The 112487-nt window shown below is 35.8% G+C and overlaps 4 protein-coding genes and 2 pseudogenes across 4 annotated transcripts; 2 read left to right on the top strand and 4 right to left on the bottom strand.

Moving 5' to 3' along the window:
- Window positions 1–16296: 16296 nt before the first annotated feature.
- Window positions 16297–16890, top strand: LOC125840138 (ninja-family protein AFP3-like). Its single transcript, XM_049519103.1, has 3 exons — window positions 16297–16339; window positions 16418–16483; window positions 16571–16890. Exons 1-3 carry the CDS (start codon window positions 16297–16299, stop codon window positions 16888–16890), a joined length of 429 nt encoding a protein of 142 aa, XP_049375060.1.
- Window positions 16891–39306: 22416 nt separating this feature from the next.
- LOC125840140 (uncharacterized) lies at window positions 39307–46749 on the bottom strand (annotated as a pseudogene).
- A 1786-nt stretch (window positions 46750–48535) lies between these two features.
- LOC125840161 (F-box protein At5g03100-like) lies at window positions 48536–50317 on the bottom strand. The gene is made up of 3 exons (XM_049519125.1): window positions 49283–50317; window positions 49025–49192; window positions 48536–48892 (listed from the first exon to the last, which is right to left on the bottom strand). The coding sequence occupies exons 1-3, from the start codon at window positions 50315–50317 to the stop codon at window positions 48536–48538; spliced, it is 1560 nt and encodes a 519-aa protein (XP_049375082.1).
- A 13624-nt stretch (window positions 50318–63941) lies between these two features.
- Window positions 63942–64585, top strand: LOC125840144 (STS14 protein). The gene is given in 2 exon segments (XM_049519107.1): window positions 63942–64121; window positions 64123–64585. Coding segments are annotated over 2 exon segments (540 nt in total). The 5' UTR covers window positions 63942–63956; the 3' UTR covers window positions 64498–64585.
- Window positions 64586–65789: 1204 nt separating this feature from the next.
- LOC125840141 (uncharacterized) lies at window positions 65790–72469 on the bottom strand (annotated as a pseudogene).
- An 8374-nt stretch (window positions 72470–80843) lies between these two features.
- Window positions 80844–81746, bottom strand: LOC125840142 (uncharacterized mitochondrial protein AtMg00810-like). Its single transcript, XM_049519105.1, has 2 exons — window positions 81594–81746; window positions 80844–81485 (listed from the first exon to the last, which is right to left on the bottom strand). Exons 1-2 carry the CDS (start codon window positions 81744–81746, stop codon window positions 80844–80846), a joined length of 795 nt encoding a protein of 264 aa, XP_049375062.1.
- Window positions 81747–112487: the final 30741 nt, after the last annotated feature.

Here is a 112487-nt window from a genome sequence, read left to right on the forward strand (position 1 = left end):
GTGCGTTTAGCTCCGGAATGTGGAGTTTGGTCTAGATTGACCCTTCTTTTGTGTCTTGAGGTTTTTGATATTTTTTCGAGCCCTTTTGTGGTTTTTGACTTAAAATGACATTTGGGTGTGGGACCCACTTTTGTCAAGATGACCTCGTATAGAAATTTTGACTGTGCCATTGAGTCCGGAATATTAAATTTGGTATAGTTACATATTTTGTTTGCATGTACGGGGTTCCGAACGAGTTCAAAGCACCCCGTCGGAGTTTTTATGTTTTGGAAAAAAATTGCAGAAATATTTGCTATAAATGTTGATATATCAGCCAACTTTTCCAAACTTAAAACCCTCTTCTCTCTCTCATCTCTCAACCGATTTAGGTGATTCAAAGTGCAGGAGGTTCGAATTCTCGGTGGCGTCACTGTAGAGTGTTCGGAAGTTGTTGGGTGCGCGTAGTTTGATGTAATTTCGTGATTAACCTGATTATTGAACCCTTTTTCGAGCCTTTGTTTTTGGCATTTTTGTTTTGGTCATATCTCACTCATTTTAGCTCGGTTTTGGGTGATTCAAAATCCCACATGTTGGGAATTATCGTGGATACCTCGTAGAGTGTTCAAGGAGTGTTGGGAACTTTTTGATTCTCGTTAATTCTGAGTTTAGACTGCTATTGTTTTCTTTTAAGTTGATTAAAGTGTGATTTCTTGCTCGTTGGTTTTTGTTGTGTTTTGAGACTTGAATTGTGTTCCAATTTGGAACACATGTTTGGGGTGCTGTTTAGGATCTTTTGACAGAGTCAATTTCAGACAGTTCGGTGCGTGTCCCACGATTTTTGTTGTGACTCCAAAATTGACCCGTATCCGTTGTCGAAATGACCGTACTAACGTTGTGATCCTATAATTTATAGAGTGACAATGCTCAAGGGTCGTTCGGGAAGGAAAAACTCTGATAAACTGATTTGGAGCGCGCGCGATCAACCTTAAGGTAGGCGACGAGTTCCTTTCTTTTAGATTAAACTTAATTGTGTAAAAGCATGTCGATTAGAGTGAATTGGGGGTGGGTACCAATTTCCTACCTTACTTTGATTAGATACCTCAGGTTAGGATCGATTGGCCATATTCGGGTGTAGTATCATGTTGACCGATTTAGTAGAGTTTCATGCTTATGTGCTAAATGCTATTGTATTCTTGTTTGCTATGTGTTGCATGCCTTGCTCATCCCTAACCGTAAGTATGATGTACTTAGTCTAGGTTAGGTTAGCATTGCCTTAGACTTATGACCCGTGTGGGCTGGATAGCCTTGACTTTCTACCGACGTCATTCGGATGACTTAGCTCCTTGTAGACTAGAATAACAGAATTGAGTCTGATAGTTTGAGCCTTAGATTAGGCGTTAACGCTGCTTGTTGTACTTATGTATCTTCTCCCTCTCATTCTGTGGTTCCGACGCATTTTCGAAGGTCCGGTGCATCACTAGAGGCACGGGATTGAGATAGTATAGGCTTGGAGCCTTTTATGTGATTCTTAGAGTGGACGGTGTTCCATGGTAGTTGTTGGATTGGATCCTATTGGAGATACCAGCACCCCCGATGTCGTTCTTTCTAGCTGGGCTGGGAGCGTATCGCTGACTGGGTAGACTCGGTGATATCGACGATCACCCCCGGGCCTCTCTTTCTAGCTGGGCTGGGAGTGTGCTGTTGGCTGGGTGTCTCCAAGTCGCCCTTTCTAGCTGGGCTGGGAGCTAACTGCATAGTAAGACGATTCGCGATATCTACCTCACTCACGGGTCCCTCTTTCTAGCAGGGCTGGGAGTGGACTGTTTGGTTAGGTGCCCCCTGGGGTCATTCTTTCTAGCTGGGCTGGGAGTGCACTGCTGGCTGGGTGGAGTCTGATGGATTATCTTAGTTACTTTGGGCTGGGAGCCCGATTTTCTTCTTTCTCAGTAAACTTAGCTTTTCTGTGTACCTGTCGAGCTTATGGGGATCCGTTCAGGTTTTATTTGAACTTGCGCACGAGTGTATCTTCTGGGCTTATGGGGGTCCAGTTAGGTTTAGTTTAGTTGTACTTAGTTTATTTCTGGTATGCTCGTGTGCTTTCTTTTCGTATCCGCTTTGACCTCTCTGTGTCTAGATTTTATCATTTCGTATTATTTTTACCCTTTTTGCTCAGTCGGCCTATGATGCCTACTGAGTACCTCATGCTATGCTCTGCATCTATTTTGTGATGCAGGTCCCAGTACCAGTTATCAATGGTGAGTAGTTCCAGCCTTCTTTTGCAGTTGTGACTTAAAGACGAGGGCGAGCACTTGGCGTTTTGGGTTTGTTCTGCCTCCTTCTTTTGGTTTAGCTAGTCTTGTTGCTTTTGAGATACGCTCTGTTATGGTCCACTTTTGGGACTTGTACTCTTTATTAGATAGCGCTGTACTAGTGACTTCCAGGTTTTGGGAGGGATTTCTGTATATATTTATTTTGGTTTGCTTTCGCATTGTTGTCCTTGTTTAGTTTATTGTTTCCGCTAGTTTCTACCTTACACTCATTGATTGATGTTTTTGATTTCAGGTTGGCTTACCTACTGGTAGGGTATAGTAGGTGCCATCATGATTCGGAAATCGGGTTGTGACAGTTACATGGCTTACAAATTAACATCATGAACTAATTGGGTAAAATTCTACCCTTAGCTAGCCCAAGAAAGAATGTTAGAAATCAAACATACTTCGTAAAGTAAATACAAATTAATTTTAGATTCTTCATAGCTTTAGAAAATTACTATTGTTACTGGTTAGTGCTAATTAGAAGAATTAGCAACGGTTGTACCATTTTTTATATTTCTTGGTCGTCTCTTTTACGTTTACTCTCTAACTCAGTATAAACTTCAGAGCTCTATTGATTTTCTATTCTTGTAAGAACTTGTAGCTTCCATCTTAAATCAACGAAGGAACCAATATTTAACCTCGCGTACTAGATTAAAACTATATGAGTAAATCAAGAGATAATTAATCAGGTTCGCGACCTTTAATTGACATAATCATTGCCTTCATCTTACAACCTAAAGGTGTCTGTGTAATTTTCAGAAACTTGTAAGAAAAAAACAGAGTCTAGAGGAAAAAGATTTCTTCATTTAATTTTAAAAGTGTAGTTTTACATCAGGATATGAGTATAGTATTTATAGTAGGCTGACTAGAACTAACTTCTTGTTATAAGAGTAACTAACTTAACAACCTCAGCTCCTAACTACTTAACTTCTTTCAAGAAGCTATAACTATAGCTGACCCTTCTCTTTGAGTTCTGTCAACACCCCCCCCCCCCCCCCTTAATCTAGGAGGTGTGAAACTGTTTAAGATTTCTACCTTGGACAGTAAGAACTCATGTTGAGCTATGCTTAACCCTTTATTCAGAATGTCAGCAGGTTGGTTTTGAGTAGAAACATAGCTGATATTGATTTGCCCTTGTTGAAGCTTTTCTCTGATGAAATGACAATCTATTTTAATATGTTTAGTGCGCTCATGATAGACTGGATTAGCTGTCATTTGGATAGTTGACTTACTATCACTGTATATGTTCACTGGAAGTTTTATTTCTGCATCTAAAAACATCCCCACTAGCCAAACCAATTCAACCACAGTAGATGCTAAACTTCTATACTCAGCTTTAACTGAGCTCCTTAAGATGGTTGTTTGTTTCTTAGCTTTCCAGGACATCATAGATCCTCCCAGTTTGATTTCCTTGTAAGAGGACATGCTGCCCAGTCTGCATCACAATAAGCATTCACTTCATTGCTTGAACTGCTGGACAATAGTATACCTTGACCTGGTTGTCTCTTGATGTACCTGACAATTCTGAGTGCAACATCGATGTGAGATTTCTTAGGCTGTTGTAGAAATTGGCTTAAGGTTTGGACACTAAAATAGATATTAGGTCTTGTCATGTTCAGATACAACAATTTCCCAACCAACTTTTGATAAGCACCTTGATCCACAAATTGATCTCCTTTGTTTTGCCCTGTTTGGATGTTAACTTCACATTTACATCAATAGGAGTTCTAGAAGGTTTAGCTCCTGACAACTCAACTTCAGAAATAAGCTGAAGTGCATACTTCCTTTGATGCATACCAACTCCAGCCTTAGACCTTGGAAACTTTATTCCAAGAAAATAGTTCAATTCACCTAAATCCTTCATCTTGAAAATTTGTTGTAGGGCTCTTTTTTTTTCTTCTACTAGCTTTAGGCTACTTCCTATAATCAAAATGTCATTAACATGTACCAAAATTATTGTAGTCCCTTCAGAATTCTTCTTTGTAAACAAGGAATGATCATATTGGCTTTGATTGAAGTTCAATTTTTGTAATGCTTCTCTAAATTTGTGATTCCATTGTCTTGGTGCTTGTTTAAGACCATATAGAGACTTTACCAGTCTACATGCCTTCTTCTCTGTCTGACTGGTTAAACCTTATGGCACACTCATGTAGATTTCATCTTGTAAATTACCATATAGAAAAATATTGTACATATCCATTTGATGAATGTGCCATTGTCTTGCCATAACTAATGCTAGAATAGTTCTTACAGTCACCATTTTCACCACAAGGAAAAATGTTTCTTTGTAATCTATCCCCTCTTTCTGACTGTACCCCTTAGCAACTAACCTTGTTTTAAATCTTTCTACCTCCCCAGTAGACTTGTACTTCATTTTATAAATCCATCTGCAACCAATTGCAGACTTTCCTTTCGGCAAATCAACCAGTTCCCAAGTTATGTTGTTTTGTAGTGCCTGTATCTCAGCATGCATTGCCTCTATCCATTTAGGCTCTTTACATGTTTTTGCATAAGTTGTAGGTTCTGTAAGAATAGAAGTTGCAGCAACAAAAGCTTGATAGGACTTAGACAAATGACCATAGGCCACATACTCAGATATAAGAACTGTACATTCTTATTGATGTTTAGTGAAACAAAGCCCTTCATCCACACAGGTGGATATACCCCTCTTGTTGATCTCCTGGTCACCATTCTTTCATGATTCTGCTGTGACTCACCTGAGTCATAAGTATGACCTTCTACTAGTTAACCTTGTACTATGTCTTGTTCAGAATCTTCTGGCATAACACCTTCAACTTTCGGTCCACACTCCACTTCTGATTCACCTCCTTGTCTAAGAGTGACATCACTAGATACAAAATCAGGCTTTGGATACCAATCCAGGCTCAACGTTTTTGTACTCATGTTATCCACAAAAGGACCAACAACTCTTTTTATTCAACCTATCAGTAAAAGGAAATATTGATTCTTTGAATATGACATCTCTACTCACAAATAAGTTACTAGATGCTAGATGAAGTATAATATACCCTTTCTGAGTTTCTGAGTACCCCATATGTACTGAGGCCTTGGACCTTGATTTTAATTTATCATTTTTTGATAAAATTTTAGCGAAACACAAACACCCTAACACTCTCAGGTATGTCAACAAAGGTCTCGTTCCATACAACTTCTCATATGGAGATTGACCTCCTAGCTAGTACCCTACTAGGAATTCTATTTATTAAATATGCAGCTGCAAGTAAACACAAACCCCAATATCTTAAAGGAATATGACCATGAAATGTCAAGGCCCTAGTTATTTCCAAGACATGTCTATATTTCCTTTCTGCCACTCCCTTTTGTTGTAGACCTCTGATGAACTATACCTTTTTCTTTTAGCATACTTGCACATACAGAGTTTATCAAATTGAGTCTTAACAAACTGCAAAAAATATGACAAAGCCACACATACATCTGACTTATTTTTCAATAGAAATAACCAAGTCATTCTACTAAAGTCATCAATCACTATCAGGAAAATCTATTACCATCAAATGTTGATTTCTTATATGGTCTCATACATCTAAATGAATCAAATCAACACATTGACTACTTTTAATGATACTACCTGGTTTTCCACAAGGACACACAAAACACTTATTCAAAACTTGATCAATAGACTTAGTACTAACATGAAACAACTAGTTCAACATATGAGATGACATATGACCTAGCCTCTTGTGCCACATATCAACCTCCTCTTTCGATAATTTCCTTGTTTCTTTCTCCTTTCCTTTTAATCCACAAGCTTGATGATGTAGTTGGCTTTGTGTAAAGTGATTGAGTAGCAAGTATAACCCAACATCTTCCTTACCGATCTCCCTCACCTTGCCAGTGTAAAGATCCTGAAACACACATAAATGTGGATATAATGTGACTGAGCAGCCCAATCCTGAGTCACTTTGCTTACTAACAACAAATTGTATTTGAAATTTTGAATATGAAATACATTTGTAATTAAACTCCTTGGATAAATATGAAACGATCATGTATGAGCCACCTGTGCCACTTGGATAAAAGAGTAGGAAGGAACACTTACCTTGCCTCTGTACAACTCATGAATGACTGAACTCAAATAAGTCACATGCAATAATAAGCAATAACAAACTCAACTTTACTTATATATAAAAGTAATATAACTTTTGTGGGAGATTCTCTAACCGAGAACCACCACTATGAGCCTAAGTGGTGATACATCGTCTTGCCCACGCTGCCAAAACTGTCATATACTTTACCGTCATATAGAACGCTTAACTTAGTAGATCCACTAGTCTATGCTAAAAGCGTCTTAAGGAGTCATATAAAAAGTATGATCATTTACTACCGATGTTGGTTACATGGTTTATAGAGACTTGAGTTAATATAAACTCGCATTCCCATATCGGTGCTCAATACTACTCCCAAAATATACTTAGCTCATATGTTTGTAAAAAAACAAAACTTTTTCTTTGAATTGAGATAATTATTCAAGACTTAGTTTAAAATCTCTTTTGGAATCGATGTTCCCTTTTCTTGCTCAAATATGTAAAAACATTTATAAACTCTTTGAGAATACTTAGTTCCTTTATAGCTTTTGAGAAATGAACTCGACTCTTTACTCTTTGCTTAACTTGAAACTTGATCCTTAAAATGAAGTTAAAACGTTTGTTAAAGACTCTTGAAAACTTTAAGAAACTTTGCTTTGACTTGCTTCTTAACTTCTAGACTTGACTCTTAACTTCTTTGACTTTGATCTTAACTTTCCTTGAATTGAATTTTGGATTCAAGGTTCATGATCTCATGTTTATGGATTATTTCATGATGGTTAGATGTACCTTAGAGTGTTAGAATCAACTAGGAAACATAGGTACATCACTTAGAAACTAGTACGAAAAGATGGGGGGAAAATGGGGTGAATTGGCGTCCTTGGCGCTCTGAGAGGCGTAGGGCGCCATTCCCCAAACCTCAGAGAACCTACTGGGGTGCACTGGCTGGCGCGGTGCCCCAAGGCCAAAATGTCAGACACTGCTTTGGGGGGCGCTGGCTGGCGCGACGCCTCACCTCTTTACCCAGAAAATTCTGAATTTTCTCCTTCGTTTTTCATCTCTAAACCCTCCAATCTTCCCTAGTTCCTTTCCAAAACACTTAAGGTCATTAGTACTCTCAAATTACAACAGATCTAACTCGAAAATCCACGCGAAAACATGAATCAAATAAACAAGAAACTTCAACAACACATCCAATCAAGAACATAACAATATCTTTCAAGAACTTCACTTTTTAACATGTAAACAACTCAAAATCGCTGAATTGAAACAAGTTGGTGTGTGGGTGAGCTAACCCATCACTAAAAGATCTCACATACCTTAATAGGTCTCACCCCTGACGAATTCCACTCAAAATGCTTGACGTTCTTGGCGAAATCTTGGTTTTTCTCCTTTTCTTTCTTCTTTTCTCTTTTCTCCAAGCCGTAAACGTATTCTAATTTTCCAAAACTGAATTAAGTTCTGTTTTTACCCCAATAAAACCCTAAAAATGAATTAGGAAATTAATTAGAGAAAAGACTAGTTTGTCGTTCCTTAAATCCGGATTCGGACTTTCCTCAATCCAACAACCCAACTTCCAAAAGGCATAACTCACTCATACGTTGTCGAAATTGCGCAAACTTGGCTGTGTTGGAAAGATCTCTCCAAGGGATTTCCAACCATATCAAGATCTGCTCCTAACTCATCCCGAGCTAGGAGTTATGGCTGTTTGAAAATGGCCAAAACTCACTTTCTTAACTTAGACAAAAATTTCCAGATTTCCTTATTCTTTCCAAAAATATATATTTTCATATTTTAAACTCTTTATAGTCGTTTTCTAAGTGCGAGATGTTACACTGGGTAAAGGGGGCCTCGATCCACAAACACAGACCACAGACCCTGGCCTACGGACCGTGGGTCAAGACTTAGCCATTTTTCTGAGCTGGGTTTGGGGAGGAGTTGTAGTGGTGAACCGTGGACCACCAGTACGGGTCGTTGTCTGACCTATGGTCTGTGGGTGGAAACCGTGGGTTGCACCTGCAATTTCTCAAAATCTACATTTTTGGTATGTTTCAAATACAGGGTGTTACATTATCTCCCCCTTGGGACCATTCGTCCTCGAATGAAGACTAAACTAGCTGAGTATGGAGTGAAGAAGCTACAATCCCTACCACTAAGTACTAGAAATTGATTTCTGACTGAACTTAGTTCCAAGAACATGCAAATGCACTGAAAATGCAAGGATAACTGAAGGAACACATTACTTAGACTGAATTAGCGCATGAATGAATGAAAAACTGAAGAGGAACTATTACCTCAAGCTGGAATGGAATCGAAAGGAATGAGGTGAGGATACTTGGACTTCATGGCTGCTTCTGCTTCCCAAGTAGCTCCCTCTACGGACTGACTCCTCCACAAAACCTTGACTGAAGTGAATTCTTTGTTTCTCAACCTTCTAACCTGACGATCGAGAATCTCAACTGGTACATCCTCATACGAGATACTATCTTTCACAACCACACTCTCTAATGGCACTACAGATGTTGGATCACCCACACACTTCTTTAATAGTGAAATGTGAAAGACCGGATGCACTGCTGCTAGTTCTGCCGGCAACTCTAACTCACAAGCCACTTTGCCAATCCTTTTTAGAATATTGTAAGGGACCATATATCTAGGACTGAGTTTCCCTTTCTTGACAAATCTCATCACCCCTTTCATAGGCGACATTTTCAAGAAAATCCAATCATCAACTTAGAACTTTAGTTCCTTTCTCCTTACATCTGCATAAGCCTTCTGGCAACCCTAGGCTATCTTAAGTCTATCTCTAATGATTTACACTTTCTACATAGCATCATGAATTGAATCTGGTCCTATCAAGGTTGCTTCACCCACTTCAAACCAACCAACTGGAAATCTACATCTACGCCCGTACAATGCCTCAAAAGAGGCCATATGAATGCTAGAATGGTAACTATTGTTGTAGGCGAACTCTATATAAGGAAGGTGATCATGCCAACTACCTTTGAAATTGATCACACAAGCTCTCAACATGTCCACTAAGGTCTAGATGGTACGCTCTGCCTGACCATCTATCTGCGGATGAAATGTTGTGCTAACATTAAACTGAGTACCAAGACCTTTCTGAAATGACTTCCAAAAATGAGAGGTAAACTGAAGACTTCTATTCGAGATGATAGACAAATGAACCCCATGCAACCTGACTATCTCATTAATGTAAAGCTTGGCATAGTCCTCCGCTGAATCTGTAGTCTTGATAGCCAAAAAGTATGCTGACTTAGTTACTCTGTCAATAATCACTCAAATTGAGTCATGTTGTCTACGAGTACGAGGTAAACCTGTAATGAAGTCCATGTTGATCACTTCCTACTTCCAAGTATGAATGTTTATCTCTTAAGTCATACCTCCTGGTTTCTGATGTTCTACCTTCACTTGCTGACAATTGGGGCACTTAGCCACAAAATCTGCTATATCCCTCTTTATACAATTCCATCAAAGGACTTCCCGCAGATCACGGTACATCTTAGTGGAGCCTGGATGAATAGAATACCTGGAATTATGGGCTTCTGCAAGAATCTGTTGTCTCAACTCTCCCACATTAGGAACACATAATCAACCCTGGTAGCGAAGCACACCATCTCCCCATTGGGAGAAAACCTCAACTATCGACTGATGGAATGCACCCTTTAGTTGAATTAATATTGGATCATTGTCTTGCTTTTCCTTAACCTCTGCTACCAATGAAGATTCCGACCCATTCTGGACTGTTACACCACTATCTAATATGCTCATAAGAGAAACTCTTAAGCGAGCAAGTCTGTGAACATCCTTTGTTAGTTCCTTTCTTTCTTCCTCAACAGGTGCTACATTACCCATAGATAGTCTACTAGGAGCATCTGCTACTACATTTTCCTTACCATGATGGTAATGCACATTCATATCATAATCCTTGAGGAATTCAAGCCATCTCATTTGGTGAAGATTAAATTTTTTCTAGGTGAACACATACTGAAGGCTCTTATGGTCTGTGAACAGATCTACGTGAACACCATAAATGTAATGTCTCCAAATCTTAAGTGCAAACACCACTGCTGCAAGCTCGAGGTCATAAGTTGGATAATTCTTCTCATGCACCATAAGTTGTCTGGAAGCATAAGCTATAACCTTACCTCATTGCATCAACACACAACCTAGGCCGACTCTAGATGCATCACAATAAACACATAACCGTCTGAACCCTCTGGTAGAGTCAAAACAGGAGTTGTAGTCAACCTAGTTTTCAATTTTGCGAAGCTTTTCTCACAATCATCTGACCATCGAAACTTGACCATCTTCTGAGTCAACCTAGTCAATGGTGAGGTTATGGATGAAAATCCTTCCACGAATCATCTGTAATAGCCCGCTAGACCCAAGAAACTTCTGATATCTGTAGCAGAGGTAGGTTTGGCCATTGTTTCACTGCTTTTATCTTCTAGGAATCTACTCAAATTCCTTCACTAGACACAATATGCCCAAGGAAGGTAATTGATTGTAACCAAAACTCGTACTTGTTAAATTTTGCAAATAAATGGGGATCTTTGAGAGTTTGCAGAACAACTCTGAAATGACTCACATGTTCTTCCTCATTCCTAGAGTAAATGATGATATCATCAATAAAGACGATAACGAGTAAGTCCAAGTACTGCTTGAACACTCTGTTCATCAAATCCATGAAAGTTGCAGGAGCATTGATTAGTCTAAATGACATGACTACAAATTCATAATGACCATGCCAAGTTCTGAAGGTTGTCTTCGAAATGTCACTATCTCTGACTATAAGTTGATGATAACCCGATCTGAGGTCTATCTTTGAGAAATGACTAGCACCTTGAAGTTGGTCAAACAAGTCATCAATCATGGGGATGGGATACTTATTCTTGATTGTGACCTTGTTCAACTGCCTATAGTCAATGCACATTCTGAGAGAACTATCTTTCTTTTTCACGAACAACACTGGTGCACCCCATGACGAAATACTAGGTCTGATGAACCCCTTATCTAGAAGGTCTTTCAACTGCTCCTTCAATTCCTTAAGCTTAGTTGGAGCCATTCTGTAGGAATAGAGATAGGCTGGGTATCTGGAAGGAGATCAATTCCGAAGTCAAATTTCCCAATCGAGAGGAACTCCGGGAAGATCTTCTGGAAACACTTCTGGGAACTCATTAACCACAGGAACTGACTCAAGAGTTAGGGTGTCAGAGCTTGAATCCTTAACCCGAATTAGATGATAGAGATAACCCTTAGCGATCATCTTTATGACCTTAAGGTAAGAAATGAATCAACCTATAGACGCTAAGCTACTACCCTTCCATTCTAAGATTGGTTCGTCTGGAAACTGAAAACGAACAATCCTAGTTCTACAATCGACTGAGGCATAACAAGAATGTAACCAATCTATGCCTAGAATGACATCAAAGTCTACCATTTCTAATTCTACAAGATCTGCTGAGGTGACTTTCTGAGAGACTGTCACAGGGCAATTTATGTATACTCGTCTAGCTATAACTGGGTCACCAACTAGAGTAGAGACTGAGAAGGGTTCTGAAAGAGTTTTTGGACTAACATTGAAGTTGATTACTATATAAGAAGTTACAAAAGACAAAGTAGTCCCTGTTGTCTTTCCACTGAGTGAGCCACATCCTCAAGCTAGTAAGATGCCAATTCTACCTTATCACTACTAGTCACTTTCATCACTCCAAAGATTTTCTTAACCTCATCAATGAAATTTTGTGGGTCCCCACCAACTTGCAACTCTAAAAACTCAGGAGGATTCATCCTAACAAAATCTCAAACTCTAGCTGCCACTGATCCACCATTTCTTTTAGTAGGAACTGGAACCTGCTGATTGTTTTTGTTGGTCATACTCTGAGCCAATAGTTGGATCGCATTCTTAAACTCATGGTCTAGGACGAAAGGAATTGTGTTAGCATTACGTGCATTAGCTTTCCATGCGTAAGCTCTATGAGGAGGCATGATCTTAAGCGCATAACGAAGGATTAGAAATGAGATCATACCAACGCACGATAAGAATATCAAGAAAGTGAATATTTCCTAAAACACTTCATAACCTCCCTCTCATTAGATGTGGTGCACTTCACACCCATGAAAGAGACTCTACTTAGTGCAGCTTTTTAGACATCCTAGCACTCTTAAGCCTAGTGCTCTGATACCAAGTTCGTCACGCCCCGAGGCTACCCCCGAGACGCGAACACTGGACCTAGGATCACAAGAGACCCCAAGCTAACCCTGCTGGCGTAATCATGAACATACTAAAGATAAATTGAATAATAAAAACTAATGCGGAAGCTAATAATAAGTAAATCTAAAAAGATGGGAAATACCCATATATTATAACTGAGATAAATGAAAACTGATGAGTTTAATACAAAGAAGATATTAACCCAACACTAAGCTGAATCTAACTATGTCTGAAATAAGCCTCTAAAACTTACTAGAAATGCTGGGACAAACCCCAGCTAAGTTTAATAAAACTGAAACTAAAGGACTAAAAATACTGAAAAGAAACTCATGACTATTGTCCTCGGAGAATGAGGACTCACCACTGATTATGCTGAACTGGAGATTAGGAACCGATCTAAGCGTGATCTGGATGCTGAGAACCTGAACCTACATCATGAGAAGATGTAGTGCACATATGCGTCAGTACTTGACATGTACTGAGCATGCATGATAGAATAAAGTTGAAATAACATATAATTGAATGAAGCAAATAAGTTGAATGCAATGACCAATTATAACATGCTGAGACTGAATACTGAATATACTGATACATGGTCAATACAATAGAATCTGACTAAACTATGGGAGCTACTAATAATCGATAATAAAACCACATGAGCTAAATGTGGAGTCCGATGTATACCCCCCATTGAGAGGACCCAATATACCCTGCCAGAGGTATAGAGGCATGCTGGCGTGATCACTGAAATGATGCCCACAGAGGGGACTTACAACCTACGTGGCTAGTAATTCTAAGGCTATTTGGGTACGCTGAACCTTAGTCCAACTCGGTATTATGCTACTCCCAATGGATTAAGTGATTAACATATTATGACTGAATTTTTGTAAGTTACTGGATAACTCAAACTGGACATGCAAACTGAGTATGCAACAATTAACTAATATTGATGCATTAATAATTGAGGCATGTATAACTGAATAACTGAAATATCTGACCTAGCATGTGTAATTCAAGAACTAAAGAAATACATAGCTAGGGTTCTGGAATTCATGCAATAAACTGAATATTAACATACTAATCTGATTTGGATCATTCTAACAGCTAAGAACCTAATAATTCTAACATTCAAGAAACCCTAGATCTAGTCATAATAAGGGAATCAAGAAACTGACTGAAAACTAGGGACCTAATGGGTGAAACAAACCCACTAGTGAAATCCCATATACCTGGTGACGAATTCCATGGAGAAATCTTTCTATTTTGGGGCTGGAACTGATGGAATCTTGTTGCGTTCTTGAACTAGGGTTCTTGACTTCTCTTCTCCTCTTACGCTCTAATTTTTCTAAGTTTTGATTAATGATTTGACTTAGGTAAGTTCTAGTTATGTTTCTAAGCTTAAACTGACTAAAACCTCATAATTTAGGGTCTAAACGGTGTAGCTTAGGGGTCCAACAAAATAGGAAAAGGACAAAAGACCCCTGATTTAACTGCTGTCGGAGTGACCGACAGACGGGACCTACGGGCCGAAGGTTGGGATCGTAGGTCACGTCTGCCCTACAGGGCTTCACTAAAATGAGCATAACTTTTTACTCGGAGATGTGATTTTAGCAAACTTACTGGCGTTGTAAAGAGAATTCAATTATATATCATATAATAGGTCATGGGACACCTAATTTCTTTTGTGCAAAGAGTGATGACCATTTGAAGTTGACCCAATCAGCAATTTCCCCTAACTGGCTACTAGCCTTCACCAACGATCGGACCTACGTACCGTGGATCGAATGGCGATTTGCGTTGGTCGGCTGTCATTTGTGATAAAGGCTGGGTAAAGGGGGCCTCGATCCATGAACACAGACCACAGATCGTGGTCTGGCCTACGGCCCGTGGGTCTGCCTGTGGGTCGAGACTTAGCCGATTTTCTGAGCTGGGTTTGGGGAGGGGTAGCAGTGGTGAACCGCGAACCACCAGCATGGGCCGTGGTCTGACCTACGATCCGTGGGTGGCAACCGTGGGTTGCACCTGTAACTTCTCAAAATTTGCATTTTTTGGTCTATTTCGGATACGGGGTGTTACAGGAAAGGTCACAACCCCTTGGAAAAGTCACAATCCTTTGAAATAGTCACAACCTTTCAATAAAGTCACCAGAAAAGTCGCAATTCTTAAAAAAAAATCAGAACTATTCATAAAAGTTTCAACTGTCCATTTTTCATCTACACCTTTTAAAACTCAACGAGTCATGCTACGCTTCTCTTTTGTTGAGAAACAACACAGGGCTAAGAAGGGGTGGAAATTATCAGACATCAATACTGAGAATAAATTTACTTGTAACTATAATTAATTGCTATAGCCAATGTCTGTTTCTTTTTTTGTTTATTTCTTTTTTAATGTGATAATATATGATATTTATTAATATATTTTTGTTCTTAAAAATAGGGGTCGGAAAAGGGAAAAATGAAGGAGGAGATTACAATTAAGATGAGGAATTGAATGATCTCACCAAAAAAAATGAAAATTTAGTAGTCGATGCTACTAAGATCATCCCATGTAATAGTATATTATTACAATTTGCGGCTATTTTAAACCATAAAAAAGGGGAATAAGGCATTTAAACTTAAAGTTCATAAGTCTTGTATTTTAGTAAACAAAATTATTTATCAAAATTCAAACACAAAATTTAAGAAATGAAATTAGGATAAAGGAGACATACACAATGTAGACTTTGGTTTCCCTTTCAAAATCTTTATTTTTGTTGTTGTTGTTTTATGTATATTTTCATTAAAGGGATAATGTCACACTACTTATATAGTGGCCATGGTGTTAACCATTTAATTTTTTTCTATTTTTGGTTAGACTTTTTGTTCATAGATAGAATATATATAAATAAATTAATCGATGAGATATAGACATTCAAGATAATTATGTCATAAATGGTTATAAGTTGATTATTTTTCCTAAATAGGTTGTTGATGTCATGCTAAAATCATCATTGACGTAATAATTTACTTCTTAAATATTTGAATAAGATATACACCCTCGTTTCAATTTGTCACACCTACTTTCCTTTTAAATCCATTAAAATATAATAATTATTTTTCTTTTTATATATTTGAAAATTAGATATGTCAGATACGTGCATCTGATGACCAAAATTTTGAAAACTCATGAAAATTCATGTATTAGGCCCTAAACAAATAAAATTTGTATTGTTTACCCTATTAAATTCAGTAATGTTGAAAGTAAAAATCATGGGATAATATAACATTTAACAAATTTGACCAATAAAATACAATAGAAAAGTACATTCAACCTTTTCCTCTTTTTAAAGTGGTCAAAAAAATTTATAAAGTGAATTTATAAGTGACATGTGTCACTATTAAACGGTTACCTCTTGGGTTCAATTTCCAAAGTCCTTGTTAAACCACGTGGTCAGGCTATTCATAGAACAACCATGTGTCACTTTCCAAGGGCCATTTTGTTATTTTACTAAACCCATGGAAATGAAATACCTCTTTACATTTTTTCTACCTTCCCACCTAGAAAGTTTCTCCTTTATAAGCTCCCAAATAGTCTAATGGTTTCTCTGCACTAAAAATTTCATTGAGTTTTTCTTTTCCATTTTATAATTTTTTAGTTTGAAATTCAATAGCTTTCTCAGTTTTTAGATTTTGCTAATACAGAGAAAGCTAAAGAAAACATGGGAACATCAAATGTAGAGAATGAAAATGTGGAACTGAATGGTAATTTTGATGTTCACTAAAAAAAAATGATGTGTTTTTTGTGAATAACTAATGAAAAATATTCTTTGATGTTTTCAGGTGGATCGCAAGGAAGTGTTGCTTCAAGTGTAGTTGAGGTTGAAACCCAACAACCACCTACTCAAGGTATCAAAATTTTGCGAATTGATTTATATAGCAAGTCAATTTGAATTTGTATCAAAATTAATGTAGGAAACATTTTTTTTCCTTTAGTTCTCGATGTGAAATCATCTTTCGTTGAACAGAAATCACCTGTGTATTCAGGGAATTATATTGCTAAAGGGAAGATCAAAATCTTCATGCTCAACCATATGACTTTTGTTTTCACAAGAGGTGAAGGACCAAATGGAAAGAAGATTGAAGGACTATTATACTCATGTAAGAACAAAGATGAAGCGGAGAAAGTTGGTCTTTGTCATGGTGATCTTCTAAATGCAGTTGAGTTTGTCGAACACACCGATGGAGGTTATGTAGAACACCCTTTAAACTATATATTTATTGATGGAAAATATATTAAGAAGCATTGTTATTGATGTTATTTGATATTTGCATTTGTTTTTGTACCGAATAAATTCAATGGCTATTGCCCAAAAAGGCATTAGCTTTTGTATCATTGTTATTTAATCGTTTCTTTTGTTGTTGTACTGACTAAAGTTCCTCACCTCAATGTTATATTAAGGTTATTTTCCAATAATTTGGCTTATTTTTTTCTATGCGATGCTTTTTTTAAGCTTAATTAATTAGGAGCCAGTGATAGTTCTATTCTACATAATTATTGATCCATTCTTCTTCTTTTTTTAAAAAAATTCAATCTCAAGCCACTAAACTAAATTAACCTATTTTTAAAAACCATTTCCCTTGTTCCTCAACATGCATGTAACACATGTTTCCGTCGTTATAGAAAAGCCAACGGAGGAAAATTTAGGGCCAGAAAACTTTTTCGTAGTATTTGGATTTTCCCAACCTAGTCTAGATTTGGACGAAATTGGATTCTTTGAGATATAGGGAAATCTGGTAACAATCGGGGGAATCATTTATGATTTTGATTGCATGAGTAGTTAGATAACTCGCTAAGGAATCCGTACGACTTTACATAATTGAATTCGGGTGAGTAGAACTCCCGAAATTGATCTTAGCGCGAAAGATATTTTCTGAGCATCGTTGGTTAGAGGTGTATTGTGAAATGGGGATTTTGAAATTCTTTAAATAACTCTCTGTTTCGTTCTAGCCGCTTTGGTACTGGATTTCGCTTCTCTGGTGGGGCCGCTACAGCGAAATGAGGGCCGTTGTGGCGGGCTCGATGCGACTTAAGGTCGTTAATAAACCCCTAAACGACCTTATTATGCAATTTTTGACTTTTAGAGCTAAGGAACGAATCTCAGGCGACTCCTACTCATTTTTCACCATTCTTAAGGCTAAAGGTAAGTTTTTCACTACCCAAATTCATTTTTCGGTCCGTACAACGTAATGGAATGGGTAAATGTTGATGAGGGAGGGTTTTGTTATAGATTCTGTGGTGGAAACAACCCTAATTTGGATAATTGGGATCATGGGTATGATCTAGGGTTCATAGAATTGTTAGTAATTCGGGTAATTAGTTATTATTTATTGATTCACATATTATATTGACTGTTTGTAGACCAAGAACAAGCGGAACAAATCCGAAAAAGGGAAAGATCAAATTTCTTAGGGTTTTAAGCTTGTTTCGAGGTAGGTGATGGTTGTGATTCTATGATTGTGTGATGTATGTTTGTTTTTGCTTCATTATGATACTTGTATGTATATGAATGTTGCAATGTTGATCACACTAGTTGTAAATGAGATAGATGAATGATGATTGCCATGAAATCATGACTTAAATGTATGATCTTGATGATGTACTTGTGATTGTGATTGTGGTGTGTTGAATGGATTAGTTGCCACGTTTCGACTTAACTAACTTGGATCGTTGCCACGTTCCAACATAACTATGGGATCGGTTGCCACGTTTCGGCATAATTATGGGATCAGATACCATGTTCTGGTATGCTAACTGTTTGTATTTGGGTTCCATGATAGGACCAATGATTTGATATAAGATGTGAAGTTGTTCGTTGTTCGTAAATGTTGATAATATTGTATATGTTGAAATATATGCATGTGATTATAATGTTGTCTTGACTTGCTTATGTTGCACTTATTGGGATAGTCGTGTGATCCTATCAGTACACTGTGGTTGTGTGCTGATACTGTACTTGCTCTTATTTTTGTTGAGTACAGGACATCTTTAAGCGGCTACTGACAGACCTTTCTTAGGAGATCAGTGATAGTTCGAATTCAAGGGTGAGCCAATTCTTCCGGGCTGCCATGGGTTCTCTTTCATTTATGTCCACCATTTTTGGACTTAGACTATGTTCTAGTTAGCTGATTAGTTCATTATATTGGGGTTGCATCCCTTATTTTTTAGACTTGGTTCATTGTTAGATGTTTTGGTACATTGAGTTTCATATTTTAGGTGTATTTTATGCATGGTTTAGTTCTTGTTAGACTTTTGTTGAAGTTTATGGGAACTCCCTATTTATTTCCTTAGTATTTAACTAGCTTTCGTAACTTAAATGCCTTTGTTTTTGGTTTCGGTTGTAGTAGTGGTTCTCCCACCGAAGGGTTAGTATGGGTGCCAATCGCGACGGTCTGGGCCGTGACAAAGTTGGTATTATAGCCTAGGTTCGTTGATCTCGATGTACCAAAATGAGTCTAGGAGAGTCTCGCATAACGGTACTGGGACGCATTTACATTTCTTCGAGAGGCTATAGGACTTTAGGAAATCTCTCTATTTTCTCTTGTCTCCTTTCGTGCTATGACTTGATTCCAATTGGTATCTGGAGATTCAAATTAGTATCTAACCTCCTTCACTCTTTTGTTCACAGATAGTTAATACTAGATTCAACGACGTTAGGCCCGTAGCTCCCGTCAATGCTCCAGTTGGGGAATCTGCAGCGAGAGGTCGCGGTTGAGGCAGGGGTAGAGGAAGAGCTAGGGGTAGAGGCCGTGGAAGATTAGCGCCTACTGGAAATAGAGCTCATGTTGAGAATGCTCATGTGAATGAGAACCCTCCTTCGCATTATGAAGAGATTGAAGAGGAGAATGTTGATGTTGAGGATGTGGGACATTAGGAAGAGGTGCAGGCTGAGATTACCGATATTTCCCACATAGACCCAATGTTAGCTCGACAGATCATGTCATTCTTGAAAGGGTTGGTTGGTCCTGGAGTGCTTTCTTCTGCTCAAGCAACTCAAGCTCCTACTAATCCTCGTGTTGCTAGCACTGTGCCTAAGGTTGGTGGGACTGGAGGTAATGATGCTTTCTTTCGTCCTTTGTTGGGTTCTGTCATGACTGGTAATGAGCATGAAATGTTGACTAAGTTTTGAAGCTAAAGCTTCCTGTGTTTCTTGGTTCTGAGAATGAGGATGCTTATGAGTTCATCTTAGATTGCTATGAGAGGCTTCATAAGTTGGGAATTGTCCATCAGCATGGGGTTGAGTTTGTATCTTTTCAACTTCAAGGTGAGGCTAAGCAGTGGCGGAGAGCTTATATGAAATGCATATCTTCTACTTTACCTCCACTTACTTGGACCCAATTCCATGCTCTATTTCTAGAGAAGTATGTACCTAGGACTTTGAGGGATCGCAAAAAGGATGAGTTCATGGTTTTGGATCAAGGTGGTGTGACTATGGCTGCTTATGAGGCCAAGTTCCATGCTTTGTCTACATATGCTACTCAATTGGTGACTACTTAGGAAGAGAGAATATGGTTATTTATTAGGGGATTAAATTCTGAGTTGCAAGTATTATCTGTTCATATGACTTCTGTAGGGAGGAGCTTTAATGAGGTGGCAGACTATGTTAAGAAAGTGGAGGGGGTGAGGCGAGACGGTCAAGCTAAGGCATGGGCAAAAAGAGCCAAGAACTCGGGAAACTTTCAAGGTTCTTATTCCAAGGGGTTCGGAAGGCCAACGCTTACAGCCAAGCCAATTCAATCCTCTATCCCCACCTCTATAGGTAGTTACTCAGAAACTCCATCTCAAAATTTTCAGGATAGCCAGGGAGTCATGCCTTCGACGGGCGGCAGACTATCTTTTGATTGTACTTGTTACAACTATAGAGAACCTAGGCATATGAGGAGAGATTTTCCCCACCCACGTATGTTAGATTCTGTGCAGCAGCAGTCTAGAGCAGTGGTACCAACGGGGAATGGTAATAATGGTCGAGGGCATCCACAAGGTGGGCGAGGAGGTAATCAGCGAGGCAGTAGAGGTAGAAGAAATGGTAATGGTAACAGAAGTAGGGGTAACGTGCAACCAGGCAGAGAAATGGCTCTTCATGATGATAGGGCATAATGTTATGCTTTTCTGAGTAAGAATGAGACGGATGTGTCTGATGCGGTGATCACAGGTACTATTCTTGTCTGTGACCGGATGGCTAATGTGTTGTTTGATCCGGGTTCTACTTATTCATATGAATCCGTGAGCTTTGCCTCAAATTTTGATATGATTTGTGATATTCTTAATGCCCCTATTCGTGTTTCTACCCTAGTTGGAGAGTCAGTCATAGTTACCCATGTCTATCGTGTTTGTCCTATTTTGTTTATGGGATTTCAAACTTGGGTTGATTTAGTGATTTTGGATATGATTGACTTTGACATAATCTTAGGCATGACTTTGTTGTCCCCTTATTATGTTGTGCTTAATTGTAATACTAAGTCTGTAACTCTAGAAATTCCTGGAAGGGAAAAATTAGAGTGTGAAGGGGTGTACAAGCCTAAGCAAGCTAAGATTATATCCTCTATTCGGGCTAGTAAACTGGTAGAGCAGGGTTGTTTGGCTTATTTGGCTCATATTAGGGATGTTGGAATTGAGGCTCCATCCATTGAGTCTATTCATGTGGTGTCTGAATTTAGTGAAGTGTTTCCTAATGACTTGCATGGTATGCCTCCGGATAGAGATATAGATTTTTGCATTGATTTAGAGCCTGGTACGCTCCCTATTTCTATCCCTCCATATCGTATGGCTCCGACAGAATTAAGAGAGCTTAAGGCTCAAATCCAAGAGCTTCTTGATAAGGGATTTATTCGTCCTAGTGCTTCCCCATGGGGTGCTCCAGTTTTGTTTGTTAAGAAAAAAATAGTAGTATGAGAATGTGTATAGATTATCGACAATTGAATAGGGTCACAATTCGAAATAAGTATCTCTTGACTCAAATAGATGATCTCTTTGACCAATTGCAAGGTGCGTCAGTTTTCTCTAAGATTGATCTAAGATCCGGTTACCATCAATTGAAAATTAGGCCTGAGGATGTGCCCTATGAGTTTTTGGTTATGTCTTTTGGTTTGACCAATGCACCTGCAACTTTCATGAGTTTGATGAATGGGGTGTTCAAACCATTTCTTGATTCATTCGTTATAGTTTTTATTGATGATATTTTGGTTTATTCGAAAAGTGACAAAGAACATGTCAACCATCTTCGTAGTGTTTTGGGTGTTCTTGGGAAACAAAAGCTATATGCTAAATTTTCTAAGTGTGAATTTTGGTTGAAATCGATTACATTTTTAGGGTATGTAGTTTCAAAAGAAGGGGTAATGGTAGATCCCCAAAAGATTGAGGCGGTTAAAAATTGGGTTTGACCAAGTTCTATGACGGAAGTTTGGAGTTTTGTGGGGCTCGCTAGCTACTATCATCGATTCGTGAAAATTTTGCTTCTATTGCCACTCACTTGACTAATTTGACCAAAAAGAAGATACCATTTGAATGGACCAAAAATGTGAGGAGAGCTTTCAAAAGCTCAAGACTCTTTTGACCACCGCACCTATTCTAGCATTACCAGTTGAAGGTAAAATTTTTATTGTTTATTGTGATGCTTCACATTCTGGTTTGGGTGACGTGTTGACGCGGGATAAGAATGTTATACCTTATGCCTCGCGTCAATTGAAAGTGCATAAGAGGAATTATCCAACGCATGATTTGGAGTCGACATCGGTAGTGTTTGCTCTTAAGATATGGCGGCATTACCTCTATGGTGTTAAGTGTGAAGTATTTACTGATCATCGTAGTTTACAACATGTTTTCACTAAAAAAGATATGGATTTAAGACAGCGAAGGTGGATGGAGTTACTTAAGGATTATGATGTGACCATTTAATACCATCCGGGCAAGGCTAATGTGGTGGCAGACGCTTTAAGTCGAAAAGCGGTAAGTATGGGTAGTTTAGCTTGCTTAAGTGTATTCAAGCGACCTTTGGCTAAGGAAATTCAGACCTTAGAGCATCTCAGAAAGAGGTGGGGTATTAACTAGCATTGAAGTGAGGGCCACATTCATTGAGGAGATCAAAGCCAAACAATTTGATGATGAGAACTTGGAGGAGCTTAATAAGAAGACTGTGAATGGTAAGGCACAAGAGACCACTCTTGATGCGGATGGTGTGCTCAATTTTAAGGGAAGAATTTGTGTTCCTAGAGTAGATGACTTGATTGATAAATTGTTCGCGGAGTCTCATGGTTCGCGGTATTCTATTCATCCGGGTGTGACCAAGATGTATCGAGATTTAAAGCGAATTTATTGGTGGTCGGGCATGAAGAAAGACATAGCGGAGTTTGTAGCGAAGTGTCAAAATTGTCAACAAGTGAAATATGAGCATCAAAGGCCTACAGGTTTACTTCAAAGAATGTCAATTCCGGAATGGAAGTGGGAAAGAATAGCCATGGATTTTGTGGTTGGTCTTCCCAAGACTTTGGGAAAGTTTGATTCTATTTGTGTAGTGGTTGATAGATTGACTAAGTCAGCCCATTTTATTCCGGTAAAAATAGATTATAATGCTGAACAGTTGGCTAAAGTTTATGTGAAAGAGATTGTGAGGTTGCACGGGGTGCCCCTTTCTATCATTTCAGACCATGGTACCCAATTCACATCTAAGTTTTAGAGGAAATTGCATGATGAATTGGGCACACAACTCACTTTTAGTACAACCTTCCATCCACAGACAAACGGGCAGTCATAGAGGAATATTCAAGTGTTAGAAGACATGTTGAGGGCATGTGTGATTTATTTTGGAGGGCATTGGGATAAATTCATACCTTTGTATGAGTTCTCCTATAATAATAGTTATCACTCCAGTATTGATATGGCACCATTTGAGGCATTATATGGGAGGGGATGTAGATCACCCATAGGATGGTTTGAGGCTGGAGATGTGAAGCCATTAGGGGTTGATTTAGTAAAGGATGCTCAAGATAAAGTTAGGAGTATTCAAGCTAAACTTCTAGCAGCCTAGAGTAACCAAAAGAAGTATGCGGATCATAAGGTAAGAGACATGGCGTTTCAATCCGGTGAAAATGTTCTACTTAAGGTATTACCCATGAAAGGGGTGATGAGATTTGGTAAGAAGGGTAAGATAAGTCCTAGATACATTGGTCCATTTGAAATTCTTGAATGTGTGGGATCGGTAGTGTATAGATTGGCTTTAGCTACTAATTTATCAAGTGTTCATCCGATATTTCATGTATCCATGTTGAAGAGGTATCACGGTGACAGGGATTATGTCAGTAAGTGAGACTCAATTGTGTTAGACAAGGACCTCTAATATGATGAGGAGCCGGTTGCAATTCTTGATCATGATGTGCGCAAGTTGAGAACCAAGGAGATTAAGTCCGTGAAGGTTCAATGGAAGCATCGTCTAGTTAAGGAAGCTACTTGGGAGACCGAGAGGGCCATGCGAGAGAAGTATCCCCAATTGTTCGTCGATTCAGATACTACTTCATTCCTTCCTTAGCCTATTTTTCTAAGTTTCGTCACTCAGTGACGAGTGATGGGTAATTGGTATCTATTGTAACGACATGTTCTCGTCGTTATAGAAAAGCCAACGGGGGGAAATTTGGGGCCAAGAAACTTTTTCGTATTATTTGGATTTTCCCAATCTAGTCCAAATTTGGATGAAATCGACATCTTTGGGGTGTAGGGAAATCTGGTAACAATTGGGGGAATCATTTATGATTTTGATTGCATGAGTTGTTAGATAACTCACTAAGGAATTCGTACGACTTTACAAAATTGAATTCGGGTGAGTAGAACTCTCAAAATCGATCTTAGCGTGAAGGGTATTTTCTGAGCGTCGTTGGTTAGAGGTGTATTGTGAAATGGGGATTTTGGAATTATTAAAATAACTCTCTGTTTCGTTCCATCCAATTTGGCGCTGGATTTCGCCGCTCTGGCGGGGCCGCTACAGCGGAATGAGGGTCGCTGTGGCGGGCTCGACGCAAAGTAAGGTCTGTAATAAACCCCTAAACGACCTTATTATGTTATTTTCGACTTTTAGAGCTATGGAACGGACCCCAGGTTACTCCTACTCATTTTTCACCATTATTGAGGCCAAAGATAACTTTTTCACTCCCCGAATCCATTTTTCGATCCATAAAACGTAATAGAATGGTTAAATATTGACGGGGGAGGGTTTTGTTATAGATTCCATGGTGGAAACAACCCTAATTTAGATAATTGGGATCATGGGTATGATCTAGGTTTCATAGAATTGTTAGTAATTTGACTAATTAGTGAGTGTTTATTGATTCCCGTATTATATTGATTGTTTGTAGACCAAGAACAAGCGGAACGAATCCGGAAAGGGAAGGATCAAGTTTCTTAGGGTTTCAAGCTTGTTTCGAGGTAGGTGATGGTTGTGATTCTATGATTGTGTGATGTATGTTTTTTTTTTGCTTCATTATGATACTTGTATATGTATGAATGTTGCAATGTTGACCACACTTGTTGTAAATGAGATAGATGAATGATGATTGCCATGAAATCATGACTTAAATGTATGATCTTGATGATGTACTTGTGATTGTGATTATGGTGTGTTGAATGGATCGGTTGTCACGTTTCGACATACTAACTTGGATCGGTTGCCACGTTCCGGCATAAATATGGGATCAGTTGCCACGTTCCGGCATAACTATGGGATCGCATACCACGTTCCGATATGCTAATTGTTTGGGTTTGGGTTCCATGAGAGGACCAATGATTTGATATAAGATGTGAAGTTGTTCGTTGTTCGTAAATGTTGATAATATTGTATATGTTGATCTACATGCATGTGATAATAATGTTGTCTTGACTTGCTTATGTTGCACTTAGTGGGATAGTCGTGTGATCCTACCAGTACACTGTGGTTGTGTGTTGATACTGCACTTGCTCTTATTTTTGTTGAGTACAGGGAATCTTCAAGCGGCTACTGACAAACCTCGCTTAGGAGATTAGTGATCGTTCGAATTCAAGTGTGAGCCAATTCTTCCAGGCTGCCATGGGTTCTCTTTCGTCTATGTCCACCATTTTCGGACTTAGACTATGTTCTAGTTAGTTGGTTAGTTCATTAGATTGAGGTTGCATCCCTTCTTGTTTAGACTTGGTTCATTGTTAGATGTTTTGGTACATTGACTTTTAGGTTCTAGGTGTATTTTCTACATGGTTTAGTTCTAGTTAGACTTTTGTTGGAGTTTATGGGAACTCCCTATTTATTTCCTTAGTATTTAACTTGCTTCCGTAACATAAATGTTGTAGTTTTTGGTTTGGTTTGTAGTAGTGGTTCTCCCACCAGAGGGTTAGTGTGCGTGTCAATCACCACGGTCTGGGTCGTGACAATGAGAGAGGAAAAGAGAGTTACATGCGAGTCAATATCACCAGGCTAATATCATCTATCTTAACTTGTCTAAATGTTGTAAAATATGTCATTTTTTAATTATCTCTATTCGATTATGTGTAGTTTTGTTCCTCTCTCATAGGATTTTTAAATATTAATGTGTTTATTAGGGTTTGGGGTTTAACTTTTTATAGAATTTCTATGTTATTTTTCCACTAAAAATTTTCATTGCTTGCTAAATATAACTTGTTTTCTTTATGTGTTAGGATTTGCCATCAACTGCTAGCTTTAAGGTTTTCTAAGTTTATTTCCCGAGTTAGAATTTATATTTCTTGTTAAATTTGACAATTATGTGTTAATATATGTGTTATCCCTCTTTGATTATGTGTATTATCTGAGGAGTAATAAATTATACAAAGATAAAACTTACTTTTGAGAAATGTTAATCCATTCCTTCCTACTTCTTCCTTATAGAGAGAAGGTAGGAAGCAGGGGCAGAGCTATACTTGTTCAAGGGGTGTCGACACCCTTTCGCTAGAAAATTACACTATATATAGGTCAAATTTTGATTTAATAAATATATAGTACAAGTGTTGACACCTCATAACATAAGGTCATGAAGGTTTAGTGTGGTGGTTAATTAAGGTGTTGCAAAAGTTCCTTAAGGTCAGCCATTAACACTCCTTACTGACTATCAACCATTGGCACTCATTTCTGAAAATCATGGCTCCGCCACTGGTGGAAAGTATTTGTTTCACTCACTTGCCCTGGGTTCTTCTTTCTTCTTTCTTAACCATTCGCCTCTTTGGTTGAGGATTGTTAGTGGTTCCACCAATGGCAACGGAGGGAGAACTGGATTCCCTTCTTGTTCAAGCGATTAAATAACCAATCTTCCACCCATTGCTTCATTCATAAAAAGGAATTTTATTATTTGAGCGCAAGTGACCAAAGTATTCTTAACAAAAATACCTATTAAGGAAGAAAATTGGGTTAAAACTGTTTGATTAAAGGTTCTATCGTTCTCACCTAGGGTCTTCACTCAAATGCTCTTCTTCTCCCAAGTGTAATCAGTCTGTACTTTTTGTGTATGGTCAAAACATATCACAGCCATATGTCATTCATTAGATTGTCATGGTCATTGTTAAAGAATGAAAAAACTTTCACATGGGTAGTTAATGAGATGAGTGATCTTCTTGTAAGTTTAGGGAAATCCTCCTCCATTTGAGCTAGTTTTTAGTGTGTGACTTAGGTCCAAAGCCTATAATTTTTCCTAGTATCAGAGCAGGATCCATTTCACCAGGCCCAATGTTAGGCTTCCAAATTTAAATTGTCCATGCACCAGTTGTCCAGTCCTAGCATGAAGTAGGGTTTTAAAGAATGAAAAAGTCTCACATTGATGATTAATAAGATAGATGGTCTCCTTAGAAGGTTTGATCAATCCTCCTCCCTTTGAGCTATCTTTTAGGGTATGAGTTAGTCCGAAAGCCTAAATGTGCATGCAGATATTATATTGATTCTTAGTCTGAAAATGAAGAGTATGATGGCGCGGATGAAGTTCTAGCAAGGTCTCTCCCCCAGAGGCATACATTTGAAGAGATTTCCCCCCAAGAAGGCTCTCCCCATTGCCTCAGTCACTGCAGGCAGACCAAACATAAGATTATTCACCTCCAAATCATCTTAATGATTAACACAATCATATGGAATGCTAGAGGTATCAACACCCAAGGTGTCATAGAAAGACTAAAACATCTCAAAAATATTTATCACATGTCCATGATTGCCATCTTAGAGCCTTTTTCAGACAATACTCAAATAAGTATGTTTAAAAGTATGCTTGCCATGGATCATGTTACTAGTAACAACAATGGAAAGATTTGGTTGTTTTGGACAACTGAGGTTTCCTGCAAAGTTCTGGAAGCAGATGAACAACAAATCACCTGTGAAATCAACCATGTGGAAGCACCTGGTACTTACATCAAGACTTTTGTTTATGCTAAGTGCAAAGACTACCTCAGAAGACCTTTATGGGAAAGAATGCTTCACTATGCTGATACTAGAAATGATGTTCCTTGATGTGTTGTGGGTGATTTCAATGTCATTACCAACATTGAGGAAACACTTGGAGGGATCCGTTACAACATGAGAAAGAGCCTTGTTTTATTAGTGTTATTGAAGCCTGTGGACTAATGGACTTGGGGTTCAATGGACCTAAATATACCTGGTCTAACTTAAGGGGTATCAACTTTAGAATTTGGAAAAGGTTGGATAGAGCTATGGCTAATGACAAGTGGCTGCAAGACATGCCACACACTAGCATCACTCACCTTCCTTCTGTGGGGTCAGACCACTTCCCAATTCTCATGGAGATGAATGTCAGGCAAGTAAACTACATCAAATATTTCAGATTTCTTAACTGTTGGGCAGATCAACCTACTTTCCTAGACACTGTGACTGATTGTTAGGACAGACGTATGGAAGGGGACCCTATGTGGATTTTCCATCAGAAAATGAAGAGGGTTGTTGCTACACTTAGTTCTTGGTCTAAAATGCAATTTGGAGACATTTATGCCAAAGTCAAAGATTATGAGGAGAAGGTGAAAATTGCAGAAGAAAGCCTGATTCAAGACAATACTGATGAAAATAGAGTTGCGCTTCATGCAATTAATGCTGATAATATCAAATACATGAAAATTAAGGACTCTATTCTCAGACAAAAATCACAGCTTCACTGGTTCAAGGAGGGAGATGGCAACTCAAAGTTTTTTCATACCTTGATTAGAGTAAGGAGAAGGAAGTTGTTTATCCACAAAATCCTTGATGACAATGATGAATGTAGGGCTGGGCAAAAACTCCGAAAAATCGAAATACCAAACCGAACCGAACTATTTCGGTTTCGGTATTTCGATTTTCGGTTCGGTATTCGGTGTATGTTTTTGTATTTTTCGGTATTTCGGTTCGGTTTTCGGTATGTAATTTTTGTGTTATTCGATATTTCGGTTTACCGAAATATATTATATTAAAGAATAAATATTATATTTTTAATTAAATTAGGTCAAAACTCTTTAAACCTTTTGGTCTTTTCAATTTTTTTACTTTACTAAATTCTATTATTCTAACTTTCAAAGCTCTGCTTTAGGCTTTAGCAGCAGCCAGTAGCCGCACAACCAGCAACAGCCGGCGACCAACAGTCAGCGACTAGCAGCAGGCGACAACCAGCAAGTCAGCAACCGCCAGTTCCGTCGACCAGCAGCAGCAGCCGCCAGTCCTGTCGACCAGTAGCACACACAGCAGTAGCAACCGCCAGCCACCAGCCCCAGTCGACCACCAGATCTCAGGTAGCCCATAGCACCACACACAGCAGCAATCGGCGACCGACAGCGATAACCATCAGCTTTGAGGTATTTTTTTCTTATAAATATATAAAATAATTTTAAGTTTTTAATTTGCATTTAGTCAATTACTTGAGAATATTTTAGTGCATTTGGATTTTGATCTATCCATTAAAATAAACTAATAAAGATTTCAGATTTGTATATTTTTAATTTTTATATTTAAACTTTATTTTTTTATTTTGATTTGCTCATTTATATAATTGTAATATTGTATTTTCTAATTTCTAGCAAAGGGTCAAATCTTAGACAAAAAAAAAAGAGCAAAAGTAATAAAGAAAAAGAAACCACAATGAAAAAATGCATCCAATTGTCATTTTCTTTTCCTTATTTGCTCCATAATATTGTAAGTGTGAATTCATTGTGAAATGGTTTTTTTATTATATAGATGGCTGAACAAAATCAATCAAATGTGGGTATGGCTAATCAAAGTCGAATAAGTATGGCTGATTCTACGGATAATACACCTACTACTAGCAATGATGCCTCAATTGGCACAGAGGAAACAAAAAAAAGAAAAGAAATGGATCCTAGGTCTACTGTTTGGCAACACTTCGAAATTTTTTTTGAAAATGGTTTATTAGTTAAAGCAAAGTGTTTACATTGTAAACAAAACTATGCTGCTAATACAACTAGAAATGGAACAAGTGGACTGAGACAACATTTGACTAACCGATGTAAAGTGTATAAGCCCCCGCCTATTGCACCTGACATTCAAAAATTGTTAAATATTCAAAGTAACAGTTCTTTGATAGAGACTTGGAAATTTGAGCAAGAGGTATGTAGGAGAGCTTTAGTTGAGATGATAATTTTGGATGAGCTACCTTTTAGTTTTGTTGAAAAAAAAGGCTTTAAGAAGTTTATGAGTACAGTTCAACCTTTGTTTCGGATTCCTTCTTGTAGAACCATAACAAGGGATTCTTATGAAGTTTATGGTGAATTGAGAATGAATTTGAAAATGTCTTTTAGAGAAGTACAACCAAGAATTTGTCTCACAACAGACACATGGACCTCGGTGCAAAGAATCAATTATATGTGTTTGACTGCTCACTTTATTGATAGGGATTGGGTGCTTCATAAAAGAATATTGAATTTTTATTCTATCACTAGTCATAAAGCTGAGCATTTGGCTGAGTGTATTAGTAATTGTTTACTTGATTGGAACTTGGACAATGTCTTTACTGTTACGGTTGATAATGCCTCTTCAAATGATGTGGCGGTTTTAGAGTTGTCCAAAAAATTAGATATGTGGGGAACTAATATGATGAAAGGTAAGCATCTCCATGTGAGATGTATGGCTCATATACTTAATTTAATTGTGCAAGATGGTTTGAAAGAAATTGGTCTTTCTATCAAACGGGTGAGACAAATGGTGAAATATGTTAGATCATCTTCTACAAGGACAAGAAACTTCTTGAAATGTGTTGAAATGCAAAAAATAGAATGTGATAAAATGTTGTCTTTAGATGTACCTACTAGGTGGAATTCCACCTATTTGATGTTGGACACGGCAGAAAAATTTGGAAAGGCTTTTGAGAGGTTTGATCTTTATGATGATAATTTTAATTCTTTTCTTGCTACTGATGTCTGTGAAGATGGAAGTATTGCAGGTTCAATTCAATATGAGGATTGGGCTAATGTGAGGAATATCACAAAGTTTCTAGAAAAAATTTATGAGCTCACATTGAAAGTTTCAGGTTCACAGTATGTTACTTGTAATGTTCATTTTGAGGATATATATGAGCTTGATGCATACTTGAAAGTATGTATGACAAATGGCTTCGGGGATGAAAGAAAAGTTCAAGAAATATTGGGGTACTCCTGAAAAGATGAACAAAATGCTTTTTATTGCTTCTGTTTTGGATCCTCGCAATAAATTTATGTATGTTAGTTTTGCTTTTGAAGAATTACTTGGGGAAGAAAAGGGACAGATAGTGAATAATGAAGTAAATGCTTACTTAAAGAATTTGTTTGCGATCTATGTAAGTAAGTATGCAAAAGGTTCTAAAAATCAATCATCTTCATCTGACTCCTCTGATTCATCTACTTATGGTCTTTCTCAAAATGTGAAAACAAATTCTTTGAGAACTAAGTTTTACATGAAGAAACAAAGGGAAGATTCTGGAAGTTTAGGTGTTAAATCTGAGTTGGATAGATATCTTCTTGAAGACCAAGAGCCTGAGGACTTTGATATTTTGATTTGGTGGAAAGTTAATTCTCCTAGATTTCCTATACTTTCACAGTTGGCTCGAGATGTATTGGCTATTCCTATGTCGAGTGTGGCATCGGAATGTGCATTTAGCACGGGTGGTCGTATTCTTGATCCCTTTAGAAGTTCATTGACTCCCAAATGTGTGCAATGCCTTATTTGTGTTCAAGATTGGCTTAGACAAGAAACTAAGCCTATTTGTGTTGAAGAAAGTTTGGAGTTTCTCGAAAAAATTGAACTTGGTAAGACTTTTTATTTTTTATTTGTTTTTGGAAAAAATAAAAGACTTATTGTGTTGTATGACATATTTGATTTTCTTATTTATAGAGATGGCAAAAAGTGAAAGAAACTCTTCCATTGTTGATCTATGATTGGCTTGCAAGTCTCAAGTATTTAATAGTGGTGAGTTTAATACGTCATTTATTTAATCATATCATTTTTTTTAATCTTAAAAGTAGTATTCTAACATTTAATTTTATTTTAAAAGGTCCAAAGTCGAGACAATGAAGAAAGGTGTAAAGTACCAAGTTTTGTTAGTGTTTTGGTAATTTTGTTGGCACTTGAGACTTCAAAGTGGCCTCATGGAAGAAAGTCAAGAAACTACATTGTTTTTCATTATTGTTATTTGTTATTGTTGGCACTTGAAACTTGAAAGTGGTCTCATGGAAGAGGCTACATTGTTTGTTGTTCATTATTGTTGTTTGTTATTGTTGGCACTTGAAACTTGAAAGTGGTCTCATGGAAGAGGCTACATTGTTTGTTGTTTGTTATTGTTGACACTTGAAACTTGAAGGTGGTCTCATGGAAGAGGCTACATTGTTTGTTGCTCATTATTGTTGTTTGTTATTGTTGACACTTGAAACTTGAAAGTGGTCTCATGAAAACTACATTGGTGCATTATTGTTACTTGTTAGATTGTTATTGTGTTGTTGTGTAATGGCATGATCAATTGATTATTGTATTTGTGAAGTGTAGTGAAGTTTATTTACTTGTTAAATTGTTACTTGTTACTTGTTAGTGCCTTTTGGCCTATTTGATAGTGCCTTTTTGGCCTAAAACCGCCACATCATTTCGTATTATTCTAAGGATTCATTCATTTTGATTCGATTTTTGAGGGGGATAAAAATGGATTTAAATGTTTCCTTAGGAAATTAAAGGTTGATAGTTTAATTGAGTTGCCCTACATTCATTGAGTAAAACTATGGTATTTTATAATAATGTTAAAGAGATTTGTATCACAACTCTTTGCCTATTTGTGTAATTGTGTGTTACTTTTTGAAAGAAAAAAAAGAACAATGATAACAAGTGTGGAACTTGGAAGTTGGAACTACTCACAAGGCTTTTTTAGTAGTACTTAATTTAAATTTATAATTTATTGGCTTTTACACTTTTAGTAGTATTTTAATTATAATTTATTAACAAGGGCAAATTTCAATGATAATTGATAACGGCAGTTTCGTAGTTAGTACTTTTCATCATACAATAATTTAAAAAATAGAGTAAAATAAGTAAAAAGATATAAATATAAATAAAATAAACAAAAAAATTACAAAATTTTAAAAAGCCCACTAAGCAGGCCCATAACAAAAAAATCGAACTAACAAAAACCGAACCGAAATAACATAAACCGAACCGAAATAATAAAAACCAAACCGAACCGAATTATTTCGGTTCGGTATTCGGTACACGTTGTATAAAAACCGAAAACCGAAAAAACCGAAAAAAAAAACCGAAATACCGAATGCCCAGCCCTAGATGAATGGATACAGGGGGATGAACATATAGCAGAATCTGCATGTGAGCATTTTCAGAATATTTTCACTGGAGAAAAGAAGTTTATTGATGAGACTCCTATGAACTGTATCCCAAGGTTGGTTACTCAAGATCAAAACAACAAACTGAGTTCACTTCCAACTATTGAGGAACAGAAAGAGGTGGTTTTTTCTATGAATCTTAACTCTGCAGCAGGTCCTGATGGAATGAATGGTTGTTTGTTTCAAAAGTGTTGGGGCATTATTAAACATGATTTGATGGTGGTCATTCATGCTTTTTTCAGTGGTCAGAGGCTCCCTAAGTATTTCTCTCATGCTTGTTTGATTTTACTCCCCAAAGTGAACAATCCCAATAAACTTTCTGAGTTCAAACCCATCAGTTTGAGCAATTTTACTAACAAAATCATCTCCAAGCTACTATGTCTCAGGTTGGCCCCTATTTTACCTTCATTAATCTCCACCAACCAATCAGGATTTGTCAAGGGTAGAAGCATTTATGAGAATATTATGCTTGCTCAAGAAATCATTCATCAGATTAAAAAGCCCACCATTGGTAGCAATGTAGTGGTCAAATTAGACATAGCTAAGGCCTATGACAGGGTCTCTTGGTCATACATTTGCTTGGTTCTTAGGAAAATGGGGTTTGATGAAGTGTTCATTGATATGACTTGGAGGATCATGTCTAATAATTGGTACTCCATCATTATCAATGGCAAGAGATATGGATTCTTTCACTCAACAAGAGGTTCGAAGCTGTAACGACCCGGAAAATGATAGAGTGAAACTAGAGCCTCACATGTGAGTTTGGAGTCGAGAACTTAATGAAATGATTATATTTGAATTTGACCCAAAAAGTTCTTAAAAATGTGCTTCGGAAGTTACCGGAAACTTGTTTAGCTGTATATAAAAAGATCCGTTTCGTTTTTTGAAAATCCGACTTCATATTCTTGTTTAGGGGGTCAAATTGAGTGGGAAATGGGTCGAACCCAAATTTTAGAGCAACCGTATCAAAATCCGAAATTTCCAAGTGAAGCCTTTTTCGAGGGTCTACTTTGGAAGGTCATATCTCCTAGCACACAAATTATTTGGGTGGCCAATAATATATCCATGGAAAACCCTTTGAGATAGCTACCTAACGCACTTCGTTTCATCTCATTCGGAGTTCGAACGAAGAAGTTATGCCCATTTTCGTAAAATCTGTTCGGCAGGAAAATACAATTTCCAGTAGGCGTGGTTACTGTTCACCCGCCTCATTTTTTTTCTAAGTGTTGGACCATTCTTCCAAAGTACATATATTATTTCCTAGATACCATTAGTTCAATTCCCATCCCTAAAACATTTCCCTCTCTACAATCCTCCATTAAGAAGAAAAAGAAGTGGGAGCTAGGGCTTTGGATTCAAGACTTTCTTCATCAAATTTCGTGGGAGATCATAGCAAAGGTATGGTGACCCTTGATCCTTGATTATCTTTCCTTCAAGGAGTCCATTCAAAAGGGTTTCAAAAGTCTTCAAAGAACAAAACTTCTATTTTCTATTTTAGGTATGGGTTCATGGGTAAAAATGTTTTCAAGTCATTATATTGGTGAATTGAAGTTCTATTTATTATTTTAAGATGATGTTTATATGAAACTTCTTCAAGAACCCATGTTTTCATTAAAAGCCTAGAATTTGCTAATGAAGTGGGTTTAATGCCTATGATTTAATGTTGATGAAATTGTGTTTAGATTGGATTGTATTGTTGATTTATATGGTTTTCTATACCTATTTATGATGAATTATTGGTATCTGGATGAATTGAGGATTGTGGCCTTATGGGCAAGTTATGGAAGAATCCTCTTGTGGTAAGAAAAATGGTTGGGACTTGAGTGTTGTTGATTATAGCTTTGGAGGATGGTAAGTTGGCTTAATCTCATATTATGGATAAAAATTGTTCTTGCTTGGTTTGATCCACTTATGGTGGAGGTGTTTAATTATGGAATGTATTGTGACCATGGCCTTAAAGGCATAGTATGAGAAATTGGAGTGTTATCATGACATTATATGAATGAGAATTCAATGAAGATAATGTGATCATGTTATGAACGTAAAGGTGTTGCTATTGAAAGATTATTTCTCAATTTGACACTCATGAATGTTGATGATAGAATATGAAGGATTCTTCAATATAAAGTATACCTTGAATTGGTAGGGCTTATGCATCATTTTCTTGTATAAATGATTATATTGTTGATTGTTGAATCCTCGGATCGGTAGGCTAGTGGCACCCTTCCACACGAGCTTATAATGAACCTTGAAATCGGTAGGCCTATGGCACCTTTCCATGAAGGTTAATGATGAGACTTGAACCGGTAGGCCCATGGCACCCTTTCAAGAGGAGTTAATGAGCTTTCCTAAATGAACCTTGAAACGGTAGGCTTAAAGCACCCTTTCACGTGTTAATAAATGTAATTTGGAGTTGGTAGGCCAATGGCACCTCTCATATGTGATAATGTCAAGGTAACGAACTATTCTATGGGAATGTTGGCTAAGCACCGAGTGGATTTGGTTAGATGGAAACTCCCCCAATAGTTAGGCATGAGTTTCAATGATCGTCTACCTTATCCCATAAACTATGTGCCCGCATAGGTAGCTAGTGGATCCATTAAGCTATATACCGGTCTTCCTTAGGCAAGTAGACCACCTCTTTACGGTGTGGGGACTTATGACACCGGATTCCATGACAAGCTCTCATGGTCTATGTCGGTTAAACGCTTACTTCCTATCATGCGAGATTTCATTATGGTTTTTTGATAGGTTCTACAAAGTGTAGGTAGTAGTATGGGATGCTACCTATACATTGCACGAGTAGGCTTGGAGAGGGTCATAGTGAGTTTCTCTAAATCCTAATGTATGTGATACAATTGTGGCCTAAATGAGGTTATTAAAGAATGTTGGCTCTCAAATGCTTAATATGAGATGCATGCTATACTTTGGTTATATTACGAGTTATTTTCCCTTGTCATGTCTTAAGTGATGATATACATCTTATGTATGAATATTGTGCAAAGGTGAAAGAAAGGAATGATAAGTTACCTTAAGTGACCTTAATGTGGTGCCTTAGTATGAATGGTGGTATGGGACGCCATCCATACATTGCACGAGGTATAGCATAAGGGTTTCTTGAGGTGAAGGTCCAAGGTAAAGGTTTTCATGTTGAAATTGTTTAAAGGTAATATTATGACTTACTTGATGGTTATGCTTGTATTGTATGTCTTTTATGCAACTATTCATGGTACTTCAAAAAGTGGCATAATGCATGGTTTCTAACCAAAATGTCCCTTTTAAAGCATGTCTTGCATGGTCATCATACTTAGTACATTTTGTGTACTAACCCATATTCTTCATATTTTTACTATAAGTGTAGGTTCCGGCAAGTGATCCCTCCTAGCTAGTTTGAAGTGTTGGATTGCTTTCCTCCAAGACTTGGTATGTCCTCATGGATTCGAGGATAAGACTTTTAAGTTCTTTTGTTCATGTAATAGACTTAATAGACTTCTTTTGATTGTAAAGGGCCGTGTCCCTACTTATGTTTTGTGACTGTGTCTAAGATGGCCATGTGAGACTTAGACTTCCGCTGTGTGTTTTAAAGTTGTTTTAATAAAGCTTGAATTTTTGGATGTAAATAAGTTTTTAATTCCGTACTAATATCATTATTGAATGCAATGAATGACTATGTGGCTTGTATAAGACCCCTTCGGGGTCGAATACGCCTTGTTACGACTTGGGGGTGCTCCCGGGTCATGACAGAAGCAAGGTGACCCCCTCTCCCCAGCCCTATTTATTTTAGGTGCTGAGGAGCTCTACAGATCTTTGACCAAGACCCTTTATACCATGGTTTCTATATGCAAATGAGGGACCCCCAAATTAATCACCTGAGCTTTACAGATGATATCATCATTTTCACCTCAAGAAGGAAGCATTCACTCATGCTGATTATGAAGACTTTGGCTATTTATGAGCAGACATCAGGAAAACTCATTAATAAAACCAAAAGTCACTTTTTGATTACATCCAATGCCTTCAAGACTACTTCTGACAGAATCAATAAATATACTGGCTTTCACCAGAAAGAAGCTCCAATAACTTATCTTAGATGCCCTCTCTTTATTGGTAGACCTAGAATTATCTACTTCTCAGAAATGGTCAACAAAGTGGTTAACAGAATCACAGGCTGGCAGTCAATAATGTTGAGTTATGGGGGCAAAGCTACTCTGATCAAGCATGTCCTCCAGTCACTTCCTATACATCTACTATCAGTTATTTCCCCTCCCTCGACCACTATTAGGCAAATTCAGGGCATCGTGGCTGATTTCTATTGGGTTGGAGAAATGATATGAAAAAATATCAATGGTCTTCTTGGAAGAACCTAAGTTTTCCTTATGATGAAGGGGGCATTGGGGTTAGACTCATGAGTGATGTTTGTCAATATTTCCAATACACAGTGGTGGATTTTTAGGTCCAAGCAAACTTTATGGGGTGATTTCCTAAGGGCTAAATATTGTCAAAGATCTAACCCTGTGAGAAAAAAAAAGATGTCAAGACTCCTATGCTTGGAGGCTTATGACAAGGAATAAACACAAGGTGGAGACTCACATACAATGAGAAATCAGGTTTGGTTAACGCTCATTCTGGTGGGATAATTGGTTAGGGGTTGGCCCATTGGCTCAGTTCACTGAAGACAACAACAGATTCAACAATGACACTGTCTCAGAATTTATTGAAGAGGGACAATGGAATATAAACAAGATCATTCAGCTAGCTTCTCCAACTCAGGTGCACAACATCCTTGCTACTCATCTTCAGCTTCAACAAGGTATTCCAGATTAGCCGGTGTGGAACCTCAACTGTAATAGTGTGTTCACCTGTACTTCTGCCTGGAACTCCATCAGAGAACAAAGAACCAAAACTAAAATTAACAGTTACGCTTGGCATAGAAATATTCCTTTCAAGTACTCTTTTCAATTATGGAGAGCATTAATAGGCAGGATTCCTACAAATGAGAAACTCTCCAGTTTTGGCATAGAACCTGCAGACTGTTTATGTTGTTATCCAGCAGGAGTGGATACTATTGATCACATTTTTAATGCTGGAATATTTGCCAAAAAGTTTTGGAAATTCTTTGATGACTCCCTGGGCATCCAAACTGATTATATTCCTCTAAGATATATGATTATGAGATGGTGGGAAAACATCTACAAAAATGAGGCCCATAAACTTAATCTTCAATCCACTCCAATCTTTATTTGTTGGAACTTGTGGAAGAATAGGTGTGCAATAAAATATGGGGGCAAGCAATCTAACATTGCAAGGGTCAAGTTCTTGGTGTTTAAGGATACTTTCAAAGTTACTACATACTGTTTTTCCTTACATCACTTGGCCATCAAGTTGGATGGAAACTGTCATCCTTATTGAGAAATGCTTTCATGAAACCAAGGTCACTCTTGTCCAATGGATGAAACCACCAGATGTGTGGTTTAAACTCAACACAGATGGAAGTGCATTGGATAATTCGGGCAGCATATGAGCAGGAGGTATTCTCAGAAACTCCAATGGAGACTTAATATTTTCTTATTTTGTTCATTTGGGGCATGGCACCAACAATCAAGCAGAAGTGGAGGCAGCTATATTTGGCTTATCATGGTGTGTTCAGTTGAATTATCAAAAAATGGTATTGGAAGTTGACTCACAAATGCTGGTGGACTGGCTTTTGAACAAATCACCCCTCCTTGGAACATCTCATCACAAATGCAACAGCTTCACACCCTTACCACTCACTTCTCACATTTCAAATACATTCACACACTCAGGGAAGCCAACTTTGTGGCAGATTCACTCTCCAAACACAGCCATCAAGTCACCAGTCCCCAACTATACTTCGCTAGCCAGCAAATTCCAAAAGAGGCAGCAGCTTATCTTCAGCAGGATAAGGCAAGCCTGGCAAGTTTCAGAAGAAAGAAAATGAAAAGAATTAAGAAATCCCCTTGACTTACTCAACAACATGGTGGACCTATGAAGGAGCTTGAACTCCAGATGGTCCTTTTTGGTGATCTACCAGTCATCTTCACATAGGCTATCTCTTTTTAAGTTATATCTTTTATAAAGAGATTTTCTTTTTCTTATAAAGGGAGAGTCTCCCTCATTTATGATTTCCTAGATTCTCTGTGTCGAGAGGAGTCCTCTCACATAGGTGCTTAGATGATAAGATTCATTTCTAGTATGGGGAAGAGTTGGAGAACCTTAGTAGGTTACCAACTCTTGAACCACCATAGGATGGAGGTAAGGTCTATGCCCCCTCCCTGTATTTTGCCTTGTTTATCTATGATAAGGTCTGGGGGTGTTGCTTAGCCCCTGACCCCCACAAGGGTCGTTAAAATAAAAAAAATAAAAAAAATAAAAAAAAGTTCTAGGTCCTCAAAATGATATCAGTTGTCGTCGATAGACACACTAGTCACACTTCTTTAATGATAGGTACCATTAGAGGGGAGCAGGTGGCAACAATAATATTATTGCCACTAGTGGTGATAGTTAAGTTTTCAACTGGTGAAGTAGGGTTTGAACTCTCCATATATAAGTAAAACAATTGTTGAGAAAGAGCAGAAAAAAGGACAAGTACTCAACAAGAAAACAGAAAGCTTGAATTATGTTGAAAATGAAAGTGTAATGAATTGTGAAGATGCAAAGTATATATGGGTTTCAAAAAGTTAATGGAAATCATTCCCTCGGTAGCCGGCGGTAAAAATTGATCCACTCACTGATCGCTACATGCCTTGATAATTAATTACGATGAGGCGTATATTACTTAATTACTGAGAGAAGACCTCTCATATCCTTTCCCTACATAAAAAAAATATAGATTTTCCCACATTACGGACATAATTCAATGAATATCTAGAAAATGGGAGGATTACTTTATGTTGGTCAAAATATAGATTTGACAGTTGAACATATCAAAAGATGCCATGTAGCAATTGAAGTCCAGCTGAATTTAGTTAATTAAGAATGATATGTGTCATAATGATAGATCATATCTTGGCAATTGATATTATTCATTCAAGACTCCGAGCAATGATGCAAGCTAGTCTAGCTCCAGAAGGGTGAATTCAAAAGAATTTTAACAACTAGTTAAGGTAGACTTCTTTAATAATTGTTTCGAAAAAAATTGAGACTCACTCCAACAGTTTTTCAATCCTATACTTAATGATTCATACGTGCAAATAATGATCGTTATGAGGTTCTTAAAACACACAATGCATTATTAACACCATATGAAAGTGGACTAACATTGCCAAGAAATGAAATCGGGAAAAAAAGTGCTCCATGTTTTCTTACCATTATAGCATTCCGCATTTTAATCTTCAATTTTTGACATATCTCTTAAACAGAAAGTATTAAGCAGTATTGCTAATCAACCCAAGTCATTGCCATATAAATAAGTTTTAATTTTCTCCCTTCATCGGGAAACATGGGCTGCTTCTGTGAACCAAGAAACTTCATGTGCTCCACACTCTTGCATTTCGTAAACGTCATGCTCTTCCCTTTAGATACCCAAAACGGTATCAATTCCTCAGAGAACCTGTGAACCAACCTCGAAGAGAATGTATAACTGGCTCCAGAGAGATCAACTGAGAGCATCAACGCGGGAATGCCATCATCTGTAGTACTGTAACACCTCGGTCTTAGAAAGAGCTATTTTTAGAAAGAACTAAATTGGAAAGAGCTGAATTGAGGTTTGTACAAGTTAGTTACACTTCAATTGTGAGTTTTTGTTCTTTAAACAACCATAACTTTCAGTACAAGATGACTTAGGTGATCCATAAGATATGAAATGAAAGACCTTTTAGTCCTCTTTCCAATGCCACCAAGTTTGCTAAATTCTGAGTTTGGATGAGGGAGATATGCTTGTTTGAGTACAACATGTCTAGTTAAGACATTTTATCTATTTTAAGGAGGGGCATTTTGGCCGTTTCCTTACTCCCACTATCCCTACACATTTTTTCACCCATTTAGGGGTCAAAGCTGATTAAAATCAGTTTATGCTAAAGTCTAGAAACGTTTGGAAGGTTAAGGCAAAGTTCAAGAGGAGAAAAAGGAGAAAAGCTTCAAGTGTTCAAGAGTTCTTGCGATCTTTGAGGAATTTCGCCAATGGTTTGATCCTTACGAGTTATGTAAGTTTCATAGTGATGGGTTTTTTCACTCTCACGCCAATCATGAGTTTCCTTATTGAATTAGTCCATGAGATTTCGTGTATTGCGTTCTTGATGAGTTTTCTTGAGGTTTTGTTTTTCAATCTTTATTATTGGAGTTTGATGAGTTCTTGAGGTGAGGATTTGAGTTTGAGGGTTGTTCTTGAGTAGATTTTTGTTTACTGGTGTTGGGTTTAAAAATCTAAGGAAGTTTGGAAGGAATCAAGCGATTTTAAGTGAATTAGGGCCAAAAATCAAGAGGAAAAAATCGTCAGAATGTTCTGGGGAAGGGGTGGCGCGGCGCACCCCATATGCGCCAGAGGGGCTGGCGTGGGGCACTTGCAGTGCACCAGAATTAACCTTCTGAAGTTGAGGGGGTGGCGCCCCGCGCCAAGGTCGTCTGCCCCCGTCCTTCTTCCGTCTTTCATCCCATCTGAGTTCTTTTAAAACGTATCTTTATTGTCTCCCTGATTATAACTATTCAAACTACATTTAATCATTGAGAAATCCTATATATCTGAATCATAATTCTTGAATTCGCATTTCAAATTCAAGATAGAGTTAGAGTAAATTTCGAGAGAATCCTTTGAGTCATTTTTGAGAAGTCTTTTACAAACTTTTAAAACTTGTTTTAAGACTTGAGTATAAGGATGAGGAGAGTTGAGTTCATGTTTTCAAAATGAATATAAGGGAACTAAGTGAGGAAACCTTGATTTCCAAATGAATTCATGAGGAGTTTTTGAGCATTATCTCTTTAAAAAGAACCTTTTGAGTAAAACTCTCAAAGTTTGAGAATGAGGAAAAATATTTTGAACATATGAGCACGAGTTATATTATTGAGAGTAGTATTGAGCACCGATATGGGGACGAGTTCAGACAACTCAAAGTCTTCATAAACCATATATGCCAACATGGGTAAAGGGTCATACTTTTTAGATGATTCCTTTGGGGTCATTTGGTAGAGTTTATTGGAGAAAGTAATGCTTGCATTAGCTTGATGTATTATTAGTACCTTGTTTGGTACACTTTTCTAACCTATGCATAACTAATGCTTGTATTAGTAATACAATCTACTCCTATGCATTAGTAATGCAATTGGTTCTAATGCATGCATTAACATTATTAAAGACACAATTGCCCTCAAAAACTTTTTTTACATCCTTTCCACTATATTTGTTGAGGGTATTTTTGTAAACAAATATTTTTTCTAAAAAAAATTATGTAATGCATCATATTTTTAGTACACCAAACCAAACATTGCATAAAAAAATATCATCATAACTAATGCAAGCATAACTAATACAAGCATTACTAATACACTATATTTTGCATTATTCTTATACACTCTACCAAACGACCCTTTATTGTTTTCAAGCATAGCTCAGTGGATCCACTTAGTTGAGGATGTCTTATACTCCGGCAAGGTATAGGACAGTTCTATCAGCGTGGGTGAGACATTGTATCATCACATAGATCATAGTGATGGTTGTCGGTTAGAGAATCTCTCAAATAAGGGAAAAGAGTTATTATTGTATTAAATACATTGAGTTGTTATTTACTGCTTTAAAAGTTTTCCTTATACATCATCTTTATTGTTGCTTTTATATTGAATTGAGTTGAGTTGAGATAAGGTGAGTATGTTTCTCCTTTTTATTCAGTTGAAGCTTATGTTTGTGTTTTAGAGTTCCCCTTACATGCTCGTACATTCATGATTCCAATACAGGTATTCAGGGTCATCAATAGGCACCCCGTTGATACCACTTGCAGTTCTAGAGTTGCTTTGGTGAACCTCCTTGCTTCCGGAGGATTCCACTTCTATTTTCAGACTTATTAAGATGTCGTGGGTCTTGTCCCAACATATATCATAGTTATTAGAGGATTCATAGACAATAGTAGTTGAGAAGTCTTTTCCCATCTCCATTGTGATGTTTTAAAGACTTAAGTTGAACAATTATGTTTTGAGTACTTTCAGAGTATACTGAGTTAAACCATCTTATTAATGATATCCTTATGAGTTGATTTTGTTTTGAGTTTCTATTTCAACTGAGTAAGTCGTCCGCTAAGTATTGAGTTAGGTTAAGGGTTCGCTTAGGGGTCAACAATGCTTCTCAAATGTCGGCAACATCCAGGGTGTAGGCTCAGGGCATGACAAGTACAACTACAATAAGAGGATAATAATCTCCATTGAAGGAGACGGAAGAAGAAAAACCCTATAGAATTTTGTAGCTATGGAAGGCGGTGTAAGAAAGAAGGTAGAGTGAAGTGGGCGTTTTTAAAATTTTTGTAGCTACATCTTTTTATTTTTAAGTGTAGTGGAGGTTTTAACCGCCACAAATTTAATAAAATTAGAGAAGGGTATAGAAACCCCCTCAATTCGATACAATTTGCGGAGGTTGAATGTAACACTGCAATATAAACCTCCACAAACCAGGCTTTTTTGTAGTGAGGTGGGTCCCACTGATTCCAAATTGAATTAGAATCAAATAAGAACAACAATTAGTGATCTTCCAATTAAAGCTTTGTTTATCTAATGGACAAAGAAGTCAAATATAACATACAAAGAGTTTCTTAATTTTCAAAGATATATTCATATTAAAATAAAGTTGATAAGAAATAGGGATGACAATGGGGTGGGGCAGGTGGGGTGGGGTGGATTTGACTATATGCGGGTGCGGGATAGAGCGGGACGGGTCAAAATAAAATAATTTAATTTGAGTGTGGGTATGGTGCGAGCTTTTAACATGATCTGGAAAACTTAATCTAATAGTTCATCAATGTTCAGAGATATTCTAATGATTTGTTAATAGCAATCTGAAATATATCATTTACACTAAAAATAAATCTAACATTCTGCAATTTAGAAAACGGTAACATGTATTTTAACTAAAGCATATCGTTCTAATTTTATTTTATTTTTTAATCCGCTTGGTAGAGTGCCTAGGGCAAGTTTTTTTTATTGATAAATAAAAACAAAAACCTCAAAGAGAATAGTACAAGCAATGGGGCTATGCCTTACCTTTCTTATCATAATGAGATAATAAACCTCTACTACTTAACAAGCATGAAGAAAATAAGAGCTAGGGAAAACTAGGTATTTTATGATCATAATAGAGTTTATAAAATTCTATATAATGATATTACAAATGAAGATACTTAAGTAATGCATGAATATAAAAACTAAGAATAAAGTTGAGTTATCAGCCTCTAGCTTTATTATATATATATTTATGAACTAAAAAGATAGTTTGCCCGTCTAAAGTAACCTGAATTGTTTTCTATTTGTTTTCTTTTTCAAATTTGTCCAACAAACACTTGATAGTTCATCAGTTCTTCTTCGATTTATTGTATCTTGTTAAAGTTGTTGACATTGTCATATGATTTTTCTTTGTTAGTCGCATTGATAGGTGTCTTGGAATAAATTCCTCAGTCACAGTACCATCTCAACTATGCTCCCTTCCATGTCTTTTTTTTTTATTTTGTTGCTTCCACTTTTTTTTTTTTTTTTTTTTTTTTAACCACTAGATAGTGTCTAGTGGCCTTTTATTAAACATAAAAAATATCAATAGGGATAAGTGCAAGCAAGGGGGGCTAGGCCTTACCTTACTAATCCTAATGAAGTGTCTACTACCTAACAAGCATGAAGAAAATAAGAGCTAGAGAGAACTAAGTATTTTCTGATCACCACAGAGTTTGTAATACACTGCATGATGATATTACAAATGAGGATGCTTAAATAATGTAAAAATATGCCAATCAAGAAGAAAGTTGAGTTATCAGCCTCAAACTTTCTATTGCAAACGCATGAATTAAAAAAGATTGATTGCCCATCAAAAGTAACTTGAAATATTTTTCTCTTGTCTTCTTCTTCAAACCTATCCAACAACACTTGATAATTCATACTTTCTTTATGGATTTATTGGATCTTGTTGAACCTATTGATACTGTCAAATGGTTCTGCTTTGTCTGTCGCATCGGTAGGTGCCTTGGAACAAACTCCTCAGTCATTTTACCGTCTCAACTATGTTGCCTTCCATATGTCTTCTTTTTGCTTCTGTTGCTTCCACTTCTTTGTTGCCTAGGTGATACATCTCCTTCCCTAGCCACTCTATCAAAGCACATGTCTAGCATATCTTCCTCATCTTCATCAAGAGAATCCTCTCCAAAATCAAGCATATTGTCTTCCTCATTTTCATCAAGAAAATCCTCGCCCAAATCAATTGTATTTGACACTAAGACCCTTGTCTCATTCTTCTTTGCAATCACACATTTAGGCACAAATACGGGAGCTTCTGGACTTAATTTACTATTCAAAGTAGGTGGTGAGACCTGCTTTTCTTGGATCAAATCGTTGTCATTCTCTGTTAACTTTACTTGCTGTCCAGTAGTCTTCGATAAAGCATCAAAGCTATTCGAACATAATAGGTCTCTTGAGGCATTACAAATATCTTGCCTCTTCTCACTATCATAAAAATTTCCAGTCGCACCCTTTTCACTACATGGAGAATTATTTTGACTAGTCGGGGAAAGGCTCCGATTACTAGTTGATATTTTGTGTGCAACCAGTGTCCAATTTTTAGTTGCATTCTTGGTTTCAACTTGCAAAACATGCTGCCCAGAATTTTCAGCATCTTCAACATTAGATGTATCCATTAGTTTGTGTCCTAAATCCATTATTTTTTTGCCTGAACCAACTCGCGGCGCATCAACCCCAACTCTTAGTGTTCCCCTTTTGTTTTCGGTCGTTGTTTGAACACCAATATTACTTGTAACAACATCCATTGAGTGTGCACGATTTTTCTCAGAAGGGACATCAACCAACTGCCTATCTAACGAAGTAGCTTTACTTTGATTGATATCTACAACCTTTCTTTTTTCATTTAGTATTTCTCTCGCATCACCTTGATACTTTTCACTATCAATAGTACCTTTTGTAGCAACTTCAATGGTATCATCAATTTGTTTGTTATTTTGATTTCTTTTGAGATCAAACGACAACTATCTTCATCATGACCTTGGTGCTTACAATAATTGCAATACAAAGGTAGATTATCGTATACAATCTCCTGAAAAACTTCGATCAACTTACCAGATTTTCCATCTACAAACTGCAATCTTATACGATTTGGAAGCTTTTCCATTAGATCAAGTATAACCTTGACCCTAGCTGTGCTAGGTCTTGACTTGATTTGAGTAGCTTTATCTATAACTATTGGTTTCCCAACTGCCGATGCTATAGACAACAAAGACTTCTTTGCAAACAAATCTGGAGATAAGTTTGGTAAAGAAATCCAAACCACAGCTAACGTCGTTTCCTCCTTAGGATTATATCCAATGGACCATGGAAAAACCCTACATTGGTGCTCCTCTCCATTGTAGAGAAGATAATTAACTGAGCGAGATAATGCTAGTACATAATCTTCATATTGTTCAAATCTCAACAAAATTTGTCTTGGAGCAAGAAAGCCAATTAAACAATTGCCCTTGGTACCAAGATGTTTCGGTAAAATTGACCTTAATACCTTCAAATCTGGCGCACCATGGGATAATTTAAACACCACTGCTTGATGCAATCCCTCTTCAATCATAAAGTCTTGCCTTTCCTCCATTGAAAACGTGATAGTAGTTTCTCCATGAATTATTTCGATTGATTTTGCGATTGTTTTTGAGTTAATTAGGGCAGATTGTTTAGGATTTATAGTATTGGAATTGAAAAGGGTGGCGTATGTGGTGGTTTGGGGTGGTGGGGTGGGCTGGACAGCCTCGAAAGGAGGCCGTCCAGTGGTCGTAGCAGCCATGAGAGCTGCACAGCTGCTGGCTTAAAACCCTAGGTCAGCCGACTCTCAATCCCAGTCATCTAGTAGTAAGTTAGCAAGAAATCTTATTGTCAATGCAACACGTAGAAAAAGCAAGTGATTAACAATTGATGGACCTGTTGCTTCCACTTATTTGTTGCCTAGATGAGAGATCTTCTTCCTTGGTAAGCTTATCAAAGTATATGTCCAACATATCCTCTTCATCTTCCCCATCAGACATGTCATTTTCCAAGTCAATATCATGGACAAAAGTTTTTTAAAAGTTATCAATTGTCACTGCCATAGAAGGATTTGCCTTACTTGTAGGCACAAATTCGGATGCTTGAGGACTTAACTTATTCATAAGAGGTGAAGTCAAGTTCTCCTTTTCATCAATTAAATTTGCCCATATAAAAGAACTCATTTTCTTTGTTTTTCTTTTAAAACATTCAAATCGTTTTTAGCCTTCTCTGGAATCGAAAAGAACCATGATAGGTGTATTTGGACTGATTTCTTTACTAGCTATCTTCTTTGTAACAATAAACTCATTTTCATATGTCAAAACAACTTATTAATTAACATGCTTCCTATTCTTATTCAAGTCTCGAGTAACAAGGCCCAAATTATTAACGTCTTTTTCAAACTGGACAGAACTTTGTGTGTGCATTGAAGTACACCAGTAACAGGTTGGAATTTTCCTAAAGTACTCCCAAATTCAGCAGGTAATTCATTACTATTGCTACCTGAAATCACAACGTCAGTGAACCACTCAACCATAAAAAAAAATACACTAGAATTTGTTTGTGAAGAATAAGAAGAATTTCTGAAAATCTGTTGTTGAAAAATAACAGGAAACCCATATATTTATAGACAACAAAAAATAGTGTAAACACGTGCTTATTATGCCTTATCGGAAAAGTCACAGTCTTTTGGAATAGTCACAACCTTTCCAAAAAGTCACCAGAAAAGTGCAATTCTTCAAAGTTTCCTATACTATCTTCTAACTTCATCAAAATGATATTTCGGTAGTAAAAAGTGACTAAAGAAATTACTTGGCCAGACAAACAATCAAGCAATATCCAAATTACAATCATAACCCAATCTTATGTGTTTGTATAAGCACGAGAGAGTTTCAAACATCACTATAGAAAACATTCTGACTAACTTTTCCTAAGGAAATAATTGCACGAATAGAAGTTGTTGGAAAAGCTAACAAATACTTCATCAGGTATGAGGTATTAGTAGAACAACTGTTGCATTCCTTATGCTCTGGCACTATAACCAGTTTCTCCAGATTTATTGCATGCTCAAGTAAGAACTTCAAGAATTGATCGAGCTCTGTTTTGTCAGATCTACATGTACGACTACAAAATGGCATAACCTTGACATTCTTCAAATTCTGTAAGGAAACTTTGAATATGTTTTCTTCAAAGGAGAGGTACTTGTCTTCCAACAAATCTATCTCTTCGTCCTCAAAAAAAGGATGGTACTACAAATACAGAACAAGGACAAATCAGGTTAAGTGGTAAGCTTAACAACTACAGTAATGAAATTGAAGTTGTTGAGGCTGTAGGGGATCAATATACATTTGATATAAAGATATCGTGAATTGAAAACATACCGGCGTATCAGGAAATATCATCAAATTTTCTAATTTACGAGTCGACTTTAAGAGGTTGTCTAGTAAAGGGAACGAAAGTTTTGAAATACAAGAACTTATTGTCAACCATCTGCATTCCAGCAACGGTAAAGAGACATCTTCTTCTTCTAACATCAAATTGGAAATTACCTAAATAGAAGAATGAGGTAGAATATAAAATAGGAGCTCTATTCACAATCAACATAAAAAGACTTTAGATATTTGGGACTGATAACTGACCTTGATAAACCAGGATGAGAGTATTAGCTCATTAGCACAACGAACGCTTACCAAAAGATCTTTCACTATGTGTTCATCCATTTCATTAAATTCATCACAGACGAGATCAAGATTGGCATGTTTCAAAGATGACAAGTCTCTGAGCTTAATTTTTGTATGATTAAAAACCCCAGAAATCGTTAAATGTTCAACATGTGGAGCAACAATTTCAAAGCAACATATATCACCTTCGAATAAGTACCAATCCCCACAAGGATGACCGTGATGGATCAAATGCAGCCGCCTACATTTTGGAGAAGTCATGTGCAAACGATTAAAACCACAAAATTCTTGTAGCTTCAAAGATTCCAATTGAGGACAATTTGACATTATTTGTTTAATGTGTTCATCCCGTAGAAACAAATTTTTCAGTGTTAAACTCCTCAGAGATGTCCAATTTAGTACACAATCTTCAAATATTCTGCAATTCTCGCAGTTAAGTTTTAGAATCGATGAACTATTAGAGAGAACTACTGGCAAGCTATAGGGTTGGTCATGCTCAGTCGGATCAATAGTATAATGTATATTCAAGTGTAGATCCTCCACTTTCTTATTCACAACAAATTCAATCCACTTGTCAATTTTGGGAAAATAAGACACACCATCATCATATCTGAACACAAAGTTTAGACTGAACTTTTTAATGGTGGAGCAGCTAAGCAGAGGTAGTACATTATCCGTTAAGGAAATGAATTTGTACATTGTCGAGCTATTTGAACGACTATAATCCTCTTCATAAACAATGTTGTCGATACAAGTCCAAAAGTATTGCCAATATTTAGAGAGAATAGTTGTTTTGAACGCATCTGTTATGGACAATCGAGATAGAATTTGAACAATAAGAGCTTCAGGTAGTTGACTGATCCTATCAATGTTGTCAATATCTTCACATTCTATCTCAATCTTCGCTTTTTTCAGAGGTGAGTTTTCAATAAGCAGACTTTCGGAGTTTCCATTATCACCGCAACTGCTAGAGAATTGTTCTTGGTTGCTCATAGTTGTCAGACATCAATACTGAAAATAAGTTTACTTGTAATTAGAATCGCTATAGACTTATTTTTAGTTTACTCCTATTTTATTACTGCAAATTTGCAACTGCTTAACCAAACTAATGCATATCGTTCTAATTTCAGTAACTTCAAAAAAATTATAATTTTATTATTAGCAGCAGCCCTTGAAATCATAAAGATTGTTTCAATTTTAAAGATTCATTTTTATGCATCAGCCGAAAAATAAAATGGCTTTTATTTTAAAAAATCATATTTTTGTATCAAATTCAATAAAAAAATAAAAAGAGAATTAAAAATTATGGGGTTGGATTTATACGAGGCGGGGTGGGCGGGAAGGATTAAAAAATGATTTTTTTTTGCTATGCGGGGTGAGGTGGGACGGGTCAAAGTGTTTGCGGATTCATGCAAATTTTCCCCGCAAGTGCTCTGTCCCGCGCCGATTGTCATCCCTATAACAAAGTTAAAAGCTTAAAAAAATCAATTACCACAAGTAGGGGTGTTCACGGGTCAATTATTGGTCAAAATCAAAACCAAACCAACATAATTGGTTTTTAAATTTTCAAAATCAAACCAAATCAAATATACTATACACTTGTCGGTTTGGTTGTTATCGGTTTCAATTTGATACACAAAAATAAATGAAACGATTCAATCAAAATGAAAAAGAGGTGACAACAATCCATCCAAAACAAAAAACAGTTAGAACGACTAACGTTATCAAACTTTTGATTACTAAAATTACTGTGAATAAAGCTTCAAAATTCACCATTTTGGCTTAGAAGGAAGAGACAGTGACCTTTTTAGTCTCACCAAGAATTGTCATAGACACTCATATACATGAAATCAATGAGATAAATGTTCTCGTCTTGAACATTTTTTCTTTCATAAAGAAATTAAAAATAAATTTTGATGTAAAACATATATAAGATCTTTAAAATTGTTTATAAAAGTAATATATTATGTATGTATAATGATAAAATACATGTATATACATAATTTGTCGGTTCGGTTCAATTTTTTTCTAACAAAACCAAATACGATTAGTTTTTACAAATCTAAAATCAAACAAAACCAAACCCAAATAAAATCAATTTATTTTATCAGTTTAATTTGATTTTTATCCAAACTGTGAACATTCCTAACCACAAATATACAGAGGCCCACCAATAAAAATTGATTTATTCTCGTAAAGGAATTGCTTGAAGGGGGGGGGGGTGGTAAAATAGAAGAAGATCCATGAAAATTCAACAAAAGGAGAAGAACAATGCTCATACATTGAAAAAATAAAGAGAAAAATAGGATAAATAGAACTAACCTTATTACTGAACATAAACTAAGCGGCAAGAGCGAGAGAGAAGCCGAAGAGATGAATAAAGTGGGAAGAGTAGGTAGGTTTTATAAGAATTTGATGACGCCGAGAATGCAAGGATAGCACATGTAAACGTTGCAACCCTCTTAAGTAGGTCAAATTCAATGAAAATCACCAAAATGCCCCTTATCGCATCAATCAATCTTACCTCGGGCATACCAACGACCAATATTGGTTATTTACCCTAGGACAACTAATACACCCCTTCTCAAAGATATCGTCTTTAAGACTCTATTAAGTGAAAAAAAGAGGCTTTCGTTAAGATAATTTGCACATACAATAGAATAAGGAAAGTAATTAACGGCATACTACTTTTGGACTCTTTTCGAGATCTTTTTTTCTTTGTGAAGATACAAGAAAGAAACTATCAATCTATTGATATTGGAAAATCTAACGAATTATTTCAATGTATCATTCTAAATCTAATTAAATTCATAGGTACACGGAAAGAAGCCTATTAAATAGAAATTATTTTTTAATCATATTTCAATAGTTAATATGATAAATAAGAACCACTACTAGAAAGAATATTACTATACCCTTGATCGTGAAATATTGATTGCTAGCTATTGAACCGCGAATTGCGTGAAGTAGAATATATCAAATTGGGGGCTCAAAGAACTTTAGTAAACATTCTTGATATGTTATTTCATCATCTTTTTTGGTTAAACTAACATATTTTATTGAAATTTACAGGGTCTCACTATTACAAAGTACCTCTCCATCCTCAATTTTGACCAAAACTTCTGCTTTTGCTCTCCTCTTTGATCATCTTCAAGATCTCTGTGGGTTTGATTACTACTTAGGGATGGCAATGGGGCGGGGCGGAAGGCAGGTTGAGTAACCCGCAAAAAATAATTTTTTCCGCCCCGCATAATTTTTTAATATTTTCTTTTTCTAGTTAAGTTTGATACTACAAATAAAATTCGTAAAAATAAATTTATTTTTTCATTAAGTTGTACTAGTATACGTACCCGCGCGTTGCGTAGATATTTTAAAAATATAATATTTTAAAACTTAAAAAATTAATACGAATTATTATTGAGTTTAAAAAGTGCATGTATAATTACATATAATGTTTTGATTTTATATATACAGTTAATACTGACAAAAAATTACCTTAATCTATGTGCGATGAGGATATATTCTTCAAAGACACCAAACATTATTCTAAAGAATTCTTCTTATTTTAGTATAATGAAGATTAATAGCATATGTGGCATGTGTTGAAATGATATTTGTTTTAATTAATAAAAATTTAAATTCAAAGATCAATCTATAAAGTATTAAAAATATGATTCTACTTTTAGCTAAAATATAAATATAATTTACAAACCATGTTGCACTTATCCCTATTGATAATTTTTATGTTTAATAAAAGGTCACTAGACATTGTCTAGTGGTAAATTTGCAGGAAAAAAACAAAAAAAAAAAGTTGCAACCTCTTTAGCATACTTCTCTCTCGTTCAATCTTGCAAAATAAGACGATTTTTATTTAATCAAACATAATTTCATAAAATAAGGATGCAATAAAATGAATTTTAGATACCGATATAAAAAAAAAATACTATAATCAAATCAATATTATACCACATAAAAATAAACTATTTGCAGTGTAAAGAAAAAAATTGAAAGATGAAAAAATCAGATTTGTACATAATTATTTATCATGTTTCCTAAAAAAAATTGAGATAATTTTTTTAAGAAAACAATTAAACTGAAAATTTGAAAATTATTTTGATGATGAAATGTGATAACTCGAAAATATTTATGTTGTTGACATGTTTTTTTAACAAAATACAAATTTGAAATATTTAAATTTATTTTTGTAAATTCAAAATCTATTTATTTTTGTGTGATGCTTCAGGTTCTATGTGGAACTTTTATTTTTCCTATTACGTAGGTAGAACATTAAAATATATAATTGAGTTTTAAGAGATTAGGATAGTAGGTGGGTGAGGGATTTTAGGTTAGTTTTTTTTCTTCTAATATTTATCTATTTTTTATTTTAAAAATTTTTGCATACGTATTTTTAACTATTCCTTTATTATGTATTAATGTTTTTTTTGTTAATTGTTTTATTTATTATTTATTATGTGTTATGAATTTTTTTAATTTAATTTATTGTCATTGGTATCGTTAGCATCAACATCCAGAATTCAAGGACTACAAAAAATAAAAATAATTCATATATTTTTAATTAAAAAAATCTGTTATGATAATAAGGAAAAAGCAATTAATAAATTAAAAATATTACACTAATAATTTGAGATCTTTAGATGTTGTGACTTTCGTTGTGATTGAAGATTTTATGAGTAAGAATTTAATTATTTTTAAGGGGAAAAAAAAGAAGATAAAAGTGGAAGTAGTGATAATTTATAAAAGTTTTGAGTCTTTTTCTTATAAGTCTCTTTTTTAAAGTGTTAGTTGAAAGATTTTTATATAAATATTTATCAAAAAAAAAAAGATTAAAGAAAATAATCAAACTGAAAATTAGGGTAGTTAAGTAAGTGGGTGAGGAATTTTAGGGATGATTTAAGTTGGTTGTTTTATTCATCAAACTTCATGTGTTCTTTAATAAAAATTTTACCAACGTATTTTTAACTATCCCTTCACTAATATTTTGTTCTTCTTTTTGTTTCATTAACTGTTTTACTTTTTATTTATTTTTTGTCATGACATTAAATAAAATAATATTATATTATTTATACATACATTAAAATAATACAATAATATAATATGATTATAACCCTGTATAAATAGTGTAATTTTTGACGAAGGAGATTTAGTTGAACCCTCAGCCTTATCTGACTTCACCATTCTTTAATGATATTATATATTGGTGACGTTTGCTTTAGCGATTTAAAAAAAAAACATATATGGAAGGAAATTTAAAAAAAAGAGACGCCTCAATTTTAAGTAATTTGTGACTATTAAGTCATGATAAGATATAATTTAAAGCAGTCTTTTCATTTAGAGAACATATTTTGACCAGCGAACTTGTGTATCCAACAATTTTTTATTATTCTTTCTTGCATTTTTCTTATTTTTTTCGGTTACATTTTTACAAAAAAATAAAAAATCTTCATTGGTCATTTTCATTATACTTTTATGTTTATTTTTAATTATACTTTTTAGAACATTATATTTAAAATTAATAATTAAATTATTTTTTAAATTAAACAAAATCATAAATACGCTTACACTAGAGGGTGTACATGACCGGGTTGGTTCGGGTTTTTCAAATATCAAATCAAACCATTTGTGTAAAAATTTTAAATTTATTAACCAAAACAAACTAATAAAATTCGGATTTTTTTGGGTTTTTCAACCTCGGGTTGGTTCGGGATTTTCAAATACCAAACCAAACCATTGTGTCGAATTTTTTAATTTATAAATCAAACCAAACTAATAAACCTCGGATTTTTTCAGATTTTTGGATTTTTTGGGTAAAGTTTGCATACAAACATATAATTAACTTGTGCTCCAAATATTTCTTTAGTCCAACCAAAATACAATTATCTAAGGTGTTTCTTAAAAAAAACATAAAATATGATATGAGTACTAATGACACAAAAATATTTAATAAATAATAATAATGAAATCATCATATAAAATAAATATTGCAAAGTCAAAATGTAAATGATCATAATTTAAAAGTACTAAATCATGCTAAGTTTAATAAGTATTAGTTACATTACTAAATATTTAAGAAAAATTAAAATTCGATTATGTATTTTAATTGTCTAAACCAATGTAAAACTAAAGAACAAATATTCAATATTATTGTCATTCTTAGTGTTGAATTGATTTTCTTTTTGCATTAGTATTGATTTGATTTTAATTTAAATTTTATTATAATTATCAACATCTATGAATAATCTTTATTGGACCATTTCGAATTCTAAGTTTTAAACTTGAAATAATATATTAAAAGATAAAAACTATGAAATAATATAAGAAATATTTTAAAATTATATCAAAGTAAATAAATTTATGTATAAAATAAAATTTTTAAAATTACATATATAATGTCGGGTTGGTTTTTTTAGTTAAAACCAACCCAACCCAACCCAAATATAGTCGATTTTTTTTCCAATACCAAACCACTAGTCAAATTTATTTTTGACAATTTGACTCGATTTACAATTTGGTTCGATTTTCGGTTCGATTTTATACACCCCTAACTTACACAATCCATATTATATGTGTATGTGTATTTCTTTAAAAGTGAGGAGACTATTGTTAGATAAATCAAATGTTAAATGATCATAATAATAATCAAAATGATAAAACTAAAGAATAATCACATGTCAATATAGGGTCATAGTATACCATCACAATCTGCATATAAATTTTTAAAAACGTAAATATTAAAACTAATAAAGTATTTGAAAACGAAGAATATAAAAATTACAACGATATGTATTCATCATCATCCTCGTTACTATATATATTGATTTTATTATTGCAAAAATAAACACTTATTGAAATCTATAAAAAAATGAAAATAACATAAGTAAAGAACGCCAACCAAATTTAAATAGTGATTGACATACATGGTCCACTGCTATGAAATCTATAGGATTCCTCCATTTATTCATCATCTGTTTCTTCGTTTTCTTTGTTGCATTCGAGAGAATGGTGATCCTTCTCCTTTCATCATAACAAAATAATTTCAGATCAAACAATTAAGAAAAATGGAATATATACACACAATAAACTACTATGTTTGCCCTCGTTTTCTTTTATGATCTCGATCACATGAGTGTAATAAAAAATTTGTTTGAATATAATTTTTGTTTTACAAATGTTTGAATTCGTATTTTGAAGAGTTTGGTTAAAAAAGATGTGAATGATGCTTTAAGCATAGTTTTTTAAAAAAAAATTAAGATGTGAGTTAGGAAGTTAAGAGATTCTTTTTAGGGATACGGTTAGTTATTATTTGAAATTCGAATTTTAAATTAATTATTCAAGTATTTTCTTGTGGCTAATTTTGAGGATTTTTTTTTAAAGGACGTGATATCCTTTTTCTTTTTAAAATTATTATTAAAAATAAAGTATGTGAATACAATTTAATAAATTGTTAAAAAGAAAGGGAAGAAAAAACTACCTCATTTTCCCTACGAATCCATAGTTTTTAACAATAAGTTATTAAATTTATTTTGGTAATTATTGTATTTGCTTACCAACCGTTCTTAAATTTATTTTTTAATAAATTTTTAAAAATAAAGGGAAAAAACACTTCTCCATTTCCTTAAGAATCCACCGTCTTCAACTTTTATTTTACAATAAGTTTTTTAATTTATTTTTAATGGTAATTTTTTGTTTTTTACAATTAGTTTTAAAATTTATTTTTATAATGATAATTATTGTTTTATTGTGGTGCTGACACGTGACATTTTTTACTTCTCCTATGCTATATAGATAGATTGATTATTATTATTATTATTATTATTATTATTATTATTATTATTATTATTATTATTATTATTATTATTATTACTATTATTATTATTATTATTATTATTACTATTATTATTACTATTATTATTATTATTATTATTTCATTATTATTACTATTATTATTACTATTATTATTATTATTATTTCATTATTATTATTATTATTATTTCATTATTATTATTATTATTATTATTATTATTATTATTTCATTGATTAATTGGTTTATAAAAATGATGTTATAGGCGAATTCTTCTGTATATATTCATTTAAAATTTAAGCTTTTGTATTTAAATAATAGTTAAATAATAATTTATAATTGATTATTAAGTGTATTTTTAGTTACCCTAGTATGAAATGTGTCAACACTAAAAAAATTCTAAAAAATTGTGGTATGGACAAATAATTTTTAAAAATTGTGGTATTGACAAATAATTTATTTTTGTTTATTTAAGATGTTTTGTAACTACCTTAGGTCAAATTGTAATTATTCAAATGTTTCAATATTTATTTAAATAATTATTTATTATTGATTAATTAAAATGATTTAAAATTTAAAATTCCAAAAAATTGTGGTAATTAGGGGTGTTCACGGTTTGGATAAAAACCGATCCAAACCGAAAAATCGAACCAAACCGATAAAATAAAACCTATTTTATTTGGGTTTGGTTTGGTTTGATTCTGGATTTTTGAAAACCTATAGTATTTGGTTTGGTTATGGTTTTATTCAAAAAAAAAACCGAAGAAATAACTGAATCAAACCGATGAATTATATACATACATTTTATTAATATACATACTTAATATATTATTTTTATAAATGATTTTAAAGATCATATATGTTTTCATTATAATTTCTTTAGAATTTACTTATTGAAAGCAAAAATGTCAAGGTGAAAACATTTATTTTATTTATTTCATGTATAAGAGTGTCATAAATTTTTGTGGGACTGAAAATGTTCTTCCTTCTAAGCCAATATAGTGAGTTTTAAAGCTTTAATCATAATAAATTTAGTGATTGAAAGTTCAATAATTTCAGTCATTCTAACTATTTTTTTGTTTTGAATCGATTGTTGTCACTTTTTTCATATTTTGAATGAATTTTTTCTTTTATTTTTGTGTATGGTTAATAGCCGAATAACCGAACCAAACCAAACCGAAACCGATTACCACCAAACCGATAAATGTATATTATATTTGGTTTGGTTTGATTTTGATAATTTTAAAACCGATCAAGTTGGTTTGGTTTTGATTTTAACCAATAACCGATCAAAACCGACCCGTGAACACCCCTAGTGGTAATGATATGTGTCATTTTTTCTTCTCCTTTTATATATAGATAGATTAATTTGATAGGGTAGTGACTTAAAATTTTATTTTTTAGAGGTCAATAAGAAAACATGTAAGAAATTGAATTATTTTTTTATTGAACCATTTTTCTTGAATATTTTAGTAGCTTTAAAGAATGTATCTTAACAAATAATGCTCTATCACTTTTATTACATGTAAAAAATTAAAATTATGTTTAAACCCACATAAAATCACATATACCCGCAACTTCGCTCCTCCTCGTCCCGCATTAATTTTAAAAAAACTCACTTCAACCCGTCCCACATAACCTTAAACCCGCTTCACCCTGCATCCGCCCCGCCCCATTGCCGTTAATTTGTTCCACAATGCCCCATTTTGTGCCTACCAAATATGATACAATACATATTGAATATTTATGTTTTTGACCACTTCATCTTAATAGAATCTTAAATTTATGATTTTATCTAGAAATAATATCATCTACACACTAATGGATGGAAAGAAAAATTGTTGACCTTGAAAAAAGATAACCTTACAAAAATAATATCATCTACACACTAATAATATGATGATTTTTAACAATTCATCATCATAAAAAGAGAACCATTATAAAAAATAAATAAAATAAAATAAAATTGCGACAAAAAAGAATAGGTTTGAGATTTATAGTTGATTAAGAAGTATAAAAAAGAAATTTGAAAGATCACCTTCTGAATGTAATTACACTCAAATCCCAATTATGTGTCTTTATGCTACATGAGAGTTTCAAATCACTGAACAAAATATTATGGAGAACAACTGATCCCAAGGAAATAATTGCACTATTAGAAATTCTTGAAAAAGCTATGTAACAAATACTTCATAAGTTTTGAGATATTTTAATAGAACAAATACTGCATCCCTTGTGCTTTGGCGCTATAACTAGTTTCTTCGGATTTATTGCACGATCAAACAAAACTTCAAAAATTTAGGGAGCTAGATCTGTGCATACGACTACAAATTGGTAAAATAACCGTAACATTCTTCAAATTCCGTAAGAAAATGTCGATATTCATTTTTTCAATTTCTTATTATCTTCTTAGAGCCTGCTAGGCATTGCTGCTAAAAACAACTTATTTTTAGAAACACTTTCAAATTGGCTTTTCAAAAAAGTGCTTTTGGGAAAAATAATAATTTGTGTTTGGCTAATTCATGCTGAAAAGCGTTTTTGATAAGCAAATTGCGTTTGACTGGTCTTTAAAAAAGTATTTTTGAGAGTCAAATTACAAAAAAGAACAACTATTAATGTACTTTTAATATTAAAATTATTTTATTGAGAGAAACTATTTTAAATATCTATTATAAAAAAAAAAAATTCTATTTAAATTAAAATGTACATATTTAAATTTTCAATCAATATTATACCTTTTTTAAGAGGCTGAAATCTATAATTGTTATTTATTTATTTTTTCTAATCTTGCAAAAATATTGTTGTTACCTTTTTTCCAATTCTGCAAAATAATATATAAAATATAAATTTTATTATATAAAAATAAAAAATAAAATTCTAAAATGAAATTTAACCCAAGCTTAGGCAATATACTAATTAATTAATAAGAGATATATTGATAAATATGTATATATGAAAAGGATATTTTGGTCTTGAGAAAATTATTTTTTTTTGTTTTAAGAAGTATAAATTTTTACCTTCTTCCCAACAATTTAATAACTTGTTTCTGCATCCATTCAAAAGCACTTTTACTGATTTACCGAACACTTACTTTTGCAATAAAAGCATTTTTTAAAAAAAAATGTGTTTCTGACCTCCCAACGACAATGTTAAACAGACTCTTAGGCATTGGGCACACTTTTACCATTGAGCTACGGCTCATTACTATTGTTGAGGGTGTCCAAAATACTTAATATATCAATATAAAGTAAGATTTGGCCTATATATATAATGAAATTTTTCGACTTTAGGGTGTTCAATTGGACACCCTGGAAGCAACCGTAGCTCTGCCCCTGCATCCATATGGATGATCACTCTCCCGAGCCAACTGAGTCATCATGAATGAATGACATGTAATTTAATATTATTATCTTATTATGATTTCCAAATTAGTTTGCTACACTTTTGAATATTTTAATGAGTATTAGCTCTATCGTCTATCATATATCATCATATCATATCATATATTACTATAAGTGGGAACAAAAAAAGTTAAAGTTGAATAACGATTTTACCCCTATTATAAATTAAAATATTATAAAACATTTAATTATTAATTTAAATATCAAATTATATCATTTTAATTAATATGTTAATGACTTTTGCACTACCTTAGATTAATTCCTAATTAAAATATCTAATTTAATACATATTTATCATCTATAGTCTATATGTATATAATAATAAATTATTAATAATAATAATCCAAAAATCTCTTCATAAAATGTATAATAATTAAATATTAAATTATTAAACAATAAATTGATCGTAGTATACTAATTAATACTAATGATATATCATCATATGGAAAGACAATGCTGTCATTGTAATTACTACCGATTTAAAACTAAAAGAAGAGGAAGGTTGATATTAATTTATTCATTAAATCATTCATATGATAATATCATTCATTTTTGGTCTTTTCAAATTCCCTGGATTAATGGTGGAAAAATATTCTCTTTATAGAATTTATATAAGAAGGCCTAAGTTCTTGACATTACTATTAACGTTATATTCATAGATGATTCTCACTTGACTGTAGCCTTTTTCATATTTTTTGTAAGTTGTGCACTATATTTTTTTTTCCACGAAGCAATCATTGCTCTTTTGATTTGGTTTACTTGGTCAGCCAGCAACATTTGCAGCAAATAGGTAAGGATCGTACTTCATTTATCTAGAGATCGTATGAAAAATATTTATGTCACTATTTTTATTTATTGATTTGATAAACATATTTCAAAACTTTTTATTGTTGTTTTTATTTCTTACTCGACAAAAATGTTAAAATTCAGTGGCTATGACCTTTTGAATTACTATAAGTTGCATCTACTAGCTTTAAGTTATAATTTATTATACAGTCTACCTACTAACTATATTTAGATGCTCAAATTTACAGGTTTGGACAATCATTTTCCATATATGCAATAATCAAGTCATTCAAATAGGTTCATTGTCAATCAATTTCAACTTGCACTTTAAATGGCTATACTAAATTCTACAAATATTTCTAACACCTTAAATCTCTTCAATCACCCCACATTTGTTGTATTATTTCAACCATATCAAATATATGCTCTTAAATTTGGCAATTTAAGGTTGAGTGAGTTCAAGGCACAAGAAGTGTACTTTGAACTATAGAACAGAAGTTGGCAAAAGATGGCATGGAGATGGTTTATTTCCGATATTATATTACACTGCATAAGGCACAATTTTCACTAATTTCTATTTTCTTTTGCAGGAATTAACTCAACAAGTCAGTAACATTCTATAGGTTTTAACATTTGGTCAGTAATATCCCTATCTGAAGTAAGAAGATAGAACACTATATGCTTCTTCCTTGTAAGAATTCACTGCTTAGTGTATTATTAATCTTTTTTTTCAATAAAAATACACCAACTTATGTTAGTTTCTTCACTTATATTATCTATCATAATCTTCCTTTGAGAAGTCTATGAATTTTGAGATGCAACAACAAACTAAAAGATAAAAACATGGATCCAAAAATGGTAGATGGACTGCATGGGGAAGAAGAAGTCGAGAAGGTGATATCTAGGTGCACTTGAATTTGAGAAGGCTTGATTTGAAATATGAATTTAATTTTTTATATGGTGTTTCATGCTCACACAAAATACATTGATGTTGACTTATTGTCATATTATATTTTATAATACAATATACATATTATTCAACTAATATTTTCTACCAAATTTCCAGTTTAAATGACTCATATAAGTAAATCAAATAAAGGGTACTTATACATGCACTTATGATTTATATATATTAAATCAATTCTCTTAAGTTGATACAACTTCAACAAACTCTACTTTAATCTGACAATAACTACTTGATAGGCCTGACATATTAGTAACCATTAGTGGTGTTGCTCATATCCACACTATTTGTCGTTGAAATATCATTTAGGTCGAATATTTGATTGAGTAAAAGTACTATACAAGAAAACGTTATACAATTTATTGACAGTATACAACTGCTAACTATAGTAGTAGTTATCAAAGTAACAGAATACAATGCTGAAGGAACTTTTCTTTCTTTCTTAAAACTAAGGGGATCATTTCAACTTCATTTGATATTAACTTTTGGTGTGATGTACTTTGTGATGATAGTAAATATTGATTTAACTATTCATCAGTTGAGCATGTATCCTTCACTTTTAATTTTGGTGTTATTTCTAATGTTTTAAGAAGTTTAAACTATTAGCATCGAATACACATGCAACGCACATGCTCAAAACTAGTGTACAAATAAAAACAAAAAATTCACATCAAAATTTAAGCAAGTCAAAAGAAATCACCTACTTTTTCATTAATTATATGATAAAGACGGATGAATGAATTTGACATCCAAAGTCAAATTCACACTAGATATTTTCATTTTAATTCAACTCCAATTACATATAGAGAAGGTGGGTGAACACCTGCCGCTACACGGAGTACAGCACATAGCATTAAATGGAATTATATGGAAGATTGATTTGAGCTGTTGGTCAATATATGAGCAAATCACATGCCTAATTTCATAATTTTCAAAGTAGGATTCAAAAAAATCAAACTTTAGGATAATAATAGGGAAAAGGGCTAAAAATATTCTTAAATTATATTAAAATAATTTTATAAATAATTTAATCTAAAAATATTTCTACATTAAAGTAAAAAATCATGTCACGTCACACTGCTTTGTTTTTGTTCAATTCTGTGCGCGTAGCTCAGTGGGGAGGCAGGTTGTCACTCACGAGTCACGTGCATTAATCTTGGGCATGTAAGTCCAATATATGAATCCCAACTCTGCCCCACATGAACAAGATCCATTATGGAGGAAAATGACACATGAGTATATCAAAACCAATCAGGACACCATGTACAATCTTATTTAATATTTTACTAAATCATTACGGACTTAAAAAAAAAGAGCACCATGTCGGTCGTGTTATTAGCCTATTCATATAACTTTTTTGTTTTTGATATCTAATATCATACGTGGTTTATTGTGTTTAGATAACTGCACCCTATTTTTACTGTTTATTGGATTTATACTTTGCATTGCTATGCTATTAGCTGTCATATGTTTCTTTTAATTACTATTTTGATTTGCTAAAACCTGATAATCTTTGGAAAACAAGATATCTACCTAGGAGAGAGAGTGATAAAATTATGATTTTGGCAAAACTATCATTCACAACCCACCTAATATATATATATATATATATATATATATGATGATGAAGAAAAGAAAACAGAGTTGAAAGTAAGAAACAAAATGACCAACTTATTGTTCCTCCAATTCCTCCTATTAACCACTGCTTCATCCTTAACTCACATCTCTGCACAGACAGTTCCACCACCGCCGACATCCGCCGCAACTCCACCGTCCCGCGCGGCGCAAGAATTCTTGGATGCACATAACAAGGCAAGAAGTGAAGTGGGGTGTAGACCCTTTGACCTGGAGTCCAATGTTAGCCAAAGAAACTAGCCTTCTTGTTCGTTACCAAAGGGACAAACAAAATTGCAGCTTTGCAAATTTAAGTAATGGCAAATATGGTGGCAATCAATTATGGGCAAGTGGTACCGTGGTGATCCCACGAATGGCAGTCGATTCTTGGGTTGCTGAGAAGAAATTTTATAACTATGAAAATAATTCATGTACAGGGGATGATAAGTGTGGAGTTTATACACAAGTTGTTTGGAAGAAATCGACAGAATTGGGCTGTGCGCAAGCTACTTGTTCGAAAGGACCTGCTACTCTTACTGTATGTTTTTATAATCCACCTGGAAATGTAATTGGGGAGAAACCTTATTGATGTGTGATTTTAAATGATTTGTAAGGTAACTTTTGTGTTTTCAAGTTTGTAGCTTATAATAAAAAGTTACTCTGTTCATTTGCTGCTATTCTCCATTCTCTTTTTCACTTTCAGTATAATTGGTGCAGGGAGACTAAATCTAGAAGTAAAATTTGATGGGTTTCAACTTTTAGTTTTAAATTCGGAACCCATTACATGAAACTTCGAGTTCAAAATTTAGTATTTTGTTGAAATTTCAATAAATGTCATATGTATATTAGGATTTAGGGCCGGTAGCATTTTATCGAAAAAAACTAGATTTGTTAAAGAATGAAAAGTCCCATGTTTAATGATAAGATGGATGGTTTACTTGTAAGGCTTATACAATCTAGTTTCTCTCTCAGATGGCTTTTGAGATTGAAATAGATTCATTTGTTTAATTACTATCAGAGCGAGATTCATTTTAATTGATGTTGGGACTCTAAATGAAATTTGATGAGGTGAGTGTTAAAAGAATGAAAAAGTCCCGTTTCATTACAGAAATTCAGGCATATTGACACAAGATTCATTTGAACCCATTATTTTCGATATAGAACATAAATATATATTTAAAAATTCATGAAATTGCAACAAATAACAGATACGAACTCATAACTGAGTGGAGCGAGGGGCTATAGCGGGAAAAGTTTTAATTGAAGTAGGGTGGAGCTCCTCTCCTTACCGTCAAGTGGCTTTCACTCCTCATAGAGGGTTAGAAAGCGTCAGTTCTCACAGCAAAGATATCATAGGTTCAATGCTAAGAATCTAAGTGTTGACCCATAAAACTTAAAATTTTGAATCCGCCTCTGATTGAATCTACCTGATATCCGCATCATTGACCGGAGACAACCAAGAATCCTAATATAAATAGGAGCTTGGGATTAAGACGTAGTTGATTGATGCAACCACGCCCACAACAAATGTGAATCTGAATTATATATCAAAAACTTGAAGCCAAAAAATGATGTCGCATACAAAACACAGATTGTAGGCATTCTTCATTCAAATCCTCCATTCTAACTCCAAAATTTGTATGCAGTTATACAGAAGAGAGAAAAGGAAATAACCTCTGAAAAGGAAAACACAAAAGAAAAAGAGAGGTCTCACAAAACAATCTTTTCCCCCCTTTTCCCACTCTCAATAATTCCACATGAGATAAACAATGATTTCACTTACCCTTAACGAGACTTGAACCACGACCTATTGGTTGGAGGTCGAAGTGGCTTACTACCAATCAAATCTCTATAATCACTTAAACAAGCTTTAACACACCATTAAACTAGACATTTCACCAGCTCCTTCATTATTAGATACCGGAAAGAAAAATTATGAGGTACATATTCGATGTTCTTGTGAGAATTCTTCTGCTGAATCATCTTTATGCTTCTTGTAAGAGATTCAGGTAAAGATTGCTGGATCATCTCTAAAACACCAGCTGGAAGTAGGCCAGAATCTTTAGCAAAGGACTCCACAACTTTTGGCAAAACAACTTTCTGATCCTTCTTCAGACCAAAAGTTGCTCTAATGTATTCTTCTTTTGCTGCTTCTAGCTCCTGAAACACTCTATTCGGTGTATAAACTCGAACCTGACAATGGAAACGTTTTCCCCGTGAGACAATCAAATGTCATAATTGTTTATCAAGTCCTGATGTCAATTTCTAGCCTTATAAAAAGATATTGCAGCAATGTTCAATGCCATGTAATTCAATTATTATTGAATACAAGGAAAAATGATAATTGCAAACTTTAAGGAGAAATGAAGATTATGGACAATACCGCAGGATCTGAATGATTGCCTGAGCAGAGTGCAAAGTGCAGAAGGGGTTCTGGATGTTCAATAGCATAGGTTCGTCTTTCATCGCCTGCCTTAAATTTTTCCCTAGAAGAAAGTAACAAGCGAAGCCACTACAATACAAGTACTAAATTTGAGAATGCCAACTATGAAACTAGTAAAACGAGACATGTAGGGATCAGAAAATACTAGGCATGAGTATCGGTCACTTAATATGAATACAGTAGGGACAAGATTTTTACAAGAAAAAGAAAATACTTAGATGCTTTTGCAAGTTTCTCGGACAAAGCTGGTTCATGAACTAACACAACTACTTGTAGAGGTTTTGTGTAGTAAAGAACATAGTTGCTGAATATGCAATTTAAGTAGAAATGCATGTATAACAGGAAACTATTTTAGAGGTGTACCTTTCCTGGATTAGACACCTGACATCCCAAGATAGAGTTCTGAATCACATTCGCACTGATTACATGACCACCGACATTATAGGCAGCCTGGATAAAGTAAAAAGGTTAGACAAAATCCACCAAACAACTCTTGGACAAAGAAATAAGTTTGTCTCACTAACCTTCAAGAGTAGATAAACTCTCTTCACAGTCTTTTGTGGAATGCCATAAGATAAAAATGCCTAGATAGGAATAGTTGAAAAACATGGTAAGCTCAGAGTGGATATGGAACTTCACAGACTTCTTAACCTATAATTCTGAAAGTTTAATCAAGAAGGATAATTACATGCATCACCAATGCATTATGTATGTTAATCCAGAATGCTAGCTTTTCTTCATGACTCAATTTTCCCGGATCTATCCCTTCTAGGCGAGAAACAATTGACCTGCAATGTAAAACATTATTGTGCATTTTACAGCAAGAAATTGCTAAAGTACGACACGTTCCACGAGATGCCTGAATCTCAAATTTCCTTACCTGAAATTTTGCAACAAAGGCTCAATATCACCTAGTTTGTGACTATCTTTATATATATATTGTACTTCAACCATTGAGCTGTAAGGTCCAATGGACTCCTTCAATCCTTCCACATGAAAAAGATTGTCACGAACATCAAATGATGAATCTTTCTTTGATCCTGGGCTCCATAGGTCACATTGGTCTTTCGTAGAAAAGGCACTCATTGATGAAAAGGATGAGGTTGGCGAGAGACACGGATTTGCAAGTGGAGGATCAGAAAGTTTGCAAAATATGGTGCACATGCACCTTACCATGTCCTCAGACAACTTGTTTGGTGTCTCTGGAACATGATCAGAAATACGGGTGCCAAGATGCTCCGCCAAACTGATTAAATTTGAAGAAGAATTCTGCGCGTACTGCAAAGAACCAATTAAAGTAAAACTCTTAATTCTCCACTTTTCATTGTTCTGCCCTAGCGAAAATCATGACACTATAACATGGATAGATACAAAAGTAATATCTAATCAATTCCCTTTTCGTCAAAAAGGAAAAAGTGCAGTAAAAACTTATCTCTGATACAACGTACCTCCATCATAGATGAAGGTTGAGACTGACAAGCACGCAAAGCTTTGCCTGGTATATCCCCTGTTGTGGAAACTCTCTTTGACAGATCCGAATGTTGAGTTAGTGAGGAACGACTTCGATGGACCACAGATTCTCTAACTCTGTCTTCTGCTGCGCTAGTTGTTTCTTTCCATGGATTTGACACTGACTGTCTATCAAGCTGAGCACAAGAATTTGTCCTTCTCACTTTAGTATAAGATTTAGAAAATCGAAGGCACCTTCTCATTTTGGCATACATAGGAGATTTTAGTATATCATCTCTTGTGGGAGGATACAAGGATGAGCTCTGTTGATCACATGCTCTTTTACTATATAACGAAAGAAGATACTGCTCCAAACGCCCTTTTTCCGACTCTAGTACTGCAATTTCTCTAATCAGTTCTGTAGTTGGCTGGATCTAATTGAAAAAGACACATGACCAACACAGAGGGTATTAAAAACAACACAAAAAAAAGCTCAATTTTGACAAGAATAACCATGAGTGCGACGGTGAAAAAAATTATGGCAAATTTACAATACAGTAAGTGAGCTTTACACTAGCTATGTTACTTCACAAGGAGATGTAAGAAGTTTGAAATGCTTAAATTTACACAAACAACTGTCGGAATCTCTAACTAGAAGTAACCAGAATAATATGTCATACTATAGTGTTTTCATTAAGGTTACAAGGAACAGGAGGAGATACCTCAGGCATTGAGATCGTCTGAGTGATGTTTTGCGAGAAAGATTCATATCCCAGTGCTTTCTCTAGAGAACGTCGAACTGTGAGTTGGTGCTCTAATCTTCCCTCGAGTTGCATTATCTGTAAAGTAGTTAAGTTTTCGACCAATTTATACATTAATAATTTGTTGAACCAACTAGAATTAATTAACAGTTTCATCATCTCAATTTTCTTACCTCTTCCTTCAAAGAACTTCCGACTTCCTCAAATGACTGCTTCTTCTTGCTCTTACTACAGTCATTTCTATCACCCTTATCCTAGACAAAAAAAAATAAAAATATATATCCTCAAATATCCCAAATGCTTGGTTAATCTAAGGCGTGTTCGTTGTTAATTTTCCTTCCTTTATCTTTGAGAGAAATTTGAAACTTTAGGCAATTGTTTGATGATGTAAAAATAAACTTGAAAGCGCACAAGGAAGAAAAACTACAATGCAAGTTAGCAAGATAAGGATCAAAAGTTCATGATGAGTCCAACAAAAAGTGTAACTTTTTTGTCACATTTTGCTATGAAAGCTCTAATATAAAAACAGGATGAACACGTGGAAGCTTCTTTACCAAATTCAATTGATTAGAGTCCTCTACTGAATGATCCACATTGTCTATGAATCCGCGTGTATACGGGAAACTGCATTCGTGAAGATCAAATAGTAAAGAAAATGTTACAAAATCATACTAGCATAGAAGATTAAGCTAAAAAAAAAAACATTTTCTGGAGTACAAAATGGCTCCTACTATAAACAAACTTCATACAAAAAACTAAAACACTAGGAAATTAACAAGAGAAAATAACAAAAGCCCTTCAATTTTCTTTTTTCCATTTTTGCTACAAAACCTTTGAACTTTTGCTTTTTAAGACCAACATCAATGAAAATGAATCAAGAAAATTGCAACTTAGAGAAACCCCAAATACAAAAAAAAAAACAGAGTTTACAAAATACTACTCTCTCTGCTTCAATTTACGTGATATCATTAAGATTTCAGAGTCTAACAACTTTAGTGTTGATGGTGACTTATAATAATTAACAATTCAAAATATTTAAAAGACAAAAGAAAAAATCACATACAAAAGAAAACTACTTGGACTCTCGCAAAACAGAACGGTGCCACGTAAATTGAGACATAGGAATTATACATACAATAACAAGAAGAAATTAAATGGTTACCTCTTCGAACGCTTGTGTTTAAAATTGGTTACTTGCATTTGCAATATCTTTCTCCAACACCCTTTTCAAGAACTAACCTGAAAGCTTGCCATGAACATATATACTCTGAACTTTCAACACTAAAAAAACTTGCAAATACACAAAAAAAAACAGCCAAGAAAAGGCAACCCTTTTGACAAAGAATTAAAGTAAGTGGTGCATACAGGGGCGGATCTACGTGGACAGGTGGGGGTGCCACGGCACCCAGTGATCTCGGAAAAAATGTCGTTTATATATGTATAAATTCATAATAATTCAATATATATTACTTTTGCCACCCAGTGACTGAAATGCGGAACAGCTCAATTGGCGAAGGAGTTGGTCTGCCACACAGCCAACGCGGGTTCGAACCTCACTGCCAACGCTTATTTTTTTGCTTGCTCCTTTACTTCTTTACTTTTCTTTTTTGTCTTTTTCATTAGTATGTAAAGGGCTTAAATTTTTTTTTCTCCATTCATTCTTATTTATTTACTATTCTTTATTAATTCAAATTGACTCATTTTCATGGTTAATTTTTTTTCTTCTTTTTTGTCTTTTTCATTAGTATGTAAAGGGCTTAATTTTATTTTTCTCCATTCATTCTTATTTATTTACTATTCTTTATTTATTCAAATTGACTCCTTTTCATGATTAATTTTTTTTTTTACTTTCTCTTGCACTAATTATTAATCTCTTGATATGGGTGTTACATGTTTATTTTTATCAATTAATGAGTACTGAATTATGAACGTCAAATAAATATTATTAAGAATATATTTAAATAGTAGTTTTTAAAAATATGTTTTAAAAATGATGAATATTATTATTAGAGCTTTTTTTTAATTTTTTTTTAAAGGTTCCTTCAAATCTTCACCGACTTTCTTGCTAAGTAAGATGACTAGGCTGAAACTACAATTTTTATTCTTTTCCTATTATATATCTCCAACAACACATAAAGTCAATGTAATATGAATATATTATGTTAATACTATTAGATGGTTTATACAAGCTCAAATTTTAATGTGAAAAATCTTTTTTTTCTCAAAGTTTCAGCGAATAAGACATCTAATTCCAAAAAGGAAAAAAAATTGAATTGTTTAGTTATCTCTAATCTCAGAATATCTAAAAGAAAATATTACTAACATGCATATTTGATCGATTTGTTTATAAAAATAAAAAAAATCAATAACCTGAATTGTAACCCAAATTAAAGTAACCGATCCTTTTATCTTACTTGAACGTTGTGGCACCCACTACCTCCAAATCCTAGATCCGCCCCTGGGTGCATATATACTCTTTTGCTCCAAAATAATCTGTTACAGGCAGAGTCCCAATACACAAGCTTTTTAGTAGTAAAGGTGAAGGAACTAAACTTTTTCAACAAAGAGCACATTAAATCTACTAAGTACAACACCTCCAAAAGCAAAAATCTTTTCTTGATTACAAGGAAAGTCCTTTAAAGCGATGGCTGAATAATGAAGTGCAAATTAAAACTATAACTTTACAAGAAATTGATGAAAATCAAAAAATAAAATTAATGACAGCTTATAATTGGATTACTAATTTAAGTTGACAAATCTTTAGACTGTAAATTATTGGGAGTAGTATAATTGAGTCATGGGTCTAGTGACAAGTGACAACAATGTTAGTAGACCATCCTAAGTTGGGGTTAAAAACAGAATATATACCCGCTACATTTTAATTTATTTGTCTTACTTCACTTTTTAGTTAAATTTTTTTAAAAAAGCGTCTCTTTCATTTTTAATAATTCTTTTATTGTGAAATAGTTAAGAGCACAAGATTATAAAATATTTTGATACATTATACGTATTTCTAATTTTAGATTATAATATTCGAAAACTTATTTTTTACTTTTTAAAATTCTATGTAAAATAAAAAAAATAGAGGAATAAATTGAAACAGGTCCAACTAGCATGTCTGAGGCCTTACCTTTGTTGGGAATTTGTGTTTTTTAAGTTTTATATTTTGAGACAATTAACAGAAAGTTTGTGTGCTTGAAAATTAGAGGTCTACTGAGTCCTGACACACTTGAACAAGTGTTTCATGTAGATCCAACAACTCAATAAATTAAGACTATATATTATATGTGCAAGTGTGTATAATTCAAGCATATTATAACCACTATTTATAAGGAATAGCATCTCATCAAAACTTAAACAATAGACATCTTTTTATTTGCTACTTATGGTTTTACCAAAAATATCATGCTTGTGCATAACCGAAAATCAACTAGGAAAAAATTAATTATTATTTGTTAAATTAATTTTAATCAAATATAAATAGTGTATTTTTTTCGCTGAAGAGAGTTTGGATGAACCCTTCGACGCTACCTAGCTCGGCCCTTGTCCTAGAAGGTCTAGCTAGAGACAATCACTGCAATTTAAAAGCTTCGAGAAATCAATCACAAAATTGATCAGTCGTTACATATATATCTATTTGAAAATCAATTTAATTTTTTATTGGTCTTCTACTTGAGGTCCCGAATTCACAAATTTCTTCTATATGTAAAATTGAATTTAAAGTAGAATCAAATGTAACAAAATTGATCAGTCGCTACACGTATATATATCTATTTGTAAAATACAATTTTATGAAGGTGTGCTTATCATTCACGAGACATCAAAGAACACTTACCTAGCCCTAGGATGAGAGGAGAAGGGTTCCAGAGCTCTTGAAATCGAGTGAAATGAGGGGAAATAAGAGAATAGGTCAGATTTTACGTATTTATAGAAGCTGTCAGAGATCATTTACGGCCACTCATGTTTGGACCATACATCGAACATGTATGTGGGCCGTAAATGGACAAGCCTTCTTAAAATCTAAAATTTGAAAATAAGATATGTTAGATGTCATAAGAAGTAAATATAACTTGATGGCATAAACATGATTTAAATTAAGAAGTATATATTACCTAATTAATCTCCATCACAATTGAGATCTAAATCTTGTAATTTAAAGCAATTTTGGAATACCTTTATTGTCATTTTATACTCTCTCAAGGGGATCTATGTATACGGGTGAGGTGTCATCGCATTGAAACGTTTTGATTAAAAAATAAAAATAAAAAAATAAAAAAAATATATATATAGATATATAATGCATAAACACTCAAAAAAATGATGGGGAACGTAGTGCCAGTGGTGTAGAAGCTTCTATACGTATTATACTTGTGGATGCGAATGTTAGTTAGAAGCTTATTGCTTACTTGGGGGGTCAAAAGTTTAAACTCAATTTGAACAAATTTTTTGACAAAACATAGCAAGCCCTTTATTGTTAAAAAAAACAATAGAATGGAACCTCGACCTCTAATTAATACTATTTGTTCCTAATTATTTGTCCACTTTTGAATTGACAAATCTATTAAGAAAATAATAATTGACATAGTTAATTTACCATTTTACTCCTATTAATTATGAATTGGATGAATTAAAAACTTAAGATTTTCATCAAGTTCTACATTTTTCAAAGTCATTAATTGAAGGTATAAAAGGTAAAAAAAAAATTGTCCTTTCTTGATCTGTCAAAATGGACAAGTAATTAGGAACAACTAAACAAGGAAAAGTGGACAAGTAATTAGGGAGGGAATATTAATATTCCTAATGAGCCAAGGTTCTTCTATGTTCACATAATTGATGATAAATTATACTCTTTTGGTTCTAATTTACTTAGTGTCTTTTGAATTTTTGAATTTTGAGATTCAAATAAGTCTATTTAGATTGTAATTTTTTTATATATCTTTTTAAAAATATTTTGAATTGTCAATTATTATGACTTATAGTACTTTTTATATAGTTTAGAAATATATAAATCTCATTTTAAAAAATTGAAAATTTCATGCGTAAATTTCTGATTCCGCTACTTCTACAAGGTCAAGTGAAAACAAACATTTTACTATGTTGACATCGGTGTTCATGAGAAACAGTAAAGAGAAGTTGAGATGTTTAGATGTACAATTTTATTTATCGATCCGCTAATAGAAATACCAATTTTGAGTACCTATATAAATATATTGGGCATATATATATATATATATATATATATATATATATATATATATATATATATATATCGTGTCTATTTCTTTTGCTTTGCTGACGCAGTTGTGGAACAGAATATACGTCTTATTCCATATTATCAGAAAACTTTGTTAAATTCTTTTCATGAGACTCAATTCATACCTTTTTGTTGTGTCTATTCAAGTGTCAAGTCTACAAAGCATCTTCTAATAAAGTGGTACATAAAAGATACTCCCTTTATTCCATATTAATGAGAAAGGCTGTAAAAAAGTAGTTAATATGAAATAAAAAGATAGTTAAAAAGTGTTTTGCCAATAATCAAAATTTGATTATCTTATAAGCAGCTTCTTCTTTCAACTTTCAAGAAACTCACGGTACTAAAATGGTCAAACAGAGATTAAATAAAAGCAATTCGTATTACAACAAAAACAGTTTTTAGCAGCAATAAAAATGTATACTAATAAAGAGTTTTTTTCGATATTAGTTAATTATCATTGAATTCAATATCACTATAAACTTTAGGTATACATTTACCAAGAGGGTTAATTGCCTCTAAAAAATTACTTAGTGACAGTTAAGTTATTATCATTAATTTATTATCGTTAAATATCATTTTTAGTATAGTGTTTATGTGCTTTTAGCTAGTCCTGCAACTCCTCAAAAAAATATTGTTCGACTAACATTCCTAGAATAGTAGTTGAATCAAGATTATTACTGAGGGGGTCAAAATATAAAAAAGTAAAGAGATGAAAAAGCCGAAGGGATTATATTTATTGTATATACATAAAAATTAATTCTAACTCTATAAATAGTGTAATTTTCTATTGAAGAGAATTTGAATGAATTCCTCGATCCTACCTAGCTTGGACCCTGTCTTGGAAGGTCTATCTAGAGACAATCACTGCAATTTAAAAGTTTGGAGAAATAAATCACAAAATTTAAGAGTGTATCACCAAATTCAATCTAACTGCGGATCAGACAAATTAGAAGTGATACCAATAGACAATAGTACAGTTTGACCTCAAACTTAGTGACGACTAGCTTCACGGACGGAGCTAGTATTTAAAACTGAAATCACAATAAAATTTAATAACTTTAGACTAAATTTTATATTTGTATTCAAAAAATATGTTTAATATATAAATACTTTATTAAGAATTTAAGTTTTTTAAGAAATCATATTTTAGAATCTAGAAAAGGTGGTAATAAATCAAAGAGAAAAGGCTCAAATCTGGAATTGAATTTTAAGAAAATACTTATTTATGTCATTCATTAAAATTTTGGCTCATCTATGTTATTTCCATTTGAGAAAAGGCTCATCTATGTCATTATTTGTAAACTAAAAATAATTTTGCTTTGCAGCCACTTTTTATACGTGGTCAATTATGACTCGGCACGTCATTAATTAAACCATCTTTTAAAGGGAAAAGGCTCAATTTCAAATATGTCATCGAAAAGTCATCTATGTCATTCGTTAAAAGTTTGACTCATCAATGTGATTTCAATTAATAAATAATGACAGATGAGTCTTTTCTCAAATAGAAATGACGTAGATAAGCCAACTTTTAACAAATGACATAAATGAGCCTTTTCCCAAATGGAAATGACGTATATTAGCCAAACTTTTAACAAATGACATATTTAAGCCTTTTTCATAAATCAAATTACTTTATTAAGATGTATTTATATTAATTTATGTGACGTAATTAGATTCGATATGAAATAAAAAAGGTTTATAGATTTAAATATGTAATACAATGACTCCAAAAGCTTTTCATTAAAAGTAAAAAACAAAAAGGACAATTTAAAATTAAATTATTTTAAACAGAAAAATCCATTATTCTTTTTATACTAATTTTTTGGTTTCCGATCTTGGATTCGGTGTCAGAACCCACATTGGAGCCCCAACTAGATTCGGATCGTGCACTCCAAATCCTATTCGGAGGTGGCACTCCTAATTACATAATTTTCTCCATATCCAAAACTCAAACTCAAGACATAATTAAAAGTAAATTAGTCTCACCACTACACGACAATCCAGGTCTTTTTGCACGAATTAAAAGAGAATATATAGTATCACATAAAAAATTGTTGTCTGAGAATTATATAAGTTTCATATCATATAAGTGGAAATATAGAACGTGAAATAGTAAAGTTCATTACTGACTTTTAAAAGCAACATATGACTGTATGTGACAAAAAGACACTTACGATTGCAGACTCGAAAACAAAAGGAGGGAGTTAGACAGTGATGGTTCGATGACAGAAACGAAATCGTAAGCATATGTTATAAGTGGAAAATTAGAAGGTGAAACAATTTACTAGTTAAAGGTAATTTCAAGTTCAATGGATTTTTCTATGATTCAATGCTGAAACACTGACTGTAATCTCTAAAGCAAAGTACATGAATAAAAAAAGGTCAATGCCAAAACTACACATGTAAGTTTTTTTGCATGTGACCTGTTCATGCTTTCTGAGGCGTTGTTGTCAAAATCAGAGGCGAACTCAGGATTTGAAGACTTTGAGTGCACCAATATAAACATAGCTCAAATATGAGCTCTAAGCTTAACTTAAAATAAAAACAATAAAAAATGGCTTTAGTTGGATTCGCACCCTAGTCTCAAGGGTGGTATCTCTAGCTTGTATCAATAGCACAAGAGCACTTCTATGCTTTTCATGGGTGCACTGTTTACTATATCATAATTTCTACCAGTTTTTCAAAATAGATATACACATATACATATGATTTTTTCGAAAGTTAGCGGGTGCACATACACCCCTCTCCATAGTGTACTGGGTCCGCCTCTGGTCAAAACTGTGTTTATCCCAACAAACATATGCCATTTTTCTTCCATCTTGTAAGCTTACTTTACCTATCAACACTATCGCATGGAACACTTGGATGAACAGGTTAGTTAACATGGGTCATAATTATTGTAATACATACCTCATTTTCTGTCGTGCAGAATAACACTTAGACATACTCTATAATTTGCAATATTACGCAAATTATGAGATTTTAGCGCGTTCAGATATGTCTAGATACATGTATTTTAAGATACATGGAGTCAAATTTGTTTTAGATACATTGTATCAAAGTGAATTTACATATATCTGAAATACATAACAAATCTCACTCGTCTTTCTCCCATATCGCTCGCCAAATCACACCAATTACATACAGATACATGTATCTTGTGTGATTCACATGTATCTGGATACATAACAAAATCTTGCTAGCCTCCTTCCCATCTCGCTTGCCTCTTTCGCTATTTTAGTGTATGTGGTAGCAAAAATACATGTATCTAAATATATCTTTTCTCAATATATGGTAGAAAACTCTTAATTAGTGGTAAAATACGTAATATTTTAAAAGTATAAATAATAATAATAATAATAATAATAATAATAATAATAATAATAATAATAATGATAGTGAAGTATGTTTAGTTAGTATTTTATTTTATTCCCTTAACCAAACCTCCCATAGTCTATTAATGGAGGCTAAAGTGTATGATTCATGCTGATATATTTTAATAGTAACATTAGTAATTAATACGACCGTTTTCATGAAATAAAATGTATAATAGTGAGCTAATTATATGACGATTCAACTCCGTGATTAGTGCTTGCAATGCAATTGGAAAAGTTAACTCGACTTAATTTTAAAAAATGTAAGTGTCACGATTCAAACCATTGTGATTGGCTCTCACACTAACCCTCCGGTGGAAGAACCACTACTACAACCCAAACCAAGCAACTAAATCAAAAACTAAAGCATTTAAGGATACGAAAACATGAATAATATCTAAAAACTGAAGTTCTCATAAACTTCAAAAGATCTAATAACTAACAATGCGGAAAAATACACCTAGAACCTAAAAGTCAATGTACCAAAACATCTAACAATGAACCAAAGTCTAAACAAGAAGGGTCACAACCCCAAACTAACAACTAATAACTAACTAGAAAAGTCTAAATCCGAAATGTGGACATAGACTAAAGGAGAACTCATGGCAGCCTGGAAGAACTGGTTCTCCCTTGAATTCGAACTATGATCATTGATCTTCTAAACGAGGTCTGTCAATAGCCGCTTGAAGATGCCCCGTACACAACAAAGAAAGAGCAAGTGCAATATCAGTACACAACCACAGTGTACTGGTAGGATCACAAGACTATCCCACTAAGTGTAACATAAGCAAGTCAATACAACATAATAATAACATCCATACAATGAACATATACAATATCGATTATCACATGCTCAACAATATATATTTATAACAAGTCATTGGTCCTCTCATGGAACCCAAACCCAAACTGTTAGCATACCGGAACGTGGTACGCGATTCAATGTTTATGCCAGAACGTGGCAACCGATTCCATAATTATGTCGAAATGTGGCAACCAATCCCATAATTATGCCGGAACGTGGCAACCGATCCCAATTAGTATATCGGAACGCGGTATCCGATCCAATCAACACACCACAATCACAATCACAAGTACATTCTCAATAATCATACAATCAAGAAGTGATTCATGGCATATAGTTATTCATATATCTCATTTACAACAAGTGTGATCAATAATGCAACATTCACATACATACATGTATCATAATGAAGCAAGAACAAACATACATCACACAATCATAGAATCACAACCATCACCTACCTCGAAACAAGCTTGAAACCCTAAGAAACTTGATCCTTCCCTTTTCGGATTCGTTCCGCTTGCTCTTGGCCTACAAACAATCAATACAATACGGGAATCAATAAACAATTACTAATTACCCGAATTGCTAACAATTCTATGAACCCTAGATCATACCCATGATCTCAAGCACCCAAAATAGGCTTGTTTCCACCATAGAATCTAGATCAAAACCCTCCCCCATCGATAACTACCCATTCTATTACGTTCTATGGATCGAAAAACGGATTCGGGGAGTTAAAAGCTTACCTTTAGCCTCAAGAATGGTGGAAAATTGTCGAGAGTCGCCTATGGTTTGTTCCTTAGCTTTGAAAATCGAAAAGTGTAGAATAAAGACGTTTTGGGATTTATTTACGACATTTAAACTGGAACCCAACCCTGACCATGACCTGAATCAGGACATGATCCCAAGATCCAAACCCTGCTAGAGACCCAACATTCGAACATGAATATGATCCTGACACTTAATCCTGAACCTGACCCGAGACCTGACCTCGACTTGACATCGATTGGAGACCCAACCCACACTCCCAACCCCTACATCTTACTTAAGATCCAACTTTTGTAATAGAATTCGACCCTGCCACCCAACTTGACCCAACGAGAGACCCAAAAATTGAAAATGATTTCAACACGAGACCCGACCCGACCCGACCTTGAAACCTGACCCCGACACTGATCTGAGACCTGAAGCCAACTCTCGACTCGAGATATGACTGTGATTCGAGATCCGAGAACCGAACACGACTCTGACTCAAGATTCAACCTCATACCCCGACTCCGATACCGATCCCGATTTGAGACCTGAATCTGTCACCCAACTCGAGACTCAACCCTAATCGAGACCCACATCTGACCCCGACCCGAGATCAAAACGTCGCGTTGAACCCGCCACAACGGTCCTCACCCCGCTACAGCTGCCGTGCCCTGGCTGCAGAAATCTCGCCCCAGTGGCTTGCACGGAACCAGTGAGCTATTTTAATAATTCCAAGACCCTCATTTCACAACACACCTTTAACCAACGACGCTAAAAAAATATCGTTCACGCTAAGATCGATTTCGGGAGTTCTACTCACCCGAATTCAATTTCGTAAAGTCGTACGAGTTCCTTAACGACTTATATAACTACTCATGTAATCAAAATCATAAATAAGTCACCCGGTTGTTACCAGATTTCCCTACACCTTAATGACTCCGATTTCATCCAAATCTGGACTAGGTTAGGAAATTCCAAGTTACTACGAAAAAGTTTTTCGACCCCAAAAATTTTCCCATTGTCTTTTCTATAACGACGGAACCCAAGATTTTGGAGGAAAACTCTACGATTAAATATATGTTTAAACTCATTCGATGCACAAAATAATAAATACAAATTGGCGAGTCAAAGGTAAGTTTATTTATATGTTGAACATGAACTTCTTTTTCTCCTATTATTGTAGTTTGATGGAAATAATTGTACTGTTTAAGAACTTAATAATTTGGTATTTTTGTAATGTATTAAAACATATGAACATTTGCGTCAGAATGCATTTTAAAAAATAGACCATTGATGAATTGAAGTATGAGTTTCAACTAATGTCCATAATTCCCTAGCAGACCATAATGGTGTGTGTGCCCAGATTTACGAAAACTAGTAAGATTTTGCTTAATGATAAAATATAACAGTATTTTGGTTTCAAAACATAGTAGGATACATGGTATTTGATAAAACCTCCATTGAAGAAGTGATGAAGACCTTTTAGATCATTCTTAGAGCTTAACAGAGAGAGTAAATAACTGCTTGTGTGTATTGATTAGAATGAATTGCATTTAGGCGTATCTACTACTATTTATAGAATGACTAACTAACTGACTAGTCTAACTAACTACTACATAATTTGTTATAACAGAATTCTAGTAATGCAATTACTATTTCACCATTTCTCTGCAATCATTTCAACCATTCCCCTTCAAGCTAGATGTTGAAAACACATTCAAGACTCCTAGCTTGGACAGTAGATGATAATGTTGACAGCTTCCAAGTCCTTTAGTCAGTAAGTCTGCTTCCTGCTCAGTTGTTGAGACATACTCTGGATGTATCAAACCTTGTTGCACCTTTTCCCTTATGAAATGACAATCAATCTCTATATACTTTATCCTCTCATGAAACACTGTATTATTTGCTATTTGCTTGGCTGACTTACTGTATGTAAACAACTAAATTGGTGTAGGAACATCAACACCTAAACATTTGAATAAACCAATCAACCAGATCAACTTAGACACCGTGAGAGTCATACTTCTGTATTCTGATTCTGCTGAACTCCTAGCTACTATGTTTTGCTTCTTGGATTTCCATGATATCAAGGATTAACCAAGCTTCACAGTGTAACCAGTTACAGACCTTCTTGAGTTAGGACAACTTTCCCAATCAGCATCACAAAATGTTGTCAAAATACCTTTTGCTTCTGCATGCATTAGAACACCAAGTCCTGGCTCATTTTTGAGATATCTGACCACCCTGTGTGCTGCTTCTAAATGGGACTTCTTAGGAGCCTGCATGAACTGGCTTAAAGTCTGAACACTATAGGCAATGTCAAACTTAGTTAGTGCCAAATAGAGTAGCTTTCCTATCAACTTTTGGTACCCTCTCACATTTGGTAAAGGTGGATCATCTTCTACACCACATTGCTGATCATATTCCAAGCTTGTGAGCTTCTGATTCTGCTCAAGTGGTGTAAGTGTTAGCTTGCAGCCACCCAAACCCAACACAGCTATAAGCTCTAGAATGTACATTCTTTGGCATAATAAAATACCCTTCTTAGACCTGCATATTTCTATTCCCAAAAAATACTTCAATGGTCCAAGATCCTTGATCTTGAAGGTTGCATGTAACATACCTTTTGCCTCTTGTATAAGGTCCTTGTCATCTCCAGAAATCAACAAGTCATCAACATAAACAAGGATAATCACCTGTCTAGAATTTCTTTTCAAAACAAACAATGAATGATCCTATTGACTTTGAATAAAACCAGCTGACAGTAGTGCATTTGTGAGCTTCAAATTCCACTATCTAGAGGCTTGCTTAAGGCCATAAAGAGATTTGAGGAGTCTACATGCATGATCACCCCCTTGACTACCAAATCCTGGAGGAAACTGCATAAACACCTCTTCCTCAAGATCACCTTGAAAAAAAGCATTATACACGTCCATTTGAAACAAGGGCCTTTGGTGCATAGCAGCCAAAGCAATGACAGCTCTCACAATTACCATTTTGACTACTGGGAATTTTTTTCTTGATAATCTAAGCCTTCTTGTTGATCGTACCCTTTAGCAACAAGTATGGATTTAAACCTCTCAATTGCACCATTAGATTGATACTTGATCTTGTACACCCACCTACAACCAATAGGTTTCTTGCCTTTAGGAAGAGGAACAACCTCCCAAGTGTGATTCTAAACTAATGCATCAATTTCTGATTGCATAGCAGAAATCCACCTAGGATCATTTAAGGCTTCTTCATAGGAAGTAGGCTCCACTTCAGATGAAATAGCAGCCAGGAAGGACTGACAGTTGGAAGAAAGACCAGAGTAGCCTATAAACTTGGACAAAGGATATAAACAAGCAACATTCTCCTTAGCAGGATGGACATAATCCTGAAGCCAAGTTGGAAGCTTGGTACCTCTAGTGGGCTTCCTTAACTGAGGTTGTGATGAATGACAAGAATCAGATGTAGAAGAGGTAGGACACGACTAAACTGGTGGTGAGATAAGGGATAATTCAGTGGATGAAGGAGATATGGCAAAATCAGTAGGTGCAGGGTTTGAAGGCATAGTATCAGGACTGGATAGGTCAAAGAACATGGGAGTATTGTGTTTTTTATTTTCCAGTAACAAGAAGGGGAAACCATGTTCCTTGAACACAATATCTCTACTGAAAAAGAACCTTCTAGAGTTGAAATAATACAATTTGTTTTCTTTTGTGTGGAGAAGTACCCTATGTGGACTGCAGGAATTGCTCTAGGGGAGAACTTGTCTATTTTGGTTAGGATAGTAGCAAAACACAAACACCCAAGAACTCTGAGATGAGAAAGACAGGGAGTATGACCATGGAAAACCTCATAGGGAGACTTCCCATCTAGAACCACTGATGGTAACCTATTAATGAGATCTATTGTTGCTAGTACACAGTCACCCCAAAAAGAAATAGGCAGATTACCTTGAAACCTGAGTGCCTTTGCCACTTCTAGAATGTGTCTGTGTCTTTTTTCCACCACTCCATTTTGTTGTGGAGTGTGTGGACAACTACTCTGGTGTCCAATACCATTCTTGACCAAGAAATCTGAGAACTCTTTACTAAAAAACTCAGCACCATTATCAGTCCTGATCATTTTCAGCTTCTTAGTAAACTGAGCATGTGCCATTTTGACAAAGGATTGAAGTAACACAAATGAATCACTTTTGAGTTTCATTAAAAAAAACCATATCATCTTGGAATGATCATCCACAATAGTGAGAAAGTACCTATGACCAGTAATATTAGGGACTCTATAAGGACCCCATACATCAATGTGTAATAAATGGAAAACATCAGTTACTCTGGAAATACTAAGAGGAAATGGTTTTTTGGTTTGTCTAGCTAAACGACAAACAGTACAATCATTAAAACTATAAAGTGGCACTTTATTCTTTAGGAAATGTAGCCTCTTCATCACAGCAGCAGGGACATGACTCAGCCTCTTATGCCAAACTTGCACATCTTCAGACAATTTTCCTGTAACATTGTTGCTAGCATTTACCCTTTTATCAATAACCTTTTCAGAAGTTCTAGGAAGTAGGAGATGGAAACCTCTTTCCTCTTTACCAATTCCCCCCACATTCCCAGTACATAGGTCCTGGAAAACATAAAAATATGGAAAGAAGAGCACTGAGCATTGTAACTCTTTTGTCATCTTTGAGACTGACATCATATTGTACTTGAAGTCAGGCACATATAACACATTTTCAATGGTACAATCATTTGAAATATTACATCTTCCCTGATACTGAACTGACACATTCTTACTATTTGGTAGATGTACACTACTCTTCATAGGATCATGCATATTACTCAAGTTATTCAGTAAATCCATATTATTAGTCATGTGATTTGTTTCCCCATTGTCTATTATCCAGGGCTTACAAGCCTGTATAGAAGAAGAGTTATATGCTCTCAGCCAGCTCTACTCCCTTGCCTTTGTTAAGAATATTCATTATCTGATTGTATTGTTCATCTGTGAAGTAGTTTTGTCCTCTGTTGCCATCAGGCTCAACTCTTGAATGACATTGAGACCTTTGAACATTACTACCACAATTTTTTCCAGCATGTTGTGTGAAGATGGCTCTCTGATGGTATGGTTGTTGCTTACAAGCATTATGAGAACCATTAGAAGATCCTCCAGAAGTCCCTTTCTGCTGAATGGTATCTTCTTTGTCACTGGCATAATTATGTGCAGTCATATTTGCTTGTCTTGATGGTCCCCAATTGTTCTCTCCCATGACATTGTGGTTAAGTTTGATTGTAGTTTTTTCCTTCCCCTATAGCCTGGTGGATAGCCTAGTACCCTATAGCAATTACCTTCATCATGACCTTTCCTTTTACAGATCTCACAAAAGGAATTATTATTATAACTATTATTAATTGCCCCTATAATTATTGCCATAGTTATTGCTATTGTTGAATTTTCTTCCTCTTGGCTGAGTATCATGAATACTCATTAGGGCTGTACTTTCATTCAACTCATTTCCTACACATGAACTGGATTCACATATCTTCCTTTGACTCTTCTCATGCACAAGCATAGCAAGTGCTTGGCTAACAGAGGGAGATGGCATCATAAGTAAGATCTGACTCCTAATAGCACTGTAGGACTCATTTAATCCCATCATGAACTGAAATAATTTTTGTTGTTCTAGATGCAGTTTAAAATCCTTTGATGCAAGACATCCACATATAGCTAGCACTAATTAACAATACTCATCCCTTAACAAACGCAATCGTGAATGATAGGTAGAGATATCAGAAGTACCTTGAGAAATTGTGGCTATTTCTCTATGAAGATTGTAGATCCTTGATCCATTCACCTTATCAAATCGCTCATGTAGATCCATCCACACAACATAAGCATTGTCTGTATACACAATCCCATTTACTATCTCTTACGAAACTGTATTCATAATCCAACTCAGGATTGTTACATTCACTCGTTCCCATTCTTCTGTTAAATCATATTTGCACGAACTCTTCTTGCATATTCCATCAATGAATCCTAATTTTCGTTTGGCTCGCAATGCAATCTTCATTGCTTTGCTCCATATTCCAGAGATTATTACATTTCCAAGATTATCTGATGGTAACAAACATAGAGGATGTCGATGATCTGTAACCTCCAATTCCACCATCGCTGATCCTTAGAGATTTTGAATTTGGGGAAAACCTTTTGTAGAAATTGAGAAATTGAGAAATTGAGACTCATGCAACTTCACTACTCAACTATTGAAGCTCCAATCACCCTAACCGCAGCTCTGATATCATGATAAAACCTCCATTGAAGAAGTGATGAAGACCTTCTAGATCATTCTTAGAGCTTAATAGAGAGAGTAAATAAATGCTTGTGTGTATTGATTAGAATGAGTACGGAATGAATTACATTTAGTGTATCTACTACTATTTATAGAATGACTACTAACTGACTAGTCTAACTAACTACTACATAATCTGTTATAACAAAATTCTAGTAATGTAATTATTATTTCACCATTTTCTCTACAATCATCTCAACGGTATTCATGCACATCACAATAATGAAATATATTGTATTCACACATTTTTAACAAGTGTATTCACACGTATAAAATATCTTAATAGCTTGAATATATTATATTTGTGCGCTTAATAAGTGTATCAGTGTATATACAATATCAAATGTCTAATATATTCAAGTGGATAATAAGTATAACCTCTGCTATAAAACTCTAAAATATTTGTATTTATTTAAATAGATCTAGTTCAGGTAAATATAAGGCCTTAGTTTGCCGTATCATATAATTTTTCCATCCAAATTTTATTAGTTGGATCTGCGTAGAGTTTCACTTTGAACTTTTCCAATTCATTACCATAAAATTGCATATTTTGTCCTTCAAATTGTCCGATTTTCTTATTTTTTGCGTTTTACGGATCAAACTTATGTCTAGTGGTGTATACGTTCTTTAAACATTAAAGTCATGTCCAAACATAGCTTATTATGAAAAAAATTATTTATCATAAGGGGTATAAATTAAATACCAACACAAAGGGTTAAAAGTGCACCTAACCCTTCATTTACATGCTTTTGTTGGGCTCAACCTTTCACAATGCTAGATTTTCAGGTTTTTGGGAAAAAGACATGACGTGGCCATTAGAAATTTAAATGACTCAACGTTGATTTATATAGGAAAAATGACTTAGTAAGACACATACACATTTCTATAATTCTCCCTATAGTCTCACTAATTAATAATTTCATATCAGATTTCAAGTAAGATATACCTAGATACATATATTTTTGCAACCAGATACACTAAAAGTGGTAGAGAGACGAGCGAGAGAAGGAAAGAGGTGAGCAAGATAATCTATGTATCCCAAATACATACGAATCACACTAGATACATACATCTAAGATACCAGATACATGTATGTTGACACCCAATTTTGACCCACTCCGATAATAATTAATTTCTGAGCTTCTTAATTTTCAAACGATTTAGAATAATTAGCTTTATAAAATTCAAATATTTTTCAAGGTTACTTTAAGTAATTTCAGTGGGATTTTATAGCTTTTAAGCAATAGATATATTTCATATAATTATGTATATAATTAATATATTTTATGAATATCAGAAAATCACCTCAAAAGATTTTACAATTTAAGTTAAATGTTTTATTAATTTAGTTTAAATTATAGTTATAATTCTGAGTTTAATTAAATTAGTTATTTTATAACTGATGTAATTATTTTATTTCGTTAAGATTAAGAAGCTTGTTAATTAATTAATAGTAATTCGTCTTATTTAGTAATTAGTCGTGTTTACCAATTACATCTAATTTCGGCTAAATCTTTAACTCTCGTCGGCCATAGTTGCAATACATTGGACCTTTCCCTCAATTGTGATTTTAACTGCTTTGGCCTATAAACCTCTTTTTTAGAGGGCAAATATGGGTTATTTCAGCTAATCCAATTCAATACTTCAGCAGCCCACTCCAATAGCCGACCCGCTTTCCTTAATTTCCAGCCAATGTTTAATTCCCAGCCAACCCAATCCAATTTATCCTCCTAACCCGACCCATTTTCTCTTATTCAACAAGAAACCAGTGCAATCCAACATTCCCAAATTTTCTTCCTTCAACGCGTCAACCCAGCGACTCAACGATAAAAGAAACCCAGAAACGTCGTGCATAGCAGCAGTAAAAGCAACACGGAATTGTACTTGCACCTTGGGATTGAGTCGCGTGGCATAGCCAGGACGATCGAATAGATCCTGAGCATCCATCTTCTCTTTCCTCTTTCGAAATGGGGTGAAAATTTCAGAAAAAGTCGTCTCTCCGAATTGTGAAAGAATTTTTTTGAGTTTGAATTTGAAATAGGCCTTGAATCCGATTTTGTACGTTTCCCCTCCGCCCCCCAAAAGATTGGGAACCCTAGAAATCTCATTTATATGCTCTCTTCCTCTTTAGTTTTAGTGTTAGAGAATAGAGTCTAAGAAATATATACTCGGCAAGAATACACAAAAATAATCACTAGCTATAAAAGATAAAAATATACTTTATGCTCACTCCTTGCAAAGATCATTGGAATCTCGTTGTGGTAGTGAAGTCGTTGTTCCAAAGCTCGCTGGTCTCGTTTTGTTGCCCCTTTGAAGGTAAGACTAGTCCCGCTTCAAGCATCTTTTGCTCTTAATGTGTTGTTGCTTGATTCTTGACTATGTGAAATTGTTTACATGTTAGAATTCAGAGTGTTTTTGACTCACCGTTGGCTGTAAATCATGATAAAATTTGTTTGTTAGTCCATGTTGTTTTGTTTCCATTTTCTTGGATGATTTGGTGTTTCTTCCCTGTCTTGAGTTCGTTTCTCCTTATTGGAATCTCTTTATCTCATTGATATCTTGATTGGTGAGTTGTAGAGTGTGGTTCAGTCGTGAAGCTCGAACTTATCTCCTATAGGTGATTTCGACTTCCATAATATGATGTATATGTTGTTGCTCTTGTTACTTACAACTAAACATCGTGTTCCATTGTTGGTTTTTCGTGTGTCGTTAAGGTCTTTTGTTTAATAAAATAATATTGATCTTGTGCCTTTTCGTTAAATGATTGAGTTAAAGCTTGACTAATGTTTTCTGAAGGATTAAAAATGAGTTCTCGTATGCTTTCATATTTGAGGGTCTATTCATTTATATTCTCTTTACTTTGTTTTGGTTCCATTTTTATGTGAGTTAGCTTCTCCGTTTCATGTATTGCGTGATTGTCCAATGAACCAAGTGATTGGGGTGCAGTTAATGCATCTTCTTATCACTAAGTTATAAGACAAGATTCAATTTTCTTTCTTAAGTTGTTATTAGATTTCAAATGACTGGTCCATTTCTTTGTATGTGACTTTAGCTAAGGGTTCAAGTATTTTGTCTTTGTTTCTACTGCTGTCCATATCCTCTTAAATTCACATGATGCTAGTAATTTACTCTAAATCATGTGTATTCCATTGCATGATTTTGAAACCTCCTTTCTTTGTTAAGGTTGTGTTCTCTGGTTTGTTTCCTAAAAGTTTAAGTGATTCTCATGTTAGTGTATAACATTTGAGTTTCAATTTCTTTTCTGTGCTTTATCATGTATAAAAGTAGCAATTTGGATCAACTTAATAACTGTTCATTTTTAGGTGCAGTATTTAAGTTATATTTTCCTTAATTTGCCGAAACAAAAGTCATTTGCAGAGATGTTTGTTATTTATCTTAAACCTATTCTTGCTTTATTCCAAGTTTATGTTGGTGTAAAATTTGTTTGTTTCTTCTTTGGAGCGAGTCCAGCAAGCATGCCAACATGACTTATTTATTTGTGTCATTTTTATTTTTTATTATGATTCTATGTCTTATTTTCCTTGGCTAATACAATTATTTTATGTGTATGTTAATCTGCCTTGAGTCCTCACAGTCTTCTCTATCGCCCTTGCATTCCGATTTGGGCCGTAAAAGCCCAAATTTACTCTTCTTATTCGAGTCAGCCTCATTATCGGGTCAGAAAAACGGTGAATAGGTTACAGGCAGCATAAGGGTGGAAAATTAAATTTCCAGGTTTCGAAAAGCTAAAAGACGGGTTGATATACTTCTGTATACACTGGTATACAGTTGAAAAATACGGTTACAGGTTCGAAATGCAAAATACGGATTGAGAAGGGGGAAATATAAAGTGCAAGTAAAATACAGGCTTCGAAAGGCCCAAAATGGATTGGATACTGCTCGTATACACTGTTATACATAAAATGTATACGCAGATTTTCTAAAGGCAAATGGACCCAAAAGCTTAAGCCATTTTCAGCAGGCCTAGATGGCATGAAAATGGGCCAAAGCCCAATGAGACAAATCAGAAAAATTGAAGTGAGAGTAAATGGACCAAAACCTATCATTTTGGCAACTTTAGACTTAAGACAGGCTCAAGATTTGGGGAAATTTGATATTTCCTTTCTTTGCTTTTTTATTTGATATTGACTAACACTTTTGGTTTAACTTAATTAATTTCCCGAAGATAGTCGTTTCTCTTATATTCAAATTTAAATATTTATTCTTTCTTATATATACAACTTATTTATTACTTAGCTCTATTTTATCATCAGTCTTGTCGACACTTAAGTCTACCTCCCTTTAGAATGATCCCCCTTTAGTTTATTTCCCCTTAAAATGATTAATTAGAAAAATAACAGTAATAAGTAAATAAAATAAAAAATGAGTTCTTTTACTTAGTTAAAATTTTAAAATTAGTCAAATTCATTTTTAGTCAAATCGCCGGTCAACCGCAAGTTAGTGGACATTTCGAGGGCCTAACACCTTTTCGAAATGTACATTGAACTTCGAACCCTTTTTATTTCAATTGATTTTTATCTGTTTAAATCTTTTGAAATAATTATAAGATTTCTTAATTTCTTAAAATAAAAAATTAAGTGGAGACTCTGTTTCTTTTGGAAATTCGATTTCTCTTAAATCATAAGTTTAATCGATTTTTTCGAAAACTTAGTCATTTTCCTTTTATTTATTTTTTCGAGTAAAATAGAAATGACGACTTTGGTGGGGATTTAATGAAGTTTTAACCAAATGATTTGACTATCTGACTAATTGCTATTATTGAATTGTTTATTTGTGCTAAATGTGTTTAATTTTTTTATAATTGTCATTGCATTTCATGACATATTCTATTGTATGTATAGTATATTAAGAACGGTTTCTGCATAATCACAGTCAGACTTTTTATACTCTACCCTTTTTCGAAATGATCGGCAATTTATTAGTACGTCATGTGTTCAATGGTTCTCATGAGTTCCAGCCTAAGTTGTCCACTTGGATTCTCGATCTTTCAAAAGCCACTTTTAGTCAACTAGCGTAGAGCGAAACCCAAATTCCGAATTAGCGCATTTTGAACTAAGTTTGACCCAATACCCAAGGCGTGTTGGGCCCATTAGAAGCCCACCCTGTGTCTATTTGACCTATTTTGATCAATAAAAGACAATCATGCTTATGTGTTTAATTGAAGGATGAATACGTCATTTTAAACAAATCAATTGTCAAGTGGGGTTGGGGGTGAACTTACCTTTGTCTGTTCTTCTTGTAGGATGAATCCTACATGTGAGCCGTTGAGGACCCAAATGGTGACCATACCCCATCCTTACCTCCAAGTTTGGTGGAAGTTCATGAACACGGAAGACAAGAAGAAAGTTCAAAGACACATAGGCCATCTCCCGTCATTAATGGAAATTGTGGCTTATCCGGATTTGATTGGAACAATGGTGAAATTTTGGGACAGCGACAACATGGTATTTCGGTTTGGGGAAGTAGAGTTGACTCCAACTATCGATGAAGTTCTTGCAAGTTATGAGAGTGTCGGCATGTGCAACAAGAGGAAACACCAACCCGATACTAATCTTCTATTTCCAAAGGTATGGGATTTTGACGAAATTAAAGAAAAACTTTCACCTGTCAAAACTGAATGGATGGACAGGCTTCTCAGGTCAAATATTCCACTTCGTAAGTTGTATTATCGATTTGGATGCGCAAGAGCTTACGAGAAGTTCAAAGAAGAGTTTGTCTCGGAAGAAAAATGGAAGGAAACATGCCTCCTCGCTTTTGCGATATGCCTACTTGGGACAATAGTGTTTCCCCAAGGACCAAACTATACCATCCATCCAAATATAGTAATGGTCACTCATGCTATTTTTAATGGAATAGGCTACGGGTCTGCAAGAAAGTACTACAATTTGGCTCCTATGATCCTTGCTAACCTTTATAGGGCATTGGATAGATGTAAAAACGGCACACGTTTCTTCAAGGGTGCAACCTAATACTTCAATGGTAGATGATGAGACACTTGATCAAAGCTCATAATCCAAAAGAACCAGATCCCTTGGAAAGGCCGAACATACTCGAAAGTCACGATTGGTGGGTGCAACGTAATCATTTCAACAGGACTGGAGGCCAAGAATTTTGGTACCCGAAACTTCAAGGTTTGAGAGAGGAAAATGTGCAGTGATCGATCAAATGCTTGGTAGTAACAAAACAAATGGTGATCCGAAGTGGAAAGGCCCATTCTCGAGTACTTAGACAACTAGGAAGGAAACAAGAGTTTCCTCAAATCGAAGGCATGACAAGATTTGTGACAGATCATGAAAATGGCGAAGTCCTTTTTACTAAAAAGATGCTTCAATTATGGAAAACTTGAAGGGTTTTGGGTGAGTCGGTGCCAAACAGGTTTCGTCCTGAATGTTCTAAGGCTTACAAGAAATGGTTAAAGAAGAGTCTCGCCGGAACTATCGAACCCGGTCAAAATGTTCCCCATATTATTGCAGACGTTGGAGCCAAACATCAAATTCGACTTCATCGACTCTAAAAGAAGTTTGATACGAATGAGTTAGAGCATCAACGTCGGCATGCATAGGACACTGAAGTCATAACTCATTTAAAGCAAGAGCTACAAAGAGTCAGGCAATGCATGTCAGAATTGGATGATAGCATGGAACAATAGATTCAGTCGGTAGAGAGGTTTAGACATCAAGAAGGGGCTCGGTTGGCTAGAGATCACCTATAGGCGAACATATATGCTAAGTGGGGAGAGGTCAACATCGCTAAGAGGACCAGACTTGGTGAAGGATCAGGACGAGCCTGAAGTTTGTTATCATCCCCTGCGTGGGATTGTTTTATTTGTACTTTGTTTTGTAATTTACTTTCCGAACTCTTTTCCTTGATTTTATGTTTGTTAAACATTTTTGAATGATATTAATGAAATATTTTGGGGGATAATGAATTGGCTTAAAAATACATATTCATCCTTCAATTTGCTAGGCCTACTATTGGTACAAAAGGGTCACATGTATGTTTAAGACGCGATATTTGTCTGTTTACTTGTGTGTTTTAACTGTTTATGTGATACACTGCTTTGAATGAATATATTTTTAGCCTACTCCTTTTCAAAAAATTTCCAAAAATCCCTACAATACCAAATACAAGTCACTACCAAATGTCTGACCAAAGTTTTCGAGTCTTGAGTTTCTCAACCAAAAATAAAATTCTACCACCAAATCCTAAAACATTACTCTATCATCTCAGGAAAGGTAAAATTGTTGCTAAGATGGAAAAAGTCAAGAATGTCGAGGTGGAGACGACCGAGGATAATTTAAGGATGAAACTGCATCGATTCAAACAAGAGATTCGAGAGATGGGAGAAAGAAGAATAGAAGTAGAACTAGCCACTGCAGCTACGCATGCCAAAAATGCAGCAATAGACGCGGAGTTAGAGGCTAAGATGGCAATATATGCTATCATGAATGAGGAGACAGTTGATATGCGGAAGGAACATGATGTCTTCAACAATGATATAACCATGAGGCTTCAGAAAATATGCGGAAAATGCTATTTCTTCAATCAAGAAGTCAATAGTGGTCCTGAAAATACTCACCCTGGAGCTACTGAAGAAGATAACGATGAGGAAATCATCTATATGCCTCCCTTCTTGGGACGTCTGAAAGGAGGAGACCAAAAGATCACTCTTCCAGCTTATGAACGGACACATAGCGTAGGGGTAAGATTCGTGCCGTGTGCTCTCATTTACGAGCACCTTAAGGCTTCACGCATGCTGAAGCGTCTCGAAGGAACTATTTTTGGGTTTGGGCACGAAAGCTCTCAAAAGACGTGTGCCTACCACCCGAACCAAAGAAGACACACTATAGAAGAATGTATGGAGCTTAAGGTAGCAATTCACAACCTGATCAACATTGGGAGGATCACGTATATGTAGGGTGAGAACATCGTCCTTACCTGTGACCAACCGGAGCCCATTATGCCGGTCACTTAGCACATTTTGTTTTATGTCACTACTTCATGCCTTTTAAGAAAACATTATTAGATATCTACAGTCAGTTAGTTCAAAAAAAAGTCTTGGCCTCTATCAGAAAGGATGACGAAGCAATCGATCCCGTTGGAATTGAAATTTGGAAACCCTGCCCTTATCATGACACCATAGATAACAACATTGGAAGGTGCCTCGGGTTTTGCTATGACGTGGAATCCCTCATCAACATGGGAAAGATTCAAGTTGAGTTTGCCCTCCGTGATTAATACAATAGTCAGAAGAAGAAGCTTTGATGAAGGCACCATCTATCTTTTAGGAGCTTTATTGTATGTTTTTTTTACTTTCCTTGTAATCCTCAAGAAATAAATTAATGAAAATGAGAATTTTCTCTTGTATTCGAACTACGTAGGGCCTGAATTCTCCTTGGGAGATATGTAGGCAGCCTTTCAAGTCCCGACCCCTATCTCTTTAAAATTTTCTTTTCACCTTTTCATTCTACAAGGAAACATTGAATTCACATCAACAGATGCCGAGAGATGCAGCAAGAAGACCTTAGCTCAACACAATTTAACATTTCTGAGTCACTAGCCTCAAAATAAAATGAGCAAATTCCTGCTTATTCAAAAAATCAGTCTCCATTATTCGTGGGTTAACATGTTCTCAAACGAAGCAACTCTTATGTGTTTATTTGCCCTATATATGATATTTTGCATCATATTGCCATGAATAAAAACTAACATATTTGCCTTTGAGTTGTTTTTCCTGTACAGGTACTTAGAACTGGTCTGTGTCGATAAGCTGGTTGATCATCCCTATTTTACAAGATCAAAAGCTCTTAAGGACTCCTTCCCCGGTCAGAATTCTTGGAAAGGAAAATCAACAATGAGTGATAACAATGAAGAGATTGTCCTTACCGATGTTGTCGTGGCTCAGCCCACTATTTCTAACCAAAATGAGCTAATAATGCAGTTGATGCAGCAGATCACCGATATGAGAAACAAAATGCAGAGAAGGCAAGATCTGCCTAATCCGGTTGTTGCTTTCAATGCTCCAGCATACGGAAGGCCTCCACTACACTTTCCTCCTTCAAACGCAGAACAATCCCAAAACCCACCCTCCAAACTGCTCAAAATCCCTCAACGATCGACCTAACCACCCAAAATCCCCATTATGCCTCCGCCTCTTACCAAACACCACCTCTCCTCAAAGTACCAACCCCCAAGCGCCACTCCCTCCTCAAAATGCCAACCTCCAAACTTATCCACCCCCTCAAAACCAAAACATCAACAACCCCCAAGCCTCCTTCTATCACCAAAATCAACATACCTGCCCGCAGACTTTCCCTCAAAACTATCAAGCCCCTCAAAATGCCCAGAGTCCCTCAATTGCTCCACCCCTACCTCAAAAAGCCATCTTCCAAATCCCGGTCCCTAATGGGCATGACGTTAATGGTTCTAAGCTCGACCACTATAAGGAGCGAGAGAAAGAGTGGAGGTCAAAAGAAAAGGCCGCCAAGCTGGATATGAAGGAAGAGATCCGAAAGACCATGAAAGAGTTACAGTGTATTCCTGAAGTCACTAGTTTGGGTTCTGAGGATTTATGTATTTATCCGAATTTGGACCTCCCGGAAGGGTTCAAGGTGCCAAAATTTGATGTTTTCGGAGGAATAGGGAACCCCTTGGCACACCTAAGGGCCTACTGTGATGAGCTCGTGGGAGTTGAAAGAGATGAAGCTTTACTAATGCGGCTTTTTAGCCAAAGTCTGAGTGGGGAGGCTCTGGAATGGTTTACATCTCATGAAATAAGACAGTGGCCTAGCTGGAATGCTCTGGCTAAGGACTTTATCGAACGATTTGCCTACAATGTGAAGATCGTTCATGATTGTTATTCCGTGGAAAAAATGAAGCAGAAATCAAATAAAAGTTATAGAGATTTGCATACAGATGGAGAAAGGAGGAAGCTAAAGTTCGTCCTCCTATGTATGAGAAGGACATTGTCAAAGTATTTGTACGGGTTCAAGAGCCCAAATATTATGATAGAATTATGTTGCTCGTTAGAGCAAAGTTTACTGAGATAGTCAAAGTATGTGAGACTATCGAAGATAAATTAAGAACTGGGAAGATTGCCCGTGTTACTGCCTCGCCCGGATCCTCGGGTTTATTGAACACCCCAAGGAAATCATTATCATACTAAGGTCATTCTTAACCTTCACAAAGTTCGTACCCGGTTTGTTGTGCAAATATGATTACCAAAATACCCCTCCCCTCAGTTACCAAAATACCCTTCCTTCTAGTTATCAAAAACCTCCCCCTCCTAGCTACCAAACTTCCCCTCCAGTTTACCAGACTCCATCTCATCACTACCGAAATGCCGTCCTCAATTGTGCCAACGTTCAGACAAATTACCAAACGTCTCCCCCAATGTACCAAACCCCAGCTCCACTTAACCAAAATACCCCCTCGAACTACCAAACTCTAAAGCCAAATTACAAAACCAATCCATACCCAAGATATCAAGCCCCACGTCCAAAAGTTCCAAATTATCGTCAAATGCCTCATCATCAACAAGGCGATTATAATCCCCCCGTACTATATTTAAGAAGAATCCCGCTAGAATTTTTACTTCGCTCATTGAAAGTCGAACAAAGTTGTTCGAGCGATTAACTGCGGCAGGATATATTCATCCAGTGGGGCCCAAGCCGGTTGACAATAGTTCAAGGATTTACAGACCTGATCAGAGGTGCGCATATCACTCCAACGGTGTTGGACATGATACCGAGGACTGTATCAACCTAAAACACAAAATCCAGGACTTGATTGACCAGAAAATGGTCTCTCTCCAGACAGTCGCACCCAATGTCAATAGTAATCCTTTGCCAAATAATGGAGGTGTCACTATCAATATGATAGAGACGGATGAGGATTGGTGTGTGACAAAGGCAACCGTTCTGATCGCTCCTGATGAACTGGAAAAGGTTGTAGTGAGCATTAGAGAGAAGAAAGAGTTTGTAATTCAGATACCTCAAGAAGACTGTTGCCTTGGTGCCACGAGAAATTCTTACCTGACCAAAGTTTGTGATTGAAACGGCTGTCACCCTAGGTATGACCAGATCCGGCAGGTGCTACACACTAGAAGAGTTAGCTCAAGGAGTGCAAAAAAAAGATCAGCCTAAAAGGTCAATTAGTGAAGCTGAAGCTAAAGAATTTTGGAGAGAGCTGCAACCAAAAGATTACTCGATCGTAAAGCATCTAGAGAAAACACCCGCTCAGATTTATGTATGGGGCTTTGTTGATGAGTTCACAACTGCATAGGCAAGCTTTGATGAAAGATTTGAATGATACTTATGTACATATGGTTACTAACAATGAAAATCTGGCGGAAATGATAAACCAAGTCGTTCGAGGATACCGCATCAGTTTCTGTGACAAAGACTTACACTTTGAAGGCAAGATGCTCAACAAAGCTATGCATGTCACCATTATGTGCCGAGACAAGGTCATAAATCGCGTCTTGGTCGATGATGGATCTGGTCTCAATATTTTTTCACTTATGATTCTGAGGCAGCTAAAATTCGACTTGGAGTGCAAAGAGACAAGTTGGGTGTGGTAAACTTGAACATTCAGATGGGTCCTATGGAATTTAATATGGAGTTTCAGGTGTTGGACATAAATACTAGCTACAATTTGCTTCTGGGAAGACCGTTTATCCACATGGCTCGGGCTGTGCCTTCTACCTTTCATCAACTAAAGAAATTTGTTTGGAAGGACCAGGAATTAGTCATTCATGGTGAAGGGAACCATCCCAATAGGTATGCGCTGATCGTTGATGATGTCTCTCGAGGTTGTGATTTCTACACGGTTGAGCTGGTAAATGCTGTCGGTGATGATTTGGCTCCACATCCCCCTATGCCTCATGTGTACAAGATGATTGTTATTGTTATGCTCTAGAGTGGTTTCAAACCAGGTTTCTGATTGGGGAAGCATTTCCAAGGAATTGTCGAGCAAATTCAAGTTCCCGCCAGAGGAGCAAAATTTGGTTCGGGGTACGTCCCCACAGATGATGAAGCAGAGATGAAGAACAAGAGTTTTGACCAAGCATTGGCCAGGCCAATTCCTCATTTGTACCAGTCATTCCTGGTGTGAGAATATGTCAATGATGGTGGTCTCGAGGAAGGAATCTGGGGCCTTTTTGAGGAGATTAAAGCGGTCATCGAGGAAGAGGCTGGGACATCAGGTATCCGTGATGAAGAACCTGAGGAGCAATTGCTAAATTGGACCTCCACACCACTCCTGATTTCCCGCTTATCTGGGTAGAAAGGACATGTGTTTTTGTTTGTTTTTTAAAATCGGTGATAGTCCGGAAGAGGCTCGAGACCCACCATTTATGCAGTTTTTACTTGTTTGAAGTTTTTAAATTTCCTTGTGATGTTTAAAAAGGCAAAATGGCCCTCAACCATGGCCAAAGTTTATGCTTGTTTTTCAATTTAAATGAAAGTCTCTCTTATTAAAAACTTGTTTATTTATTTATCAATTTGCCCTTTACTTTCCTAACTTCGTTTGTTTATGCTTTCAGGAATAATAATTTAAAACCTGCCAATGTCATGTCATGTCATGAGACGAACAAAAAAATGAGGCATGTGATGATGAATGCGAGGTGTATGAAGATGAAAATGAGGTACCCAAACATGTTGCTGAAGAGTTTCGACATTTCAAGAATCAACACAAGCCGAATTTAGAGGAAACCAAAATTGTGAATCTTGGAGGTGAGAAATGTGTCAAAGAAGGGACCTGGTTCGTTTGCCTAGAGAATACACTAATTTATTTGCCTAGTCTTACAGAGATATACCAGGACTGAGTACGAATATAGTGTCCCACAAGTTGTCGATTAATCCATAATTCAGTCTAGTAAAACAAAAGACTCGGAAGTTCAAGCCTGAGTTGAGTTTAAAGATCAAAGAGAAGATCACCAAACAAATCGAGTCTCAAGTAGTGGAAGTGACGTAATATTTGACTTGGTTAGCCAACGTTGTTCCGGTTGCCAAGAAAGATGGAAAGATCAGAATTTGTGTTGATTATAGAGATCTCAACAAAGCAAGTCCAAAAGATAATTTTCCATTGCCAAACATCCACGTACTCACTAATAACTGTGCTAAGCATGAAATGCAGTTGTTTGTGTTATGCGGATTATCACCAAATCCCGATGGATGAAGAGGACGCAGAAAAGACAACTTTCATTACGCCTTGGGGTGTATATCATTATCAGGTATTGCCATTTGGTCTTAAGAATGCCGATGCTACTTATTGAGAGCTATGACAACCATTTTTCATGATATGATTCATAAGGAGATTGAGGTATATATAGATGATGTCATAATCAAATCCCGTGAGAGTTCGGATCACTTGATTCATATGAGAAAATTATTTGATTGCCTACGCCGGTACAATTTGAAGTTAAATCTCTCTAAATGTGCTTTTGGAGTGCCGGCTGGAAAATTGTTGGGATTCATAGTTAGCAGAAGAGGCATTGAGCTTGATCCTTCTAAGATCAAAGCGATTCAAGAGTTACCTCCTCCGAAGACCAAGAAAGAGATGATGAGTTTCGTGGGAAGGTTGAACTGCATCAGCCGGTTCATAGCTCAATCCACCGTGGTGTGTGAACCCATCTTCAAGTTGCTGAAAAAAGATGTCTTGACCAAGTGGACCGGAGAATGTCAAACTGTTTTTGATGCCATAAAGAACTATTTGTCCAATCCACCGGTGTTGGTTCCTCAATGGGAAGGAAGTCCATTGTTATTGTATCTGTCTGTCTTGGATAACACATTTAGATGCGTCCTTGGTCAACATGATGAAACTGGGAAGAAGGAGCGAGCCATCTACTACTTGAGCAAGAAATTCACTCCATATGAGGCTCGTTACACTCTTTTGGAGAGAACATGTTATGCTTTGACCTGGATTGCTCAGAAGTTGAGACATTATTTGTCTTCTTATACCACATACCTTATTTCTTGAAGTATATTTTCCAGAAAGCAATGCCGACCAAGAAGTTGGCTAAATGGCAAATGCTTTTGAGTGAGTTTGACATTGTGTATGTGACGAAAAATGCGATAAAAGCACATGCCTTGGTTGATCATCTCGCGGAGAATCCAGTTGATGAAGAGTATGAACCGCTCAAGAATTATTCTCCCGATGAAGAAGTTGCATTTGTGGGTGTAGATATTTTTGAAGTATACCCTGGTTGGAGAGTCTTCTTTGATGGAGCGGCGAATCACCAAGGAAGAGGTATCGGAGCAGTCTTAGTGTCAGAATCTGGTCAGCACTATCCTATATCGGCTAAACTCCGATTTGATTGCATGAACAACATAGTAGAATACGAGGCTTGTATCATTGGTTTGAAGATGGCCATCGACATGAATGTTCGTGAGCTTTTGGTTATTGGAGATTCAGACTTTCTAATTCATCAAGTTCAAGGAGAATGGGCCGTGAAGAACCCAAAGATCACACCATATGTGCAGTATATACAGAAGTTGTGTAAGAGATTTCGCAAGATCAAATTCAGACACACTCCCATGACATAAAATGAGTTAGCCGATGCTTTTGCTACCATTGCATCAATGATTAAACATCTAGATACAAGTTATATTGATCCAGTGGATATAGAGGTAAAAGAACAGTCTGTCCATTGATCACATGTTGAAGCAGAACCAGATGGTTTGCCTTGGTATTTTGAAATCAAAAAGTATTTAAAAATCGGGGCTTATCCTCAGAATGCAACATTCAACCAGAAGAAGTTGATATGTCGTATGTCCCTCAATTTCTTTGCAGGTGGAGAAATCCTTTATAGGAGGACTCCAGATTTAGGTCTTCTCAGATGTGTTGATGCTAGTGAAGTTGCGTAGCTGCTAGAACATATACATGCCGGAGTTTGTGGTACTCACATGAATAGGCACACTTTGGAGAGGAAAATCCTTCGAGTCGACTATTTTTGGATGACTATGGAACATGATTGTTGGAAGTTTGTGTAGAAATGCCATAAATGTCAAGTGCATGGTGATTTGATTCGAGTGCCGCCTCACGAACCCAATGCTATGAGTTCACCTTGGTCGTTTGTAGCTTGGGGCATGGATGTCATTGGTCCAATAGAGTCAGTCGCCTCTAACGGACACAGATTCATTTTGGTTGCCATTGACAACTTTACCAAGTGGGTGGAAGCAGCTTCATATAAGTTGGTGACCAAGAAAGTTGTAGCTGATTTTGTTCATAACAGTTTGATATGTAGGTTTGGAGTACCAGAATCTATCATTACTGGAAATGGAGAGATATGTGAACAATTCAAGATTACCCACCGAAACTCAACCGCTTATCATCCCCAAATGAATGGAGCCGTAGAAGCTGCCAACAAGAACATAAAGAAGATTCTGAGGAAAAACTTGTCACGCCTCGAGCAACCCCAAGACGCGGACACGGGACCTAGGACCATAAGTGATCCCAAGCTAACCCTGCTGGCATGATCATGAGCATACTAAAGATAATAAACTGAAAGTAAGTCTGAAAAGATGGGGAATACCCATATACTATAACTGAGATAAATGAAAACTGATGAGTTTAATACAAATAAGTTATTAACTCAATACTAAGTTGAATCTAACTATATTTGAAAATAGCCTCTAACTTACTAGAAATGTTGGGACAGGCCCCAACTAAGTCTAGCAAAACTGAAACTAAAGGACTAAAATCCTGAAAAGAAACTCATGACTATTGTCCTCAGAGAATGAGGACTCCCCACTGATGATGCTGAACTGGAGATCAAAAACCGATCTAAGCGTGATCTGGATGCTGAGAACCTGAACCTACATCACGAGAAGATGTAGCGCACGTATGCGTCAGTACTTGAAAGGTACTGAGCATGTAGGATTCAGTAAAGCTGAAATAACATATAACTGAACAAAGCAATAAAGCAATGAAATCATCTGAGCATGATATAGATACTGAATGCTGAGATAACTGAATGCAATGACCAAATTTATAACATGCTGAGACTGAATACTGAATATACAGATAAATGGTCAATGCAATAGAATCTAACTGAACTGTGGGAGCTACTAATAACCGACATAAAACCACATGAGCTAAATGTGGAGTCTGATGTATACGCCCCATCTAGAGGACCCAATACACCCTGCCAGAGGTATAGAGGCATGCTGGTTTGATCACTAAACTGATGTTGCCCACAGGGGGGACTTACACCTACGTGGCTCATAGTTCTGGGACTATATGGATACGCTGAACCCTAGTCCCACTTGGTATTATGCTACTCCCAATGAATTAAGTGGTTAACTGGTTATGACTGAATTTTTGTAAATACTGGATAGCTCAAAACTGAACATGCAAACTGGGAATGCAACAATTAATCTGATAATGATGCATTAATAACTGAGGCATGTATAACTGAATAACTGGGATATATCTGACCTAGAATATGTAATTCAAGAACTAAAGAAATACATAACTAGGGTTCTGAAATTCATGCGAGAAATGATGTAATAACATGATAATCTAATTTGGAATATGTTAATAACTAATTCATGATGATCTGTTGTAATTCTAGAAACCCTAGGTCTATTCATAATAAGGGAATCAAGAAACTGACTGAATTCTAGAGACCTAATGGGAGAAAGGAACCGACTAGTGAAATCCCACATACCTGGTGACGAATTCCACGGAGAAATCTTTCGATTTTGGGGTTGGAACTGAAGAAAACTTGTTGCATTCTTGAACTAGGGTGCTTGACCTTTTTCTCCTCTCTTGCTTCTAATTTTCTAAGTTTTGATTTATGATTTTGACTAAGGTAAGTTCTAGTTATGTTTCTAGGCTTAAACTGACTAAAACCTCATTATTTAGGGTTTAAACGACGTATCTAAGGGGTTAAACGAAATAGGAAAAGACCAAAAGACTCCTGAATTAACTGTTGTCGGAGTGACTGACGAGCCGTCATTCAATCGACAGTCAGTCGATTGGAACCGTTGGTCGAGTCTGCCCGACAGGGCTTCACTAAAATGGGCATAACCTTTTGTTCGGAGGTCGAAATTTAATAAACTCAGTGGCGTTGGAAAGAGGATTCAATTATCTATCATACCATAGGTCATGTTACACATAACTCCTTTTGTGCTAAGAGTTATGAACATCTGAAGTTGACCCAATCACAATTTTCATCTTACTGGCTGCTAACCCTAACCTACGGTTTGACCTACAGACCGTGGATCGAATGACGGTCCGTGATAGTCAACCGTCAATCGGGCCTGAAGCTGGGCTTTTGGGGCATCGATCCACGGACACGAACCACGGTCCGTGACTTGACCTATGGACCGTAGGTCCGGCCGTGGGTCAACACTTAGCCGAATTTCTGGCTGAGTTCTGGGGGAGTTGCTGACATGAACCACGGACCTCCAGGAAGGACCGTGGGTCCTCCTACGGTCCGTGGTTGGTGCCCGTGAGTGCTTCCTGTAACACCAAAAATTTGCATTCTGGTCTATTTTCAGATACGGGGTGTTACATTATCTCTCCTTTGGGACCATTCATCCTCGAATAAAGACTAATTTAGCTTAAATAGAGGGAGAGGGCTGCAATCCCTACCATTAAACACTAAGAACTGAATTTCTAACTGAACTGACTTCCAAGAACATGCAAATACGCTGAAAATGCAAGTACAAACTGAAGGAACGTGATTCTAAGACTGAATTTATGCATGAAAGACTGAAAAACTGAAGAAGAACTATTACCTCAAGCTGGAATAGAATCGGAAGGAAAGAGATGAGGATACTTGGATTTCATAGCTCTTTCTGCTTCCCAAGTAGCTCCCTCTACGGACTGGCTCCTCCAAAAAACCTTAACTGAAGTGACTTCTTTGTTTCTTAACCTTCTAACTTGTCGATCAAGGATCTCAACTGGCACATCCTCAGAAGAAAGGCTATCTTTTACAGCCACAGCCTCTAATGGAACTACGGATGTTGGATCATCCACACATTTCTTCAAAATTGAAATGTGAAAAACTGGATGCACTACTGCTAAGTCTGCTGGCAACTCTAACTCATAAGCCACTTTACCAATCCTTTTCAAGATCTGGTAAGGTCCTACATATCTGGGACTGAGCTTCCCTTTCTTGCCAAATCTCATCACCCCTTTCATAGGTGACACTTTCAGGAAAACCCAATCCTCAACTTGGAACTCTAGTTCCCTTCTTCTCACATCTGCATAAGACTTCTGGCGACTCTAGGTAGTCTTAAGTCTATCTCTAATGAGTTGCACTTTCTCCATAGCATCAAGGACTGAATCTGGTCCTATCAAGGCTGCTTCACCTACTTCAAACCAACCAACTGGAGATCTACACCTACGTTTATACAATGCCTCATATGGGGCCATCTGGTTCTACTTCAACATGTGATCAATGGACAGGCTGCTCTTTTACCTCTATATCCACTAGATCAATATAACTTGTATCTAGATCTTTAATAATTGATGCGATGGTAGAAAGAGCATTGGCTAACTCATTATGTGTCATGGGAGTGTGTCTAAATTCGATCTTGTGAAATCTCTTACACAACTTCTGTATATACCACACATATGGTGTGATCTTTGGGTACTTCACGGCCCATTCTCCTTGAACTTGATGAATTAGAAAGTCTGAATCTCCAATAACCAGAAGCTCACGAACATTTATGTCGATGGCCATCTTCAAACCAAGGATACAAGCCTCGTATTCTACCATGTTGTTCATGCAATCAAATCGGAGTTTAGCCGATATAGGATAGTGTTGACCAGATTCTGACACTAAGACTGCTCCGATACCTCTTCCTTGGTGGTTCGCCGCTCCATCAAAGAAGACTCTCCAACCAGGGTATACTTCAGAAATATCTTCACCCACAAATGCAACTTCTTCATCGGGAAAATAAGTCTTGAGCAGTTCATACTCTTCATCAACTGGATTCTCCGCGAGATGATCAACTAAGGCTTGTGCTTTTATCGCCTTTTGTGTCACATACACAATGTCAAACTCACTCAAAAGCATTTGCCATTTAGCCAACTTCCTGGTCGGCATTGCTTTCTGGAAAATATACTTCAAAGGATCCATTCTGGAAATAAGGTATGTGGTATAAGAAGACAAATAATGTCTCAATTTCTAAGCAATCCAGGTCAAAGCATACAATGTTCTCTCCAAAAGAGTGTAACGAGCCTCATATAGAGTGAATTTCTTGCTCAAGTAGTAGATGGCTCGCTCCTTTTTCCCAGTTTCATCATGTTGACCAAGGACGCATCCAAATGCGTTATCCAAGACAGACAGATACAGTAACAATGGACTTCCTTCTCGTTGAGGAACCAACACCGGTGGATTGGACAAATAGTTCTTGATGGCATAAAAAACAATTTGACATTCTCTGGTCCACTAGGTCAAGACATCTTTTTTCAACAACTTGAAGATGGGCTCACACACCACGGTGGATTGTGCTATGAACCGGCTGATGCAGTTCAACCTTCCCAGGAAACTCATCACCTCTTTCTTGGTCTTCGGAGGAGGTAACTCTTGAATCGCTTTGATCTTGGAAGGATCAACCTCAATGCCTCTTCTGATAACTATGAATCCCAACAATTTTCCAGCCGACACTCCAAAAACACATTTAGCGGGATTTAACTTCAAATTGTACCGGCGTAGGCGATCAAAGAATTTTCTCATATGAATCAAGTGATTCAAACTCTCACAGGATTTGATTATGACATCATCTACATATACCTCAATCTCTTTATGAATCATATCATGAAAAATGGTTGTCATAGCTCTCAATAAGTAGCACCGACATTTTTGAGATCAAATGGCAATACCTGATGCACTCCAGTTCAGTAGTATCAGTGGTGAGTCCTCATTCTCTGAGGACAATAGTCATGAGTTTCTTTTCAGTATTTTAGTCCTTTAGTTTCAGTTTTGCTAGACTTAGCGGGGGTCCGTCCCAGCATTTCTAGTCAGTTAGAGGTTATTTTCAGACATAGTTAGATTCAGCTTAGTATTGAGTTAATAACTTCTTTGTATTAAACTCATCAGTTTTCATTTATCTCAGTTATAGTATATGGATATTTTCCATCTTTTCAGACTTACTTTATGATTTAGCTTCCGCATCAATTTATTATCTTTAGTATGCTCATGATCATGCCAACAGGGTTAGCTTGGGATCACTTGTGGTCCTAGGTCCCGTGTCCGCGTCTCGGGGGTTGCTCGAGGACTGACAAACTTTGTATTAGAGCATTAGGTTAAAGTGTCCTAGGATGTCTGAAAAACCGCACTAGGTAGAGTCTTTTTCATGGATGTGTAGTGTGCACCTCATCTAATGAGAGGGAGGCTACAAAGTGTCTTTAGGAAAAAAATTCATTTTCTTGTTACTTTTATCGTGCGTAAGGTATGATCTAATTCCATTCTAACTCGACGTTTTACGTTTCAGATCATGCCTTCTCGTAGAGCTAACGCTAGAAATGTGAATGCCAGGAATGCAAGCGTGGCTCCTCGAGTTCCAGATCAGGAAGTCTCAAATGCTGAATTCAGGAATGCCATTTAGATGTTGGCTCAGAGTGTCACTAACCAGAACAATTAGCGGGTTCAAGTTCCTGTGAATGAAAATGGTGGATCAACAACAACAAGGGTCCGTGACTTTGTTAGGATGAATCCTCCAGAGCTTTTAGGATCGCAAACTGGTGAAGATCCCCAGAATTTCTTGGATGAGATCAAGAAGATTTTTGAGGTGATGCAGGTCACTGAGAATGATCGAGTTGAGTTAGCATCTCACCAACTTAAGGATGTAGCTCATATTTGGTATGCTCAGTGGAAGGAGAACAAGGGTACAGATGCTGCTCCTATTACTTGGTAATGTTTCAGCGAAACCTTTCTAGACAGGTTCTTCCTCATAGAATTGAAGAAGCAAGGGCCCTATATTTTATGAACTTGAGGCAGAGTAACATGACTGCCCAAGAGTATGGGCTCAAGTTTAACCAACTCTCCAGGTATGCTCCTCACATGGTTGCTGATTCCAGGGCTCAGATGAATAAGTTTCTTTATGGAGTGTCAGACTTAGTGAAAACAGAGTGCATAAATGCTATGTTTTTTGGAGACATAAACATATCTAGGCTCATGACTCATGCTCAGCAGGTTGAGGGTGATAAGCTTAGGGAACAAGCTAAGGAGACTAAGAAAGCAAGAACAGGTAACTACGAGTATTCCCAACAAGTGATCCCAAGTTTGTCACGCCCCGAGCTACCCCCGAGACGCGGACACGGGACCTAGGACCACAAGTGATCCCAAGCTAACCGTACTGGCATGATCATCAGCATACTAAATATAATATGAATAATAGAAACTATGCGGAAGCTAAATCATAAATAAGATGAAAAGATGGGGAATACCCATATACTATAATTGAGATGAATGAAAACTGATGAGTTAAATACAAAGAAATATTAACTCAATACTAAGCTGAATCTAACTATGTCTGAAAATAAGCCTCTAAACTGATTAGAAATGTTGGGACATGCCCCAACTATATTTAACAAAACTGAAACTAAAGACTAAAAGTAGTAAGGATATCATGTCTCTGGTCCTCGGAGGATGAGGACTCACCACTACTAATCTGCTGAGCTGAAGATCGGGAACCGATCTAAGCGTGATCTGGATGCTGAAAACCTGGACCTATATCACGAGAAGATGTAGCGCACGTATGTGTCAGTACTTGAAAGGTACTAAGCAGGCAGGATAAAGTAAAGTTGAAATAACATATAACTGAACAAAGAAATATAGCAATGAAATAATTTGAACATGATATAGATACTGAATACTGAGCTAACTGAATGCAATGACCAAATTTATAACATGCTGAGACTGAATACTGACTGTACTGAAATATGGTCAATTCAATAGAGTCTCACTGAACTGTGGGAGCTACTAATAACTGACATAAAACCACATGAGCTAAATGTCGAGTCTGATGTATACGCCCCATCGAGAGGACCCAATGTACCCTGCCAGAGGTATAGAGGCATGCCGGCGTGATCATTAAACTAATGTTGCCCACAGAGGGGACTTACACCTACGTGGCTCGTAGTTCTGGTCTATATGGGTACGCTGAAACCTAGTCCAACTCGGTATTATGCTACTCCCAATGAATTAAGTTGTTAACTGGTTATGACTGAATTTCTGTAAAATACTGGATAGCTCAAAACTGAGAATGTAACAATTAATCTGATAATGATGCATTAATAACTGAGGCATGTATAACTGAATAACTGAGATATCTGACCTAACATGTGTAATTCAAGAACTAAATAAATGCATAGCTAGGGTTCTGAAATTCATGCGAGAAATGATGTAATAACATGATAATCTGATTTGGAACAAGTTAATAGCAAATTCATGATGATCAGCTGTAATTCTAGAAACCTTAGGTCTATTCATAATAAGGGAATCAAGAAATTGACTGAATTCTAGCGACCTAATGGGCGAAAGGAACCCACTAGTGAAATCCCACATACCTGGTGACGATTTCCACGAAGAAATCTTTCGATTTCGTGGGTGGAACTGAAGAAAACATGCTGCGTTCTTGAACTAGTGTTCTTGACCTTTTTCTCCTCTCTTGCTTCTAATTTTCTAAGTTTTGATTAATGATTTTGACTAAGGTAATTCTAGTTATGTCTCTAGGCTAAAACTGACTAAAACCTCATGATTTAGGGTCTAAACGATGTATCTTATGGGTTAAACGAAATAGGAAAAGACCAAAAGATCCCTGACTTAACTACTGTCGAAGTGACTGACGGGCCGTCAATCAATCAACGGTCCGTCAATTGGAACCGTCAGTCGAGTCTGTCTGACAGGGCTTCACTAAAATGGGCATAACGTTTTACTCGAATGTCGAAATTTAGCAAACTCGATGGCATTGGAAAGAGGATTCAATTATCTATCTTACCATATGTGATGGGACACATAATTCATTTTGTGCTAAGAATTATGACCATCTGAAGTTGACCCAATCAATATTTTCATCTAACTGGCTGCTAACCCTCACCTACGGTTTGACCTACGAACCGTGCATCGAATGACAGTCCGTGCTGGTCAACCGTCAATCGGGACTGAAGTTGGGCTTTGGGGGCATCGATCCACAGACACGAACCACGGTCCGTGACCTAACCTACGGACGGTAGGTCCGGCCGTGGGTCAACACTTAGCCGAATTTCTGGCTGAGTTCTGGGGGAGTTGCTGACATGAACCACGGACCTCCAGGAAGGACCGTGGGTCCTCCTACGGTCCGTGGATGGTGCCCGTGAGTGCTACCTGCAACACCAGAAATCTGTAATCTGGTCTATTTTCAGATACGGGGTGTTACATTATCTCCCCTTTGGGACCATTCGTCCTCGAATGAAGACTAATTTAGTTGAAATAGAGGGAGAGGGCTGCAATCCCTACCATTAAACACTGAGAACTGAATTTCTAACTGAACTGACTTCCAAGAACATGCTAATACGCTGAAAATGCAAGTACAAACTGAAGGAACATGATTCTAAGATTGAATTTTTGCATGAATGACTGAAAAACTGAAGAGGAACTATTACCTCAACCTGGAATGGAATCGGAAGGAAAGAGGTGAGGATAGTTGGACTTCATGGTTGTTTCTGCTTCCCAAGTAGCTCCCTCTGGGTGAACGCATACTGAAGGCTCCTATGGTCTGTGAACACATCTACATGAACACCATATAAATAATGTCTCCAAATCTTAAGTGCAAACACCTCTACTGCTAGCTCGAGGTCATAAGTTGGGTAGTTTTTCTCATGCACCTTAAGCTGTCTAGAAGCATAAGCTATAACGTTATCTCGTTGCATCAACACACAACCTAGGCCGATCCTGGATGCATCACAATAGATCACATAACCATCTGAACCCTCTGGTAGAGTCAAGACAAGAGTTGTAGTCAACCTAGTTTTTAATTCTGCAAAGCTTTTCTCACAATCATCTGACCACTGAAACTTGACCATCTTCTGAGTCATCTTAGTCAATGGTGAGGCTATGGATGAAAATCCTTCCACAAACCTTCTGTAATAACCTGCTAGACTCAAGAAACTTCTGATATCTAAAGCAGAGGTAGGTCTGGGCCATTATTTCACTGCTTTTATCTTCTGGGAATCTACTTGAATTCCTTCACTAGACACAATATGCCCAAGGAAGGAAAAAGATTGTAACCAAAACTCGCACTTGTTAAATTTTGCAGAACAACTCTCAAATGACTCGCATGTTCTTCCTCATTCCTAGAGTAAATGAGGATATCATCAATAAAGACAATAACGAACAAGTCCAAGTACTGCTTGAACACTCTGTTCATCAAATCCATGAAAGCTGCAGGAGCATTGGTTAGTCCAAATGACATGACTACAAATTCATAATGACCATACCGAGTTTTAAAGGCTGTCTTTGAAATGTCACTATCTCTGACTTTAAGTTGATGATAACTCGATCTGAGGTCTATCTTTGAGAAATGACTAGCACCCTGAAGTTGGTCAAACAAGTCATCAATCCTGGGGATGGGATACTTATTCTTTATTGTGACCTTGTTCAACTGCCTATAGTCAATGCACATTCTGAGAGAACCATCTTTCTTCTTTACGAACAACACTGGTGCACCCCATGGTGAAATACTAGGTCTGATGAAGCCCTTATCTAGAAGGTCTTTCAACTGGTCTTTCAATTCCTTAAGCTCAGCTGGAGCCATTCTGTAAGGAGGAATAGAGATAGGTTGGGTATTTGGAAGGAGATCAATTCCAAAGTCGATTTCCCTATCGGGAGGAACACCGTGAAGATCTTCTGGAAACTTATTGACTAAAGAAACTGACTCAAGAGTTGGGAATTCGGAACTAGAATCCCTAACCCGAAGTAGATGATAAATATAACCCTTAGAGATAATCTTTTTGGCCTTAAGGTAATAAATGAATCGACCCATAGGCGCTAGGCTACTACCCTTCCATTCTAGGATTGGTTCGTTTGGAAACTGAAAACGAACAATCCTAGTTCTACAATCGACTGAGGGATAACAGGAATGTAACCAATCCATGCCTAAAATGACATCGAAGTCTACCATTTCTAACTCTACAAGATCTGCTGAGGCGACTTTCTGAGAGACTGTGACAGGGCAATTTCTGTATACCCGTCTAGCTATAACTGGGTCACCGACTGGAGTAGGGACTGAGAAGGGTTCTGAAAGGGTTTCTGGGCTAACACTGAATTGGACTGCTATGTAAGGAGTTAGAAAAGACAAAGTAGCCCCTGGTTCTAACAATGCATAAACATTGGGATCAAAGACTCGTAACATACCAGTGACTACATCATGAGAATCTTCCTGATCTTGACGAGCCTGAAGAGCATAGAGCCTGTTTTGGCACTGTCCTCCACCTGTACCAGATGAGTTACCCTGCTGAGTCGGGCGACCTGCTGGTGCTGTTGAAGTTGTAGACTGAGCTCTACCATTGTTTCCTCCTTGACCATATCTAGAAGGACAATCCTTCAATCTATGACCAAACTGACCACACCCAAAACATCCTTCCTTACCTGCAAGGCACTCGCCCGGATGGTTCTTTCTACAATTCAGGCAAGTTGGATAAGTTTTAGTGCCTGAAACACTACCTTGAGACTTAGAGCCTGACGCCCTACCCTTCTGATCATTACGAAACCTGGGGTATGGAATACTAGCTGATGAAGGGGCTAGAGTTGAAGACTTCTGCTGAAACTGCGAGCGATTTCCACTACTCGATTTCTATTGGGAATGCTCGTAGTTACCTGTTCTTGCTTTCTTAATCTCCTTAGCCTGTTCCCTAAGCTTATCACCCTCAACCTGCTGAGCATGAGACTAGAGGTGTTCATGTCTTCCAACAACATAGCATTTCTGCACTCTGTTTTCACTAAGTCTGACACTTCATAAAGAAACTTATTCATCTGAGCCCTGGAATCAATAACGATGTGAGGAGAATACTTGGAGAGTTGGTTAAACTTGAGCCCATACTCTTGGACAGCCATGTTACCCTGCCTTAAGTTCATAAATTCCTGGGCCCTTGTTTCTCTCAACTCTATGTAGATGTGTTCACAGACCATAAGAGCCTTCAGTATGTGTTCATCCAGAAAGAGTTGAATCTTGGCCAGAAAAGATGGCTAGAGTTCCTCAAGGATTATGATATGAGTGTGCATTACCATCCTGGTAAGGCAAATGTAATGGCAGATGCCCCTAGCAGACAATCTATGGGTAGTGTAGCACATGTTGAGGAAGAAAGAAAAGAGCTAGCAAAGGGTGTGCACAGACTTGCTCGCCTAGGAGTTCGCCTTATGAGCATATCAGATGGTGGTATAACGGTTCAGAATGGAACAGAATCTTCTTTAGTAGTAGAAGTTAAGGAAAAGCAAGACAGTGATCCAATCTTGCTTGAACTTAAGGGTGCAGTCCACAATCAGAGAGTAGAGGTTTTCTCCCAAGGGGGAGATGGTGTATTTCGCTATCAGGGTAGATTGTGTGTTCCTAATGTGGGTGATTTGAAACATTATATTCTTGCAGAAACCCATAATTCCAGATATTCTATTCACCCAGGTGCCACTAAGATGTACCGCGATCTGCGAGAAGTCTATTAGTGAAATGGTATGAAAAGAGATATAGCAGATTTTGTGGCTAAGTGCCCCAATTGCCAGCAAGTCAAGGTAGAACATCAGAAACCAGGATGTATGACTCAAGAGATTGACATTCCTACTTGGAAGTGGGAAGTGATCAACATGGACTTCATCACAGGTTTACCTCGTACTCGCAGACAGCATGACTCAATTTGGGTGATTGTTGATAGGGTTACTAAGTCTTCTCACTTTTTAGCGGTTAAGACTACAAATTCAGCGGAAGATTACACCAAGCTTTACATTAATGAGATTCTGAGGTTGCATGGGGTTCCTTTGTCTATCATCTCAGATAGAGGTCCTCAATTTACATCTCATTTCTGAAAAGTCATTTCAGAAAGGTCTTGGTACTCAGGTTAATCTTATCACAGCATTTCATCCGCAGACAGATGGTTAGGCAGAGCATACCATTCAGACCTTAGAGGACATGTTGAGAGCTTGTGTGATCGACTTCGAGGTTAGTTGGTATGATCACCTTTCTCTTATTGAGTTCGCCTACAGCAATAGTTATCATTCTAACATTCAGATGGCCTCTTATGAGGCATTGTATGGGCGTAGGTGTAGATCTCCAGTTGGTTGGTTTGAAGTAGGTGAAGCAACCTTGATAGGACCAGATTCAGTCCTTGATGCTATGGAGAAAGTGCAACTCATTAGAGATAGACTTAAGACTGCTCAGAGTCGCCA

This window comes from Solanum verrucosum, unplaced genomic scaffold, assembly GCF_900185275.1.
Source record: "Solanum verrucosum unplaced genomic scaffold, falcon-dt-bn FXZP01000180.1, whole genome shotgun sequence".
Taxonomy (NCBI): domain Eukaryota; kingdom Viridiplantae; phylum Streptophyta; class Magnoliopsida; order Solanales; family Solanaceae; genus Solanum; species Solanum verrucosum.

Bases quoted from the DNA above. Each gene is read 5' to 3' on its own strand.
- LOC125840138 (XM_049519103.1), top strand. From the start codon at position 16,297: ATGGGAACATCAAATGTAGAGAATGAAAATGTGGAACTGAATG. The intron at 16,340-16,417 runs GTAATTTTGATG...TGATGTTTTCAG, and splicing joins TGAAAATGTGGAACTGAATG to GTGGATCGCAAGGAAGTGTT. The intron at 16,484-16,570 runs GTATCAAAATTT...TTTTTCCTTTAG, and splicing joins CCAACAACCACCTACTCAAG to TTCTCGATGTGAAATCATCT.
- LOC125840161 (XM_049519125.1), bottom strand. From the start codon at position 50,317: ATGAGCAACCAAGAACAATTCTCTAGCAGTTGCGGTGATAATGGAAAC. The intron at 49,193-49,282 runs GTCAGTTATCAG...TCTTCTATTTAG, and splicing joins TCTCATCCTGGTTTATCAAG to GTAATTTCCAATTTGATGTT. The intron at 48,893-49,024 runs GTATGTTTTCAA...CTGTATTTGTAG, and splicing joins TGATATTTCCTGATACGCCG to TACCATCCTTTTTTTGAGGA.
- LOC125840142 (XM_049519105.1), bottom strand. From the start codon at position 81,746: ATGGTAATTGTGAGAGCTGTCATTGCTTTGGCTGCTATGCACCAAAGG. The intron at 81,486-81,593 runs GCATGTAGACTC...CAAAGTCAATAG, and splicing joins GTAGTCAAGGGGGTGATCAT to GATCATTCATTGTTTGTTTT.